The 143,120-nt window shown below is 39.7% G+C and overlaps 2 protein-coding genes across 27 annotated transcripts; both read right to left on the bottom strand.

Annotated features, from left to right (window-relative positions):
- Positions 1-34,400: 34,400 nt before the first annotated feature.
- LOC111573633 (zinc finger protein aebp2) lies at positions 34,401-59,446 on the bottom strand. The gene is made up of 9 exons (XM_023277899.3): positions 58,836-59,446; positions 57,728-57,938; positions 55,619-55,726; positions 55,281-55,467; positions 53,604-53,728; positions 47,027-47,094; positions 38,401-38,514; positions 37,127-37,156; positions 34,401-36,028 (listed from the first exon to the last, which is right to left on the bottom strand). The coding sequence occupies exons 1-9, from the start codon at positions 59,369-59,371 to the stop codon at positions 36,022-36,024; spliced, it is 1,386 nt and encodes a 461-aa protein (XP_023133667.2). The 5' UTR covers positions 59,372-59,446; the 3' UTR covers positions 34,401-36,021.
- Positions 59,447-61,568: 2,122 nt separating this feature from the next.
- Positions 61,569-142,455, bottom strand: plekha5 (pleckstrin homology domain containing, family A member 5). Of its 26 annotated transcripts, none has more exons than XM_035951725.2 (30): positions 142,324-142,455; positions 142,128-142,204; positions 140,682-140,739; positions 97,006-97,089; positions 92,266-92,304; positions 88,364-88,484; positions 88,087-88,191; positions 86,025-86,097; positions 83,721-83,821; positions 82,235-82,350; positions 80,267-80,767; positions 78,161-78,641; positions 77,705-77,788; positions 76,887-77,006; positions 75,820-75,873; positions 74,782-74,862; positions 72,263-72,325; positions 72,095-72,175; positions 70,919-71,068; positions 70,715-70,816; positions 69,741-69,899; positions 68,949-69,104; positions 68,264-68,384; positions 66,957-67,072; positions 65,528-65,743; positions 65,237-65,398; positions 64,060-64,193; positions 63,458-63,600; positions 63,091-63,190; positions 61,569-62,728 (listed from the first exon to the last, which is right to left on the bottom strand). In XM_035951725.2, the coding sequence occupies exons 1-29, from the start codon at positions 142,413-142,415 to the stop codon at positions 63,099-63,101; spliced, it is 3,882 nt and encodes a 1,293-aa protein (XP_035807618.2). In that variant the 5' UTR covers positions 142,416-142,455; the 3' UTR covers positions 61,569-62,728; positions 63,091-63,098. The 26 variants fall into 26 exon arrangements, with proteins under 26 accessions (XP_035807618.2, XP_054864920.1, XP_035807620.2 ...); XM_055008945.1 differs by having other exon boundaries at positions 61,569-62,723; XM_035951727.2 differs by lacking the exon at positions 63,091-63,190.
- Positions 142,456-143,120: the final 665 nt, after the last annotated feature.

Genomic DNA, 143,120 nt, shown 5'->3' with positions numbered 1-143,120 from the left:
CTGGCAGAGAGGCTGTGTGCGGTTTCCACTGCATGAAAAAGGAGAAACACTTGCTGTGTCTGTGCTCTGCAGGAGTCCCTGACATCACGTGATTTAATCGACCTTTGGATGACCCAAGGTAAGCCTTTAAAAAGCCTGCAGAGTTAGTGATGTAGCTGGGCATATATACAGGTACTCAACATCCAAACAGCTGGAGGTCGATATAAGCTAGACTGCATCTGATCAAATCATGTCATGTTCCAGCTCTTTATGTTGTGTGCTCTATTTTGCAATACACTGGCAATGTATTTAGCAACATGACACGGAGCGTGGTGGTGAAGTGGTTAGTGCTGTCGCCTCACAGCTAGAGGTCCTGTGGTTTCAAATCACGCAGTCTGCTGAGGGCTTCCTGTGTTAAGTTTGCATGTTATCGCTATGCTGATGTGTGTTTATCCACAGTCCTAACACATGCAATTATTTGGTTAATTGGGGATTGTAAACTGGCTATAGGCGTGATAGTGAGCATGCATGGTTGTCAGGGTCTTTGTGTGGCCCTGTGATGGACTGGTGACCTGTCCAGGGTGTAACTGCATCTACCTCTATGTCAGCTGGGACAGACTCCATCCCCCCATCCCTTCCCAGATAAAGCAGGTACAGAAAATAGATACAACTACAACAAAATACAGAAATGTTGGACCAACTCAAATTAATTGCTTCAATTAGTAACACAAATTAAGTTTATTCAAATTAAGTTAACAAATAATATATTGCCACTTAGTCTTAGATGTACATAAATCATTTGAATTCCTCTCAAAAATAGTTTGCAATGTTACTACTTCATTTTATAGAAAGTCAACTTGAAGCTTCCAATTTTTCCAACTCCAGTATTTGCTTTATCTAATTGGAAAATGTAAAATATAATTTTGTCATTATTTTCTTTCCTTCTCTTTGCAATACAATGCTACTCGAACAAAATGGTGAATGAGGGGCAGACAAAACTTGAGATGTCATGATGTCAGATATGTACAGCTGAAAGAGCAGTAAGTGTACTTTTTGCACTCTTGTTGCAATTACAATGCCATTTTAAAGGAACAAAATATAGTTTCAAGTGGACAGAATCCACAAAAACAAATTGGCAAAAGCATGAAGATAAGTGGGATTTATTCGAAACAGCATTGTTCTTCAACCACAGCCCAAATACACTTTTTAGTGTAGTATTGTATTTTATAAATTATGGTTTTTAACGGAGAAAGCAGTTTGAGAAAAGCAGTGCCAAGTAAGGTGATAAAAAAAGAGAATTATGTTAATTTCTTGAGTAACAATGATAAACTGATGATCCTTTTCCACTACTATAAAACAGAACAACACTATCCCACTAAGCATATGGAGGGCCAAAGCCTCCAGACTGATGGAACAAGCATTAGCATCAACACCCAAGCTCATAAGCGAGACTCTCACGGTAACATTCAGACATAGCCGAGTCTTTTCTGTGATATGAATCAGACTAGTTGTTCATCACTTCACAAGTCACATTTTTTGTGATTTTTATGTTTTTATTTGCTATTATTATGTAGCAACTTGTACCAGAGTTTAATAGCCAACATGTGTAGCATGCAGATGTTTCGTGTGATATTTATTTAAAAGCCTGGGTTACAGAGAGTATCAGGTTTTTAATTCAAAAATAAATGATAGTTTAGAAACATAGCAAACCATTTTTGATTTATTTAGCACGGAAATCTAAATTGAAAACACCCCTTGAAGTTTGTATTAGAAGACGCTCTTTGGACAAGTTATGTTTCCACTCACCAAAAAACACTGTGTGCATCCTTCAGACACCAGTTTGTCAGCTAGTTGTATGTATTCACACCAGGCAGCATCTGTTTAGATGTCAGTAAAGATTTCACTATTCAACTCTGATGAAGCCGCATGTCAAAAACACCTCACAATCTCAAACATCACCTCTTACTGTCAATGCAGCAATCAAATGAACTCTGACAACAACAACAGCTGCGGACTCAGAGGCTTAGGCATGAGGTTTGGGCCATATATTTTTGACCTCTGTGAGGAGAGGCCAACATATATGTACATAAAGCAATGTGACCGTGCAGTTAAAGCCCAATATGGAAAGATGAGAGAACTCCTCATTGTGAGTTCTAGTAAAGAAAAGATATTCAACTTTGCCTTTTGTTGATGAAAATATGTATACAGTCAACCTTGATGATAAACTGACAACAAAAATATGAAAATGCTGTCACACAGTTGCACCTCAAGTGTAAACTGGCATTCTTATTACTATATCGACATCAACACAGCAGCATTTTCAATTTAGAGGTCACACAAGTCACAGCTAAGAGAGCTCCGTCAGGATTACCAAGGCTTAATTAAGATTAATTGTAGCATTTATTCCTCTCCACTTAGTGTATAAATCAAGTGTGACAGCACAGTATTGAGTCTAGCTGCAGGGCTTGTGGGTATTACTATAGTGAGTTGACATCGGCACACAAGGCCTCTCAAGGCAGGTGGTTTCAGGCTACAGGGATTTTGACAGGCTCCATTAGCCAACACTTGACTCTGACACTGAGGAGCGAATGCAGACTGGAGCTCCCAGACCCCCCTGGGTCCTGTTTACCTTTTAGACCACACTAGACGATAGTCTATCTGACAAGGAAGAATGTGAGAGATACAGTCATACTAACACTGCAGGACACCCAGTCTGATTCACACGTAAAACCAGGTTACAAAAGAAAAGGAATATCAGAGCACGAATAACGTAGACACAAGAGAACTAGTGCATAACTATGTTTGTCTGACCAATTCAAGACCTCTGTGCTCTCTGCTGACAGCGTTTTGTGCTTTGCATGTACTTTCATGTTGCTTCAAATGATGTGCTGTTGGTGTTCCTGCATTTACCAGAGTGCAGATCAATTCCTTGACCCTCCAGCCTGGGAGGGGTATCACTAAGCAGCACTACCACCCTGCCACCCCACCAATGTTTCCTCTGGCTGTTCTTCAGTGTTCGGGGCCAAACCTATGAGAGAAACTTTCCAGCTGGCCTGTGTGTCTGTGCAGTAATCAACAAAGGAATCTGTTTGGTTTGCAAAGTACAATTAGATGGTTTTTCAAGCATTTTGTAAGAGACTGGATTTATAGCTGGGAAGAGGCCTGACATTAAAAGAGGGGATGATGAAGTCAAGGGATCAAAAGGAATGGGTCGGTTTCCAAAGAGCATCTTACGACTGAGATAACCAGCAGATTATGATATCAGAAAGATAATATTCACAGAATAACTTAGCCAAGCCCTGTCAGAGCTTTAGACAGACAGTTTTGTTTGCCAGACAGCTTCTGAGACACGTCACGAAGACTGAGCCTGATCTTTGACCTATCTGTAGAGATGCCAACATGCATGAATATGCAGTCTATGAGGAAAAAACAACATTAAACCACCCACTGGACTTGTCAGTCTGAAGCTTGTTGCAGTTGAGGTGCAAATACAGGAATGGTTCCATGTTGTACAACAAAAACTAAATGAGAAAATTTTGCATTTCCGAAAGGAAACGTGCGTGAGTGTTGGACTGCTGAAAACGAATGCTTTAATGATGTTTCAAATACTGGTGACTCAACATTGTACAGATTCTTACACAACTGGGATTTGAACTTACAATGTGTAATTAACAAGGTGCACGCTGTACCAACAGCAGTAAAGAAGAGTAAGAAGGCTAATGTATACCGACTCTGATACAGAGATGATGGTTTTCAATTAATCTGCTGACAAAATTCATGATTAACAGAAGCTGAACAGTTTAATGCACAAAACACTTGAAAATCTGCCCATCAGAATTTCTGAGAGGCCAAGATGAAGGCTACAGATCGCCTGTGTTGTCTGACCAACAGTCCAAACCACAAAGATATTTAGTTTACAGTGATGCAACACTGAAAAAAGCTAGAGTAGAGCAGTGTTAGCAGGAGCATGTTTTTCTGAGAAGGGATCAAACTCAGAGCCTCTGATTGTGAGATTTACAACAAAGCAAAACTGTCTGAGCATGAGGATGTATTGGTGGGTTACAACGTGTAATAGTTCAGTGGAAGTCATGCTTATATGAACAGTGTGTACACTATAGTTTAATTTGGCAATTTTTTTATGTTAACAAATGTGCATGTATGGAAAGGTTCCACGTCTCAGAAATCTGACAAAATATTATGATTATAAGAGGAGTGTTAAAAAGTGAAAGCTGTGCTTGTAGCAGAGATGGAACTGTGAACCTTTATACCTAAACACTAAACCCCAACTAGAGAACAGCGCTAACCAATGAGCTCTTCAGATATCAAAGGAAAAATCCAAATATGTTTCCTTGAGGAAAAAATATTCGGCCCTAAATTAAACTTTGTGTCCTACATACTGTTTAAGTTAAGGTTTAGATCGTAAGAACTCCAGTGATGTTTACATTTTGTAAGTGAGGAGGTTTAGAGCTATATTTTAAGGTATTAAAAGTGGTGGAAGAGTTAAAACTGTGAAATTGTCAGCAGTTTAGAATTACTCTTCTGGTTCATGCTCTAGCTAACCACATGACACACTGTTTAAATCTCCAAATCTCTCTCTTCTTTTTTTTTATAGGATTTTTCCTGGCTCGGAATGGGATTTTAGGGGGTGACTGTGTACGGAAATAAGCATGACTGGTTTGTGTATAATAAAGGCAATGAGTCTGTTTACTTTATTTGCTGGAAATATATGCATTTCCCTGTGACTGATGACCACTTGATAAAAACAAATGTCTGTATGGTTTAGTTATTGAAGCCCCAATTAATGAAATAGGTTTTTTTTTTTTAAAGTCTCAAGTCTTACCATTTTGGTTCTAATGATTTTCTTTTGTAGCTGGCTAAAATCTCTTTGTGTGGTGTCAAAAATTGCTTCGTGCAGAAAAAAACTCTTTTTTAACTTACATCATAAAAAAAAATATCACAAAAAACAGCACAACTCTGGAAATCTGCATAGTGATTTTAAAGTTGAAAAGGTTTGATTCAGGAGGTTTGAACTGAGCTGATTGATTCCCCTCACAGACATCCATTATAAAAACAGTTATTAAAAATAACTGGAAATGTTTTATATATTTCAGGTAAAGGAGTACATCTTTTGAATGAGTTGAGTAATCTAATGCTTGAATGATGTTTGTAGCACAAAGCATGTAGGGCAAAAATGAAAAAAATAATTGTGGTCATTGAGCACCAAAACATTCAGCAAACTGAAAATAACCAATGCTTTAATATATTCTATTGTATGAATGTTGACAATTCTAAAGAGTAATAATACTAGAGAGCGTTTCTCTGCGTTGCTCCACTGGTGGGTTCAGGGATGCAGTAAACATAAAAATTCCTTTCTGTGATCTATCCAACTTTGAATCAGTCTATACTTGAGCAAATAAAGGCCACAGACCTGTCTAACAGCAGTTGAACAGAACGGATTTTGCAACAATAACACTCAGTTGTGTTAAGTACATTGGTAACGGACGTGGCATCATATAAAGGATTTTCCTCTTTAATGCCATTTGTTAAGGTCTCTGAATAAAACAAAACCAACAGTGTTTACAGTTCAGCCTGTGTGCTAATTATATATGTGTGCAGTTTATTTTCACAAGGTGAGAGATGAATGTGTTTTGGTCGATGTCCACCATTTCTTAAGAGTACACTCCATCAAAGTGTTTTTTCCTGGTCCAGATAAGAACACTCTGACACATGAAGCAAACAGAGTCCAAGTTTTATGCAGTGTGAAACTTGGATTGAGCTGCAGAGCGTTGGCAGAGACGTGTAGAAACAGCAGCTGCGACAATGACACGAGTAAACAAGAAATTATGACTTTTTTTTGCCAGTATTTCATCTGTCCAAAACCTAGATACATTCAGTTTACTACAGTATGAAAAGCAGAGCAACAAATCATGACAGTGAGCAACTGAAAACCAACAATTTTCAGCATATATACAATGAATTATTTGTTTCAACTCCAAATATATATGTCAGACCTGGAACAATTGCATAATTGTTAGTAGTCATCATTTTTTGAGCAAAAATATTAAAAATGTACCAGATACATTTTATTCTGCATTTTTTTTGTTCTGTTTTTTGTCTTCTATGATGGTAAATATTACATATTTCAGTCATCGAGTGATTGGTTGCCAACATTTGAAGATGTCTTGGATTTGAAAAAAATGAATGGCTGTCTTTGTTGTTTTCTGACACAAACATACATAATATGCATGTATGTATATAATAATCATTATCTTGACTAACTGACATGATTTAAAGATAGCACAGTAAGCAGCCAACTTTGCTGCTCTCCTCTGCTACTGTCCTACTCATTTGAATGAGGTTCTGTTAATTTCAGTGTTCCCTGCGGTCTTATAGTTGCTGACATGGCCCAACTTAACAAAGTTTCACTGAGCTGGCAGACATGATAGATTCTGTTGGTCGCATTGTTTTTCCAACATCCCTATTTGGCTGTTCTGACCTGTCATTTACTGCATAATGGCTCCGGTCCATGTTTAATTCATACAAGCCCCGCAGAGCGAGGCTCCTTACAGGAAGCTGACTTTACAGGCAACAGCCACTTCACTTTCCTGCCTCAGATATTTTATCAAGACGGAACTCTGGGCCAAGATTTATGCTCAGAAGGCCGTACATCAAACACAAGGGAGCCCCCTTCTTGCACCCCTGCTAACCTCAAATTTCAGATCAGTCTACAAACAGACTAAAAACTTCTCCCGGCGATTCTTCAAAGTGCTCAGTAATTACATCCTGAGTGTGAATCAATGCTGGAGATATAAGTGACACCATTTAAACAGTAATCAGTTCTTGTGAAGGCTTTATCTCTGCACTGTTACTGTGGTGGCATTAGCTGGGTTCCGAACAAATTGCATCACAGAAGCTCTCAAAGAGGTGCAGTCTCTGCAGCCTAATTAGTCGCTCCAGTAGCTGCTGTCAACACCCCCATCGTGGGCTTCAAAGCATGGGGCTCAAGCTTGTGATCTGTCTAAATATTTCTTTCATGAAACCCTCATCATATCAGGGCTGCTATCACAAAAACAGAAAGAACAAAGGAGGAGAGAATGGAATCAGGTGGTGAGAAAGAGCCAATAGAAATGAGCGTTGACCCTCAAAGTATGAAGCTGTGCATGTTCTGAGCACATCCAGAGGGACTTCTGTGATGCATGAGAAATGTCTTTTGATCTGTCCTCGCTTACACTCTCTAATGTTGCGCTGGATTGCTTGAATGGTCACAACTGTTGTCACCACATCACATTATTTAGTAGATTAGTCTGCTTAATCGTCATTAGGGTCGTGGGGGGGGTCTGGAGTCTATCCCAGCTGACTTAAGGTGAAGACGGGGACACCCTGGACAGGTCACCAGTCTATCACAGGGCTACATATAGAGACAAACAATCACACTCACATTCACACCTACAGACCATTTAGAATCACCAGTTAACTTCAGCATGTTATTGGACTGTGGGAGGAAGCTGGAGTACCTGGGGAAAAAAACCCACGCATGCACAGGGAGAACATGCAAACTCCATGCAGAAAGATCCCAGTGGATCTTCCAGCTGCAAGGCGACAGTGCTAACCACCGAGCCACTGTGCAGCCTTATTTATTAGATGTTTACAAGCCAAATGAAAATTGGTGACAAAACGAATTCAGTGAAACTACCTTGAAGCTTTATGTAAAATCTCGCCTTCACTATACATCATGCTACATAAAGAATTTGATGAGTTGCAGAGACACAAAGAGGGAAAAAAAAGCCTTACCTAAAGAGTGAGCACTGTGGTTTAACAAACATACTGTACAAGCAATCCCTCATAACAATCCACATTCTTCAGGGGAGAATTAGCCTACATTGCTCAAGCTGAGGGTGGAAAGATGGTTGAGAGTGAGTGCTACAGACATTCTTGGAGTGTAAATGTCATCATGATAGCCTGACCATGGGTCCGCAAACTGACAGACCATCATCTGCATTTGGCCTCCAGGCACGCTTGTGGTCCCGTGTCTCTCGAGAAAGAGGCACAGAGACCAAATCTGCAGTTGTTTAAAGGTTACATAACGCAATATTGGGAGGTGATCTGTTTCTTAGAAGGACTGTGGCAGTGGTGGCGACGGCAGCGGTGGTTGTGGTCAGGCTGGAAGATTCTAATCACATGTCGGCTCTGTGTCTTGGGGCGGCTGGAAGCATGTATGGTAAATCTGCTGAATAAGGGGAGCAACGAGATTAAAATGAAAAAGGTGTTGCGGGAATCGTGCTAATAAATGTAGAAGGTTCGCTCACTAGGATTTCTTTATGATTGAATGTAACACATGGAATAAAAGAGCATGATGCAATGTAGGAAGACCAGCAGCTGTGGAGAAACTCTTGAGACTGATATATGCATGCATGCAAACATTCATATGCATGCATGCATCAGTGTATGCACTATATACGGTTACCCCCATTAAAGTCTTAAAGTGCCTTTTATTGTTTTTCCTTCACTCTTCCTCTTTTCCCTCTATTAAGCTGGTTGGTGTAACATACTGTGTGGCCAGATTTCAATAACAAGAGGCAATCTTGGTTGAATAATGTTCAATAATAAACACACACACACACACAGAAAAGGCATTCTCACACAATATGAGCAACAATGAGGCACATGATCACACAATCAGAACATTCAAGCCTAGCAACAGAGCCAACACCGATCCTCGTTAGAGGCTCGACCACACAGTGAGATGTTGAAAACTGGCGTCCAAGCTCTCACCAGTCATGCCGATCACTCCTTTATCTCCAGTCTCATTCAACATGTAGTCAGCAACACAGTCTCTAACTGTAGCCGATTATTAACTAAGACCTTGGCATTAAAAGTTGTGGACCCAGACAAGGGCAGCTTGTACCTTAGTATCTATAAGAGGTCACACATGAGAGCAGTAGATAATTAACAAAAGATTCCCTATTCAATATCTAATAATAAAGATGAGGAGATTATCAAATCAGACAAGTGAACAATTAAACTAAAGATGTACAAGTGGGCCATCATAGGTCACTACAGAGCCATAAAACTCTCAGCAACCTTCTTCCCAGAGTCTGTTAAAACAGCCAGGTAAAGTTAGAACTATTCAGACTGCACACTACCTCTCATATGTTTTCAGTTAAAGCATTATTTAGTCATCATTATCTCTTAAAGGAATATTCTCTTGATCAGAGAGCTGCTTCAGCTCTGCTGCTGACAGTAAAGATCAGCGGTACTACTGTTAGATGTTGTTAGATCTTCCTAGTGCATATATTGGAGTTGTATTAAACAGTTTTGTTTAGCCATTGACATTGTCAGAATCCAAATGAATTCGATCTTCCTCTCTGCTAAACAGAAACACCTTTTTATAACAAGGACTGCTTTTCCTCTCCACTGTGTTCATCAGAGGAATGTGACCCAGATGCTGGACTCAGATGAGCAAAAGCCGCGGTCGCCATAATCACCCCAGTCAGAGATGGGAGTGTGTGTCATCAGAAGAGGATTTACGGTTATCGTAGTTTAGGATTCTCTGCTCACCCATTTCTCTCTATCTCATTGTCTATCTTTTCCTCTCTCCTTTTCTTGGCTCCCCTGCCGCCTGCTGCATCGTTCTGAGCAAACAGGGCCTTTCCATCAGCCAGCGCTATCTTTAAATGTCAATCAAATAGAGAAAGGAACTGCAGGCAACACATTTTCAACCACACATCATGGTGTCAACTTCAGATTAACCCCGGCAGGACACAGGGGATCTGTTCCCCACATCATACTGAACAAAGAAGCCCTTTGAATTTCAGAATGAGTAAAAAATCAGCAGATTCACAATCACTTGTGACACCGGCTGCATTTAACATAACATCAGGCCGCCACCTGAGGAGAACAACGTTCCAAGTAGCTCTGTCTTTCACTGACATAAAAAAACACATCAAACATGAAAAAAACAGAGCCATTAAGGAGCTGACACTTATTACCAGGAGGCACAGTGGATAGAACTGTCAGTGATACAACACAACACTAGATACATGGCATGTTGCAGGACAGTCGTCATTGCACTCTGGCCCTGAGAATCACATATCTTTGGTGGTGGACACCCTAATAAATCAGCTGAGCATCTGTTTTTATGCGGGTTCTGCACTACAAGCTTTTATCTTTAGTATTTAACTACAGTGAGCCTGATAGATGTGGGCAGTAAAAAGGAAGAGGTCTGATAAACAGTGCAGAGGGCAGCACAATAATCTATCACAGCCAACACTGGGATTGGCCTCCTACTGTCACACAACAACACCAGGACATTCACTTCACCATCACTGGGTAACCTGCAGGGTGGCAGCCCATGGAAGGCTAGAATATCTGGTAAAAAAAAAAGAAACTAAAAATGTAAGAGAAACTAGGACTGAAATCTGTGCATGAAGTTTTATCTGATAATGAAAGCGCATCTTCATAATTACTCACAGACACACTCTGTTATCCTCTGTTTTACTTTAAAGGTCCCATATTGTGCCTTTCTTCAGCAAATTAATCAAAGTCTCACTTACTCCTACAGTATGTCTTTCTGTGCTTCAGCTCAAAATACTGCAGAGATGGTTCATTTCACCATGAAGGCATAAATCCTGGTTTGAGGGCTTTTCTAAATTAGCTGTTTTGCTCTGAAAACCAATGAGCTGCTGCTGTTCCCGCCCCTTTCAGGAAGAACATGCAGTCTGTGTCTGTGATTGAAAGCCAGAGCTTGAGCAAATAACAGAAGAAAACATTTTCATATCTGAACATTTTTTTATTTTGCACCTCCAAATTGAGAACAACCACGAAACACAATACAAATGGAATTTCCCCAACTGGGGCCTTTAAAAATAGTGTCTGGAGCTTCTGACTGCATCTCACAGTCTTCAGCAGCTCAAATGTCACTTAAGGATTTTTTTAAAGTCAGAATCCTACTTCCAAGACCAATACCAAATTGGACATTGGAACTAAGTAGACACTAATTACAAACAAAACAATTTAAACATGAACTTGTAGAAGTTCAAGTCTATAGATGTGGTAGGAACACCACAAGTATATAACTCCGCAGGAGCTTTACAAAAGTTATATAAGAAAGTAGAACACGTTCTCTCAGATTGGTGCAATCCTTTAAGTTAAAAATGTTGGTTTCTACCATGTGCTGCTACCTCCAGACTTCACTAAGTTAACAATAGATTCAGACACACAGAGTAGGGAGGTGGTTATTTGCAGGATGGTTTCACTTTCTATTTTCTATCTATTTACCTGAATATTTTACGGTGTATTTGTTCTTTTTAGTGTTGTATTCATATGGCCTGTGTTTTATGTATGTTAAACATATGCATCCCACTGCTGAAAAACCAACTGCCTCTCAATTAAAATCTACTGCTCCTAATAACTAGTCCGGTTATTATGAAATGAATGACTATTAACTGCTAACTTGCAAACCAATCTTTCCCACTCCACCCCACCGATCGGATCAGTGAAATTACAGAAGTAAAAAAGATAGGCTAGGACCAAACAAAATTGAATTTCACCTTGTATTCCCAACTGTCTTGTTGCACCTGAAACCCTTGTAGGTTGTTTTTCATGCCCTGAGCAGTTGACATTTTAAAGACCCAATGTTTTCACCTAAAAAAGCAGATGTGACTGTTGAGGTTTGGAATAGATTGTCTACTTGTATATAAAACCTTCACACCTTTCCAACATCAGAACTGGAGAAATACGGCCTGAACGTTTTGGCAACTTTCCCAACCTGACAATCCCATAAACACTCCCACTTTGTACATCATTAATCCAGATTAGCAGGGCAATCAATACTGGAGGTGATCTGGTTGAGGGTTCTACCTGGCTGCAGACAATGCTTCAAATTTTGCACCAGCTTCAGTTTCACAGAGGTCTGAGGGTGCACATACAAGTTTGTCCAAATGTACGGACCATTACCATCATGGCATTTCAGCCCTCTCTCTGACAGCAGGCTTTTTGCAAGGTTCTCGAGTGTGACCATTTGAAACAGATATACTTTTGCGTTCTGCAGTTTCATCACCATTGTAATTTTTGCATCATTAACTCAAAAAAATGCTCATATACTTTAAAGGTCCACACATGCAAGACAGCAAGTGGAACCACATGGACATCTTCATAGCTCATAGAAATACTTCAGTTGTCTTTCTTCAGTCAGTCCAGAAAATCCTCCGCATTTACGCAGTAATTAATATTGGCATGTCCTCAGCAGATGAGGTTCGGATACATTTCGAATCCTTATTATATACCCATCATCATGAACTAACCAGGGCAACAGCTATTACTGAATGGCTGTACTGGAGTAATCAGTGAGAGGTAAAACTGCAGTGTGAATGAAGTGAGTAGTTTAATATACTGAGAAAGGAGATCAGCCATCAGTGAAGGGTGACTGATGAAACATCTCGAGGTTTTGGGTCTATCTGTCTCTACAGAGCATTGACCTGCCTGATTCTTCTGTCTTTGGCTCTGAAAGGATCTTTCCAAAGCGAACTGAGAACACGATTATCTGTCTCCCATTTTAAGCTCCTTGCTAATCTTTTTCCTGTTCTCTTTAGAGTCCTTACATTCGCAGACAGTACATTCTTTTGATGTCGAGCAAATGAAGAGATTGTTTCACAGCTCTGGCACTGTCTTTGCCTCCCGAGACGTCTCTGATCACTGCGAAGAACCAAAGTTTCACTCTCGTTTCCTTCTGCCAGGTTAACAGCTTGGAGCCCAAGAGACTAACTCCCCTTTTCAGATTGCTCATTTCTCACAGGGAACTACAGATTCGCTGGCAGATCCAACTGCACAAAGGGACTGTGGTCACTGTCCTTGCGCTGTCCTCACTTTGACTTACAGTCAGATGAGCTATGAATCACACTATGATGCCTGCAGGAGTGATATCCCAAAAAGAGAGGAATGTCATCGACTCACATTGCCGACTATATGCGTCTTTGCCAAGATATGAGTGTGCTGCCTTTGCTGTGTCACTGTGTGCCGAGCATGCTGGAAGAAGAGGCCCAGAAATGCGAGAAGAACACTCGTGTGTCTTTGAAGCTATTCCCATTTCCAGCCATTCATTCACACTGTTTGTATTATGCTCTTCTAGTCGATGTGGAGCACACGGCAACACATTCAGGGTCATGTATGAATGCATACATTATAAAAACATGATTTATATTTATCTCACAACTCACAGCCAGAATCTAAATCATCTTGCAATAACATGAAGGTGCACTGCGCATTATATGATGTGACAGGACAATTGGATCTACAAATTCATTAAAAATTACCATTTAACTCCAAAGACAGAAACGAAGCACTTTCTATTTGGAGAGTTTGACTTCAATTATTCTTTGCATTGGCATCTATTTGGTAGAAATTCTTGAATCCATTCTGACAGAATTGGATCAAATGTGCTTTGACCATTGGAGGTAAGTCATTAAAAAATGAAAGGACACCATTCTTCATCTACAGAAACCTATTTTCAGTGTCTTTATATCTGTTTCTTCAAGGATGATGAATATATAATGATGGTGAGCGCACAAATGTAATCAGAAGTGACTGACAGCATTCTCGGGTGATTTTCTCCCATCCATTCTCCATGTAATCACTGCACTTTTAACTTTCTTTCGCTGTCACACTTTGCATGCTTCTGAATTACTTTCAATAAATCAAGATTGGTTTAATGATGTGAAATGCACAAAGATATTAGTACAGCCACACTATTATGCAGGTTGCATGTGCAGAGAACCTGACCACGGATGCCGATGCTACGTATGACTGGACAGTTGTTTCAATGCTTCAGTATGTTTGCTCTACATGAGCCTGCAGTCATGCATATAAAACAAACTGTAACAGAAACATTGAAACAACAAAGTCCATGACTGATCTGTGCTCTTACCTAGACGACTGGATGGAAAATCTGTCTAATAAGTGAATGGGTTTCATTGATTACTACATGTATCTTACTGTTCACTGTGGTGAAGTGTAGACTTGTATGGTCGGGTCACTGTGAAGCATTCAGTATTTGGGTTCTTGTGTGATACCAAATAATGCACTAATCAGACACTATACATTGACACTGGTGTTGATAATAACGCAGTAGTGCCTAACATAGCATTGGGCATTATGGCTCAAAATATTCTCAATATTTAGTTTTTCTTATATTGATTGAAATTGATGAAAATCAAAATATGCATTTAATACCATTTTTGAAGAGAGAAATTGTGCTCAGCGTGTTGTGTGTTTTGGTGAGTGACACGTTTGTTTACCACAAACTCTGCAGGGAACGTTTAAATTTGAAGTTTATGGGTTAAACATGGGCTAAAATTTATGCCTTAATAAGACAACAATGCTTTTAACCTTCTGGAATCCAAAAGGTTGTTTTGAAAGACATGTCTTCAACTATATAATTTTTCATGTCATAAAATTGTAAAAATAGAAAGGATCATCAGATGTTCAACTTTCTGACACTTCTTGAAGTACTCATTTGTAATGTGCCATTCCTTCAGGAAACCTAAGAAAATCAAAGCCAGAAATCATGATAGTTCATTAAAATCACCTTATTCTAAATGATCCATTCAAAAACTAATAGTAAATGCTGTTTCCATCTTTTTCTTCAAATAATAAAAAAACAAAGAAAAATGAACTTTTTCTTTTTAATGTTTTATGGTGTTATAACAGTGAGATATTGCACAAAAGACATCTTTAAGTTGTCTCTGCTTCTAGTCATGATTGCACTGTTTTCATAGAACTGCAGGACTTTATATTGTAGTGAAAAATGTGACCACAGTGAATAAAAATATGACAAAAATGCCCAGGAACTGCTTGGAGTTCAGAGGGTTAGATGAATATTACACAAAGGATCAACATGTTTTGCTCTATATGCTGGTGACTAAACACTATTGCAAATCAATACTGGCATTTGCTCAGAGTTTGGGAATGTAAAGTTTGGCTTTCTGTTCACTTGATGGGATGTTATTTTTCCAAATGGTGGGAAAAGGTTTGTTGTGTTCCTACTATTCTACAGCAGAGGCTGCCCTACAAGTACATATGAAATCTTACTCCCTGTTGTCAAAACAACACAAAAAACAGTCAATAAATTGTCATCTTTCACCCTCTGACACTTTGTTAATGAAGATCATCTGATCTGGGTGAGAATTCATGCAGATGTGTGACAGCCTTTGTCATCTTATTCCACATTCAGAGATTCACACAGATGTAACTGTGTCCTTCCCCCACACAGCTCAGATTTAACTAGACCCGAATGAATAAAAGGAGGGTGGTATAAACTGGCCAGAATACTATGAGCTCCTTGGCCCACGCTTTAAAAGAATCCAAATTCTCCTGACAAGCTGCAAATGTCACATCATGCTCACACAAAGTTCATGTTCAAAGCGCTATTCTGCAACATTGCGATGTCTATTGTGACGTTCTTATGTGCTGCGTTGCATCATGGCTGGCTGATGTAAGCTGGTGAACACAAAGGAAAGCACAGCGGCGGCATCCATCCCTGCACTCTGTTCTCGTTCTCAGCCCCATTACTTTGGGGAAGCCTGTCCCACTGTTTCTGTTGTGCTCTGATATTGTCCGTGGCCACACCCAGATACCACTCCAAACATCTGCCGTGTCTGGCTGCCCCACTTCTAGTACGATTATGGATGTACGCAGCCAAGTGCTGGAATGGATGCTGATGACAATGTATCCTAAGAAAAATTGTGTACAACATGAGAACAATAGGAAATGTGGAGCGTTCGTTACTCCTCAAAAAAAAAGCGGTGGAGGAAATGAATATGAGGAAAGAAAAGAATCCATTAATTATAATCAAGAACAGGGTGATCAAAACACAGGAACACTGTGGGTGGTTGAGATTTCTAGTTCTAATGGAGGTGGGAGCTGTTTGATACAGCTGTCTGTGCCATCACCGGTGATGCCAAACTCTGCGACACATCTAAGAGTTGGCATCACGTCCTCATCTGAATTCAATGGAATGGAAATAAGTGGGCCGTCCAATTTTATTCATGCGAATCCCTCCCAAACCCGCCGAAGTTCACCATTTCCCGATTTCCCACTTCAAAGGAATACTGAAAGAGTGGCCCCTTTTTTCTGCTTGGTCGTAAAGGTTCAAATCAGTTTGGAAATTACTCTGAAGACTGACTGGCAGACTGAATGGGAAATCAGGCATTAAAAATCTGGTATCAAAAAGTGCTTTGTCTTCCTGTGTAGTTCTCTGTGGAGGTGGCATTCTTCTGAAAGCTTACCTTTGCATTAGAAGCAAGCAAGGTGAACACGAGAGGCTGCATCTCAAATCAAAATGTCAAAATTTGACCTATTTTAACAGTTCAAAGTGTGATTTACTACTTTGGGCGAAAACATGATTTATTAAGAACATCAATAGGAAAAGAAACAAAAAAACTAAGGGAAGAAGAAATGAAAAAGAAAGAAAGGGGGGAAGACACAAATGACAAAAAATTATGAGATTATTATGAGGTTATAGGCTCATTAATTGCCAGTATGCAGAAAACCCAATTACGTGCTGAGAGTCCTGATCAAACAGCTATCTAGGCCTTGGTACCTCCCTATCCATCCATCATGGTAGTCTGGGTCCACTGCCCACCTGTGAAAACACAGCACAGCACACCTCTCCTCTCATTACTGGAGGAGATGGTGCGGCAATGGAGCTCACTGGCTCCAAATTAACCCCACTAATGGTTAGACAGCTGGGATATTTTTCCATGATCTCTCTTTGAGGCAGGACTTTACTGGTTGACTAATGTTACAACTGCATCTCAGACTGTTGCATTTGGTTTTACTGTTCATTGCTCTCATTTTTGTGATGTTATGCTGCTTCAGAGATAAAACAATGAACATTTTATCAGACAAAAAATGCACCAGCAGCGTTATTTTTCAAACAAAAATGTCAAACATTTACTGACAGCAGAATCTTAAATGTGACTGTTTTCTGATTTTCTCTTGTTCTATGTTGTTGTAAGTTAAATGTCTTTAGGGTGGTTGGATTGCTGTCTGCAATGAACAAGGTATCTGCTAACTGTCTATGGAAAACTGTAACTGGGTATTTCTCACAATTTTTAACATATTGTATACATAATCATTGATCAGTTATGATTATAAGAAACAGAAAAATAAATGTAGCGAGTTGTGAAATAAGAAGCAGAAAGAAAACTTGTTTTTGCTGTTTGTTATTAGAATTTAATACATTTCTCAGCTTATGTCATGGATCTTCCTCAAAAATTCAGCTTTTTAAGATCTCATGAATGATTTGATGTTTTGTAGTAAAAAAGTAGGACACATTGTCATTTTTGCATATGCAGCATGACTGATCTGTTCGTGGCTGATTGCTTGAATTAGTCCAAAGAACATTGAGCATTTTCCTGCAGCTGCAGAGATGGGCAAAAAAAAAGAGCATGTTATTAGCTGACGTGCAGTGAAGGTACAGATGTAAAGGATTTACACCGTATGTGACTAGCATGTGAGTCGGTGGCACTAAGACATGTGTACTAATAACTGGCTTGGGGTTTTTGAGGTAGGGGCCAGGATAGCATGTGTGTGGTACTTGTCTATATACAGTACAAGCTGAGGCACAGTAATCTTAATGACTGTGCTCCAGTGCAGCCACACGCTATAGGTGCAAGTGTGTGTGTGTGGATTTGAAGCAGGTCTGAGTTCTGCATAAGGACAGCTCGGAATAACCTGGTGACGTCACAGCCGGAGTCAGGCCCGCTATCTCTCCCAAACAGCAGGGATGTGCGTCACTCCCTACATGCCGAGCCAGCGAGAGAGGGAGCAGGAAGGAGAGAGGTAGGACAGGGAGAGGATTTAGGGAGTGACGGTGGACGCAAAGGAGTCGAAGCGCCTGGAGGATGCCTCGGATCATTTAGTGGAGGCAAGTGGGACCTGAGCCAGGATGACACTAAAGTGGGAGAGTTTTTAATAGGAACGGGGAGGAGGGGGATGGGGCGGGGAGATTATAGAAAAGGACTCTTTACAGTAAGTGCTAATCAGTGAGAGAGAGTGAGTGAGAGGACACAAACACAGCAGGGCAAAAACATCCTTTTGAAGAATGGGAATGCATAAAGAAGAAAGGAAGGAAGAAAACAAGAAAAAAGTGGGTTATCTGCGGCAACAGAGTAATGCAGCGCAGGAAGCGGCAGGTCCACAGTTCATTCTATCATAATGAGCATTTTTATAATAAATAGAAATATGATTAAAAGAATGAGCAAGAAGGTTCGTCATTATGTTAAAATGCACCAGCTTGTACTCCTGCTAATTATAGGCAGCGTTGCACAATAATTACATTCATGCACATCCCTTTTGAAAATTTCTCCCTCTGGATTTCTACTGCCTTTTCATTTATAGTTTTTGCGGTTAAAGGTTACGTAAACAAAGAAAATTAAGGAACGCTAATTTGAAACAGGAACTAAAGGGAAAAAAAGTGGTAGTGAGTGGAGTGTGATTGTGTTTCAAATTACCTGCATCAACTAACTTTTATGCTTTTTAACCATTTATGCATATCTGCCCATGCTGAACATAATGTGGTAGACTCTGGAGTTCATTCAGTCAACATCACAGGAATGTGTTTGCCGGTGAGGCTGCTCCTGCCCTCAGTTCCCTCTCCATATCAATGAGCTTGCACTGGGTTGTGCGTCATCAAAACAGATCACTCTGTTTACAGTCAGCTTCACTGTCTGTCAGTGAACACTCGTGTGAAAGCTGCATTTGGAGAGAGAGAGAGGAGGAACTCCAGTGGCACAGTCTGTCATAGACGTCCTTCATATCAATGGACTGTTACAGCAAATCTGTTTTTAGCTGTTGAGAAAATAACGTTAACAGTAAATACCAAGGGCTCAAAAAAGATAAGAGGTCGTAGTGCATCAACGCCTAAAGAATACATTACCAGCAGAATACAGTAGCTTGGTCTCCCTCCAAGGTTAGTAATGAGACAAATAAATACCTTGTGTTGATGAATTTCTGCTCAAGAGGAAACATAAGGTGCTTTAAGAAAGAATTCAAAGGTCAAACACAACTGCTATTTGTGTACTTGAACCAAAGACATTCAAGTACTGAAACACAACGTCTGACGTCACCATCTGCTGTGTTTTGGATTTCTTGTGAATGAACAGATGAATGGATCTTTCTTGGGCTTGAATGCTTTAGTATCTGCATGGCCTGTGCATTTGATGGTGAGGACAGTTGGTTCTGTGGTTAAACACAGCAAAAACATCACAAGCTCTGGTACATTATAGAAGAAACAGTATGCCGTTTCCCCAGATCAGACCAGATGAATGATGAGTGATGAGAGATGAGGGGGAGTGAAAGAAGCAAAGAGAGGACAGACCGAGGAGGGAGAAGGGGAGAAGCAGAAGAGAAATAAAGAGAATAAGTGTGGAGAGGGACTGTTTATTTGACAAGGGGTGATTACGATCAGACAAGGTGAAGCAAGCACTTTTGTCAAGGGTGTGATCCCTGAAGAGAGGGAAAATTGGAAGGATAGCAGGCAGGAGAGTATGCGAGAGGAGGGATAGAGAGATGGGGGGGTTATAAAGAGAACAAATGCAGAGAGAGCGTCTGCTTTAAAAAACATCTGGGAACCATCAGGGAGTGGAGAGAAAAACGCTGGACTCAGCTGAAACTCTGCTCCCCTTGCACCACTGCTTGCCTACTTGCCTGCTTCATATCCAACTAACACCTTCCCCTAAGACACAAAGTAGAGGAGGGACAGTGTAGTCTATCAGAGAGAGAAGTTGAGCTCTGCAAGCTTCCACTCCCTCAGACTACAAGGACTGCTGTAAAAGTAGATCGTATATTGTTAACGACTGGGATTCATCTGATGTCAACACATTGCAGAATGTTAGCTGTAAATGAGATTCAGACACGCAACATGCCATGTCTGAGATTCATCTAAACCTGTAAAATGGGACACTTAGAAGCTTGACCACGTGATGTTTGGTGCAGACATGCAATGTTTTAGTATATACTGTGCTCGCCTGTGTTTCCTCCGTGCTGTCCCCTGCTCTCATCGATCCTTTCACGTTTTAGGAGACAGCGTAGCTCCACAGATGGCTTTGAGAATTTACCTCGACAGGCTTTCACTTGAAAACACAGACAGACATGGAGTTTCCTGTGTGGTCGCAGTGGTGTGAGCACAGGGTGGCATCCGTCCATGTCTTCATTGAAATGGCACGGCTCATGTGATGGCATTAGCAGAAATGTCAGTCACCCAGTCCCAGAGGTTGCGTAAAGGGCACACTTTCTTTCTCCACCACTGCAGCTATTCACTGAACAGAGCATATATACGTCCATTTCATTTTCAAAAGATTAAACTGACACATAGCTGTAAATGATGTATGCGTGTGCAAAAGATTTTTCTGTCTTTGAGCGACATAAAATCCTTTTGAGGAGTTTTCCTCTGAAATATAGTCAAAAACTTTTTTTTTGTGCCTGAGGGAGGATGATGCTGTTTGGGAGGCAATGTGTCATAAAAATCTAAAGGGTTTGAGAGAATAAATATATTCTAGTGGATGTCTGATAGTTAGGTTACAACATTTTTTTTTTTACATTTATGCTTATGGAGCAGGACTAAGTCAGAAATAAAAAAAAGGTAACTCAATATTAAGCATCCATGCACTCAATGAATTTCAACTTCTCTTATTTACAACTTGAGGTCAACAGAGTCACAAAAAATGTTTACAACTTATCTATGAAGGACCATGGATACCTATATCAAAACCTTAGAGAATGAGACCCCAATTAAAGTCTTAAACTCTCAGTACTGTGTGTCGCAGGTAAGTTTGTGTCCGCAATGTCACCAAAAATTAACGTGATATTATTTCTAACGTGTGCTATCGTTCTTGCAAGCGCTACCATTGCTTTAAAATAGTACAGAGGGCACTCAGGACTGATGTACAGCAAATACAGGGATAGGTTCTTTTTTGCAGTGACAGGAAAAGCTGAACATGACAATTAAGACTTAAGGTCATGATGGTCATAAAAAATAATCAGTGAACATTCTCTGTGGATTGTGGATATCTCTACAAAACCTCACTGCAATCTTGCAAATAGAGAGCTTTCTGATACCAAAGTTTTAGATGGCCACTGTGGTATCAGTGGTCATGAGATGTCAAGATTCCTTACAGAATGGGCCCTGTGAAATTTGAAAGACAGACACTGTAGCAGATTGAAGTTTGCTGGGTCTCAAATTGCAGGACATGCCAAACGTTACTCAGTGTTTAAAAATAATGAATGCTCTCATAATTGTCTATTACTTATTATACTACAAAATGTAAACATCTAGAAAGGTGCACAATTGTGCTCCAACACCATAGACCGTATATACAGATGGACAAACCCTCAGTGACATCAATGTTAGATTTCCTGAACATCAGTTTTGAAGATCAGTGGGTTGACTCTGGTTGTTGCCATCTTGATTGTGCCTGACTCCTCGTAATTCCTCGCAATCCAAAATTAAACAAAGAGGCGGAGCAGGATTGGAACTGAGACAGACCATGCATACAACTCTGGGCCATGGATGGGAATATGACGGCACTCATCTGTCACTCAAAACAGCCAAATCTTGAATGATGTATAACTTTGTTCCTTAATACTTTTGTAACAGTTGAATTTTATAAAAATAAGCCCATTTACAGTTATCATAAACAGGGAAATAAGCTATAGAGACCCAAACTGTTTGTTTATCTGTGCACAACATTACTCAAAAACAGAATAGTGGATTTGGATGAAATTGTCAGATAAGGTCAGAAGTGACATAAGGACCACTTTTATAGATTTTGGAAGTGATGCAGCTTATAGTCTGGATCTACGGATTTGTTGAAGATTTCTGTATCATTGCGAGATTGCGGCACGACATTGCAAGTGAACGCTATGTCAGCTGCCTGCTGATGATCACATGATTGCGATCCTACTACAAAGGACTTATCCGTTGGAAATCATTCGACTGAGCAACCTTGGCAAAGTACTGCGCTCTTTGAGTGCTTTTATTGTTTATTTCTAAAGTAATTTTGAACATTTTAACATGGGGGTCTATGGGGATTGATTGACTTTTGGAGTCAGCCTCAAGTGGCCATTTGAGGAACTGCAGTTTTTGGCACTTCTGTATTGGCCTAATTTTTCTGTCCCTGAGGATGCCACTCTCCATTTGAAATACTGTAATGGAAAACGCATCTGTGTCTGCCCTCACTTTTGCTTCACACCAATATATATGGCACTGTGTGTGTGTGTGTGAGATAGTCTTTTTAACTCATGATGCCCAAATTGCAAAGTGTTCAAAGTAAATGGACTTGTCATGCAAATTTGTACACCTGGCTATCTTGGGTAGCTGGGTGTCATTTCAATGCTAGTTTAAGTGGCTCAGGTGGCAGAGCAGGTTGTTCAATAATCACAGGATTGCTGGTCTAATCCCAGACAACTCCACATACCGAACTGTCCTTGGGCACGACACTGAACCTCAAATTCCTCCCAATTCCTTGCATGGTGCATTAGTGTGTGAGTGTGTATGTGAATGAGAAACATTGTAAAACGCTTTGTAAAGCCACTACGGTTAAGACGTGCTATAAATATGGAGATGATTTATCATTTTAATATTTACAGAAGAGCTCACAGGAAGCTCAGAGCTGACTGAGAGTTGCCATGTAATGAGTACAAAGTGTAGAGAAAAAAGGAAGAGTTGTAGTATCAGTTATTCTCTTTTACAGCTGATTATGCTGACACTCAAGGTCTGAAAAACAAAAAAATATGGAACTATCCAAATTCTTTCAGTTTGGGGTGTGCTGTATATTTTAGAGTTAATGAACAGCTAATGCTAAGTGATGAATTTTCTCCACAGCTGATACATGCAAAAGTTAGAAAGCTTAATTTGCATATCATAAATGAAATAGCAGATTTGCAAACAAACTGCTGCTTTTATGAAACCTTTATTTTCCTGTTTATTGTACTCCTACACCCTTGTCTTCTCTTCAGGTTACCAATCTAATATTGCTAAAAATGAAATTATCTCTTAAATGTGGATTTGCACTTTTTAACATAGTGAAATATTTAAACACTTGTATGTTCAAAACCACACACTGATCACATCTTGCAATGTTACATTCATTAATGTAGCAGGGAATTATCATTTACCTCTCAAAGCAAGGTCAATCCTCTGCAATTGTGTCCTAGAAACTTTGAACATAGATAAGTTATCTCTGGACACTACAATGACAGCTTAGCATCAGCATTCAGGGAGGGAGAAAATGCATTCCTTTATGAGCCTTTTGTACAGCGCTTCTTTCTATCAAACCTGTAACAAGTCCAATTTCTGTTGGTAAGCCCTCTGTGAAGGAACACATTGATATGTAAATTGTTGTCTCAGAATGGCAGAATAGTCATTAAAAAGAGGAGCGAGATTGAAAATGATTCAGGGACGACCTAAGTAATGTATTCATACCATGGCAGCTCATTGCTGTCCTAACATTTCCAGTGTAACACATGCCATGACCAGTACTTGGTTCACAATCACTACTTTACAGTTCTGTTGGATACATTTTCAACAGAGCAGAGCTACAGGAATGTAACTGTTTGAAAGTGTCATTTATAGCCAGATATCGCCAACATATATCTAAGAGTGAAAAGAGATATTTGAAATTTAAAAATAAATAGCCAATGAGGCTCCCTCTAGGGCTTTTTAATTTGCTGTGCTACAAATACTCCAAAATACATTGATGTGACATGTCATATTTTGTAACTGTATTTAAATGGGGCAAACATTCCTGTTCTCAACTCACTGTAAACTGTCAAAGACTGTTCAGATTTTTTTCCATCTTCCATGCCAGTAGCACAGTTTTCCAGAGGCAGCTCTGCCCTGTTATTTCCACATGCTGGCTCCTATATGATAGGGACATATATTGACATTTTCTCTCTCCCTGCTCCTAACCTGTGTGCGTTCACATCAATCTCAGTCTCCGTGACAGATCAGCAGAGCGCAGAGGCACAGTAAAGGTCTTAACCCCTGCAGTGTACTGGAGCAACAATGATCTGCACGTGCAGGGAGAATCTCCCAACCTAATAACTATCCCATCAAACCCTGGGTTTTAAAGGGCTTATGGCAAACCAAATCCCGGTGACTCTGGCTGACCTCACCGTGATGGAAGAATTCATGAGGGAAGCCTTACCTTTAAACATCCCATATATTTCCTGTTAGAAGTGCCTCTATTTCCACAGACAGAGGTGTGAGGAAATTGAAGATGGCATAATTATAAATTCAGAAATATAAGTAAGAACATTTTTGCCCAGTCTATTTATTAACTACTATTGCATTTATTGAATCAAGATTAATGTATGAGCTGTTTCAATACATCAACTCCAGTTTCTTATATAAATAATTGAAAACTTTCCAACTCGAACTAATGCCTGTCAGTTTGTATATACAATTGTCTCACTCTAGCTGCTTCTGTCCTACCATCCCCCACTCCAATCCTCTGCCCTCTGTGCTTTTATCCATCTTCCATTCTTGTTCTCTTCATTTACCCCCACCAGCCTCGCCTTTGTCTCTTCCTCCTCTACTTGCCTCTCCTTTTCTGGCACATCCTTCTGTCTGTACGTTGCCATCCAGAAGAGGTAACAGTGACGATAATGGCGAAGCACGGTCCAGGCACCGTGTGCGACACAGTCATGGAAGAAACGCGGGCATCATCATCACCATCATTGTCATCATCAGCCAGATGAGGAGAGCCAAACTTGAGCTCTGTCCGTCCCCATCAGCCTGGCTGACAGTCACAAACTCATCTCTTATTCACTCCACTCATCAATTATACACAGGCCAAAGGAGCCCTGAGAGGCAGGAGGCTGCAAAGGCCCCTCTCCACGTGTCGTCCCTAACTGCGGTGCACATACACACCACAGTGCTGTGTGTTCAGCCCTTATCAATGTCCTCCTTCACTCTCTCTGAGAGCAGGAGGCAGCTTGTCATCATGCCTTTAACAACCGCTGCTATGTGGAGATGTCATGTATCTCATTGTGAGGTTAAGGTCAGATCGTGTGGCCAATGCTGACACGATGATGAGAGAGTGTAGACCCGAGTGGTTGGAGTAAAGATCCATTAGGTGTTCATTGATGGTGTTCAAAATCAGGCCCAAGTGATGGAGCAAAACAGTCATGTGAAAGAATACGTGCATCCCATGAAAACTGTTTGCTTTTGGGAGATATTTGGAGAAAAAAAATATTTGATCCTCACAGTGCCTATTGATGTTAAGGTGATATATTTATACATATAACACATAAAAGCAGAACATTAAATCAAATATTTGCCTTATTATATAGGAACAGTAGGCACAAAGAAAATTTGGGGAAATGGAGCAGGGAAATGGCATGCCATAAATATCCATGTGGGCAGGAATCAAACCAGAGACACACTGCTGATGGCATTTGGGCCTATGTGGTAACAGCCCCAAACCACTCGGGCATCTGGTTGCTCTCATTTTCATTATTTAAATCTTTTTCTTTTTTAAAAAAACTAACACATTAGTAACATGGTAAAAGCAAGCACACCTCGACATTTGTCACACCTCCAAATCTATTAAATTAGAAACAGCTCCCCAATACCCTCAGAAAAGACGCTGTGAATGCCTGTGAGTCTGGCACAAGGTTTAAAAACATGTCCAAATTCTATAAAGTAAATCATTCCACTGTCAGAAAAAAATCACCTACAAGTGGGATAGCTTTTAAAAGACTGCCAATTTGTCCAGCACTGGCTACCCCATGAAATTCAGGCCAACAACAGACTGTCTGATGCATCTAAGTGTCTCCAAGAACCCCAAAATGCCATCACAGATCTGTATTTAAATCTAGCAACTGTTGTTGTCAAAGAGCTGCGTCCACAATGAAAGTGGCTGCACAATTTTGACCTGCGTGGGAGGTAAGCCAGGAAAAAGCCTTTGCTGTCCAAAATGAACATTTGAACAAAATTGGAGTTTGCCAATGAACATACAGGCAAAGAGCAGACCTTTTGAAAAGAGCAGTAGATGCAGAAAACCTCTCAATCATCTTGCAATTGAAGGAATTTTGAAGAATGTTCAAATATTTCAGCAATTCAATGTCAGACCGGCAGCAGTTACACAAAATGACTACAAGAAGTTATTCCTGCAAAATAAATGGCCATACTACCATGGGAGAATATTACATTTGTTGATATTTCTAAACAAACATTATCTGTAGGAAGTGTATTGAAGAGGGTCAAATGTTTGCGTGGCCAAATATATTAAGTAATAATTTCAAAGGGATGTACTGATTTTTTCACATGACTGCCTGAAGTCAATATTTATATTTCAAACTAAAATATGTAATGCAATTAATCTCTCCCTTCAAAAGAAAACGCACTGACCAAAACAAAACAGATGGATGGCCAGCATTCATCTTGCTCAGGTATTTACACAAGCCTCCATTTTTCTGTCCGCATGCTAAACCATTGTTTCCCCAACTATGATTTACCATACAAGTGGGAGCAATAACAACTTACAGACATGATATACAGTCCAGGAAAACATATTTAGAAAGGAAAAGCAACATTTAACATCCCAGAAAGTCCATTAAAAACACTATGTTGGACTTGTATCAGCAATGTGTCTGTTAAAAGCTGGGAAAAACAGTTTTATCATAAGAGATTAGGTAAGATTTGACGTTGCGTTCAAGGAAACGTGTTAAATACATGAGGAGCTGCACCTCATGATGTTGTTTGGAGGATACAGCTGTCAAGTGGTCACTTGTAACAAAAAAGATCAGAGGTTAATGGTTGGATTAGCTATTACCTGTGTGCAAACATTGCTAATTCTGACAAGTGCGAAACTCCCCAGCCATTCTTGGAAAGATATAGATCACTTGGCAACACAGCTACTCTCATGTCGTCTAGGCTTGGTGACATTATCTCTATCAAGGCAGCAGAGTCTAGACCTTTTTTTTTTTTTGCTACATGAAGCTATTGATGGTTGAAGAAGACACAAGCACCCACTTACACACACCAACATCAACACCACTTATTTCCATATCAGGCAATGCAAGCGGTGGGGAGTCCATTCAGAGGTGGGCTGGCCCTTAGCTGACAGAGGTAGCATCCATGAAGAGTTAGCGTGACATGCCCATTTCTTCTGTGTGTGTGTGTGTGTGTGTGTGTGTGTGTGTGTGTGTGTGTGTGTGTGTGTGTGTGTGTGTTAAGTAATGTGACCTGAACAGACAGCTAAACACTAACCTTGCTAGTCAGTCAGTTCTAACAAGCTCAGTTCCGGCTCAGCAATAGTTTAATCTGTACAACATATGACTGTGACAAGCAGCACGATTAACACAAACAATGTTCCTTTAATATTTTAATGATGGTTATATCTTGACCGTAACCGCTAAAAGTAAACATGTGTTCATGAATCTGTTTTTATCTACGTTGTTCCTCCTTGAAGCATTAGCAGTAGTTTTGGGGAACTGCTTGGTTCTTTAATGCCTTTTTACTTACTCTTTACTCATTCATAAATTTGCAACCAGGATATTACTGGTATTGTATTTCTCTTTTCTAATTTCTTTCTACCTTTTTCTTTAGAGTTTTTGTGCTTTCTTTTATAATTGTTTCCTTTTTGGGGAATTTCTGCATATTTGCCTAATGTGGGATGCAGCAGATTCAGTATGCTTTATACATGTTTTAATAGGGGCACATTTTGTATTTTCCAGTGGTTAAAACAGTGTTATCTAGTGCTGCTCTAACGGTTTTTGTCTGGAAGCAAATGAATTATTCGTTATTAAGACTGTAAACATGGGAGTGTAATGAGTCTATCTGAGTATACAGTATGTACTGATCAGGGACAATATATTATGTAGGCCCCCCTAGTGGCAGCAAAACAGCTCTGACCCATCACAGCATAGACATGGGACCTCTGGGAGTATCCTGTGGTATCTGGTACTGAGGTCCTTTGGGTCCTGTCGGCTGCAGGGTGAGGCCTCCGTAAATCTAATGCGCTCTGATGCATCCGACAGATGTTCAATCAGTTTTATGATCTAAGAAGTTTGGATATTAAGTTAATATCTTAGGCTTTTTGTTGTGTTCCTCAAACTATCAAGACTCCTGGCAGGAACATTGTATTAAAAAGGGATGATCATTTTAAGCCACATGGCCTGTTGGTAGTTTGAATGTTATGTATATAAGTACATAATCTAATTTGGCACATGATGTTCACTTGACAAGACGTAGATCTTGGAGTTTGAATTGTTCAACTAAATTATATTTACTGAGAGCCACAAGTACAGTGTGTACACAGCATTTGATTCTGTGTTAATAGACACTATTTTTAAATCATTACACATTATAAAGAGAATAGATCTGAGCTAGTCAGCTTCACATAAACTACTCTCATTAAAGCTCTGTTACTTATGCACCCACTGAGATCCAGAGCATTAATTAATAAATCATTTTTATTTCATCAGCACATCTTTAGTTTTTTAACTGTGTAAAGGACAGCATGCTGATGACCAAAGAAACATGCTGTATAGCAAAAAACCCACTCCATACACTTGGCAAATCACACACTTCATATTCCATTTCCCGCTGGCAGGCCTGCTAAAGCCATATGGGATTGATGGACTTTCATCTTACTCAAAAATATTGCCTAATGTGAGGAGGAAATAGAGAAACAGAGTTGTAGCTGTCAGAGCCTAATGCTCAATATCATAAGAAGATAATGAAGGGAGGAGGGGATGGAAAGAGGGTGAGAGATAAAGACAGAGAAAGAGAGACCGCACAAAAAACTGGGCAGCAATTCTGACAAATCACGGAAGACTGGAAAATGGGAGGCCACGAGAGAAGAGGTAGCAAGCCAATCATATTTCAAGGACAAATGTATTTAATCATCAGAGAATAAGAGGGTTTAGAGAGAAGAAGCTCAGCACACCCACTGAGCCCCAATTGCTCCACTGATACCTATCAGGACAATGAGGAAGATGTCAATGATGTGGAGACAATGCTGATGAGCTTAACCGCTCTGGCAATGATTAGTGTATAACTTTATGTCCTGTGAGTAATTTGTTTTGACGTTATCTTGCCTGCATTATCTTTGTCATACAGAAAGTGGTTTTCATTCTGTCTCAAGCAATGTGACAAGAGGGATTTGGCTAAAAGCAGAAAAAGAGCATGACATTATTCCCACATGGTGACCTCAGTCACTCACAGGCTAAATCCTGTGGAGACATATGTATGGGAAATATGTTATGGCACAATACCTAAAGGAGTGAGACAGATATTTCACATGAGGTAGAGGGGAAGCTGACGCTAGGCATGCTTAATGTGCCTTCACTAATTGGTGCTCCCCAGGGCATGAGTTCAGAACACAGAAAACAGCCCTAACCATTTATTTCTGCCTCTCTCACCACAGCACTGCATTCTCCAATCACTATCAGCTCATTCACTGCCTTTGACCATCATGAATCAGCTCATCAAAATGAGACAATGAAGATGTATTGTTAAAATTGAGACTAGTCAACCGTTGTCTGAAACTAAAAATCCTGACGGTGAGTAATCAGGAATGTATAGGATCCTAAAATAAGCTCACACATATTTTTTCACATAAACTCTCTGTATGTCTTACAAATTGCAACCATTTATTCTGCAGATATAGTAAAAAAAAAAAAAAGTCATAGACATAAAGTTGGGGTCACAAACATAATTTAATGCTAGTTAAGAAGCAAAACATTGCTGGTTTATGTTTTGCACTGGTCTGACCTGTGGTCTGCTTGTCCCACTGATTGGTCCAGTCTTTACAATCTATTGTCTCCTGTACCCTCTGCCCAGCCACTTGAGGCAGATGACTGCCCTCTCTGAGCCTGATTCATTGGACTTTCCATGTATATTTTTGTAAGGTCTTAACTTTAGTTTTTAAATTTGTCAAGATTGATGGCAATAATTATTAGTTTGTTCATACCCTTAATGTTTAATCTAGACGGATAAATCTGTACGTTATAAAAAATTTTAAGACTCTAACAATATTTAAATTACTGAGGTAAATTCCCATCAAAAATAATACTGTACCATCTTCACCTCAATATTGAACTAGTTAGGTAAATTTGTAGGGCCAGTTTTATTTCTCTACTGGAAGGCTATTTGTCTCAATGTTTGTTTTTATAAATCTGCTATTAAAAAACTGTGGCTTATTATTTCATATATAATGACCACCAACTGGAGGTCATAAAGTTTTTGGTCTGTAGATCCACATGTATTTCCACCAAAACCAGAAAAAAAAATCCAAGAAAATACTATATGTTTTATAAAGAAATTTTCACAACAAATCAAAAGCAGAGCACAATGCTGAAACAGGACACACATCACGCCCTGGTCATACATACAGTATATACTGAGCCTCTTTCACTCCTCATTGTGGCAGTTTTCCCTCCAGTGCTGATGATACATTGTAAATCTGATGAAATACTGTCATCTATAAATAAAAGCTGTTACTACTGTTTAGCTGCACAGTCAGATGGGAAAGTGGGGAGGCAGCGTGATGCTGGGTAAATGGCCAAAGGGCTATTCAACACTGTGGCAGAGCCTGAATGTTGAAACAGCAGTGAATGAGTCTTGGGCAAGCACAAAGACAGAGCATGACATTAACTCATTAATGCAGGCGTTCCCATTGCTCGCAGGTCAACTGTAATGATGACTTACGTAATCTCTACACTGTGACTTTCCCTGCTTTAGAGGGCTGCATTTTGATATTTGCATGTCAACCAAGTCTACTGCACTGGTTTTTCTGAGGGGGCAGCCATGTAACTCTTCAAAACACTTTATAAAGATACTGAAGGGCAAAAAATAATTCTACTTTATTCAAAATATGCAAAATCTCATCATTTCCAAAATTAAGATGAGAAGATCCATACAACTCTGATGTGTTTGGGTTGAGTATTGCAGTACCATCAGGATGTGATGAGCTTGGTTAAGCATAAAGGACCAGAAGTAAGGGGGAAACCGTAACTACCAACACAGCTAAAACGCACAAAAATAGATGAACTAGGTTTGTTTAATCTACACACAAACTGCAACGTAAAACAACAAATTTTTAGTGGTAGCTACATAGTGTAACTATTCTGGGGAACACCACTTCACTTTGCAGTCAACATTTCTGTATACAAAACTACTGTTTGTGTATGAAAAAACAAAGACAAAGCATGTAAATTAAAAGAGTTCCTGAAATTGGTTTTATACATGTGAGGTTGCAATCTTGTGCTGCAGAAAAAATCTGGGACCGATCAGAAGCCTCTCCGATGGTATTTTATGATAAGAAAATGTCTAAAACGAAAGCACAGTAGTTTAGATGAGATAATGTCTTCCAACTATAGAAAACAAATAAATATTCACTAAAAGTGTTGCATTACTAATTTAAAATGTACACATCATCAGTGACCTGGTAGCACTTTAAGAGGACATTCTGCTATTTACATATTCAACACAGAAAAGCCAAACATATTAACCTCAACCTTTGACTTCAGGCTAATCCCAATCTAAATTCAGAGTTTGCTTATCTAAACATCCATACCCTAAAGCCACATCATGGTCAATCAATAAGTTGAGTCTCAGCATCACAATGTCCAAATAACTTGTGACCTAAAACTTATGGCTTTCAAAGTCAGTGCTCACCTCATTGTACATATTTTTAAAAAAATTCTATTAATGACAAAAATTTTAAATACAGAAATGCCACTGATATCTTCTGAAACATCATCAAAATACCGTAGTTTGTCCATGTGAACAGCGAAAAGCAAATTAAATGTCTACAGTATATTTCTTGGCTTTAATTGTATCATAACTTTTTTGTAACTGAGTAGATATCGGTCAAGCTAAATTCCTGATGAGAATGTTACCCTGCACTATAAGATGGCAGTTATTAAGTTAGGGACTGCCGCTAAGGACTGACTGGTCTCCCCAGCTGGAAGACATTTAGACAGGGTCAGGTCCTTGTGTTAACAGGAGAGGTCAACAGTCAGGGCCACTTAAGGAGAGCTTATTGACTGTTTCTCCAGCATGCTCTCTGCGCTAATGGAAGGCTCCAAAGCTGTCAAAATATATTTGTGCACAATGCTTAAATAAATGAATAACCCATCACAATGAATAATACAAGGAGACGAAGCCAGGGACGGACAGTTATGTCATACAACACAGACTTGCAGCATCTCAAAAAGACTTAAAGGAAAAACACTGAGATGGAGTGGCCACTCAATAAAAAGACCATTAGGGCTTCTTGTTGCAGAAAAAGAATCAAAAGCATGATGGGAAACCAATGAAAAGCACATCCACAAAGGAAGAGTTAGGCAGTTTACAAATTATCTGGCAGCTGATATACCCCTGTTCTTATTTTCAGACATGCACGTCTACATTGCCCAAGCTCCCTGCATGAATCCCTTATGCAAGACCTGTAACAGTGCTGCATGTGAAACTGCCATGTTTGTGGAATTATTTATTTGATTCTGTCGTATTTACAATCATTTTCCAAAGCAAGATGTTGCTGATGAAGCATAAGGCATCGTGAAAAGGAATTTGTTTGCTTATACAATGAACTGACAATATCTAAAAAAATTGGTCACAAGTGTGTTGGCCAATTTTGCTAACTTTAAAGAATACAACAGTACGGCCAACAAAATCCTGCTTTTCTGTTCAGCTTTACTTGTGAACCATTCAGATTTATTTCCTAGTATTTCTTTCTCTGAAAAATGTTAAAGGCTGAGGAAAAACAATTCCAGGCTGGGATTTAGGGCAGCAGCTCATCGCTTTTGTTCTTGATGTAATGCCTTCATTCTTCACTGAGACAGCGGCACATGTAGCCAAAACGAAGGGAAGACTTTGTGCACAATGAGAAATTCAGATGGATGATTCAGGACCGAGTGTAAGCAGAGCCACAGCCGATGGAAAGGCTCCAGGTTTGAGCAGTAGGCCTACGGAACCAGCAGGCAACACTTACAGATACAGTGACACATGACTAATGGAGCCGCTTAATGAGGTTCACATGGCAGAGTACAGGGAGTGCTTCCATTCCTCTGAGATTGATAATAACGAATGAATAACTTCATGTCTGCAAACATGCTGTGATTAATCCAAAACAAAAACTGTTTATCTGGGATTTTGCAGTGGAGACTGAGGCAAAGGGATTGGCATCATACCGGGGTGTTTAGAGGAGGAGAAGATGAAGGAGGGAAACTCATCTCATGGTTTGAGTGAACAGACGTCACTTCAGGATAGCAACCCAGCGTTCCCAGGCAGGCTGAGGCAGGATTACGGTCTGCAGGCAGAGCTACTGTCCCTTTTCTAAATCTGCCTGCCAGTCTTTCTATCAATCTGTTCGCTCCAACTGATGTCACTTCTGGAGTCGTGCTTCGGACAAACCTTGGAAACTTGGTTCTACGGCTTTATTCAAAACATCACGCAAATAATCACTTGTGGGAAATCCTGGAAATACAATGCGTCAGAGAGATGAAGACATTAAAAAAAACATGGAGACCCAATCCAACAGCAAGAATTATTAGGCCTTGAAATACCTCCAAAGTTGAATATCATGGACACTGTATAAAAGTCATTTATAATAATACCAAATTCTAGGTTTCCAGGTCAAGGATGTGGCATATCTTCAGTTTTGAACGGGCATTGGCGGATTTTTGGGGAAAATCTTAATAAAATGATAAAGTGACAAGAAAGTAACAGTAATTTTGAAAGAAACGGGAAAAAAAGTCTTATGCCTGACAAAATAAAACATTTAATTGGTGCTGTCAAAAACACATTTTGTTTGCTGCCTCAAGGATGTGAATTGTTGAATTTGTATGTTATTTTTATATATTTATGTTATTATAACGCAGACGTATTATTGAGAACTTTCTGTTGATCGGTGGAATTTAGATGTATACCTATAAGTGCTATTCCCTATTACAAGTAAAAATAACCGGGCGTTGAAGGCAATTTCAGGCTGCTCAAACAGAATAAATGGGATTTAATTTAATTCTGAACTCTCACTATTTCCTGAAAATTGAATTTGCCAAGAAAACAACTGCTTAGAATATAAAGTCTAAAAATATAGTGATATGTAAAAGGGTTTTGAAAGTTACACTGGCCTCAAAGGGTTGCTGTAAAGCTTACTGGACGTTCATAGGCACTAGACAATTCTTCATTTTAATAATCATAATGGCTCGGATTTCGGTTCATTATTTTCACTCACCCATTATTTTGCTTACAGTTTGGAGTATTACAGTTCTGACAACAAGTAACTGCAACATCCAAAATACACTTACAGATGTGACAACTGGCTCAACTCTGTCAGACAAGAAATTAACATCAGAATGGCAGCAAAATGAATTAATAGTTTGGTTTTAAATGTATCTAGATCCAAGAATAGAGGAAAAAATACATTTCTTTATTTATCAAAGGGTTTGTGAGTTACAGCCCAAGATGCTGGTGTAGTGGTGCCTCTACAAGGATCTTTGTGTTGATCCCAAAATGTGTTGTCTGTATTTCTTTCAATCATCTGTTACCATTTATGAACGAACAGTTCTATAAGTTCCTGCACACCACTGCAGAGATGAGGAAGGCATTAAGCAAAGCACACAAAAACAACATGGTGCCAACAAACCTTCAGTGCTTGCTTCCTTAAGACAGCTGAACAACACCTGAAAGCCTCATTATATCCCATGCTGGAGTCCCAAATGAATTTTGTATGTGAGCACACGAGTGCAAGAAATGCTGAAGAGCAGGACGGCCATATTGTAGCAGACCTCTCCCTGAACTCAGTTTGCTCTGCAGGCATATTCACCAATAGCTGAGGCTGGCAGGAGCTCTGGCCTGCTGGCCCACTCATTAGCTCCTCCACAGCGTGTTCCCAAAGCTGTTCTGTTAATGGCCGCCAAATAACCCAGCCAATCCATCCAACGCACACATAAGGAACTAATATCCCATACTATACTCACACCACAACGGATGCACTGCTCCTCTGAGAACATTTCAACACCATGCGTCCTCTTCTGTACAAACAAGTTAGGATCTTCAACTTCTGTCATTTCCCCGATTTTATTACAAACACAATTTTTTTCTTTCCAAAAAGGGACACCATATAGAGTAGAAAACACAACTTTTTAAACAATAATTGTTAAGTGCTTAAATAGCAGTAATGTAAATTTATCATAATAACTATGATATACACAGTTCATGTTATTGGTGGGAGTACAGGTAAGTTGATGTGATTAAAACTTTTTTAATGTCCGTTGAGATGTCAGTCATTCTGTGGTGTACTGTCGACAGCTTAAGAGCTACACGGTAGTGTTGTGAACTACTGAGTTATTGCTCCTTTAACAGTTGGAAACGCACTGAAAACAACTTTGACATGACTGGCACAACCTCACACTGCATTGTCATACACACAGTTAACAGTACTGTATTCAATAAGTATAAATAAGATCATTTGTTAAGACTTACATCACCTACAATGTAATTACAGTTAAAAATTTCCAAGTATCCCTACAAGTGACAGTTAACATATATTATCACAGTAAATACGGTTCTTTTCAAAACCTTCACAAAAATCCACAGTACACCAGCGTTTCCATGGTATAAAAATAAGTTACAAATCTGGATAAATATTTTACACAAAACAGTTATAAAATATGCTGTATTATCTGACAAGCTTACACAAAACAGTTTTTTTACACTATAGGGTATTAAGAATATTTTCAGTTTGGTGCTTGTTAAAAAAAACATTCATTTAAATTTTTGATGAACACAAACTAATAGAAAATATTCAGTCCCATTTTACACCACATGTGGCTACAACAGTCATTTTAGATATAGAAAACTGAGGAGGGAAAAAAAGGAGAACTGCAGCATGGCAAGTTTTACTTCCTTTTATCGCCACTTCACTCCCCCCCGTTCAGCAGAGACAGATGAAGAGCGTCCCATCCCATACAGATAAAACTCCCATGAACAAGGATTTCCCCTTAAGTATCAAGTCCATAGATGATTCCTTACAGGCTGAGCACAAAGACAGGAGAGAAAGACACAGAAAAGGAGAGAATGAGTTGTTCTCCGTTTGTTATGTGAGCGATTACAGAATAAAAAACTGGCTTCACCCTGGATGCTCAGACACTGAGCTGACTTCCTTTACACACATTACACTTTTGGAGCTTTAAGAGTAGCTTTTGCTGCTGACTGAATTAATGCAATAATAAACAGTGTCCAAATATGACCTCATGTTTCAGTGAGATGAGGAAACGCCAAAGTTCATGGCTTCAAAATGGCCTGTTTTTCAGTTAACTGGCTTCACGGTACATAGGAACCGTGAAACTGCGGGTCAAAAGTAATCTTCTGCAATGATGTTTCACCACAGGAGAGCTAGAGTCACGGGTAAAACCACAGATGCACACAACATTATAATACCGTCAAGGCATCATTTGATCTACATTATAACGAAAAGACTAGGGAATTTTAACTGTGTATGATGCTGCAGCATAAAACATGTGGCCTTAAAGTTTGAGTTAAAAAGCAAGAATAATGCAGCAGCGCTGTGTTGTCTGCGTACGCCCAACTGTAAACTTCAAAGGCTGTGCATGAATGTTGATAAAAGATACCAATGTAGTGACACCAATGCTTGACACATCTATCTTTTATGCATCTGTTTAGACTTTCTCTACATCCGTGACTACACCATTGCTGCTACAAACTATTCAAACACTGCCTTTATTAAAAATACATTAAACACTTTCACTGGAAACTGAATTTGCATTAAAGTAAAAGGCAAAAGAAACAATGCTTTGATTTAATTTACCTAAGAAGTTTGTTGTTTTTTATATGAATGAAAAAATGTAAACTTGTGTGGTTCGAAGACATAAGCAGCCAGCATTAAGTGAATTCAGTTCTTATCTGCACTTGTAGTGTGTGTATATGGGTAGAAAACAGTGCAGTATGACTCCTACAAACTATATTCTTATCCAGTAGCTACTTTAAATCCTGTATTGTGCATTTGTAGTTTGGGCTGACATCAGTGATGTCAATTTACTTTCTATCAATATGTTTTTATCTACAGCTAACCAGTACCCCAATGTTAAACAGGTCTAAGTAAGTTTGGCTTACCTGCGTTTCAGTCGCTTTTGAGGAAGTGCTCTGAAAAGACAAAAAAAATAAATAAAAAATGTAAGATTGGTGTTCAACAGCATCTTTAGTATACAACGTGGTCATGAGTTTGAGCTGATTTCAGTCTAATATGACTTTAAGTTGGAAACACTGGTGAAATAATACAAACTTAAACTGCCACTGTATCAGTGTCTCTCTACATGTATCGGGGTCAAAACACACTACCATACTTACTACCAAAGGCACCGACCACCACATTTGTTTTGGGATTTCATGCAATAGGACAACCTTGACATAAATTGGCTGGGTGCTGACTGTTATATTCAACTATGAAACCAGAGTCCGGCAGCAGCCCCTGCAGTTACTGAGCCTTCAGGTCAAATTAAAATCAGTCATCCTGTGTGCTGATTAGCATACTTGTGCACCATATATCTCTGGTAAGATGACCACTCTGTTATTTTAGGCACGTTGTTCCTCTTTCAGGACTCATTTTCAGCATTTTATGGTGTGCCATAAAGTTAACCTTGTTTTCTCATCTCAGAGATGAGTGCACTAGCCTTTGCAGAGCTGCACGGGATTCAAATAATGTCATAGCTAATGTTTAGTGGTGTGTGGTAAACATGAAGACAAAGAAAATTTAACTTATGGAGTTGCATTTGTACACGGGAAAAAGATTTTTTCTGTATTAGAAAATTCTAATGGGATCAATTCAATTTTGAAACAAACACTGTGACTTTCACTGCATCACTAACTCAAGTTAACATTCTATCCTCATGTTTATCAGCTGATCAGGTATATACAGGTAAAATGCAGTCTCAATATATCTGAAGTGACAGAAACCCTTTCCACTTAAGTATCTCTTAAGGGACTCATCATTATTTTTAATTTCTGACAAATCAGCAGTTGCATCTGACTGTGACCAATAGCTGACATCATTAATCAGGTTGTACAGTCGACAGTCTACTGCTTCCAACAGACAGACAAAAAAAGAATGTTCTCTGTTTGAGACTTGCTGAATTTAAATGTTGAAATGAGAGAGTTGGTGCCACCTGCTGGAAGAACATTCGTGTGCACACAGGTGTAGAGAGCAGAGGCAAAAGCTCAAGCACTTTCTTTTCTTTCCATAATGGTTCACACACAATGAATCCTACTGATGATTAGATAATATTTGCACATAGGAAATGTGTTTGATTGAGGCAAAACAGATGTGCAGTATTGTGGGCTTTGGTGTCTGTGCACGTGCACAAAGAGGCCGCTGAAACGGTCACACTCACCGATAGATGTTTGGGTCTAACAGCATAGCCGTGTCCTGTGGTAACTGGGATAAGTGCACCACTTTAGTCTTCAGCTGAGATCGCTCGGTTTCATTCACCCACACGTCAGGTAGTCTGCAAGACAATACACACATGCAGAGGGAGGACATGTGGTCAAGCTTCAAGGCTTAACAAGAATGAGGGAGAGGAAAAGGGGGATAGAGTGGGAGTAGGGTTGAATGGAGCAGGGTGGAAGAGATGGAGTCTGAATGAAACATGTTAACACCTTGCACTGAATGCTGAGCACATTTCCATAAGTAACATGGCCTTGACCAAAGCACTGGAACGGACACACATGCACTCAAGGGAGCTGACCAGCGCATACAAACAGAGGACAAAGCGAACTGTCCTCTCCTGGACAGATCAGATTTTGCGTAGGCATGCATGTTTTTTTTGTCGATATCAAATGATTAATCTAAAAATGACTTAAGATACATGGCACCTTAAAATCAGAACAGTGTGATTTTGTTCCCTGTAGAAACTTGAAAATAGGAAGCGATTTCATCCGAGTGACAGGCACACACACGATGTACTGTACTGCTTAGTGGCCCCTTACTGTACGCACAACAGTGTGATCCCCCTGTGAAAGCTGGGAGTGTGTGAGCACTGGCGTGGCAAGCCGAGGTGCAAAAGAAAGAAACAAAGAGCTTAGCAAGTCGACTGCACTTCCCCTCCTTCCTCCAGCCCCCACCTCGTCTCCACCCCCAGCATTCCCCCGTCACTATGTGCGTCATCACAGGAGCCCCCAGAGACACACACACACACACACACACACACACACACACACACACACACACACACACACACACACACACACACACACACACACACACACACACACACACACACACACACACACACACACACACACACACACACACACACACACACACACACACACAACACTGCAGGCAGCAGGGCAGTCACCCAGCCAAATCATTCATTCACATGCCCAGTCAGCCCATTCAGTGGGATCGTGTGCAGGTAGCGCTTCATCTGGAGCACAGCTGAAGGTAGAGGTGGAGAACAAAAGAGAACAAAAGTGATGTAAGACTGACAAATGGACAGGAAAAGACAGAGCAAGGCGAAAAAAGAAAATGTGAATAGGGAGTGAAAAACGGAAAGGGGCCCATGTTGATGTAAAACAACACGCTTAAGCGGCAGCAAATCCTTTTATAGCATGTTTAAGTGCCTGGAAGCTGGTGTTAGCTACATAAGGCAATTTAGTAAATACCTTAATGCTCAGAAAGCCTCAGCAGTGTACTTAAAGTCTAGAAGGATGTCACCTGTGTTGCTAAATTAAAGTAATATTTTAAGGTATCACCGTTAAACAAAGACAAATCTGTAATAACTACTGACCTAAGCTTGACTATATGTTTATCTGGATCCCAGATGAGGACTTCTGTCTGTTTGTGGCTTTTAATGAACACGCGCACGCAGATCAAAGACAGTGTTATTTCAACAAAAATGTGCCCACATGGAGTACAAGTGTACAAGATACCCAGAGCAAAACACAACTTGTCATATATGACTCAAAAGGCCAACTCGCCCTCTGCTTAAGAAAGAGACAATTGGTCACTGATCAGAACATTTAACTTCTCCCTCTGCCTGGAGTTTCTGCAGATACTTTTCCAGCCACAGTCCAAAAACATACATGGTAATTCAATTGGTGATTCTAAATTGACCGTAGGTGTGAGTGTGCAAGGTTGTTTGTCTCTGCGCTGGCTGTTTGATGGACTGCTGACCTTTCCAGGGTGTACCCTACCTCTCGCTTAATGTCAGCTGGGATAGGCTCCAGCTCCCTGCGACCATCTGCAGGATGAAGCAGGTATAGCTAATGGATGGCTTATGATCAAAAGGACATCTGTCATTGCTCAGCCAATGGCAGTCTTAAGCCATAAATATGAGTTACGACCAAGCTGTAATAAGTTGTGTTTCTGTTTAACTTTATTAATGTGAATGTAAATATAGAGAAAACTCTGTCTTGTATTTACAAGGGAAAAAAAGGATTTTTGATGCTAATTTTCCCTTTTCTGTGGAAGTGCACAAATTGGACATAGTTTTCCTAATGTTGTTAAAAGCAAAGAAAGTGTGACACTAAGTGTATGCCTAAAGTGTTTTTATCCCCTTTAATGGTGGTGGGAGAAGAGAGAGGAAGTTGAGAAGAGGCAGGGACAAGACAAGAAACAGTCCCCCTCAAAGCAGCTTGAAAGTTTGTGTTAGCCTCGAGTTAGTGTCACTGTCCAAAGCAAACCCCAAATGACAGAGGAGGGCCTGTAGAGTGTTAAATACGCAGTAAACATTCATGTGTGTCTGTGTGCGTGCACTCTCACATGCACGTCCCACTTCAGAGTGACCGTAAACATGTCCCGATGAGTGTGCTGTGGTACTGATGAGTTATTATAGGCTGATGCATGGGAAACACACAGGAGCAGTGCACAGGGGGGTCAGCATGTCACACACGTGTCATGGATATACACGTACACTAAAGTGTTCCTATCACTTATCCACACACATGCAAGACACAGTTATTTAGGAGCCAGAAATGTATATAATGTGAGTGAGGCATCTGTGGAGAGAGCTACTGATGGTGCCCGTCTGACTGAAGCCTAGTCCTCAACCCTGAATTGGTGGTTGGATCCAGGCCTTGGAGCATCCAGTGGTGACAGGCGCAATAAGTTCATCATAAAGCAGCCAAGCGTTTATCAAATCACTAAAAAGTGGCTTTATATGGAACTCAACAGGAATGACTGTAGGAGTTCAGTGTCCTGATAAACGGGATCATACTGTAAAGCAGAGGACAGCAGGCTCACAAAGCTGGTTCATGGACTGTCAAACTGTGGCCTAGAGTGTCCTACAACTTGTGTACAATCACACCAGCAGACAGCTGCTCACTATTAAGACTGCATTTCAAAATGCCTAATGGAAATGGCTTAGTAAAACATTTTATATAAAAAGTTAATACAGGTGCTAATTTTCATGGGGAATATTCAAATTGGAGGAACATGGAGTTACATCAAAATGGACTTTTATACAAATGTTATCTGATTTGTATGCATGCCTACAACCACGCACGTAGACAGAAATAATATGTGAAAGAATGTGCATGTAATGGAGTTTCAGACGTTACTGCTATTCAGACTGCTTTTTCTTGCCTGCTATCTTCAACTGCCTGCAGCTGCTCTAAGTTCAGTGGCATTGTGTGAAATGTTTCTTTTAACTGTGACTATCTCACAAAATTTCATGTCTGCAGGCAAGATGTAAAAAAATTTTTTTTAAATAGAAAAGTAAGGCAAATTAAGGGTAGAGCCAGATATTGCTTAGCAAATTCTTGTGCATATGATTTATGTCTGTGTTTACATGACTAATGTGCTTATTTGTAAATGATTCAACATGAGAAAGATTGCTTTATGAAGTTATTATATCAAAAATAGCAGCTTATGTTTTACAACACATTTATAAGCTACGAGATGCATTTTCGTGCACTTCTTCTACTTTTATTCTGTTTTTTGTAGGCTGCTATGTTCATGCTCATGAAGCAGAACAAAATGACACTCCCTGTTTTAGCAGAAGGAATGCAATTAAGCAAAAGAAATTGGCCATATATAGGTCTACAACTGACTCACCCTGGCTGCTCAACCAAATTACATTCAGCCATTCAACTGCTTCTGTTCCTCTACGATCAAAGACACACAAAAAGAAGGGAAAGCATTTTCTTACTTTGAATGGATGTCACTTGTGGTTGATGACTGTATTTAGAGGACCTTGATCTCTGCCCGAATTCTGCATGCTGAATTAGAGTTGCCAACTTGTGACAAAGCTTTCTGAGACTTCTTCTCCATTTACATATTGAATACTTTAGACAGAAACACAGTATACGAATAACAAACGTTTACACTTTTTCCTCTCACGCCGATGTATGTAGATTTCTCACATGAGGAAACTGAGAATGAATTTCTACTTATGTATGCTTACTTTTCAGATTTTACTATTGAATGCTTAGGCTGTGTCTGTCTGAGGAGCTGCATCTATTTTTGAAGCATTCTGTTCAAAAATGGTACAGCACAGTATATAAAGTATATGATTTTTCCAAGGTATAATAATTACATTCACAAATTAGCTAACAAAGGTTTAAGTGATAAACTATGTAGTGTAAGATAAGGACCGTTTGTTCAAAAACAATGCGCTAGGTTGGATCCAGCAGCTCGAAGTGTTCACTGTCAGTGTTTGTTATTCTAAAGCAATCAGCAGCATGCAGGGGAATCCATTCACCCATCCATCAAAGATTAGACAGCAATTATGATTCTCTCTTTCTCTCCCAGCCCTCCCACCACTCTCTTCCTCTTCAGTGAACCGCTGGTGATTCGTGTTCAGAATGGTTCATGTTAATCAGTTACTCATTAATCCAAATGAAGTTAATGAGTGTCAGTCTGAAAGTGAATGGCTTGCTCTAGCATTAATAAACATGACTTCTCACATTCACACGGCTAATCATTGACTGAGAAACACACACAGTAAAGCACTTGATGTTGACTTCAGTGTTGACAGTCATGACAGTTGATGGCTGACTAAATACATATTACCTGACAGACAGGACATTAAACTCAGAGACTAAACACTCTCTTGACCAATATGAAACTCCACACCAACCATCTTTGTCTGAAAACAGAAATATCTCAGTGAAGCAGTTGCATCCAGTTCTTAGATGTAGGTTTGGGGAAGCTTACATCTCTACAAAGCCAGCAAAGTTACCAAAAAACATCAGTTTTCATGCTACAATCTTTTTCTGTTCTATTGTTTAAAAGGAAAAATTAATGTTTGAGGACATGGACAAATATGTAACAAAGCAGTCAAATGAGGTCACAGGGAAGAACGGTCCAAGCTTACATTTTCCTTGTAGTATTAGGACTTACTAAAGTCCTTTTCAAACACAAGATATTTAACATTGCTGGCTTTATCAACCTGTTAAACTAAAATCATTCTGTAATTTAGAGGCAGATCTTTTACACTCATATCCCTCATGTCTATATTCAGATACATCCACCACAGTGACAGAGAGAGCCATGGTTCTCACACGATATCTATCATTCATGCAAGACTGGACAAGGTTGCTTATAAATGACTGTGACTGGGTGAAATTCAGACTTGTGCCATGTCAAATGTGAAACACAAATGTCACTAGGTCTGACCTAGTAAAGCTGTCATTACAATTTTACAGAAAAGAGACCTGGGTAGTCATTCACATTAACACAAAGGAGTGCATGTCTGAAAGGGGCTCAACTCTGCTTTGCAATACATAATCAAATGTGTTGCTATTATCATGGCTAATGAGTGGATCATTAACTGGTTAACTCAGACAACTTTGGGGTCAGTCTTTTAGTGAAACATGTATGTAGCCATCAAGAGCTTTTAGGATCTCTTTTAGATCTCTTTTTAAAATAGTTTTCAAGCAGGTCCGCTGGAAATGATTCGATTAAGTTTCTACCAAAATCATGGGCTACTCTTAGCTGATGAGCTAGCTATCCACAGCCGATAAAATCTGCCACTGAGTCAGTGAGAGCTGCCATTTCAGCCAGAAAAAACAAAACAAAAAAAATAAACAGTTGTTGGCTTGAGGCGAGAAGCAATTACTGTCAATTACAGCACACACATTACAGAAAACATACAATGGAGTACATGCAAACACACTTTATAATACTTTGGTTAACTTTTATTTGCTAGGAGATATCAAGTCACCCTCACAGTTTAAGACATTTCTGTGTATTTCCGTTCCCTAATCTTTATGATTTGATTGTGTGCATTAATGATGAGAACATTCGTCTGCCGCAGGGCAAATATATCGTATGACTCAGTAGTGTTACTGATTTCTCCTGCATGGTCCAAGCCATAAAGCAGTCTCACTCTTTTTTCTATCTTTCTATTTCATTCCTTCCTCATCATTCACTTCCTCTACTTTCATTCTGCCTCTTCCTCACATTTCTCTCTCCCACAGCCATTTTGTTCCCACTCCTATTTCTCACTTTCCTCCAATCTCTGTCTCCCCAATTCTTCGCCTCATCCATTCTGCCTCTATCTGTCTTTGAGTCTCAGCATCAATCTCCATCTTTGTCTCTGCATTTGGAATTAATCTGAGAAGTCTTTCCTGATCATCAAACTTCATCTTTCTCTTCCTTTCCCCCACGCCCATTATTTCTCTCTGCAGAAAGATTAAACTCCCACATGCAGCGCGAGAAGAAGATTGTCGAGGTGAATCAGAGATGGGAAAATGAAAGAAGCGGAGGAAGGAACGGAAGATGAAATGGTAGAAACCTGAGAGAACAAAGGTTTAGCTGGAGGTTTACTGGAAGCTTCCTCATGATGCATCATCTAAGTTTTTTTGTCCAGTGCCATCTTTGCTATTCTTCTCACCAAACTCATTTTTATCTTCGTTTTCCAACCTATTCTTTGCCTCCTTTGACCGTGTTCTCTTCTCCCCTTTTTTCTTTATGCACCTCTTTCCCCTTTCTGCCTCCTTGTTCTCATTTTCCAACTCCTCCGCCCTTTTCTCTCTCCTCTCTTTCATTCTTCCTCTCACTGCTCTCTGATCATTCTTCAGAGGCTGTGCAGTCAAACCCCTTAATGGGAGTGTGGGAGAGTTGGAAGTGTGGTGGGAGCTTCCCTTGAGCCAGGGCCCTGCTGAGAATCACAGCATTCCATGAAGCTCTCTCTCTATGAGAGTAAAGCGCGAAAACCTGCGTACCCTTCTGCCCAATTGCTTTACTGAGCTGGTGCTAATGGGGTTCCAGCGTTCACCTCCAGCAGGCTGAAACTGGAGCGGCTAAGCTGGGAATAGGCATGAATCTGGTAAGGGCTGGTTGGAACGGCATATGTCTCAATGGATTGAACATGATTTGTTTCCTCCAAGTTCATCCAGGCATTGCATCAAAATACCATGATGCATAATTATTACTTTAACTGTCACTTCTGAATGCTGACCCACTGTTTAAAAAGACACTTCAGTGGACCAGTCTGAGGTTTATTCATGTCAGAGAGTGACAGACTTTTGAATGAAAGTCCACTCTTCCCCTATCAGTGCTTCATGCATGAATGTGAGTATTAGAACAGTGAAGGAGAATAAAGTCTAATAATCATGGTTAAACCCTAAGCTTCATTTGATGAGGGTGTATGGTTTCAAACAGCAGAGCTGGTATAATATAGACTATATGGGACCTAGATTCCTCACACTAGGAGTTCCCCACAACAAACAGTAGATCAGCCAAGACAGGAAGATTTATAGCAAGCCCTGATATGCAGGAAGGCCACCATGTTGCACAACTGGATGGAAAGGAGACTCATAAAACTACAAGAGACAGATACACATACACTGTTGATGTTCACTTATATATGTATGCACCCCTGCTACTCAAAAAGGAAATGTTTTTGCAACAGGTTCAGGCTTTACATGGCTAAATATGTGGAGGAGCTTTGTATATGTGGTGATGAATTGCTTCTTTGTACACTAGTGACATTTACATATCAAAAAATGAATCTGTTAAAAGACACATATCCAATCCCTTTAGAGGGAATACTGAGCGGCATTTCAAATCAATCTCAACCCATTTCACCAAGATCAAACTACAATATATAAATTCTTCAGGTAGTCAAGATAATCTGGCAGGTTGACCCAAAAGTATCTGTTGTGGTGAGGTTATTACAACAGCTTCGGGGATTTCTAATGCACAGAGTGCAGAAATGTCTGTGCAGAGTTCAGATTCTTACTTTCAATACGTAATATATCAATAAATTCAGAGTACAGTTAGTTCCTCAAGTTCAGTGGAGTTCAGATAAAACTAGCAACCTCTGTTGTTGGAAATGGAAGGTATTAAGAATATGCTGTGGCCTGGTAGTAGCTGATATAGCATAAGGGTTGGCAGTAATTATAGACCCCCTCTGGTGAAAATCTTTTTTTCTAACCTGACTAACATGTTCATATAGTGTTTTGTTAATATGCTTGACAACGACGATCATGAGCAAAATAGGCAGTCAAAGCCATGGTTGAGTGTTTCCACCTCAAAAAAGCAGCATATTGATGAGACTCTCTAAAAACATGGATGGAGGACGCCAGGGTTTCATAAATAACAGACCAAAGGAACCGCTCTGTCAAATAGTGGGGTCGGGCCTTCTGTATCATTATCCTTCTTCAGAATCAGTTTTCGGGTCCAATACGTATTGCTGATTTACTCCCACATCACAACTTGCCATAATGTAGTGTAGAATAATGTGCTTGATCTGCTGTGTGTGACAAGGTGTGGGTGGAGACAGAGGCAAGGACTACATAGACCTGCTTGTTCTAGAGGAAGCAATGATGTAGAGTAACATCTAAGCTAGGGCAGAGAGGGATTCTTTCCATAGGACACAGTATTTAAATATGTAACTATGATACACAGATGAGTTTTGAAAGACTAAATTAACAACCAAAGAGAGACTTCCAATCCTGATGTGTCTACATATTTTTAGGTATTTTCATTTCTATTGGAGGTTATATTAGGTAGCATAAACTAAAGGTTCATTCAGATGTACAGTATACCATAGAGATTATTTTACTTACATGTCTTCGGGTGTCCAGTGCAGGAGAACCTTCACCTTGCCAGATCCCTCTTTTCTTCTGGCTAGCACCTGCACAGAGACAGTCAAGCATTGATTGAGCTACCTTCACTAAGGAAAAGCAAACACGAAACATCCACACAGACATATAATTTAACTCAAATACTATAATTATTTTGTAAATTTCAAGCCAATTTGTGGTTTTACAAGCATTACATTAGCACAAATTTGACAGGCTTAGCTTGTATGAGTTAGAATACTTGGACTTGACATTTTGGAGAGCCAAAAGGATAGACATTGGGTAACACAATCAGTAAATAAGTCACAAGTCACTGCTCTTGTGGATTATGTCAGTACCAGAGGCTCCATGCCTTATGACAGGAATGTGTTTAGTGGAGACCAGCATACACTTGATAATATTTATGGCAGTAACCTACCACACTGTGTTCATTTTCTTTTTGTTACCTGCCTTAAATACTCAATTCCTGAACTCTGAATACAACCACAAACTTCAGGGCTTCTCTTCTTGTGAAAATACAGTTGAGACAATACCAGATTTCCTGAATAGTTTGCTCTTGTTATGCATAACATTTCATCTGTCATGCTATGTTGGTTTATAGTAAAACTGGTCTGGAATTCACAAATATTGTCAGGAGGGAAAAGAAATGCAAGAAAAATAACCAGGAGTGTCAAAAATAGCCTCAGATATAGCTTCTTACGTCAATTGGCTTTTTTGTGAGTGTCTGTTTTTAGTACAGTGAATGAGCTCACATGAGAAGAACTCCGCTTACGCACATGAATATCTGAAATTATTTTTGTGACTCCAGGGACTGACTCTGGCATTGATGGAAACTGGTTTGAGGACAGGAGGGAGGAAGCTCCACTGAGACAAGAGACAGAGACCTAGAATCACTCTCCTCATCTTACAACTTTTCCTACCTTTCCATTATTTGACAAAACACGTATTATTTTTATTTTAAGAAGCCTCAATCCCTTTTATTCATCTGATACCCCACTACCTTCAATGGTAAGTGGATATAGCTGACAGATGGATGGGCGATCTGATGAATTTGTATTTTTTCTTTTTATGTTGTCTGGCAGACATTCGAGAAAAACAAATGGGACACAAACATGTCTAGTAACTGACTGATTAACATTTTTTACAGGAATATTTAGACTAGGTCAGCAGACATGAATTGTGTTGTTGCTGGATTGGTGCCTTAACATTTGTCTACTAGATGCTTTGTAAATAGTAGCCAAGTTGGCAAATCAACCACATTGAATCTTGTCTGTAATATAGAGTGCAGGCATAAAACTCCTTAAAGCGGACAAGAGAACAAGTAGGGAGAGCAAAGCTGCTGTAATGTGTGAGTGATGAAACTGAGAAAAACAGCCTGTGCATCTCACACATTACCAAAACACTGCTGATTTGAAGTCGAAACCTTTTTGAGTACAACAGTCTGAAGAAAAAATAATAATCAGGGGAGATTTGAGTCAGTATCTGTTTCCATGTCAGTGGCCATTCTCCTGGACCAGTGCACTGATGCACATATGTGAACATGAAGGTATGAGGCCATTGGTCAGCCCTCTCTCTTGTTTCATGTTTCGTTTCACTCAACTACTGTGATGTGGTGCAGAGTTTTTGGCAAGCGCTTAACACCCATATTTCCATTTCAATGAGCCTTGCACTTTGACTTCACATACATTTAGTGTATTCTAGTTCTAGTTTAAGTTCTTGTTCTCTGCCATATACTGCACTGAAAAATCTCGTTCTTTAGCTCTCTGATTTACAAACACTCATCCTGCACATGAATGAATATTACTGAGCTTTTAGTAATTTCTTTGAAAAGCTCTTTTTCTAGGGCAGATTAATTGTAAAACACATATCTTTAAAAGAAAAAAACGGAATTTAGTACGCAAATTTTAATTAACACGGGGTCAAAAATACACATATGCCCACTTAGATTATTAATTCAGTAGTGCTGAACGTTCCAAAATGTCTTTTAACTGGCCGAGGCCAAGGTCTCTTAGCTTCCTGATAGTAATCATGATTGACTACAGCTGGTAGTCTGTCTGTGCCAACATAAAAAGGATTTGTTTGACAGCACTCAGATTGACCAACACACAGTACAATGGAAAAATCCATGGAGCTCAGTGCAGATCTAAGAAAGAGGATCATACATTTAAACAAGTCAAGAATGTCTCCTGGAGCCATTTCTAAACAACTGCAGATTCCCAGATCACCAGTTCAAACAACTCTATGGAAGCACAAGTTAATGGGAGGTGGGTGGCCACTTTACAGAGATCTGAAAGAAGACTCAAATTGTCATCCCCTCCGGAGAAAAACTGGGTTTTATAATTAGGAACAACCAAGGAACTACAAAAGCACAAGCCTGCCACGAACTAGACGTTACCACTGTGTCAGTCTATGGGCAGATTTCCTGCGATCCAGAAAAGAAGTATTTCCTCCTAAATCAATGTCCAAATCAAGATCTTCAAGCTCAAATGAAGTCTGCATTTGACCACATTTACAAAAAAAAAAAAAAAAAAAACTCTAAAGGAAAGCTCAGGTGAGACAAAGAGCGTTTGTTGGTCACAATTATCATGGGTGTGTTTGGTAGAGTAAAGGTGAGGTACTTAGCAGCAACAGCACTGTACCAAATACTAAGCATGGTGGTGGTAGCATCATGCTCTGGAGTGGTTTTGCTGCCAACGAAATTGGTAAATTGTACAACATGGACATAATAAAGGAGGACTACCTCAGTGTTCTTCAATTCAAAATCAGCAGCTAAAACCATCAGCTAGATGGCTCAAACTTGGGCGTCCCAACAGGACAACGACCCCAAACATACATCAAAGCCTGGCTGAAGGGATATAGCAGGCTAATGTTTTTGATGAGGCCTTCCAAAGGTTATGAGCTCAACTATACCAAAAATGTATGGATTTCGCTTAAAGATTGGGTCCATATCAGAAAATCAACAAATTTAATTGAACTCTCCTGGTTCTACAAAGAAAATTGGTCAAGCATCCAACCAAAATTATGTCAGAAGTTTGGTGATGACTACCAAAAGCATTTAGTCAAGGTGCAACTTGTTCAGGAACATTTAGTCAAGTGTTGCTGATGTATTGCATGTATATTTTTGGCCAATAGTAGAACAACATTCATGTGCTCAACTGCAAGTAACAAAAATGAACACAAACTAATTGACAGTCAGTCGAGACTTTTTGTCTTTTACCAGTGAAATGAACTTCAATTATTTTTTGAGACCCCTCTATGACATTTCCAACTCAATTTTTGGGAGATGTAAAAACTTCCCAAGCTTCCCAACTTTTCAGAGCGTTTGTCTCACCTCATAAATTAGTATTGTATCTCATTTTGTTCTTGCTTATCTCCCTCTGCCTTTATCTGTTTCAGTTTCTGGCTTAGTAAGTTCACATGGAGGAGAAAATACAATTTCTCAGAGACTGGCTACAGAAAGTCTGGCTCCTGAGCTAGATGCAATGGACCCTACACAATTGTCTCAAGCCCTGCGGGTAAGACTCTGTACACCAGCCAGCTGCTTTACTGGCCTTTTAATTAAAAATACATAGCTGTTAACCTGTGCCCTCAGGCTTCTCATAGCACCAGGTTAATAATCACAAGCCAAGGCTACACTTGAAAGGGCCATGACCATGTATGTAAAGGCTGAAGATAAAGAAGTGGGCTTGTGTTTAAGCAGCATGAAGTGATTTGTGAGCTGAGTGGTTTGATGATGGCAGTTGGTGCTTTAAGGGACAGATCTTAATCCTCTATAAACCCAAGGGAGGGAGGTAAGAGAGAGAGGGAGTGAAGTAATAGAAAGGGAGGGGGAGCGAGAGCAGGACGACATAGGGAGTGAACAGTGAATATTAGTGTGGCTCCAAAACAAGGCAGTGAAAAGTGCAGGACCAAAGCTGGGGGAGGGCAGGCCTGCTAAAACTGGGTGCCTGTCTAGTGTCAGGGGTTCAAGCTGTGGATGACGCAGATTGGTGAAATAACAAAAATATCCCATCATAAACATGACTGAGTTGCTCTAGCGGGTCAGCAGGCCCACCAGCCAAACGCTACAGAACCCCCATGGCTCTGCTCCATCTCCCCAGGCCAGGGAGGGTCCACTGGGGCCTGGGGTCTGGCGTAGCACCGCAGTCCTAAACCACAATCCTCCAGAGCTTCTAAAGAAAGGGAATGTATGCCCAACTGGCCAGATCTCCTTCCGATTCCATGACCCTGACCTTCACTTAACCCCCTTGTCCTCTCACTCCAAGTCTCTGTTTCTCTCCATTTGTTACTCTCCCTCCCCTGACTGTCTCTTCCTCCTCCTCTGTCTGTGTCCAAATATGCAGTTACCTCTTTTAACCTCTTCCCAAGCTTTATCTTCACTTTTTTGTTTTTAAATTCTTGGCTGCTGCTGAGCAGCTGAGGTTTGTAGAAACAGAGCAGAAAAGAGTTGAATGGGACTGTTCCAATAGCAGGGTAGTACTGTAGCAAGGATTGTACTGGTGTCAACACTAATTACACTTTAACATGAAAAAAGGCAAAGGTACATTTGTCCTAGGCTGCACTCAGCACTACATTTTTGGAGATGCTTAAATTATTTACTTGGAAAAATAGGGATGGCTGCGTTGCATACTGAATGTGTATGTGTCTGCATTAGAGATGCCTGTACAATATCAAAGTGTATCACACAACTACACATACATAAATTTAAACTTCCTATTGTATCCTTTGATCTTTATTGTCTGCCCGTGAGTACAGTTAAAATTACTAGGGCTCCATTAGGGAATCAGCATTCATTGCATTCATTGTTATCATTATGACAAAAGTATCTTCTTTTTTTGTTGCAGAATTCATGATTCTACCAACAAGTTGTAGTCAAAAACACAACAGTTTTATGATTCTGCATGCCATATGCGGTCCAAATTGGTTTAAGCTACATATTGAGAACCACAGGGGATTTTTCAGCCATTATCTTAAGGGTTAAAATGTAGAGCCAGGTAACACAGGCCAAATTTCTGCCCTAAGATAACCAGCGTAAAAATTATTACTGTCACTGACTGAGGAATGTGAAATGAAATTGAAGACAGTTCTGAAAAAAGTGAATGGGATTGTTTATGGGTGTCATGTCCAGCCTGTAAACAAAAGAGAATCAGACCACAGATGATGGTCTTTACTTTTTTCAACACTTTTGATGAAAATTTCCACCATCGTTTGATTTAAGGATCTTGATCAGGAGACAGAGTGCTCCCTAGTGGAACTACATAAGAATAGCAGTCATTCAAAAAAAGTGCTATTCACACCACTCATATCTAAAAAAATCTTTTTATGGTAACATCTCTTTATCTGAAAGTGAATCCCTTGCTCAGGTTTTGAAGAAGTTCCTTACATTTTTTTTTTTTGTATTTTACTGAAAAAACAGTTTTCTGTGTGAGTTCTTATATGTGTTCTCAATAGCAAGGTGCAAAGGTACTTTACAGTTCATTAATAATACATCATGCACTGAGCTTTGAATGGACCAAACAGCACATACGAAAACAATTCAATTGTCTTTCCTGTGAAGCCCGATTCAGAGAAAAACAACATCAAGCCTTGGGGCGTTTGTACAGGTTCATTTCAAGTGCACAGAGAAAAAAAATCTGCAATGATTGGAGGCTCACTTTGAAACTGTGACTCTTTCATGCCCCCTGTTGTCTATAAGGAAGACAAAGATGTCTACATTTATATGTGAAGCAGAATTTAACTGAAAGCCAAAGGTATCTGCATGCACAATAGAATTAAGGTACCATAAGATACACAAAGAGGCAGGTGTATTAGTTTCCATGACGAGAATAGACTTTGTTTGCTGTTGATTTAGATGAAAGTGAACATAAAGTCCATTTCACATTTTATTGTTCATTATATAATGATTTCAGGGCTATGTTACTCAGGAAAATGACCCTGCTTTCTGATCAGTTCTTCTGGTTGAATGATTTTCAAAGAAAGGTAAACAGTATTGCTGGCATTTATATGTTCAAATGGGCTGGACACTCGTGTGCACATCACATTAATTAACAAAGGCAGTAATCTTTTCTGTTGTTACAACTCATACACTTTTGAATACACAGATGCACGGGCAGCCCTATAGTCAAGTGGAAAGGGTGCCTATCACAGAGGTGAAAACGCACTCGAGTTTGATTCCTGGGTGGAATCATCATTTCGCTGCTCTCTTTTTCCATATGTCCTATCTATTTTAGCTGCAACTATCCATTAAAGGCAAACAACAAAGATGTCTAAAAATGAATAAAAGCCTGGTATTTTTTATGCATTTTGTGTTCTACTATAGTACACTATAACCTTTCAGCATGCACAGCTAGACGGTAATTAAAGATCAGTAAACAACATTTATTATCTTACACAAATTCAAACCAGAGGAATGCATCTGATAATTAAAACAAAAAAAGGGGGGAAGAAGAATGTTATTTTTCAGTTGCTGTTTCTGAATCTCCCCTGTCATGTTAAACCCATTATACTGTTAAAAAACAGTCAGAGGCAAAAATTACCAGACAAACAGTAGTAAAGCACATACCGTACTGTGAAACACAACACTGTGGCCGTTGCCCACACTTTCAATGTGGGTGGCGAGGTTGAGACAGATGGCCCTGTGGCGGATTGCATCCATAGTTTGGGCATCAAAGAAGTCGTGGGGCCTCGCTGGAAGGGGAGAAGGACAGACTCCGATGAGAGGAAAGTAAAATAAAAATTAAAAGAAAGTGACAACATAATACCAGGGTTCCTACTTGGCCCCCAATATATAAAGACAAACTTCCATGGCTTTCTGTAAGTAAGCATATCAACCTCAGAACCATGTCATGACTGAAAATTGCTACTCCAGCAACAAAACAGTCCCACATCAGTAAAAAAAATCATTTAACTCTTCTTTGAAAGTTGAAGAAATTACTGATGTTTTAGTAACTATTAAAAACTGTGTACTCAGAGAAAAAGAAACTCTGACCTCTTGACATTTAAAGCTATTAGAAAACATATTTATCACATCTATGTTTGTGTAAATGTGTTCGAAAGAATAGAGCTTCATAAATAAAAAGGGTGTCAGGATGTCTGCAACCAAATATATTACAGATCATATTAAATCAAACAATCTAAATCTGCATTACAAAAAAAAAAAAAAATTCGACCCCAAGAATTAGGGCCTGCATTTTAATATATAACCAAGATAACAAACATCCTCATTCTTGGAAATATGACAGCTATAATTTTGCAGGCGACTCACTAAAAACACATGCAGCTCCACAAAAACAATGTCTGCAACAGCTGCAACATGTAAGAAAAACGACAACCATCAGGAAGTGGTTAATGACAGGATAAAACTCTCTATTTGAGACAAGTTGCAAGAACTCAATGTTTAAATGACATTCTGTATGTCAAAACTGAACATTTATCTTGTGACAAAAAGTTGGCAAAAAGAAACATAATTCCTTGAATGTATTATCATCTCAGGAAAATTTAATTGCTTTTTTTTAACGCAAATTAGTGTAAAGTAATCACCATTAAGATCTAATCAATTGAAAATAATATGCTTTGAAATAACTTCAAGCATATCCCTAACTCTAAGCCTTTTGTTTGGTACTTTTGATGACCAAATAAATCGATCAGAATGTTAAACTGAGACTAACAGGAGCTGTGGGATTTATACTGACAGCAGAAAACTGCATCCTCCATTTGTATTTTAAGTAACAAATACAGACTTCACACATATTTCTATAACAGTTCTTTCCTTACACTTTCATGGTACTATTTAAATATAATGGCTTATAGAACCAAGACATTCAGAGGTGTAGAAACAGAAAATAAAAGCTGAGTATAGATCATGTATACACTGGCCATCTGACCACCAGGCAGCTCACTGTTGTATCCTGCATCAGCTGAGAGAAAGTACACAAACGGAGTAAAAAGGAGAGTCTTCTGAAATGCAGAGCATTACCATGGGGAGAATCTGTCTGTCTAGCTGGTTCAAGCTTATGTTGATGTTTGTGTGGGTGTAAGTGTGTGTGTGTGGTCCAGCTCTCGCTTCTCCAACAAAGACATGTGGGAGGTTGGAAGCTGAAACCATTTATTTGAGGACAACAAGCGCAGCACTGCCTCAAAATATGCTCAGGCTGTAATCTTCATCAACAAAGAAAAGGGGGAAATTGCAATGAGAGACATTTTAGTAAGGTGTAAGTTTGTGTGCCTGTTAGGTACGTACGTAAGGAGCACCTGCGTTTGTTCTTGAGTTTCTTCCTCTTATTGAGTCCAGCCTTGGAGGGCGACTCCTCCTTGAGTTTGGCCTGACTGGACATTTTAGAGGAGCTCTGCTGGCTGAAGTGACTGGGAACATGGCGAGCCAGGCCTCCTTGGGAAGCAAAGCTGGCGTTGCAGCCACCAACTACACACTACAGCAGAGAAGTGGAAACAAATAAAACACACGAGCCGATTTAGATATTGATACTACACACATTGCCTATGTTTACAGTGTAGGAGGGTCATAAGAGAAGAAACTGACGAGCAGAAAATGCACAACATATTTTAATGTCTTGAGTTTACCTTGAAGGGTTTATCTCCACTGTGGGTCAGCATGTGTCTCTGGAGCCAACTCTGACTGGTGGACGGTGTGTTATACACCTTACAGCCCTTCCACAGACACACAAACACCTGACAAACACACAGAGAAAGACACAAAGGAAGGAAAAAAGGATTACATACAAAAAGAAAAGTAAACAAAGTATGAGAAAGAGAGACAACAGCGAAAAAAGAGATTATGTGCCAAGACAGTTCGGGTGAGGACTGTTGGGTTGAGATTACACTCCCTAGCAGACACACAGACAGAGAGTTGGACTCATAGAAGCGCAACTTCTAGTCCACTTGGAGGATGTGTTCTATAACTCAACATCTACTTATTCTATACGTACACAGTACTGCTGATTGTGTGCCCTTTAAGCATAGTGGCTGCATGGACACAAATTCTGAGCTGATGTATAGAGGTCCAAGTGGGCTCTTGCGGATTTGGGCAGATGGCAAAATTTACATCACCGGTAGCCTAAGGGACCATTGCGTACTTGCAGAGGCGTAAAGTATAACCCTAACCTTAAACAGAAAGACAAAGATAGAATTCTTAATTTATAAGTATAACCTGCCTTGTCCTAACTTTGATATCTCGAATGTCTGGTTATGTTTCTTGGATGCAGCCTACAGGTAGAACACGATGGAGGGATTTCTGATGTTTGCTGATATCTCTTGTATTTGTCTTGGATGATTTTTAGTACTTGTCAAGAAAGAAAAGAAAATCTCAACATATATCTGCTATGGCTGATTCGTTTTGGAAAACCTTGTACCGACTGTACATTTTGCCGCATTTTAACTCAAAGAAAAAAAAAAACTTAGCTACAAACAGAGCAATAAAATGTGCTTGGCTTAGAAAAAAAGTCATGTTTGTTCACTGCTGCATTCAAAGGATTATGCTAAACAGCTACACTTTTGTTATATTTTAATTTGCTTGCAGCTTCATGGATGGAAATGTATATCCAGAAATCAGCAAAAATGGAATGTTCAGTTCAGAAAAAGTTTTCTTTAAAAAAAATCTCTCTTATTTTACCTCCACTGGTATACTGTGTGACTAGAGGTGTATCCAGCCATTTGGAGAGCTGCCACGTCTGACAGCAAGCTTTCCGCATTTTAGGAATCTAAAGTGGTTTCACTAATAACGACTGACTGTATATTAAGTTGAAGAATCTCTTTAAAGCTGTATTGGGCAGTATTTTTGGGTGTCATTGTGCAAAATTCAACATTAATCTTTCAGCATATTGTAATTCAAGTGGTCTGAGAGGGAACTAGACTTCTGCACCTCCTTGTGGCTAAAAACAAACATAGGTTGTTGAAGAGAGGGTTGTTCTTCCTATTGACTGCTGCACAAATGCAGGCATGCATGCACATCCCTGCATGCACATCCCTGCATGCACATCCCTTCAGATGGACGAAAGCCCAATTCAATGACAGAAAATAGTGCAGGAAGACTTGCTATTTCAGCAATGGCAACAACTGTCAACACTGGAAAGCAATTGGAAAAAAAAACTGGCAGACGCGCTTCTCAAAACGAGTCTGAAAAAAGTCAGACAATAAATACAGTCAGTAGCTTTTCAGACTTGTAGAGACCTTCATGACTGCATCAGCTTTAAGTTGGAATTCAAGGCTTGCTGTTCTTCTCCTAAACAGGTGTGCTGCTGTCATTTAAAAGGGACTGAAAGGCCCACAAGTGTACAGAGAAAACAGAACGTTAATTCTCATAGAACTGCTGCTGGGTAATGGCACCCAGAACACAATCTGGATGACTGAAATAAATCACTAGAAGGCCTAATGAACAGATTACTGTATAGAGTAACATTACTAAGTTAGTTTTACATGCACAGATGTCTGGAAAGGAGACGCAAATGGAGATGAGGTGCTGTTTTGGCCTTTTCCACATTTCTACTTACTGCACCTCTCTTAATCAAGCATTGCATGCAGTCCACTTGCAGCATATTGTCCTTTTCTGACTTTGCTGTCTGCATGTGTAATATTAGGCTACTGTAAACAGGACGCTATAATTCGAGGGTACTAGTCAGACAGAATAAAGAGGATCAACCATTAAGGTCGTCCACATTTTTTAAGTCTACTGACCCCTCCTCTCTGCCCGTCCACATGAATTCCCCTGATATGCTCTGCCAGATCAGGACTAGAGTTGAAGCACTGTGGACAGAGGTCCCAGCAACAGGGGTAAGCCAGCGTCTTGGTCCCGGAGGAGCCGGCACTGCTCTGTCCGTTCATCATGGCAGGGGTGGAGCGTCCGCTGGACACTGTGCTCTCCATCTCCATCAGGGTACTGCTGATACTGAGACAGAGGGGAGGACAGGGCGGTTAGAAAGAGAGAGAGGGGAGGGATACAGTTCCACAGTTATAAGACAAAGAAGGATTTGCACAGCCACGAAGAACAGGTGCAGATATTACTTGCCACATTACATAGTCACCATGCGTGAAAGCCTCTCAGCTGCAACTGATTTCCCATGCATGCCACTTTGACTCACTCCAAATCAATTTTATGATTGTAGTATTCAGTGCTCCTAGCAAACCTGCAGCGCTGATAACATCATGATCAGCAGTTTACTCATCGCTCATTCAACAAATAAGTGTAACTATGTCCAATTCAAGTCTTAAGCCATGGATTTGACACCAGATTTGTTGCTAGACTTTCACCGCACTGAATGAAATAAGAAGTTATGTTCCATCAAGCTGCAGGAAGAGGAACAGCTCTTTGTGCTCACCTTTCATCTGAGTTTAAGCCTTCACAGTTAAGCATACAGTGAATTTGAGGTATAACAGGTAGTCTTGAAGGCATTCCTGGACCAAAATGCAACTTCAACAAGTACAATGGGATGATTGCACACATTGCACATGCTAAAAATCTTGCATCTAGCAGTAGATGTAAGGCAGTTTTTAAAATGTATTTTAAAAAAAGCCGTATCAGACACAATTATTGGGGTATTTTAATACATCCTAAATCATATGTGAACTTTAATGTAACTAGTCAATAAGCAAAACGTGGGATGATTGCAATTTTTAGTAATAGTTGGACGACAGTTTGAACAATTAAAAGCAAAAATTGATTAAAATGAATTGCTATCGTGCTCTACTTAACAGATGGGACAGGAGGACTGCCACTGTCAGCACCTAATGCAGCATCATCACCACCACACCTGGACCACCCTGACATGCTCATCAGCAGACCAACCTGTCCTCAGAGTCCATCCGGCTCAACGGTTCCCCATCCGAGGATGAGATCTCCACACTCGGCCGCCTCTTGTCTCCCAGCTCCCCTCCTCCTCCGCTGGGTTTCTCACCATCTTCACAAACACTTTTGCTCTTTTCGCAGTCCATCCCCGAACACCGGCTGTCCTCCCCCGGTTCCTCCTTGGCTTCTTTTATTGCGTTGGTCTCGTTGCTACCGTCCCCGGGGCTCTGCTGTGCCTCTGGCCGCGGCTCTGCTTCTCCAGGAGCGGCTGTCTCCTCCCGGTTGACCGTGGCAGCACCGTCGTCTGTCACCGCCTCGCTCGCGGCCTTGTCTGCCGCCGCAGCGGGCTTCTCCTTACCGGCCTCCGCGTCCTCCTCTTCCATTTTCGGCTCTACGCTGCCGCCTGGTTGCTCTGTTTCCGGTTCGGCGAGGCCCTTTTCGTTCTCCTCCTCGCCGTTGCCGTCGTTTGTCTCTGCGTGCGTCGCGTCGCTGTCAGCGCTCAGTGCGGGTGTTTCTTGTGTAGCCGCAGCGGCCATTTCAGCGGCGCTCGTCGCGGAGGACACTTTCGGTATTAAAACCTCCTCATGACACCGTCAGACTCCGCCGCAGGAGGACGGAGGCGGGGCCAAACCACACCGTCTGCTCTCTGATTGGTCGGAGGAGGAAACTCTGACGTTGGTATTTAAACTTTCCATGTGTTTCCCAAAATCACACAGATCCCGTTGAAGAGGAGAGTCAGTGTTTACTGCAGCCAGAGTTCACCAATTACAGCCAAATGACCATGCATGAAGACCTGCTTTATTTTCTAAATGTAACGCTAAGAGGCACGAACATGCTACCAATGCTCCTATAAGCCATTAATGAGAATAACTTTAGGGTTTCCACACTGTGAAAAATGCACGTATCTTCTGCAGGGCGCTTGGCTCATCTATTCAAAAAAATGTCCATAGTTTATCAGGTAAATATTTTATGGACCACTGGCCTTTTGGAAAAGTTTGCATCTTATTAATAATATGCATAACTCTAGACTTTACTCTTTTTGAACAATTTTATGTCATTTCCATTTATCTTTTGATCCTTTTTTGTTTGTTTTTATATTCTTATTATTTTACTAATGATGATAATAAGTTAACTTATGGTTAAACATTATCAGTCCAATGCAATTCTTAGTTCTGTCTCTACCCAGTGCTGTTATTAACTTATTTACGGAAAACATACAGTCAGACACACTCATCACTTGCATTTACTCAAACATGCTGAGTAACAAATATGAACATAAAGAAACATAAGTAGTTGGAAGTGACATTTTGTTCGGGAGTTGGTCTTGTCATTTATTTTACAATGTTCATTTCTTGTGTGCATCTAATTCATTACTGTTCACATCGTTTTGCTGATTAAAGAACTGTTATTATCAGCTTGTCAGTCACGTGTAAAGCATTTTAAAATTGCACTATTCTGTATGAAATGTGCCATAAACTTTGACATATTGATAGACTTTACCTGACTTATTGTATAGTGTTAAATCCATAAAAGTTACTAAGAGATGACCAGTATTTAGAAGAAGTGTATTATTGCTGAACAGAAATGCCAAACACTGGTATCTTTGCATCTGGTTAGTCAAAACTGACAGATAAAAACCCAAGAAATGTGCTTAACATCTTTTGATATTTTCTTCTGTTAGAGGAAATACTCTGCTACTGATTTTTGTTGTAGGGGTCTGACAAAAACTAGGAGCCCCAAACAGCTTCACCCACTTACTTCACTGTTGTATGACTATTTAGAAACATTCTCCTCCTCCACTTTAGTTGTGTAAATTATTGAAACAATTTAGGATATGTTGTGTCCATTGCATTTTTCACCTGGAGGTCTGTGTATCTAGGCTCTGAGGAAGATGGGGTCCACCACCAGAAACGCTGCTTTCACAGGTTCAGTTACTGCATACTATCACGATTTTGTTGCAGCAGTTTAACCAGCAGATGGAGCCACAGTCCTACATTGAAATGAGCTACTATTCACACTGCAGGCCTCAAAAGCCTGACCACATCATAACAGTGCAACATACATCTCATTCTTCCTAATAAAGATCACCATTGTAAACATTAGTCCACCATTCATGCATACAGTTAACAAATTAAAGTGAAATTTTGGAGGTCAAAACCCTTTTCAGAACCATTCTCAGTCTATGCTTTTCCACCGTGTTAAAATTTGCTGAGCCCAGAATTTATTTGACTAAACACTAGTTGTCATGTTGCTGACTAAACGTGAACCTGAGCTGGTGAACCGGAATAAAAGTACACTATCGTTCAAAAGTTTCGGGTAACCCAGACAATTTCATGTTTTCCATGAATACTCACGCTTTTATTCATGTGCTAACATAACTGCACAAGAGTTTTCTAATCATCAGTTGGCATTTCAGCAAGATTAGCTAACATGATGTACCATTAGAATACAATACAGGAGTGATGGTTGCTGGAAATGTTCCTCTGTACCTCTATGTAGATATTCCATTAAAAATCATCTGTTTCCAGCCAGAATCATCATTTACCACATTAACAATGTCTACACTGTATTTCTGATTCATTTAATGTTATTATAATTGAAAAAAAAATATTTTCTTTCAAAAATAAAGACATTTCTAAGTGACACCAAACTTTTGAACGATAGTGTATATGACTTAAATAGTCTCTCCTGGACATAAGGATAGTAAAAAAGAAAAAAACACACAACTACACATTAAGAACAGCAACATTTATTTAACATGATATAAAACAGGTGGGATATGAACTGGATATTTGCAAGTCAAATCTCGTATGTGACCATATGTTGGACATATCCTCCCATCCAGCTGTACCATGTACATTATATACACAGTAAACCTCTGATAATTACACTTTGTACACACAAAAAATTATCTTATTTTTATTGCTTTTTACACGTGCTAATCCTTTTCTTCTTTTTTTTAGTTCCAGGGCAGCAAACCAACATATCATAAAATAGAATCAAACTGTGATTTTTCTTTCCTTCTTTCAGTTTAAATATATCTCTTAGCAATAAAAAAGGACAGTATAGAGTGACTTAAGTCAGAACATTCACATATATGTTGGCAACAATGCGCCAGGGACTGCTGATCCCATTTTTAAATAATTATTACCCAGAAATATGAGAAATTACAAATACTCTTAGTTTGCAGCAATAAAGTGACTCCTCCTTTCATTATAATGGAGGGATCTATATCTCTTATCTACTCATCTTTCGCATAGACAAATGTTCTTTACAATAAATGGATAAATATGACTGGTTAGCTAATGACCAATGTCCAAAAATCAAACCGAGTGACTTAATAACGACTCAACTGAACTGAAGGTATGTGAAAACATGTTCTTGAAACATTTTTTGAACAGGTGGTGAATCATGAACAAAAAATGTGGCATGGAAAAATATTTTGTCACAGGTCATGAGGCTTAAAACAGCTCAGTCTCTTAGCCTCCTCTATATACACATAGACACTGGCCCACATTCATACAAGAACCTAATAAAACTGTATAAATAATAAAAATGAACATAAAAGCCTTGTAAAAAGTGAAAATGAAACTGCAACAGTAATGCTATGAAAGCATGTATTGTCATCAGGCTGAGGAGAGTGTTGCACCCTAAAGAGGGGCAATAACAGAGAAATGTCACAAAAACAGTGTTGTTAGTGGCATAGGAGCTTAAGATGTCACAGTGAGCGTACAGAAGTCAGAGGTCGACCCGCGAGTATGGAGTAGGCAGTTTCACTCTCTGTAGGCTGAGGCCTTGTGCTGATCTCTGGGGGGGGAAGTCTTCAGGAACTGCTTTATACCTCTCCTGCTGTTTCCTTCATGTGTAGGTTTTCACTGAGGCCAGAGCCTGTGCTGAAGGAACAGAGGATGAGAGGTCATAATGAGGGCAAATCTATGTCAATCTATCCATGAAAAACTATAGTGGAAAATATTTATTTAAAAATCCCCAAGACCTTTAGTTCTACTATATTACTGTAAGTTAGTCACTTGACTCAACAACAAATCGAGTTGAATCATGTCAATGGCAGAACTACAAGAACTACCACATGAAAAAACTCTACCGCAGCACAGAGTACATGCAAACACATCAAATTTGTTCTCTTCCCCCCATAAAATGTAATCAGTCCCTTGATTTTGACATGTTTTTTAAAGCACAAAGACAAAAATTCAACTGAAGATAAGCATGGACAAAACAGGTTGATGAAGGCCCTTACTGGTGCTACTACACACACATGAAGTGAGAACCGTCAGTGAGTTGAGGGGGTGTGGTGGGAGACTGTGGAAGGGGTGAGGAAGAGGACGACAGGCTTTTCACTGCAACGAAACAGCAACATGTTGAACACACAGGCACACTCAAAATGACAAAAAAACAAAAGTGACCAATCACATCAGTTACTAATGACTAAATGGCAAAACAACAGAGACAATCACTGCAGTCAATGCAATCAATGAAGAAACGACTGAGACTACAGCGACAGATAAATGAGTGAACACAGAGAGAAAGAGCCTCCCGCTAGCTTTTGTCTTATTGCATGCATTCCTTTGATCTACCCCCCCCCCGGTCTCTCTCTAGAGATGTACCTGCTACCAGCTTGCTGCGTTTGGAGGCCTCTGCTGCCAGTTCGTAGGAGATATTAATCATCTTCTCCTTCTCCTGTACAGTAACCTCCTCTTCAGTCTCCTCCTCTGGGCTTAGAGCCATACCAGGCAGCACATTTTGCATGCTAGGAGCAAACACACACACACACACACACACACACAAATCCTTTCTGTAAAATGCACTGCACAACTTTAAGTGTATACATAGTTTCTGAGAAAAGACAATTACCAACAAAGTAGCCATCTCTTAAATCAATCCAAGGAGACTGACATTTAGCGTAAAATGTCACAGTGGCTCAGAGATAAGAACATACACTTTTCTACACATCTGAGGCACTGATCTGCATGGAAAGAGCAGGCAGGCCTTGGTGCCCCCTTCTGAGCCATCTATGGTGACGTCCTGCTATGACCCTTAACGTACCCCTAAAGAATTTCATGCATGACATCTGCTGGGACATATCACTGTTCACCTGCAAAAACAGCCCTTTCACCAAAGCATCCTTATCTAACATGAAAGGCCTGAGCAGACTTGTCGGCGCTAATACATAGTTACCGGTTAAGACAGATCGTGGTGCTGTTTTTACCTGTTTTTGGCTATGAGGGCTTTGATGCGGTCAACCTTCCTCTGCTTATCAGCCTCCTGCTCAGGACTCAGAGCCTCCTCTGGGTCTGATTCAATGTAACGCTCAGGAATCAGCACTTTGTCAGGCACAGAGAGCTGAAGAACAAGAAAAGAAACACTTATCTAGCACATTTTATACAAATGAATGAACGTGCTGAACAAAAAAAGGGAAATCTGACATAAAAATATTACAACGAAACTAAAAATGAAAACAACATTAATATGCAGATGTAAATCACAAAACTGCATTTACATACACATAAGAGCTCATTATCATTATTATCATCTACAGTAGAGGAAGACTGTTCCTTATTTTGTGTATTTTAAAAGTAAATAAAGCATCACTGACTAATACCTAATGCAAGGCATTCTGCAGTATGCAGAGGTCAGCTGGAAGTTGGCTGTGAATTCATCTAAAACTGAAAAAAGGCACCGTAAAATTTAAATTATATCCTACAAGCAGCCTGCAATGAGATTTCTATATTTGTGTCATTCTCAGTATGGTGTTGGAAAAATCCTGGCAGGAAGGTTTTGCAAGTTCACATATTGGTAGATTCTAAGAAATAACAACAACATATCAGACTTCTAAAGGTAGGCCTGTTAGTATGGTGGTGCAGTAATTTAAATATGATAGTATAACATTTACAGTTACAGCTTTAATGGTGTTAAATACACTGTTGTCCCTAAAACCACAACTCTTCATCTAGCCAACATAAAAAGAAAGCTTTTTAAAAAAAAAAAAAAAAAAGCTCTCTAGAATTTTGCTGTATGTTGTGCACTCTGAATCAGCATGATTGAGATCTTTTAGGAATTCAGGATGCTACACTGATTGTAACATTTTTAAAGTACTGTCATTTCATGGTCAGTTACAGAATGACTTTAACTAATTAAAACTGCTTCTTGCATTTTATTTTGCTGTTTTGAACAACAGCATCATGTAATTAGTTTGCTTTCTATATTTATTACACTTTAATTTAAAAAGAGCTCTAGTAGTACAAGTCAAATCAATAAAACTTGATGTTCTGTTGGTAAATAATTGCTGAATATTTTTGCTGATGATAATATTACCCCTCTCAGTAATGATGACTAAGGTGGCAGGCTGATGAGAAAGAAAGCTAACTGTTGCTGTTGTGCTTTACCTCTCGGTCCACATTAAAGTGGTCAGCCTGTGAGGACTCCTTGAGACGGGCAATCTCCTCAGCAGGTGTCTCCTGCTCCCTCACTACTTCTTGCTGCCTGAGAGAGGCCTCCAGCTCCTGAATGTCGCTGCTCATCACCTCATCTCTACGTCTCATTTGAGACTAGAAAAGGCACAAAATGGAGAAAAAAAAAGCATTACATGACAGGATTCATGGATTTGAGTTCAACATTTTCTGAACTTAGTGTGCTACTTTAGTGTCCAAATAACGTTTGCATCTGTCATCCAATACCTGCATGCTGCGGAAATGATTTTCTTTCGTAAATGAGTGACTGCGAGAGGGTGTGTTCTCCTGGCTGCTTCCACGGATGTTGAGGCCTTTCTTCTTCTCCCTGAGGGCACCTTGCTGGTGGCGACGGATCCTCTCCAGCTGCTCCTCCACGCTCATCCTGGGACGGCCGCTCTCTGCAGCACACAGCTGCTGCTCCACTGCGCTGCGTGGACGCTCCTGTTAGCCAGAGACGAAAACCACAGACATGGAGAAACAACGCACAATGAATTTAATCTCATAATAATATAGCATTACTGTCAAGATACTTAGCCCTATGACACAAATGCCACCATGGTGAATTTGTCTTTAAAGAGCCCCTGGTCTTCTGCTCGTTGGACGGTGTGTAGCTAAGTGGTGTCATTGGAAGATTTCACGATGCAGCGTTCACTGTGAATACTAAGTATTGTTGATAACAGTCTCAACTTGACCAAGTATGTAATTTCTTGTATTACTGCAAAACAGGAATGCTGGAAAAAAAACATTTTGCTTCTTTGAACAAAATTAGCAGACAAGACTGGCATAATAACCATAATAATTGTGAAATTGCTCTTTAATGTTCACTCTCTTTGAACCAAGCGGAGTAATCGTCCAAACAACCTGAATGCTCACACGCTCCCTGCTGGTACACATGGGTGCACTCAGAGAGGCTGGCGGCCTGTTAATGCCTGAGTATAAAAGGCTGATGATGTGAAGTGAACTGAGGAGAAGTTGTTCATTCTCAGGTTTATGCCATGCTGGAGGGCTGGCAGATGTGGACTCAGCCCACAGCCCAAAGATGTAGTCTTCACTGTCCATATTGTTCAAGAATCTTATAATCAAGGACCGAAGCTGAACCCTACAAGTCTGTGACACACTTTATTAGTACAACTGGCTATATGGCCGAGCGCAAGCAATGTGTGTGTGTCCACCCAGGTTCATTTATACGATACGTATATCCATCTTTTTTTCAGACAAACTCATACAGACTCACTAAAAACAGGACACACCCTACAGTGTGGTGCACTAATGACATGGTTAGTGTGTTTAAGTTGATAGTGTTGAGGTTGGAAACTGTATAAACCAAATTTGGCATGTTTTTATATGACAGCCTGGTTTGAGCGCATGAGTCACACCCTGGCCATGTGATGACTGGCCTCTGCTGCACATGTTAGCTTTCTACCAACAGCTTAATAGCAAAACGACCAATTAGGATGGGAGTAAACGCTATTAAAGAAAACTAAGTGGTGGCCAGTTCACAGCTGCACAGAGGCAGCTTACAATGACAAGAAAACAAAAAGGGAAAATAGAGTAAATAACATCTGTTAATTGTTATAATAACTTGATTTTCTGCTGCTTAGTAAGTTCAAAGTTACAAACAATTACAGCTGCTATTGGAAGTCAATAGACTCACCGTCCTGGGGTCAGGCTTCTTGCTCTTCCTTAATGTAACATATGAAGCTATGGAGGAAGACTCAGGCACTGGAGATTTGGTTCTGGGTGGGACGATGCCAACTGGGTATGACATCCCTAGCCAGAGAAAGAGACAAGAGATTTAGTTTACACAATAACAATCTGTATGGTATGATGTAACAAAAAAAACTCAATTGATAATTGTCCAAACTAAAGACACACTGGCACATAAGCTTCTACTTATGCTGCTTACATATGAGAATGATTAAGAATACAGTTACTGGTAATTTCCCACAATATTTCCTGTTTGATAAAATCATCTGTATTGCTGTGAGACCTGCAAGCTGTTTCACTAAATATAAGCCAATTACTTGCTGTGGTAATTGTAACCTGCCTATTCACAAAGGATTAAGTATTAATAACCTCAAGTACACAGAGTAACTCAATGGCATACAGTCCAACCTTTAAAAAAAAACATTGAGCAGCACTGTGATTTATGCAGGGTAAATTAAAGTCACACAAATGCTGGTGCAAATACCACTGTGTCCATGGTAACTGCTGTACGACAAATAATGGCTGTCATGAGTCATTTTCTGATATATTGACCTAGATCAGACCTTAGGGGGGAAAGCCTGACCCACCAAGGTGATGCCAATGTAAATGCCATTGTAACCATGGAAACTGAAATCTGTGCTAGAGACAAGGGTTCAAAATCACTCCCGGTGCACTACATACACTGTCCATTTTATTTGTGTATGTAAATTTATTTGCCGATTAGCACCCTCAAACATTAGTAGTGACCACAGCATGTACCCTACTTTTTGCTAACAATGTCTCAATGCAAAGCTCCACATTTTACAGATGCCAGAATGACTATTGTATGACTCAACAGCTGACTGTGATGTCAGGAAATGATGCTGACAAGTAAGTGCTTGAAATTTACTGCTGAATATTGAGTCAACTATTCAGTGCACATTATACAGAGAACAGTGAATTTAGGAACATCAGGGTGATTTTGTACACAGCCAAATTTACTACGTCACTCAGAAAACTTTTTATAAGATAAGCCTTTATCAATCACACAGTGGGGAAATTTGTAAGGTTACAGCAGCAAAGATAGTGCAAACATTTAGGAAATGTATTGCACATGCCAGTGGTATTGCACAGATTCTTTCATGAATGGAAAGACTGACATATGTATTAATATTGCACTGATTATTATGTAGTTTACTGGGCTTGACTGGAAACTGCACAGTTTTCAGAAACTGTAACATCATATTAGTTGGTCTGTTTTTAACTCTAATGTACCTTTCTGTCCAGCATGTTCTCTATCACATGGATTTTCAGATCTGTCCTCTCCATTGCTTTCATCCACTTCTGCCACTGTAGTGAGCTCTGGTTCACTCTTATAGAGCCTGTAGTCAGGACCCTGCCAATGATAAATAAGGAGAAAGGTCAACAGACATGAAGAACAGCTCAGATTTAGTTTTGGTGAGTTTGGTTGCAAACTGACAATTACAACATTTTAAAAAAAAGAAGTACCATTTACTCTGGTTTTAAATACACTGGTAAACATGCATAGTTTTTAAATAAAATTATGCTTTCTAGACTGGACAAACTTAAACAATGCATACAGAAAAACATTCAAAAACACAAAGTAGGCCACAGGCAAACATATTCAAAAACAGATTTTACAAACAAGGACAGAATATAAATAAAATCATACCACTCAGCACTTTTCAACACAGGATGAGACAGAAAAGGAAGACATGGCAATTACATTCAAAAGAGAAAAAAATAATACATAAGCAAGGTCTCAGCCAACTCACTGAAAAAAAAATGAGTTATGGAGTTGAGAACAAATCAAGAAAATTAAAACCAAAAGCAGTCCAGAGGACATAAAATGTCTGTCAAAATCCATCACAGTGAGCAATATGTGATGACACAGCTGAGGGTGGGGTCAACCATGAGGGCAACAGGTCAACAAGCTTACGCTGTGCGTGCTATTCCTGTGACTGGCCTTCCTGTCCTCTGGCTTGTGGAGTGATGAAGGGCGCACACCAGCATGAGAGGGCATGGGGGGCACGGTGGGGGGGTCGGGCTCGTAGGACTGGGGTAGGGGTGGCCGTGGGGGTACCAAGTCCTCCTCCTGGGGATTATACAGGGCATGACAGGATAGGAAGCGAGGTGACACATGGTGCCACCATGCAGGCTCAGGGCGACTGCCATCTGGCACAGAGTAGTTGTGGCCCACAGGATGGGCTAACCAGCTGATTAGCCAGAGAGAGTGCTCCACATGCTGCAACAGCTTGACTGACAAAGTCCACGTCCATGAGCAGAGCTGGCGGTTTGATCTCTCAGCGTAAGTCATTCATCATTTGAAGGAGATGCAAGTGACCACCTGAAACTACCTTTATTTTTCTATGATCAGTTATTCCAGACAATTAATTAAGCATTTTTTTGTTATTAACATTATAAATGAAGAAAATTGAGGAAAGAAAATACTTTTCAACTCACATCTTTAATTTGCTTGTAATGTTGACTAACACAAAAACACTGAAATTGCACTGATATAAAAAAGAAAACAAATCCTCACATTTCAAAAGCTAGATCCTGCAACTGTTAAGACATTTTTGTTGATAAATGATTAACACAGTTGAATGATTATTCAAATTGCTGTTACATTTCTCTTCATCAACTATTGTATTAAACGCCTGACTGTTGTAGGACTAGATACCTGTAAAACAAGGTGCATTGGTTTGTTTTTCCACAAAAGGCGGCTCACCTCGTTTTTGTGCTTACTGAAGTTGGCTTTGGGCCCACAGAAACCCATCCCATCAACAGCGTTCCTCTGGGCTTTGTGTTTACCGAGGGCCTCCATCACATCTTGAATCCTCCACAGCTCTTTCTGGATGCGAACATGCTGCTGACTGGGAGGCTCCGTCTGAGTGTGCACAGAAAACACACATGCTCATAAATCACCAAACATTACGTTGGGAGTTCTGTGGCTAGTGATGTAAAACTAACACGGAAGAGAGAAGCAAGACGTGGAAAGAAACTGAACAAGATGTGCGTGTGCGATAGCAAAAGGGTAATTTATATATCTGGAAAGGTGTGTAGGCAGTGCAAGCACTAATCTGTTCAAGCTTGTGCTGTCTGAGTAGAATACTAGCCTCAGAGCAAGCTCACCAAAGAGAAGAGATGAGAAGTTGGTTATAGTTAGAGTGGATAAAGTAGGGATGGAGAGAAAGCAGAAGAGCAAGAGAAACAGACATGTAATTATCTCTCCCTTGCTGATGACAGGTTTGTCTTTTTGTGAAGGGCACTTAAGAAGAGGATGTCCAGACTCCCTGCTGGCCCTCTTTCTTCTCCACTCAGAATTACACTGACTCTGAATCAGACTCAGCCAGGAATAACTGTTAGAACAGTTTCTCTCTGTCTCTACAGAGCTCCCATGATGAAGGACAAGATAAAAGACAAGCTTATTAAGACCTCCCCTATCATTGTAGCAGTCATCAATCACTTGCTATGTTACTTTGATCTCTCATTTACGTCTCTCCACACTCAGCTCAGGGCACTAGAAGAGAAATCTTTACTTTTTCCAAAAAGTCAGAAAAGTGTCTACAAAAAGGCTGAATAAGTATTGAGCTTTCTTTGAAGCTCTGCTGCATGTGTAATCCAAACAAAGAACAACTATTATGCCAGCACACACGGTACAAGGTTAAAGCAGCGCAGCTTCATTCTCAAAAACTGTCCCACCTGAGGGCTTCCCAGTGCTTCTAGCTGCTCCAGCAGGTTGTTCTTAGCCAGAGTCACATCTCCCTCAAGCTTGTCATATTCCCTCCATGACCGCTCCAGCTCCTAGATCGGACCAAAGAGATGTGATTATCACTCCTGAAGACAGAGAGTTTCAGTGCTCAGCATGAGGGCGTGCAGTGTGTGTGAATGCACAGTATGACTCACAGCAGTGACTCTGGACAGCTCTCTGCAGGTGCTGAGGAGGCCGCTCTGCAGTAAGTCTCTCTGCTGGATGACGCTCTGCATGGCAGCCGGGTTATCAGAGCCCATCTCTATCTCCTGACTGGCTGACAGAAGCGCTGTCTCCAGGGTGTGCTGAAGGAACACGCAACATATCAAATACACATACACCATGACAAATTTATTTGCCACCATGACCTTTTAGATCAGCTAACTTTAGTAAAGTCATAATGGATTATTGAAGCTTCAGGCAGAGCTTTTCTTCTTTCTCTTGCCCACGTCTCTGGGTTTAGCTGTTTTTAGCCCTGTTTTATAATCAACCAAGTGATTGTGTAGTAACGGAAAGTAAAAAGTAATGACAAATTCCCACTAGGCCCTCTGAGAGCCCAAAGCACAGAGTTCTGTCTGATCAACAGTTTAAAATTCAGATACTTAATACACAGAATTGCAAAGAGTGCACTGAAACGAAGATAAAAATATCTTTACTTGAGCAATCATTAATTAATCACAAAATCTACTAAATGTATTAACTGTCAACTGACCAAACAATAACCGAGTCAATCATTTCAAAACCTAATTTGATTATGTTGTAGCTTTGTCTTTTAGGAGAACAGAGACAACTCTAAATTGTGCTACATTTCACACTTTATTTATATTATTTTATTAAGCAAAAAGAGACATTTATGTAGGAAATGTCCTGTGACTATGGTTTTGTATAGGTGACTACATTGTTGAGTTAAATACGTTGGACAAACATAGTGCATTAATGTTCTCGCAAGGTGCTTCAAACTCTGCATGTCTGCCAACACTGCACAGCAACCAGTACAACAAAACAGTCTCCACATAGCAGACAGTCAGATATGCTAAATAAGACATAGCAATGCAAGCCTTGCCAGCCTGACAAGTCTTTCAAGCTGATGACATCAGTTATAGGCTATAATTAACCATAATAACAGACATACAAGAGTTTTAGGTTTCTTTTTTTTTCTATTTTCCTTAGTTTTGTGCATATAAACTTAACTCACTGTATATTTACGATTTCAACTAACTGTAAACTGTGCGTTACTTAAAGTTTATCTTTTCTCGACATGGTTCCGCATCTTTGTAAGCATTCTGTTTTGTGACTATGTAATAATGACTAATGTGCTGTGTGTTTATCACCTTCTCTCTGTACAGCTGCTGAACTTTGTCCTCCTGTGTCCTCACCACTTTATCCTGCTCACACAACCTGCTAAGTTTAGTCTGAAGAGAAAACAATAATTAGTCGTGATCAGCTGAATTTGGCGGAACGGAGCATCATGTCATGCAAGAGTGTACCACTGGACTTACATCAATATCCACTTCTTCTGGCATACATGTATAGGCCTGTTCCCTGAAGTCTTCTGGGCTCAACTGAAAGAAAGACAAAACATTAGACAGAGACACAAATCTGTACATACACATTAGAATCTGAGGATCGAATGCAGTGTCATGACAAGGCTCTCTCACTGAGCCACAAGATTCACCTTGAGTCAGAGCTCATATTTCACTAAATCAGACAATCTACATTACCAAGCCAGCAGTGGGACAACAGCCAGTTTTAACACAGTCTCTCCACTGTTGTTTCTTGCACTCTATGTTTTATCTCCCATGGTCGTTTGTCTCCCTCAGCACAACACAATGATTTGATCGGAAATGCAGGGGAAAACATGTAAAGCAATCTTGCTTACTACACTCTAAGTCAGCGCAAAGCCGTGTCCACCAACTGTGCTGTCTTCAGCACTTGCTCTGCAGCTAATTGGTCCAAGGTCTTTGTGTGTGTGCTGCTTTATGTCAAAGAATAATATTACTTAAAAATATTCCAAGAGGAACAGCCTATCCCCAGGTCTCCTTTTAAAAATAGGGTTGTAATGCAAAGAACAGTTATAAACAGGTATTATGTTACTTCAAGCTCAGGTCAAAATCCAGACTACACTAGCTTAACTATGCAAAATATTTAGTTGGAAAATTCATTCTTATTTCCATTAGTGATATTTATCTATTTTTTAAATAATGCTCAAACAGAGGAAATTATTTCCGCTGCATTGGATCCCATGTTTCCAGAACATCACATAGTCATTCAGCAACACTTCCAAATCTGAAACAACACAAGTACAGTCAACAAATAGAAGGACAGTGGCATATTTCTGTGTTGTTGTGTTTTTTGTATCCACTTTGGAAATGAGATGACATAATGCCTATTTAATTCACTTCCTGGCTAGTGGACAACCAACAGACACAGCAGACACTTTCTATCCTCCCTTGTCACACTCTGCATAACAAAACTGAAGCTATCTTCCCTTCTGGCTTGTTTTGGAGATTTTTTCTTTCAGTCTGGTGTTCTGCAAGAGAAATGCATGACCACATATCAGATATCAGACAGCTTATTTGTTTGGCCCCTAAAAAAAAAGAAACCTTCATTGTTGTTTTACTTTTGCTTTAGGTTCACAAGTCTGCATTTCAGAAAAACCCCAAAAGCTCAGAGTTGACACTTCAGCCTCATAGACATTATGTCATTTCAAACCCAATGTACCAAAAATGACAAAACAGCACAAAACATGACTCACTGTCCAAAAACTTTCAGACTCCAACATTCCACACTCACACCTGCACTCCTTCACACACACTTTTCTTAACACCTTCTCCCTCAGTTGAACCACATAGTACAGTTAAAGCAGGTGGCACTTAAGAACCACATGGCATTCCACACAGAACATGCAGACTCTCCCACAGTTTGGGGAGGTTCACTGTAGTGTGGTGTGGTGTGGAATACGAGTGACGTGGGGAGGAGGAGGGAGACAGACTTCTGGCAGCTTAACAGGTGTGAACGCAGCTGTTGCTGAGCTGGCGTGCCAATGAATGGGTGAAGGGGTGAACGTGTGTGAGGGCAGTCTTCGGCGGCACTTTTACACCTTGCAAGGCGTCACAAAAGTGGCAAAGTGATGTCATAACAAGCCGGTTCCTCTATCCTTTCCATCAGCAGAATGACAAGATGAAGTGACGGGGAAGAAATGAAGACAGGTAAATAGGAAGGGAGAGTTTATTAAAAAAAACAAAACATCTGGCTTCATTTTCACCAGTACGCCCCCGAACCCTGGCCATCTTAGGTAGAGTCTATTCCATGACTGGCACTGAACTGTGGCAAGTCTTGAACCCCTAATCCTTATATCTGAACAATGTTTGACTGACGATGTGAACGAACGTGAATAATACAGCAAACTCAACATATGCTGTAATTGGTAATATATATATTCAGCAGAGATGCTCTATCTATTTAACTTTATTGGAATATTGATGCATCCTAAATGCTAAACAAGAAAAAACAGTTTATGCCATCACACCTAAATTATGCCATAAAAAAACTGTCTCCTGCTGGCTTTAAATTTGGGCTCCTTTTTACACAAAAAGATAAAATAATTGGCAATGAACTGAACTGACAAATGACAGGTCTGGCAACACAGAATTAAGTCACACTAATCATAGCCATCCTGCCAGGTTCAGCTGGCTCAGCTAATGACGGGGAGCACATTCTGTAGGGTTATGAAAAATCACACACTAGAATGAGGACGGCATTTAACTGAACAGTGGAGCATACATACACCATAGTACTCTTTTAAAGTCATGGCCATATGAGCATGACTTCTCATAATAACAGGAGAACAGTCAAAAGCGATGGATGAGGAGGTGCTGGCAATACAAACGATACAGGGAGACCAGTCTCAAGATGCCGTGAGGACTTGGACATCGAAGGAGGAGCATTGCAAAACAGACCAAAAGAACAATAGCGACTGGTGAGGATGAGGCGGAGCAAAGCCTTTGGCTGGCCTTACTTGCTGGTAAAGTTGAGGCCTTGGGGCAGAGTTCTCAATCAAAGTGTGAGTCATGGCGATTAAAGGGTCATTTTCCTTCATCTAGTCCAGTGTGGAGAGGAGTGATATAGCAAGTGTCAGAAAGTTTACAGCAGTGCTTCACGTCTGAGACAACACTCACATTGTGATTACACCTCACTCGCTCTCTCTCTCTAACGAAGCAGACTCAGACATAAACGTGCATCTAGAGAGGAAAGGGATGGATAAAGCAACAAGAGATGCTAACAAATAGAATCAGGAAGATATTGTAGTGCAATGTTCTGAGATGCTTACCTACACCTAGCAGTGAAAAGCTGCCATTAAACTTGATGTACTATAATGATACAAATATAGCAAGCACTATTGTTGCGATGTGCTGTATGTGGCAGGAGATGTTAAATCATGAGCCTCATCCCTCTGAGCTAAGAGAAAAATTACATATTTCTCAATGGTTGCACAAATCTGATGCAAGCTTTGCTATAATAATTATTAGAAGAGTGTTATCGTGCCTCAGTGTACTATGCGGTGCGCTTACTCACACTCTCAAAGCACTTTAGAGCAGTAAAAAAGCAGAAGATGAAGGTTAAAAATTCCTTTGCAAGCACTTAAAAGTTCAATGATATGATACTTGCTTTTCTACATGTAGTTTATACAGCAGATAAAAAGCTTGTCCACATCTCCCAACTATACAGAACAGAGTGATAACCAGTTATTCAGTTCGTGTAGCTGACAGTGAGTTTAGATTACATATTTACAATAATGAATGGATGAATAGGACCATCTTGGGACAGGTATTGTAAACTAGCTTGGGCTATAAATGCTGCTGTTTGTGACACTGGATCATGCTATGAATTTGCCCCCATACAAATTAGCATGAAATAAATAAATAACAAAGTAGCGAGGCATCAGACTAGAAATCACTAAAACAGCAGAGAGTACTGATTACCATAAGGGCAAAGCATTGAATGAATTCAGTTTATGACAGGGAGAGAGAGGGCATGCGTTCATGCATCACCCCACCTGATTGTCCAAGTACATGAGGTTCCTTTGGAGGTGATGGGAGAGAATGTCGTTCTAGCGTCAGCAGCAAAGAACAGGAAAGAAAAGGCAACAGGAGAGCGAGACAAAAGAAGAAGAAAGTCACATTCCTTCGCTGATGCTGTCGCTCATTCACACCATCACACAGGCATGTCATGTACCCAAAGAATACCAGAGAAAGGAAAGCAGGACCAGTCAAGGTGAAGGAAATAGGTCAGGTACCAGGTGTACTGAAGAAGGTAACAGAATGAGTGCACTACTGGATGTGAAGGATTAGAGCTTCATAATGGTGAAATGAGCACATTTGCTAAGTGTAGACAAAGCACAAAGAAAATGGTAAGTCAAAGCCTGACAGTTCTGACACTAATCTAAACTACTTAGAGAACAGTAACCACCTTCGGCCATACTGCGATAATGAGACTTTAAATTAACTGTACAGTAGCTGGTAACAACAGATTACAAACCAAACTATTCTCCACCTCAAGCCTGGTTGACCTACATCAGTAACAGTCAAATCTGTGGTCTGGCTTCTTAGAAGCGACTTAAAGTGCAAAAATCCTCAATTAACATTTACATATGCAGGGGCCGTAACCTCCTTAATCAGTCACTCTTTAAGCTCAGCAATGGCTTTAAGTCTCATTTCCGGCTAGCATCTGTCTGAACTCTTCAGGAACATAAAATGACTCAATCAACTGCTTGCCCTGTTAATAACAAATGCAATGATCTGATGGACTGAATTATGACAGATGCTGGTTGTAAAATGATTTTGCAACTGGCAAAAGTTATTTTGTACTCCAAGCATTTCATGTATTTTGTAGAAAGCTGATGACAACGTAACTGGTACCCAAATGCGTTAAACAGACAACTTGAAGCCACAGCAAAGTTCTCTGTAGAGAAAATGCCTGAAGTAGCGCTTTTCTGCTTAAAGCAGCCATGTGTGAAGACCAAACCAATCCTCCGGATCGAGATGGATAATGGAAGTGGGTAAAGATGGCATACACACCACATGCTAACATACACGCCTGCAGAGACGTCTCTGGGGGCCTGACCTTTGGGTTGTCGCCATCCGTGTTTAGTTGCATAAGCTGTGCTACAGTGTGCTCCCGGATACTGTTTAGCTCTGCCTGCTGCCGTCGCAGCTTTATCAGCAGCAAAGTCAGTTCCTCAGGCTGCAAGGAAGGGAGGAAGGGAGGGACACACAGCCACAATGAAACAGGGACACACCGCAGGGGGAGTGGGAGAGGAGGGGAAAGAGCACACCAGGATAGGAGATTTAGAGGTATCAGGCTCCCAATAGGTGAACAGTTGCTATATCGTGATGTTGAGTTTTCATGCAGTTCAGGACCACAAGATTATCCGGTGTGCTGTCACTGTCAGCAGCATGCAAGTTCTATACATCCACTCAAAACAGAAGAGTAGTTAGCATTTAGTACAGCATCCGTTTCACACTTTACCAACTGTATGAGGACATAGAACTGTGAATGGCTTTGACATAAATTCCTGATCTGGCTTAGAGAGTTGTGAGTGACAGGGTTTTTAAGTCTCCACTGATGTAAAGCGAGTCTAAGGAGCTCCTGAAGTGAACATACCCTAAATCCTACCACTTGGAACATACATCTGAGCTCTGCCTAAATCTGCCTCTAAAAGTTCTGTCACAATGTCTGGGAAAGAAATGAAGGACAGAAAGAGGGCGGTAGGGAGGGAGGGTAGTATTTTGAAAATAGCACTTTCTTTTAAAGGAATCCAGCTAAACCCAAATTGTAGAAGTGTGTAGAACCCAAGCGTGAAGTATCGCAACTTAGTAACACAGTGACCCAAATTTGGTCAGATGGGACACAAGAAGGGAGTAGCTCAGATGAAGACTTACTGTTTTGCCTTGGAGAGACTGGGCAGTGACAGTCTGGATTGGGATCCCTGCAGGCATAGACCTCCTATCAGGTGGGTAGGCATACTGCAAGACACAGTGAAATAATATAAAACATGCCTTGACACTCATGGAAAGATTGTGTTTTATTGCACTTATCCAGGTTGTTCTGTCCTGACTAGATCCTTGCTTGTGTTGTATCTGCTATCAGATGTATGTTGCTTTGGATAAAAGCCTCTGCTAAATGAAATTGTAGAACTGTAGAATTGCAGAAAGAGGTATTGCTGGTGATTGTTTTAAGTTTTTTTTTCTTTTCTGGGAGCGCCTCGAGCAAAATTCCATTTACTTCCATTGTATTAGGATGAGGATAGAAAGGCCACTAGAGATACGTGAGAAACAGATGTTTTCTTGTTATGTGAGTGAACTGCAGATTTACTATTCATGCACGCCTTTACTGACCTTGTTGACTTGTGGCCTGAGCCGTCTGTCAATACTCATGTCTCTTCTGTAGATGGGAGAGGAAACTTCTGAACGAGCATTGCCCATGTTGTAGGATCGCATCGGAGAGTAACCACCGTACATGGACAGGGAGCCGTGGGAAGGTGAAGGGGGAATGGAGTGGCTCGGTGCAGCATGCTCTGACAAGTTGATCATGGTTTTGGGACTGGCCATATTGCTGTAGAGCCCAGACTGTCTGGTGTAAGCCTGTCTTTGCTGCCACTCGTATAATTGCCACATGGTGTCGTCGCGCATGGACCGGCGCTTATCAGCCATCGAGGGACCCAGGGCCTGCTCGTACAACGACGGTGACAAGCTGCATATGCTATCCCGCTGTGCCATGCTATTCCTAGGCATGCTGCGGTAGCCATCTCCATAATGAGGCATATAGGGTACCCGGTGGCTTGGCATGTTCCTGGGCAGCGTCTGGTAGGACGTGACGCTAGGAAAAAAAGAAGAGAAGAAATGTAATTTACTTGTTTCACACAGATAAACTTGTTAACTGGTGCTAAAAGTAAATTCACTGTTCAATTGTTATTATTTGCTAATAATATCTTATATTGGCATTAGAGATAATCATTTCAGATGCAGTTTAGTCAAATACCTGCTTTCAAATCTTTATATTTATATTATGAATTTAGCATCAGCCAAGGATGAAGGCTAGTATGACTAAAAATGTCTAAAAATTGTTCAACCACTATTGTTGAATTTATTTGACACAAATGCGTAATTGTTTCATGAAAAATAATTATTAGTTTTAGGAATATAAATTTTCACACAAGTAATACCTAAAAACATTTTTAGATTCTACCTGGCAGGTTCAAAGTCAAGAAGTTGTTCCGAGTCAAACATAAATTGACAGGATTTTTTTTTTAAAAAATTGTTACACAAAACGTAAGCATCTCAATATAACTTGACTCTTACTAGCTCACTAATCAAGGCAAAGTCATGTTATGAATCAGAAGTTTTTGATTTGATAGTTTGACTTTAAATTTAAATTTGCAGTTCCAGAATACTTCGGTCAGTTTGAACCCCTCCAGTATGTATTAACCATAAGGTACATTGCATATGTACGTGTTTTCTTATATTATGTGTTTATATTTGTGTATTCAGGGGACTGAGCAAAGCAAGACACCAGCTCAGACAAATTAGACCTTTCCAGGGACAAGAAGGCTTTAAAACGCTTCACTTTCTCAGTGGGTTCAAAGTCAGTGCAGCTGGCTTCAAGAGAGCTTCATATTAAGACTTCCTGACAGATCCAGGCTAGAATACTCACTGGTCTGTAAAACCCTGTATAGTAGCATCACAAAAAAGGCACGTGACTGCATGGAAACTAAACATCAGTCTGGAGGACATGCATGTAACAACAAAAGGAGACTGCTGAAAGACATGAACACAGAGAGAACGGGATGTGCACACTATGAAAATAAGGACTGAGGCCTTGATGATACTCTTTAGATGCATGCACTGCTTAAATCGGATGTGTATATCCATGTCTTAAAATAAATCACGGAGTGAGTGAAAAGGCAAAGAGCATGACTGTGTCAAACTTGAGCACAACTCTGGTAACAATCAACTGACGGACAAATAAACAGTAGAAGAGATAAACTGACAGCCAGACAGAGAGACAGTGCAAGATGGCAAGTTTAATCTCAACCAATTAAAAGTAAGATTCTCACAGCAAGGTCAGTGGCACAGAGTGACTCTGGCTAACAGAGACAGTTATAGTTTATCCCTACGTCTACTTATTGATACACTCAACAGAGTAATGTCAAAGTATTTAAGCCATAGTAAAAGAGTTTTAGAAAGAAATTTGGTTAAGAAAATATCAGATGCAAACACACTTTATGTGAGCACTCAAACGCTTCAGAAGAACCCCTACTACTCTCAAAATGCAGGTGAATCTGCATTTCCAGATTACAGCAATTCAAAGCAGGATAAGACTGGACTCTTGTGAAATCAGCTCAAAACAATTGCTGCTGGATCTTGTGGACCAGCGTACCAGCCAACTGGCAAACTTTTTCAAATTTAAAAAAAACAATACAACAAACATATAATTAAACCAACCTCGTGGTATCATCATCCTGGTTACGCCCTCTCTGTGTGCGAACCCACTGCTCCAGCTGCTGCATAGAGCTTGTCCTACTCAGGCTGCGGTCTGGCTCATGGGAGGGACTTTGCTGAGGAGGGACTCCACTCCCATCAGTTTGACACTGTTCTGCAGATCCATTCACTTGAGGGCTATGGTGTGACCTGTCGATCTCAGCCAAAGGCTGCGGCGAGGTCGCTTTGATGGGTGCTGCCTGGGTTGGCTGCAGTTTGATACTGTTGATCTTAGTGAGTGGGCGTTCCCGCTCAGCCCCGTCCTTCTGGAAGCCATAGCGCTCAGCATCTCGCTGCTTCCTCTCCTTTTCTTCTGTGGCGGGGGTGACTGCAGCAATGTGTTCTCGGTCAACTTCACGGTTGCGTTCATTGTTCTGGATTTCAGGCTGTGTGAGAGGCTGCCTGTGGTTGGAGACATGGTTGATCTCTTGTGGTCCACATTGTTCCACTTTTAGGTTCTCCATCCTAAACCAGACAGGAGGAAAGTCTTAGAATAATTCTAAGAAAAATCTGCTTAATTTGTTTTAGCTAAAGTCAGCAAAGACACAAAAGATCAACTGCAATGTGATGGAAAGATGCTACTATATAACTATATTAGACTAAATTAGCATTTTGGATACCCTTTCTGGTCACATATAAAAGATGGTAAAGACAATATATGAAGCACACTGTGGACCTAATGCACTACCTTTGTAACTTCGGCTAATGGGGCAGCTTAGAGAGAAAACCAAAAGTGCAAAGTAAATGAAGGTAGTGCACAACGTTTCTTCCAGCTGCCAGAGAAGACCAGGCGTGTAAAAGGAAATCAGATATCTGCAATAAAACACTGACTGTGCTGAGGCACGTCTCAGTGGTGGTGTTCAGACCCCAGTAATCCATTTGGAGCTCTCCTTTACCTCCTGTCTAGAAGACCTATCTACCACTCTGTGCTCCCTAGAGAGGTATTCAGAGGTAATAGACACCACTACTCCTTGGCCTTAGACAGGCTCAAGGTCACAACTTCAAAGTTTGGCAAATTCCCCGCAGTAGCATGGCTCACTGGGTTAGCAATAAGAGGGCAGCACAAAAGGCATTCCTTCAAAGTTTCCACTTGTATACTTTCAAATAGCAGCACAAGTCACGTAATGTCTTCTGCAGCTTTCTGTGGCTACACCAGACCAGCATAGGACACAATCAGCTGTATGGAAGGTCTGTCTGCCTTTAGTTGTATTTGATCTGAGGAGATTGTAGAAACACAAGAAAAATGACAGTTGAAATTAAGATACCTTGTTGTCTTGATAGATATGATGTTGCTATGCCAGACTGCCTTATGGCAGTGTCACACAAACCCATTTAACAGTGCTATTCAATGGATTTCAGGCACTACTGCGCTGTGTAATTACACATCTCCTTACCATTACGCCTCTGCTCGCCCATGTAAAAGGAGGGCATTAGATGGGCGGGCTGCCAAATCACAGACTTTTAACACAGTTTTTAAAGAAGAAGGAAAAAATACTGTTCTGATGAGTCAGTGACCCTGATCAGCCAGTGCAGCTGTGCACAACATCTCCTCAACCACCTGCACCATGCATTCACAGTGCTGGCACACATGCATATGGCATTCTTGTGCATGTTAAATAGAACTTCAACAGTAAAAACAGTTATGTAACATGAAAGAAAGTCACAGCTTCTTTAACAAACCCAGAAGGGAGAAATGTCAAAAGTGGGGGCTGAACTCTTGCCAAGGATCTTAACAGGCTTAACAGAGAGGTTTAAAAGTACTTTCTTCCATTAAATATGCAGAAGAAAAAAAATCAGGGTAAAGAAATGAAGCCAGGCATGCAGAGTCATTGGTACTAGTTTCAAGAATTGTCCTCAAGTGTATTTTTCTCCATTTAAAAGTGAAACAATCCAGTCTGCTACCATTCCTAAATTAGCAATACTCTTACAAACCTTTTGGGTGGCTCTGAATGCACAAGTGCAGCATCTGTCATTACTTTCATCCAAGACTCCATCTCTTTGGCTGTGTCTGTGCAAAAATAGTATGTCCGCATGTTGGGATGTGTCGCCTGTTTTGACAATGGACAGGAAGAGTGACATACAGGAAAAGATACCTGAAAGAGAAACGATAAAATATTGTGATTTCTAGTACTTAAACACTGACTGACAAATCAAGGCTGTTGCTAGCTATTACATAGAATTTTCAAGAAATAAGAAGATTGTAGAGTATGACTATAACTTCAATGCACAAGTTTTTTTATACTAAGTAATGTCTTCGCAATGGGAAGCAATTCCAGTTTGAGAAATACTCCTGGTTGTGGCCATCTGTGCCACAGAGATAAATCAAATTTTTGAGCCAACCTGAGTTACATGCATTCCACTGGGTTAGGGCAGTAAATCTGCTACAGTTCTGTAGGACTCACCATGCAGTGCAATGTATGGCAAACACATTGTTCCGTTGTTGCTCTGTTCCCTCGCAGTGAACAAACCAATATATTGTACCGGATACAGACAAAGAGAGACAGAATGCTTAGTGAACAACCTCAATATCCTGTTTACAATGTCTAAAAAATATAAAAAGCATAGTCATTTCTCTAATTACTTCAGATTGATCTCAAAAAATAAAGAACTTTTAATGGCATAGCCATTTTGACCACAACAACAAGAGAGAGGAAAAGTCAAGAATAAAAAACATGCAGTCAAAAAGTCATCCCGTTCCGGAGTTAATCACTATAAACTGAAGAGGACGTGCCCTGCTCTCGTGTTTCTCTCTTTCCCTCAACTCTTTCAGTCTGAATCTAAGTTGGAAAAGCAGTGGGCTGTGTGGTTGGAGAGACCTTGAGCAGACTCCTGGGCGTCTGTGTTTGGCTGTACTTGGCTGGACAATTTTGTTGCCTCTTCAGTCAAATACTGTACACACTACTGGGATCCCATAAAATTTGCCTGTTGCCCTGTAACTTGGGGTTTCTGAGTCAACTAAGAGTATCACAGCACTCTGATACTGCGCCACTGGCAGCAGCCAGCACACATGTGACATTTTCCTTTTTTAACTTAGCATTAGTAGCTGACAGCCGAAGTATAAAAAAATAAAACAAAGCAATGCTTACGTCATTGTCAATAAATTGAAAATCACTTCTAAAGTAATGACAGAACATGCTCTGAGTAAAGTAAACCAAGAGGCTGATTCATATGCTAAAGAAAACATTGTGGGATTATAAGAGCCACCACAGTTAAAACACTTTCTAACTGTAAACCAGTGATCAAATGTACCATCTGGGAGACTTGAACATTCTCCTCCTATGACCTTGTTTTAGAACTTTTCATTTTCTCCCAAAGAACTAATAAGAAATTTTCTCTCTTCTGTGTTCTTCAAGTACTGAACCATAAAATATGGAGTCCAACAAAAAGAAGTTGTTAGGGAATGAAAACGTGCACTGACCTTGAAGGCATATTTTCTGTTAATGTGATCATCGACAGACAGCATGGATATATAAAAACTTGGTAGGAGGATGCTGCCAAGTATTCCCTCCTCTTTTTCATCTGCAGAGAAGAACCAAGACAACAAAATATATTTGGGCTGTTTTCATCGATCAACTTCTAGTTGTTTGTCTTGCAACACATAATGTTTATTTGACTTGCAACACTTTATTTTCAAATATTTTGTCCCGTAAATTTTGCTACTTGTCAGTGTTACCTGTTATGCACCAAAACATCCAGTCAAATTCCTCATGTGTAATCATATGTGAAAACTAGTTGGCAATAAAACTAATTCTGATTCTAATACGAGTCCAAACTGGTACGGTTACATCCATTTGTAAATATGAAAATCCAGAGACAAACCAAAGCAGAGGGTACAGAGTCCAATCAGTGCAAAAGATGAGCAGCGATTCAATGTTCTCTGCAGCTTGGCTGCTCTAATCCTCATTAAGTTAACAGACAGGATTCCACAGTGACAATGGGGCACTCTCCACAGGGGGGATTAGACTGAGTCCCATGTTTTAAGGGAAGAGTAGCTTACCCTTCCTATTTCATATAAGCAAACTGCACTGCTTACCCAAAACAATGCACAAAAAAAACACATAGCAGGGAAGTGACTGTTACAATCCTAAATGTGCATTTGCTTTGTTAACTTGTATGTGTGTATGTTTGTGTGTGTGTGTGTCAACTAGGAATGTTATGTAAAAGTCAAAGTGCCTTAAGACATGTTGGCGGAAACAAAGATGAATAAGGCTTATCGTGAATGGTGAGTAATGTTTGCTGAAATAAGTGCTTGCGAGGCTCCGGTTGGTGCGTTGTATTTTAGAATAAGGCTGTTTGTCCTGCAGTTATGGTAGACCCTTGACTCCATTACTGAAGTCTCAAGAATTGATAGACTGTACCTGCAACTCCCTGGCTAGAGATTTATTTGAACAAGTCTCTATGTCTCTACATCTTTCCCTGAAGACATACAAACACAGAGGCTTCTGCAGAGCAATCTTTGAACGTAAGCAACACTGTGGGAGATCCTGGGTACACAATAATAGGCTGATAACTACAGCAGATAGCAGTTGTGTTTAGTTGAGGTAGCTCAGTTCATGACCTCACTGCCCACTCTCTGCTGATGGATACAATTTCTCAGCATATCCATCTGGATAAAGCCTTTGGGTTGGCTGCTGTCTGTGGCTTTTGTCAGTCAGTGGGCAGAAAGAAGTCGACAGGAATGGCAGACACTAGAAATAACACAGACTAGATGTCATCCTGATCAGCAGAAATGACAACTGTATCTGAATGAAGTGGTGACATTGAGATATACAGACTTATACCTGGTAAGACTTATATTTTCTCTGTGCCTGCAGCCTAACTGTAGACAAATTTTACCTCATTGATTCCCAGACTTGATTTAATTTTTTCCATTAGCAAATTCTCAAACATTCTCTGAACACAGCTGTGTCAATATTTGACATGAACATTAGTACTTGATGAGAGAGGATGAAAAACCCAGTGTATGGCAGCTCAGCCAGTACAACATTGAAAAAAAACCACATCAAACACTTGCAAATATTTTCCTACTGGGCAATAGTAGCAAGGAGTCAGGTTTAAGAGGAGCCAGATTTTAATAATCGAAGTGAAAACTATAACAATAACATCTCAATTAAAACATCACTGATAAAAGACATACTGGCCACTTAAAAATGAAAACTTATTACGATTCCACTTCAGTCAAAATTGCAAATTGAATTATTTGGTTAGGAAAAATATATATTGTCTTTCCAAAATTACACAACAGTGTACTTCCACACACATTGAAAGAGTAAATACAGTGATAAAATGATTGTGGCTTGTATTTTTATTGTGGAACTGAAAGAGGGTCCGTAAATATTAGCTAGGAAAATTTAGTTTAATTCAACTGAATCCAAGAATTTGTTTGGAACCTCTGAATGACGCAGTCTCTGTGTGAAATCCAATTTCCTGCTACACTTTATCTTTTAACTGTATAACTGTACGCAAGGCTTGTTTAAAGATCTGGCTTTGCTGGTGAAAAGAAACGATGTCTCTAGTTATTTCACTTTGTATGTGTTTTCAGTTGGGCCTGACAGGCTGCTTACCACAGGGACTTGTATCCAGATATATTAACGATCCACAAGAGCGTAGCTTGTGGTTCTGAAGGTCACAAGAGCATTTGAACTGCTAATCGAAAACCGCTATTGTTGTTAGCAGGGCAATCCTAATGAATCATGCTGTTAGCAAACAGCACAGGACTCACCTCTGTAGTAAAAGAGGCACAGGTCGGACAGGACAAACCACCTCTTTTTCCATAGCTTCATCCCTGTACTGTCCTGAAAATGCAGCAGAGGAACAGGGTACATTTATTCAACTAACAAGTGGCAGCGATTTATTTAACTTTTTTTTTTTGGTAAACATGACAGAAATCTGTTTTATCCAACACAAATCTCCTTTTAATTCGTATTTTGAGGTCGAAATGCATTACACAATCTGCCGATAATGTTGTAATCACAGACAGAAAGGTCACCTATAAAAGATAATTTGTGTTTTTGGGGGATGTTTTCTTACATATTGTTGTCTAAAATGCCTAGTAAGACATTGGAAATTATCCAAGTAAACAAAGATTACTTTAATGGTGACAGTGTAGAAGTCATCCACTTCGCATTGCATTTTTGGGTTGACAGTGAGTAGGCATAATGTATTTGGTAAGGAAACATTTGATTTCTCTTATGGAATAAACAAAATACCACAAAAATAAACTTTCTTAGCTTAACTTGGTCTTCAGTAGCAGCTCAAAGCGCTTTTTATTCTGCTGCTCGAAAAGGATGAAGGGTGAAGTAAAGGGTATTAACTCCCCCGTTTGCTTTAATGGAAAACTTGAGCAGAGTCCTTAATCGTAGATTCCATGCAGAGACAAAAGTAGGGGGAGGGACCTCAACAACTCTGTCATTATGGTAAAACAGCATGTGGGCTGCAGTTTACTTTAAATGGAAATTCACTTCCACAAACCAGAATGCTTAACACATTAGTATCAAAAAAAGAAGATTCACAATGCCAGATGCTGTTCTGTATGTTCTTGAAGGAGGCAGATCTGAAACAATGAGATTTAAATGCCTTGTGTCCATTAATTCACCACCTTTCCTCCATTTAATTAAGATCTTAACCACTCATTTTATAATGTGTTCATGAATAAACTTTGTAAAAGTTTTGTCAGATCCTGGTCTGTAGAGGCTTTCACCATCACGTCAATCGCTGTGGCATTTTGATCTCTCAGTGGATCAATTGAGGGGCAGCAGCTTTCTCTCAGCCAAGGACTTCAATAGCTTCCAGGTTTCAATGAGGCAGGAAAATAAAAGTGCAAATCCAGCTTTTATTCAGGGTAGCAGATTTGTGGTCTTTTGCTTGATGTACGTCACCCTGATTGAGGTCTCCAAAGAAAAAGCAGATGGCAGCTGTACCAAAGGAGGCCGTCACGTGTTCACAAAACTGCACTGGGAGTCTGCAATCAAAACTAAATGAGACTCCCAGTTAGGAAGCATGAGAGAATTCTGACTGGCCAAGAGCCGCTTCAAGCATCCCCTTTTCACCCTCCTCTAAGGAGCCCTTGAGCTGGGTATTCAAACAGTGCCCCTGCTGGATAACTGGCTGAGCAGACACACTGGATAAAGAAATGCTCAGATTCTGAAAGACATCAGAAAGCTTTCTTTGTGCTGATCTTAAGACTGTTGCCGCTCTGTAACAACTTGCAGATAATAAGTAGAAGAACAGACTCAACAACGTAGTAATTTATATCAAATGTGTATCATTATTTTCCTTTGCTGTGTTATAAGTAACTTTCTGTCATTGTCAGTTTTTTAAGATGCTAAAGACACACTGGTGGCTCTGACGATCTCTCTTTAAGCCCAGCAGAAAGTAGTGTTAATTCTACCGTCTGCAGACTAACTCACAACGGCATTGGTAACATGCTGTTTAGCAGATGCACTGACCACGTTTATGAATTTACTTTTGTGTTTTAATATGTGCTTACATTTGATAGTTAGCATGTAATACAAAATATAGTATCTAGTCAATAACATTAAAAAAAATGTTTGGATGGGTGGTGCTTGATGAAAATTCAGAGGATCAGGAAAATTATTATTATTTATCATTAGGTGGTCATGACTGTTTATATCAGAATACATTGGAAGCCATCCAGTAGTTCGTGAGACATCTCATTTCAAAAGAAAGTGGTAAAAAAAAAAACACAAAAAACCTCACCAACACTTGAACTGACATCACCATGCATACATCCACACTGCCAGCATTACTAAATTCTTACTCACCTGTTTATAAAGCCAGTTTCTCTTGATAACTGGGGCGCTGGGATTCCTCCTGATGGAGTTGGACCGCTTCCCAAAGTTGTGAATTTTTTTAGAAGGTCTTGAGGGCTACAATTACAGCATGAATGAGAAAAGCAAACTAAAGTGAGCTAAATCCACGCAAAACAATACATTTGTCTAGACTTTCCGAAGCTATTTAAACAGGAGCCGGTTGGTTTTTCATTACTTTCCAAACTTAGCAGAAAGGCATGATCATCTTGTGTTCGTGTGTGCCACTCACTCTTCCTGCTGGGCTATTGGGGTTTGCAGCGTAGTCCGAGCCGCCTGTGTAGTTGGAGGCCTCACTCATGGTGCTTACTGGCCGTTCCTTCTTCTCATTCGCTGGCACTTTGGAGGCAGATCTAAACGAAAGACACAAAGCATGCCAAGAGCACACACGCAAGTCGTCAGTGAGAAATACAGACTGTATCATGTCCCATATATTTATGTCCAATGTCTTCCATAAGCAAAGGAAAATGGGAGGAAGCAGCCTTTATCGTCTGTTCCCCCATCTCTCCTCTGAAGTTCGACTCTGTTGAGATAATGAGATCTCAACATGGGCTTATGAATCAAGCCAATTACTCCCACCCTGTCACTGTAGATAGATTTCCAGTTCTCTAACAGCTTTACAGTAAATGGTCTGCAAATTCTGCCTGACATATCGAAATGAAGCAGCTGCAGCAGTGAATCAGGTCAGGATGTCTCTAAAAAGACAAAAGTTTTTTTTTTTTTTTTTTCAAGCAAAAGTTGAAGGCACGGTAAGTTCAATACGTCTGCCATAGGATGGAACACCTTGTGAAATTAGTTGTCTCTGGCCTGTGGAGATGTCCTACATTCTTAAGGAAAGGAACAATGTTGCGGTCTAGAGGGAACAACACAGGAGAACCAGAGTGGAGCAGAAATGCTGCAGCAGTGGAAAAAAAAAAGCGTTCTCTCTCAGTTCCTCTCGGTTTTACTGCACTGAATCAGGACAGAATCTGCCAACCCTGCACTGCGAACTCCCCCATCTGACCTCTCCATATGATCAATGATTTATTATTTATAGACTCCAGATTATATTTTACACCCCAACTACAGTAGCTACAGTAGTTCCATCTTTTGATCTATCCTTCTGTTAGACATGAAGACAAAACTGTCAACATTTAAAACAAGGAAACTTGACATCAATTTAAGAACAGTTGAATCCAGACTTCATGCTGTTATACTCAAGGTGCAAAAACATAAAAGGGACCACAACGGACAACATCAGTTTTATTCACAACAGCAGGTAGAACACACAGGATGTTCATTCCCGTGCAGCACAGTGACAGGCCTGATATCACCTGCAGGCACCTCAAAACAATGACAAGACAAAACAATGAGAATCACAGACAGACGTTGTCTTACCTGCATTTAGCAGAAGAGCTAACTAATTTATTACAAGGTACGGCTAAGCTGAAAGAAGCAGCAGCGTGTTATTATTGTGGACCTGAGATTACCTGGTCAATAGGAAAATTTCATTAATTAAAGAGATATTTCTTACTGTTAGGGTGAGTTTTCTGTTTTAGTTTTAAGTTACTAACTATATAATGGGGTTCTGTGTAGTGGAGACACCAGCCGGGAATTCAAAGGAAGGGCAAGTGGCTGACTAATGGTCTCTCGAATTGAAGAACACACAATTTTTAACTCACTGTTCTAAAATAGGTTCTTGTGCAGAGCAATAAGTAGCCACTGAGATTTGCCTTCTTCTCCATCTAATAAGCTTAATACAAGATTTTCAGCACTTCCAGTGACACAAGAAATCCTGACTGAACCATAATCAATGGCATGTGGGCGTGCCATCATAACAGAGAGCAGGAAAGGCGATGAGAGTGGACTGACTCTCTTTCAGAGAGTTATTGCTCTATTTGATGCTCTATTTGGCACCAAACCAGATCTTGACTTTGAGTTGCAGGTAATTAGTGTGAACCTGATAATCAATCTGCATGCAGTGAAATCGAAAAAGAGTGAGAGTGTCAAACTGGCAGCATTAGTGTAAAGTTGGCCTGTGACTATTGGCAGACAGAGAACATGAGAAAAAAGGATTCTAAGTTTCAGTCCTAAGATCTATTTTACAATAAATCGCATTGAGAAAGTGTATTATTGCATTTGTGTACTTCAATGAATTTAAAGATTAGCTGAAAAAGGGTCAGAATTTGGATCAAAGAATTAGCATCTCAGCAAAAATACAATAATAACAATAAGACGGATCACAGCAACTTTAATTCTGTTCATCACATACACCAAAGAAAAACAGCCAATCTTTACAACTAAGAAGCTGCTACTAAGCAGTTTTAGCTTGAAAAGCAAGTTACAAATTATTTGATCAATGGACTATCTGTTTCATCATGTACTTCCACTTCAACAGCCCATTTCCACACCATTTAAAAAACTAAATAAAAACAAATTGTATTTACAACTACTTTGTCTTTCCGAGCGTCCCCTCATTGGGCCTCTCTAGTATTTATTTCTTAACCGCTTAGAGTAAATGCAATACACACACACACACACACATGCACACAATGGAGACCACCAAATTCTTACAGTTTGACATGAATCTCTGCTTTAACTGGGTTCCTCTAAAATGTTAGCATGAAACCTCACATGGATTTTGCTACTATTCTTATCCTGTTTTGAATGTTTGTCTGCTTTAAATTACTGTTTTCTGGTTTTAAGTTGATGCTTGTGTCCTGACAGCACCAGCCCACAGTGGAAATGATTGTAATGTAAGAACACAGTAATAGTTGTAGCAGAATACCATGAGCAACACTCATCTTTGTGTTTACCACAACTCAGTGTCAACAACAAAGTCAATGAACCTCAAAGTGACGCTAAAAAATGCCATGTGATGTTCCATCTTCAGAAATGTCGTGTTTCACAAAAGAACAAACAGATACAGTTGCTCAGTTACCTGCAAGAAAGCTGCCTAGACAGGTTGCCAGTCTATCTTAATATCAACATCAAGCTAAGTTTTTTTAATCTTCTTCAATCTTATTTTCCGTCAAGGTTATTTCAGTAGTTTTTCAACACTGGGCACAGCTCTCAACATGGATTGAGTACAATATTCAAAACTAGAATTTCATTTCACTTAAGTCTAGTGTGAACTATCCAAATGAAAAAAGATTAAGTGGCTCGGCCTCTAGGCAAACAGTGTATTTTTACCTTTATTAGTGCTTTTGGGTTCAGACATCTCAAATCATTTGTTTGTGTTGAACAAAAACATCAAACTGTGTGTCGGCGAAAACGAACAAGAAAGTCCTTGTATCAATTCCACAGACTGAAGGCGGACCCATATGTATTGAAGTGTCAGATCACTGCCTGGTTCTGGATGGATTTTGTGTGCCTGCGAGAGTGTCAGTCTGTGTGAGCAAAAAGAGTGAGGAGGGATTATGCTGCCACTGAAGCTCGGCACTCTGAGCACACTGGGGCGAAACACTGAACTGAGTGGCTGAGCGTGCATTTTAAAATGACCACACAGCATTTCTAAAGAGATACGGCTGCTTTAAAACAACTTTGTGTTGCTGAACTGGACCTTTATCTTTTTATTAATTAACAAAAGGCTAGAACACAAGGCAAGCATGCTCCGATTATTTATCAGCGTATACACTTCCACTCGACCACAGAGGCAGCATAGCAACAGCAAACAAAAGATTTACAGATTCGAACATGAACCTAATCTGGCTCACCAGACACCAGTCTTCCCTCACACTCCTTTTGTTGGAAATCATCATTACAAAACAGGCAGTATGCTCTTTGATGAGCTAGTATTGTGTTGTGTAGTGAGGGTTTTACTGATATTAGTCAATGGGTAAAAAGATCGTAATTCAGATTTTTTTTAGTCATACCCCAAGTTCAGAAAAAATGAGTAATAATGTCCCTGTGGCTAGTTGTTTGTAAAGGTTTAGATGAACACAACAAATGGTTCAGGCAGTAAAGTGCACCTTATGGGACTTTGGAATGCAAATACATAACAGGTCATCAGGCAAAACACCATTCAAAACACCCACAGTCTGTTGTTAGTGTGCAACAACAATGACTATTAACAGACAGACATGTTCAAGTGTTTTACATAAAAACAAAAGTAGAGAACACACAGTTATTCATTTACACCCAATGCTGGATTACCTGCTAAATGCTGGGTGACACAATTTTCCACAATTCACACTACAAAACAGAGGAAAGACACATTTGTTGAGAATGAAAGTTTAAATATTTTGACAAATGACGTGTTTTGAAGACGAGCTGTACACAGGTAATGTTTTTGTTATGTACTGAATCTATACATTTGACCACATCATTGATAGTCTGAAAAGATTACATGTAAAGCCCAGTTATTACAATGATCGGATCTGATGCGCAGCATTTTTCCAAATGGTATGATTTTTAATTCTTCATTAATTCCCGATTTAATTTCTTGTTTAACTCACTATGTTACCTCAGATGCAGTCACCTCTGTCTGCTTGTAGTCACCACTCTGTGATGCCGAACAACTGACTGGTTACACATGATGAGTAATAACCAATCAATACTGAAGGATAAATGTTGTAAAGCTGTGTTATAAACAAACACACGTAAAACATAAAGAAACCAATGCATTTCAATAAAGTTTTGCATTGGAGTTTGTTTGTTTGTTTCACCTTCAGGCGTTTACATTGGAACTTGAAACTTAAAAAGCCATTCCTTCTCTTGCATGATGGTTTACAGTGGTATGTAGATTGTTTTTATATTAAAATGTCTCCTTCAAAACATGAAAGCCAAAAAATAGCTACTTTTTAACATTTTTAATGAAAAATACAACAATAAATGATTCCCAAAAATGGCCTAACTTGCCTACTCAAGCTATAATTATATGACAACACAGAAACCTGCTGATACATACAGTATCATGACTTTGCTAGACTGGGCAAATCTGTTAGACGGTGTTTGTAATATGATTTATGCTTAGAGTGGCCTGAACTGATTAGCTTATATATCAACCTTCTTATGTATCATCTTCTTTCCACGCATCACCACGGTGGATTGACTGTACTTGTGAGTAATGTGGATGAATACCTCTATCAGACTATAAAGTGGCCGTATTATTTCATATTACCCAGCATGTACCTGGATAATGGTAGCTTTGCTGGAACAGTCACTGAGAAAGTGTTTATGATAAAAAAACACACCCTCACAGAAATGTCTGTTCATCTAACAAAGTAAATGTAATGTAAAAATGCTTTGCAGTAAAACAGTCCTATTCAAAGATATTCAACATTGCCCATATCAGTCTAATATGCACAGAGATATTTAAGGAATCGCTAATGTATAAACTGCATTGACATGTTTTTACAGCAAATATTGCCACATTCCCCAACCAAACTGTGTTTAACACGTGGTGAGACTGTGTTTTGGTTAACATGTGAGTTGCAGTTCACAAGTATTCCCTGTCAGCCTGCACACGATCATGTGGACCACTAGAAATAGGCACAGACATAAACCCTAATGACAGTAGAATGCTGAGGCTGACATTCATGGAGGTGGGTGAGGCCTCATGTCACATTCAGAACTGTAGAACTGGAGCAGTAACTCACCACATCACAGCATAGGTGACAGTATAAATATGAGCTGCAGATGTGTTTGTAATGTTGCCAGTTAATGTCCTTTAAGCAACACTAAAGCAGATTAAGAGAGGCTAATATACAAATATCCTAAATTGGTACCTTAATAACTACACAGTGTCAATGCTCTGTGTGTTCCTGCGATGTGTCTATATGACTGAGGCCACAGAACTGAACTGAAATACTGAGGCTCCATCTGTACTAATACATTTTCATTTTAAAATGCATAACTTCTGCTATGCCTAGTGTACACATTATTCTGGAGCTTTAGGACCTCTAAAATGGTGACTTTTGGAAACACTGCAAGCGCAACCAAGGAGTTTTCTCGTCCAGTAAGCTCCTCGGCTGCGTTGTTGTCTAGACAAGCAGAAACAAAGACTTCTGAAAACAATTAAACAGACGCCCACTTCACTTCCTGACTGGTCATAATTGTCACTATGTGCCATTCCCTGATTTATCACCTGGATGGTTACATCAACCTTGACAAACAGTGGTTAATTCAGCATGCATAAGAAATTTCAGGCATTGCTTACCTTGTTGTATATGCTAGCAGCTGTTGTGCAGTTACGGACCTACTTCTACAACTTAACAACCAACCTCCTTCTTCATATTTACACCGGCACCCACATGGTCAGTGCATATGAATGGTCATGTGATATGTACTTTCAGGCATGTTGGTATGTATGGAGAATATTTCTAAAACTGCGCTTCAACACCAACCTAGACAGAGATTGTTTGTATTTTTAAAAATGTTTTAAAACAAAAAGGCATTAGTGTGGCTGTAGGGAAGCTAACACGTGAAAAGGAGAAAAGTCTGGGGTTAATGTTCTGGCTGAAAGGACGGACAGAGAAGATTTGTTTTCATCAAAACCTTTAAAGAGTGTCTGTCCTAAATCAGTGGCAACTTTCTTAAACATTATAGTACAACAGCAATGCAGCATCTATGCCTTTTTTAGCCAGTTATGTGTTGCCACTATACAAGAGGCTATACCACCGTCTCATACTTGCTCACCTAATCATGGATATTGTACATAGGTAAGTTACAAATCATGGGAGACCCTTGTTTTATTCCTGGACTGAGATACAAGAGCAGATTAAAGATGGTTTCTCAAATCCGTTAACTCAAAACTAATTTCAGTTTCTCTCGTGAATTCCTTGTACTTCCTTTATAGCTGTAAGGATTGTCTGTTTTATGTTACTTACAATATATGTGTCTTAAGGCCTCGGTAATGGTCTTTATGTTATAGTAGACTGACAGTAAAAATAATAATGCCAAATCAAAGCAAAGATTTGTGTTTTTGATGGATTTAAAGTGCAGAGAAGATTAGGCAGAGATTTTCAGCCAGGCCTCTTCATCCCTGTGGCAGCTTAAATCCGTCTTTGCCTTTTCTTACTCATCCAGGGTGAAGATATTCCCCTTTTTTTATTTTTGCTAAAGCACAGCCAACTGTTGGACAAAATGCACTGTAATAAACCTAAAACACCAAGAATTTAAGAAGTAGGTTTACCACTTTTCTGTTGTCCTCTTAATATTGACCTCTGGTACATCTGATATACATTCATTTTGCAGATGACCTTAACGATAAAACACTAATTGCTAAATTAGATATCATCTTGCAGCAGCATGTTGTGCTTCTTAGGGTGAAAAACAGCAGAGATGTGAGAGCAACACAGTGAGGAGAGGAATGTGTCAAGAGAGTGCAGTGTGACAGTTCTGGTACAACAAGCTTCTTCACAACCCTTTTCTGATTATTCAATCTCTACTAAAAATATGCAGCTCAGAAGAATTTAGTGAGACAAAAAAGAGCTCACTATTGCATGTTCTGGAGAACAGGATTTTCATTTCTAAGCCACATATTGAAAAAAGCTGAAACCAGGTCCCATGATGGGACATTGGGGAATTTATCCTCCTCTCGTTAGTCACAGTTTACCACATGGGAGTGAAATTTTATGTCTTGAAGCAGAACATTTTTCAATTTGCATTCGTGCTAAAATAAGTGACACCAGTTGTGATGGCAAGACTTTAGTGCAACAATCTAGCATTGTGGGAGATCTACTATGACAGGGATTTCTGAGGTAATTAAGAAACTGAGCAGAGCTGATACATGTTGCACAACATTAAGCTAAGATGGTAAAAGTGAACCATGAAAGATGATGTAAATCTAATGATGTGGGTTGTGATGCAAACAGTCTAGTATGTGAATATTTTGTGGTTACGGATCGGAACACAATAATATTGGAATAGAAATTGTTAACGACTGGTATCTGCTTTGTTTTTTCTGTGATGGATATCAAGAAAACATCTGGCCTGAAACACTTGACTTTGTCCACACCTTGCTATGAGCAGACCATGAGCAAGGTTAAAAAGTTAAAGGTGCAGACATCTGAAAATGGGAATACTGATCATTCCTGAGGTGGACATGCACTGACTAAATTTAGGCTGACATATTTATAGAGTTGTTCTTCTCGATGTGAAGCTCAACATGACTGGTTCCAATCCAGTCATGCGGGTAGCCATGTGATGAAAGCTGTGTAGATGATCACATGGATGTTGAAGGACACCACCTTGTACTTATGACAAAAGAAAAGTCCATAAACTTTGGTTGGGCCAAAACCAGGGATTAAATGTGATTACCCACATTCCTACTATCTGATGTACAGAGGAGGATACAATGGATTTTTTCATGTCAGCCCGTAGCATCAAAATTATTTCTTAGTGCTTTTCCAGGTACAAAAAACAAATAATACAATAAATAAAATCTCTTTGATGATTCAAGTGTCTAAGAAGTATCTAAAGAGTCACAGAAGGTTAGTTCTTATTTCTACACTCATGAAGGCAGAAAACTGAGGAAGCATTGAAGAGAACAGAGCCTTCTATAAACTCCAGAATTGATGTCCAGTCATCAACTTCTTTATATTTACTTTTCATTCAAATAGTTGTGATTAACAAGTTGAGATTCACTATGCATGTGCAGTTTACTTACTTCTTGCCTCAGCTTTTAAAACAACATGAGCATGTTGATAGAGAAGCATTCCTATCTGTGTCAGTACCGTCTCAAAGCGCACTTTCTCACTGGCTGGCTACTCCATGTCCTTGTGGAAAGCTCTGATAGAAGAGGCTTTGAACTGAAAGGGCAAAACCGCAAATAGAGGATGGCAAGGCAACAACTTGCGCAATGTTGTCCACACATCGGGAGTTTAAACAGCATACTGTAGTGCTCAAAAATGCTACCCAGTGGCATTCTAAAGGCAAAAACAAGAGACTTACTGTTCGTTGACGACAAAGATGCAGTTGTCTTGTGAGGGTAAGCCTGAGACAGGATGCTTGCAGGTCACCTTCCGCTCATTGTGACTAATGAGAATAGGGAGGGGGAGAAGAAAAAAAGGACTCATCAATGTCTGAACCTATATGTCATACACCATGCATTAATACTAGTTCATCTTTGTAAAATAGCTAATGGATATGCTGCTTATTGCTGTAAAAACTATTTTTAGAGACAGGTTAAGAAAACCCTTCAACTGGAAAATATGAGAACAGCTGAGGCAGAATGTCTGTTAGGTAGGCAGTGATGAAAATACTGAGTGGTGACAGGATAAATACAAAATATGGAAATACTAGCAAGCCGTGCCAATCAAAACTGGACCAAACTTTAAAACTTGTCAAACCTGACATATACCGAGACCATATGACACCAGAACAAACGCTTTTTGAACACCAAAATCCAGATAAAATCAATACATTACCATGAAGACACAGTCTATGGCATGCTAGTGGTCCATAACAAAAAAAAAAGAAAAATGCTTTGCTCCGAATAAGAATCCTCAGTTTTTTGCCTTTCCAACAATTTAGAACAAGATAAGAGAAGAAAAGAACAATTTAGATGCACTTTGTGTGTGCAAACCTTTACACTAGCTAAAAGCCCATTTCAACAAATCATAACAACAAACAGAATCTAGAGGCTCCAGCAGGCTGTTGTGCCATTTAGCACTCAAAATCTAATAACTGAGGTACACAAGATGCCACCCACCCATTCTGCTGGCCAATTACAGCTGCCCACAGTCACTTCCACCCTGCCACAATTAGAAGACCAAGACACAGGCCTCACAGTCTCTGGAGAGGAGGAATCAACAACAGCAGCTTTCCAGTAAAGCACAGCCTGGTCAGTGGTGTGCTTATGTGGATGGCCTGGGGGGGACATGGGGCTCAGTTACGAAGTTTTACTGTTCTACACTGTTACTAGTGCATCCTAAATTAAGTTTTTCCTGAAACACTGTTATTGGAACAGTAACTAGACTGCAGACTTAATTCAATATCAACTTCATATGTCATAACCAACAAATAAGAGATGGAAAATCAATGTACCATCAGCCAGATGGGAAGTTCAGAGGCAGCAGTGTACATTCAACATTGTATATCATAATCAAATGTATTGACAACAGCGGAGATTAAACAAACATTAAATGACATGGGTAAAGGGAAGAGCTGCAATGTCAACAACAGCCTTCAAGGCTACTACTGCCTCTACATGCTGGTCATTTATTCTATATTTCAGCTCAGTCAGGCTGTACTATAAACAGAAGAGAGTCAAGCTACAGCCCAAAAATAACACAGCTTTTAAACATGGGGTACTCATGTACTGAAAAGAGCAAATACCAAGTATGAAATAGGGGGTTTAGTTTCAGTTAGCCTGGAGAGCAACAGTCTCCACAGCTCTGGTCTATAATTACTGGAGGCACTGTTGGCAGCTGAGCACTGTGCGGTCTTGGTGCAGGCCCACGGCACCATATTTCTTTGGTATCCTTCACACATGCCTATACTGCTCAGCACATAGACTGGCCACAGATTTAAGGGAATCAGGAATGTATGGAATATGTATTTATGTACTGACAGTGGGATGAAACAATTATTTTATGATTGGTTCCAATAATCACTTCCAATGAGGAACCAGTCCCAAACTATGCATTGTTTTTTGTAAATTTCCCAGCTGTGATACTCTTGATTCTCTTCCAAATTATGACTTAATTCATGCACCTAAAGTTTGCTTTCATGTGGCAGTTTTGCCATAACTAAAGGGAAGAGGTTTAAATATATCAGTGCATTTGGTCTAAGTATTAACTGGCAATTCATACCATTTCATTAAAGGAAGGCAAAGTGCTTCCTTTTGAGATATTTAGCAAATGAGTCTACCGAGGATGGATATTATTTATTATTGAGTGACTTCAAATACATCCATAAAACACTGACTACCGTAACTCCTTACACTGCCTAATGCCTCTGCTGCGATATACTGGAGAATTATTAGCATGTTCCCTGCTGTGGAACAGCATGCAAACAAATAAATACACAAGACAGTATTCATACTATCTTGCATATTTTTGAGTTTGCTAAATATTTTTTTTTTAAATTTCAAGTTTGTATCAAAGCTGAATCACACTGACTGGTAACAACGAAGGACTGTGCAATATGAAAGGGTCACTAGTACTCCCAATCCCACTGGGAACCAACAGCCTGTCTGCAAGCCTGTGCAGTTTTGAGCTTCTTTCAGCTCATTGAGTTGGTTTGGCAGTCTCTGTGGTGAAATCCTAGTGGCTCTGAATGATGGTACAGTAAGTATGTTCTCCCAACACACAAGCGCAAAGAAGCCAATTGTGCACTAGTTGCTCAATGAAACTGGCAACACAAAAACAGCAGACAAAAACAAGTCAAACATCTACTGTTGCAAGCCAAAAGGCACCCAGACACTTTCTCCAGAAGTATGCAGACCAAACCAAGGAAATAAGGCAACTCGGCAGGGATTTTGCATTAAGCTGATTGATGACCCCTACTCAGTCTATACTAAACAGGGTTCTGTAATGCTCAGGTTTCTCTGTTTCTGTTGTACAGCAACCAATATTGAACAGGTGATTGCTGAAAGAATTAGCCATTGGAACTTCATACTAAATTTAACCCCAAAATGCAATGATCCTGATTCAATGACAACCCCCTTGAACAATTGCTGTTTGAGAGGCTTGGGTGGGGCACTGAATCAGACTAGACAATTCAATATATTGGTTAATTTACCATAATTTACTGTTAAAAATTACTTTGAAGAACACTGTGTTCAGCATTTGTTTGAATAATCCATTTCATTAATTGTGATCAGGAACATAAGGATGTGTTCCCCTTTAAAAATCAATGAAATGTCACATCAAATTAATTTTGAATTAAGATCAATACTTGAATTCAAGACATCAACTGCCCCATACACCAAGTTTTATCTTGCTACAAGAAAATTGGAGCAGCCTGGCTGCTGAACTTTAAAAAAAAAAAAAAAAAAAAGCAAATGACACTTCAGTTAAATTAGCGATTTTAAAATGAACTTGACCAAGGGTCTTACATCTTTAAGATGAAAAGGTTCTTAGAAAAGTTAATGCAGATGTGCATGTCCAACAAATGTGCAAGGTCAGCGTGCCTATAGTATATCTTTATGGACGGAAGCAATTTAAGAGGGTCCTAAAAATTCCCAACGCGACTTATGTGATAACTGAGGAAAGTGAGTTCTTGAACCTCAGTGGAAAACATGGGGTCCTTGAAGTAACCTAACATGATGGCTGTGGTTGTATGTAGACCAAAATAGGCAGGATGACACGATACACTTTTTCCTCATCTTCCCTTTTCAGTAGAAACGTCTCCTTTTGGACAACCTACAAAGAAACAGTGGTTGTCTATTTTTAAACAGCTCTTTTAGCTGTTTTGTTATCTTATTCAAATTATACAGGAGTAACATTTAACATATGGCTGTGACAGCTTTGACAAAATTCAGCACAAAATCAATTTTACTGCCTCCATGTAGCATCAGCACCATGACTGCAAACATGACAGGATCACACTGCAAAACAATTACTGGCAAAATATGTGGGTTGACTGCCTTGTCTTACACAACATAAGGGCCTGCTGAAAACATCATTCGATAATAATGTAATCAAAGTTGATGACAACAACCATTGTTTCAACAAAATCAAGCTATACTGTGACCAGCCCAAAATTAAAGCTCCTTCTGAGTAAATAAGTTTTTCAAAATACCTCTTCCAACTAATCTCAGCTTACAAAACCATTTTAAAAAGTCACACATGCCCTGGAGGATGTGGTCTGTGGTCACTACAGTTGAGATTGAGTTAAAAATAACAGTACTGTACAGTAAGGGGAGCATGTGGAAGCATTTTTTTGGTTCAACAGAGGGCAAAAACATTGTATGCCTTTTATTCAGGTTTAGAATTTCACCTTATTTTCAAGAGGGAGATGCTGGTTTATGAGGTGGGTATGGGTCAAGGGCACCAGGAGGTTTGTTTTCCCTTGACCTCAGACATTCAGAGGTGGGGAACGTTGATTGGGAGTAAAAGCTGACCACCCTAAAGTGAGGAGGGTTGGGCTGTTTTCTGGCTTCTCAACTGTCTTGTCCACAATAATTAGCTGTGAGCTGCAGTAATGAAGAGCTTAAGGTCTGGGGGTCACTCCAGCACTCCACAGGCTAAGCTTTTATTGCTCTGGGTGCGTCTTTGATCCCCTCACTCCCCTTCAACTGCACAAACAACAAAGAGGCTCGAAGAAAGAGCCATACATCAGCGAGAGGGTAAAAGGGCTTCATGAGTTTTGACAGCATATCATTGGATTTTAACACCAGAGTTTGTGGGGCCTAGTGGAACCTCATAAATATCTTTGACATCCATTTGAAAGTGTTAAGTTCATTGAAAACAAAACTAAATATATTAGAATGTATAGGATTTCATTCTAATCTGGTAAAAAGCGGCAACATCCTCCACTCCAAATCTCAAGTAATGTGTTGTGTACACAGACGTGGCAAGAATGAAAATGGACAAAATGTCGGCACTCACTGATAAGCAGTCATCTTGTTTTTTATGGAGCAAAAAACAATTGCTATTCAACTCTCAGCCATCATCAACTTAATATTATTTATCAGTAAGTGCTGGCATTCTGTCTGTTCTAAAGCACATCTGGACTCAAAACACCTCTCCCCCTCAACCTCTCTATTTATCTAAAAGTACAGTGGATTCAAATTAGATGAGGAAACGTGCTGTGCAGAAAAGATGGTATTTTTCTCCACACAAAATGTCATTATGGGGATAAGTAGTATCATTCCATCCTTACTTTCTACAACCCAAGTAGAGAATGGTACAAAAAACATTATAAATGCTACTTGTGGTAATGTGTTTTGTCAAACCTTTTGGTGTGGAGCAAGTCTAAAAACTGAAGGGGATTTCCTCGTCCCATGTTGTGCTGAAAAACTGTAACAAATGTCTCTAAGTTCTTGTGAAGAGTCTAAGCTGCTGTAGGCACATTTGGACTCTGATACTCTAACACCAAATATGCAAATGGAAAGAATAATTGTCTACACTACTGTATCTGAGATGAAGATTTGATTGATGGCACTTGATGTTTATGTGTCTCTGAGGCAACAAATCACATCCAATAAACTCCAGCAGTGTGTGTTTTATAGCATGGAAGGTGTGCTCTAAAAAATGAATCAATGATCAGTTCATAAGGCTTTGGAATGTGGATTCCAGCACACAAGAAGCTTATTGGTTATTCTCTCTTAATTGTGGGATTTTCTTTACATACTTGATTTGTATCTGCTGCATTAGATAAAACGATTCCCCACCAAAGGCAGCATGACTTATATTTCAGGAACCTATGATCTGTTGTGTGATATTTCTTTCCTTCAAACAGTCATGCTGCTGCAAAAATCCAAGCTCTATGCTTTTTAACTTTAGGAAACCTCAAGCAAATAAAACTATTCCCTGCTCTCTCTCTGCCTTTACCACAGCAAATGTATCCTAATTATTTTTAATTGAATGCCTTTCAAGCTACTTCAGGGCTTACAATGGGCATCCTTGCCTACAGAAGTACACAGGCAGTATGAGCGTAATCAAGCAATCCAACTTCTTTTCCTAAAGATATGAATGATGCATACTCCACTGCGCAGCAGATGCTTTAATCACAGCACCTGACAGTAGCATAAATTAGAACATATTCACCATGTATCGGCCAGTACGATCACACCCTCATTCTAGCAGTGCTATAGTGGAATCCTTCTGTCCTATTTAAACCAGACTGCATGATAAGCATTCCAGTTCTGGCTACCATAACCCATATCAATATTACACATCTGAACAAGTCACATTTAACTCTGCATTTATACACATGGCAGTTAAAAAATAACATCCTACTTGTAAAATTACATGAAGATCACAACATTTATCATGTTTACATTATTTCTTAATGTCAGGACATCACAGGAAACCTACAAGCTAAGTCTACAGGAGTTTAGAAGGAAAATTTCTTGGTCCCTTGAACAAATCACCAAACCAAGCCTTTTAGTGACACTTAATTCTCTTTTAATGCTCCTAATCCTATTACACGGGAAGGAACTTGGACATACCATTTAACAGAATCAGTGAGTACTGATTAATGCTTTCATATTACAAGGTAAATACTCTTAACTAGCATAAAAAAGTGTGGGGTTGCAGTAGACCTCTTCCACATGGACACTGACTGGAGGTATGAATAGCCCTCCTCACAAAAGTTGAGCTGAATAAGCAGAATAGGCAGTTTATGAGAGGGCATGTGGGGGGCAGCAGGAGAACAGACAAAAAGACAAAATAGGGGCTTTGCAGTCCCCAAGAGGCCACATGACATGCAGTGCTGCAACATGAAATAATGTGCTGTCATCAAATGTGAATACCTGAAATATCTACCGTAAAATCCTTTGGTCTACTTTGGGAACATATCTTAAGGAAATGTTGTAGACAACCTGCATCAAAGCACAATTATTGCAGAGAACATAGCCAGTAGCTTCAGCTGCATGACTATTCAGCTTTGACTTTCACCCTAGACCTTTATACTTAACCACAGAAAACAGCTGCTCATTCAGGCAACAAATCAGATTTTTCACAAATAATGAAATTAGCAGCCCCCTCCAAGCAGCTGTGACTGTGTGCAAAGTGTGTCAAGGTGACACAGCTGAACAGGCAATTCAAGAAGATTTTACAGCCATGGAAACAAGCTGCCCTGACTAGGAAAAATAAAACGCTGATTGAAAGAAGTGAAACTCTGCATTTATGGTGAAAATTCACGAAGCTATAGGAGGAAAACTCTGATGCACTGTAGACATGTGAACTAAGCCTTACTGTGACTTGTGACCAGAGTTCAGCTACAACTGTTTCTCATCAAACAAAGGGACTGGTTCCTTAAAGGTCTATTAATGAACCTGAAACTAACTTCCCAACCTTACATCTAAAATTTCCATCTTCACTTTCAGTGTCTGCAAAACTTCCCTTGTTTATTACTGAATCTTCAATTTCAGACTTCATTAAAGACAACACCAGGCTTGCATTCAATATGACTGTTTTAAAACACATTTTAATTAGATATCACATCTATACTATAGCCTTTCTAACTATTTGGGACAAAGAGCAGAAGTGTGGGACCCAACATAATACTAAGAATCTTCAAATCAAGGTCAACTCCTTAAAGAAATAGAGTGAGAGGCTGAGATGGTGCATGTGGTAAGAGAAAAAACATGCAAAATTGGATTACTGATGATTATTTCTCAAAAACATATTTAAGTTCTAACACATTACTCTGAGATTTGTTGGGTTTGTACCATTAAAGGCTGTCACTGTAAGAAGTGGGAAGTAAAAAGCGCTTTCAGGACTTCATTCCCCTTTTTGCCACATGAGGCGAATGAACTGAGGAGCATTAAATCACGCAGAGCTAAAAATGTTTCTTTATGAGCCACTGTCTTGTCCCTACGGAATTCTTCTCTCAAAATGTATTAACAGATTAGTGCCGCCATCATGCAAAGTAAACGTGCATCTAAAAAAAAACTGAAACTGAAAAGCAAATACTGGAGGGGCCACTTCTTACATTCCTCTTCTCCATATCTCAGTAAAAATGTAAACATTTGACAAGAATGGTGGATCTGTTTACCATAGCCTGTCAATGGGCTGCAGGCTGGAGCTGACATCTCTGTGCAGTTTTTATTATTTTGCTGCTTCGTCTGTCATGACTCAAAGATTGAAAACAAATGCGGCCACGCCCTCGTCTTCTACTGATGTCCCCTACTCAGTGAGTGCTGGGGCTGGATCAGGAGTCAATACTGGGGCATGTGTTTATCTCCAGTACTGCTGACCTGCTCTTTAGTAAAACAGTGTCTCCCAAGCTTAAAAATGATTTGGATGGCCAATCTATCAACATTTTTTTATTCAATTTTTCCAACACAGCCTATCAAGCTGAATTGTGAAAAGTTTCCAAAATAGTGTACTCATTTCACATCAAATCATACAGAGTGGTCAAATCACACTAGCTTGTAAATGCAATTAATGTTTTGCAGAGGACTTACGGGGTGAATGATGGAGTGCTCCGCCCCCAGGCTGAACAGGACAAATAATTTGTGTCGGTAGAACAGATTGCTCAAACAACGTTGCCAACAATGGTGGCAGGCAGCACTGACAGGCAAAGTGCATGAGTAAAGGGGACCACATGGCTCTCCTATTAGATTTCAGAACCTAATTTTTACTCTGATGAACCACTATGTATGATATGTGGTGTGTGATGTTTAATAACTGCATGCCAATACCCACTTAATAATCTCCACTCCAACTTTATCCAGTAATCCATCAATCAGACCACACAGATGGAGTCTTGACCACACAAGTCCCCATAGGAATACTAAATGCTGTCAAAAACTAAGGCTATTTTTACATATGATGCTTGAGCATGACGCTCACACATTCATGCTTGACATAACAAGACAGCTAGCATCATGCCTAAACATACAAAAAGAAACATGAGGAGCAGGTTCAACTGCCTAAATGTTTCCAGGACTTATGGCATAAACTACAAATAACAAGAACAATATGAGACTTGTTACTTAACAGATGTAGAAGAGTTTGGTAGATTACTAAATAGAGGGCAGAGTCTGGGTCGCTTCAGGAAAGCCATGGGGCAGTTCTATAATTATGGCTTAATTAACTGTGATTCAGAGACAAAAGCTTTTAAAGACCACCCAGCACCACTGTGCAAATTAGTACTATTAGGAATAGAAAACTGGCTCTGGTGCAAAGTAATGAAGTACAGCTATGATGGGGAAACAGGGATGCTTCAGAACTGCTTGCAGTTAAGGGATGGCAAACACTTCAGAAAAGATGGAAATGGAAATGATGTTTCAACAGCTTCAAACAGTGCATTAAAAATTGGCAGGACAAACCCACTTCTCTGAATTGCATTAGCATCAGAGTTCTCTCAAAATCAAGAATAACCACAAAATAAAAACCAAAACAGAAAGTCTTAGCATTTGTTAAAATATTTCCCCTGTACTGGTTTATTCTCACTGTTGTGTGCAGTCACTCAAAACTCAACAGAACTGTGAAAAGAAAAAAAAATATTTTTCCTTTGGGATTTCACAATCAAAGTAGAGTAGGAAAGGAGTGCTTGTCACGCCAACCGCACACTATTTCTAAGAATGGAAAAGAGCAGCAATTATTATAAAAATATCTTTAACTAGAGAGTATATGAGTGAAAAGGGGTCACATCGGCAACACAGCATTTCTGAACTCGAAATAAACAGAATACACCAAGAAAATATACCTTATCAGTAGGGCAGCGTCCAGTGCAAAACGCTGTTTGTACATAAAGCCATATAGCCTAAGAACAAAACGCTGGCAAGAAGCCTGACCGGAGCTGATTATAACTGCAATACAGTAAGCAATCACAGGGCTTGCATCTAAATAGCCTTTAGCGAGGCATCTGCCATCACCGTCAATAGAATTTAACACCCCGATTATTATCCGCATCCACAGCACTGAATACACGGGTTCTACTTACAAACAAAAGCTCCCGTGAAGGTCCAGGCCACTTTAAAACCGCGGTGAAGTGAAGCAGGCAAGAAAAACGTACCGAAAATGAGCGAGTGGTTTTATCCAGATGTGAACGTCTCGAATAAGGACGTGGACAGTTTGTTAGTTTGGAGAAGGCTGCGTTGTGAAGTGCGCTTCTCTCGCTCAGTCCGCTGCCGCTGCTGCGATCAACACTGCACTAGTCCTCGCGCTGACTGCTTGTACCCGCGTGCGTCCGTAGTACAGACACATGAAACCGGAGAGGCGATGATGTCACAGTACGGACGGAGAGCTGCGAGGCGGCGGCTCCGGTTATTCGTTCACTCACAGCCCCGTTACAAAGCGGCCAAGCACCGTACCGCACCGCGCCGAGGGACTGAAGAGCTCCAATACACTTACAAAAGATTAACTCTGTTCACTCAGTGATAGGAAGACAACAGATCACAAGCACTATTGTTAAATAAATATAACTGTTTGGTGTTGATTAAAAAAATAAATAAACGAAACCTAAAAACGAAAAGCAAAAACTTCTAAGAGTGTAAACTGTAAGGTAGGGAAAAGACAAAACTTTTTTTTTTACATACTTTGAATTTTGCCAATAAATTTCAAGTTTATGGGCCTGGGGCACCAGCCACAACTTTGCTGAAACATTATGATCATTAGTATTTAAATTCCTGGTATTAAAGTAATTTAAAACCACAAATCACTAGAGATACTTAGCTGGTACTAGCAAACCTAGTACTACAGCAAGCTAATAAAGCATGACATTACTAGCTTAACTAGTTGACTCTGTTAGCTAATAATGCTATGGTGTAATAGCTTCAACAAATATAGAATGGCACTGCTAGCTTAACTAGCTGACTCTATGTTAGCTAATAATGCTATGCTGTAATAGCTTCAGTTAATAAAGCATGACATTACTAGCTTAACTAGCTGACTTTATGTTAGCTAATAATGCTATGCTGTAATAGCTTCAGCTAATAAAGAATGGCACTGCTAGCTTAACTAGCTGACTCTATGTTAGCTAATAATGCTATGCTGTAATAGCTTCAACTAATAAAGAATGGCATTACTAGCTTAACTAGATGACACTATGTTAGCTAATAATGCTATGTTGTAATAGCTTCAACTAATAAAGAATGGCACTGCTAGCTTAACTAGCTGGCTTTATGTTAGCTAATAATGCTATGTTATAATAGCTTCAATTAATAAAGCATGACATTACTAGCTTAACTAGGTGACTTTATGTTAACAATGTTATGCTGTATTAGCTTGAGCTACAAGAGCAAAATGATATCAGCTTAACATAGCTTGCAACAGCAAACTTGTGCCGCATATCATTATTAGTCAAACAAAAAGTCAACTAGTTAACATGCTTTATTATCTTGCCCCAGCAAGCTAATACAACATAATGTTATTAGCATATCATAGCTTGCTACAGTGAGCTAAAAAAGCACATTATTAGGTTAACATAAACTCAGTTACATAGCCTTTGTTTACAGACGATCATATTTAATTTCTGCTTGTCAGCTTTTGTGTTTTTGTATTAGGTAACTGTGAACAGAATACATCGGAAATATACATTAAAAAAATGAAAGTCATTGATGTCAGTGAGTAGTTGAGTAGTGTCTTCCTTCAAGCATCTGACACTTTCACATATTACAACAATGGCATGTGTTATTATATTATTATATACTCTACAGTAAGCAGTACCAAAGTGTTTGTATATGTATATCCATATAAAAGACAGATTATTTTGTTCTGTAGAAATATGACATCAACACACCCCAAAACAACTTTTGATTTCAACCCATCAGTAAAATTATATAACTGCTATCTATAGATTAATAATGCCACTATCATCAAGGAAAATACTTCAAATTAAAACTGACTGTATCTAGTGGTCTGGAGGGAAATTACAGTAGGAGAGAGCTTCTTACCTCGTGAGATATTTTACACAAACAATAAAAAAATACCTTAATTCTACATGTCAATGACATAGAATTGCGTTATAATCACCTATACTAATCAGTGCATTGATTTGAATTTATCCAGTGCAGTCATACATCCATCCATTTGATATACCTGCTTCGTCCTGTGGGGGGTTGTGAAGGGAGCTGGAGCCTTTCCCACCTAATCTGATTCAATTTCAGTCGCCTTTGGCCTTTCCTTCTGCTATCTGACTCTTACTGTTTTCTTTGCTATGGCAAAAAAAAAAAAAAACAGTAACAACCTCCAGACTGAAACCTACCATGCTGATATTTTTGATGTTTTGCAGAGGATTTGGATCGTGCAGTAAGGCAGCCCTGCCATCTTTTTTTCTGTGAATTATCCATTTTGATCACAGTGTTTGTATACCTACATGCAAATGTTGCACCAAAACGATTTCATTTAAATTTTTATTATTTTAAGGGAACACCAAAGACGCAATTTTTTAAGACCCACCCACAACGATTGTGACTGGTTTAAACAAATACAAAAAAGCCAAGAAGTTTTTTCCTCCGTAGCAGATGATAGTGAGGTGCAGCCAGATCATTGTGTACTACAAAATGGGCTAGCCAAGCAAGACTAATCTAAGCTGACTTGGGTCGCCAGTCCATAACCCAGCTGACCAGAAGATTCAAATCCAGAACCACAGCTAACCACAGCACCACCCTTTACATCCATGTTTAGCAGAAACAGCTCAAACAAAACACATCTTTGTGTTATTTGTGACACCTAACCCTAAAATGGGCAAGGTTGGTTTAAAGAAAGAAAGGCCAGGGTTCAACAAAAAGGGCCACATCTTAATACTAAAAACATCTAAAGTGACAAAAAATGTTTCTTAATCATAAGGCCAAATGTTTAAAGACAAGCGCTCTATGTCTGTTTCCTGTTCAAATATATTTTAGATGACTGGCTACTGCATTCAAAAAAACGATTACATTAGGATGGGTTCACTCAATATTGTCTGTATTTGGAATTACATAAACATAATGATTACTTTATTAATGCTGAATAAGTGAATTATATTAAACACATTATTATTTAATAAGTTAAATCATGGACACAAATATATATATTTGTATATATATAATATATATTATATATATATATATATATATATATATATATATATAAACTGAAAGACTATTCAAAATCTAAATGACCATACAATTGATTATTACAATGTATGGTTATGGTGAAATGAATAAAAGACGGATGCCTTGTACTCTAAAGTAGCTGGGCAAGATTTACTCTATACATGCAGTTTACAAATTCCTAGACTCCTCCACATGTGGAGGAGATGAAAATGTGCATGGAAAAGTATGGAGCAACCCATTAAGAACTGGAGAAATTCATAACACAACTGCCTACAAGAAATGAATCGCATTGCAGATTTGAACATTTTCCATTCCTCCTATGTTTATTTAGGAGTGTATCCAGACAGGTCAATGATACGCACATAAATGAGATTGAACATTATTTCCTCAGCGAGCTGTTATTTCTGGCATTTACTTCCTTAAATATGAATGTGGGTATTGGTGCACCTCCCTCTGCTCATTCTTCAGCAAGTCCTGACAAAGGGGCATGCTGAAAAATGAACTACAGCTACTGGGCTTTAAAGGGCTCATCGTGAAAATATTTTGGATCAAGTTGTGGTAAATTTGTTGCAAACACTGTGGCAAAGTTCAGGAAATTGTAATTCTGTATCTCTGCTCTGGTTTCCATTCCTGTCCATCTGAGTTACTGGAGCTGCGCTATCTGGTTGAGGCTTGTTAGTTTCAATAGGATGAAGCAAGAGAAAGAACTGAATATCAAGTAGGTTCAGCAGGGAGCCTGCAGCTATTGAGGACATGAAAGGCCGGACAATGACCTCAGCCCCAACCAAGAAGCCAAACAGCTCTTCCACTCATCAACCTGCTGGGTTCAGTCAATGGTGCATGAAGACACCCAGAGACAGTCAATGCACTCTTAGCGGCTTCTTTTCACTCCCTGCTCTCTCTGTTTAATGATACTTTAACATTTCTTCAGACTGTACTGTAGCTCCCAGAGTCACAGACTTTTAACAAAAACTGACCACAAATACTAAATGCATTTTTTATGGGCTGAAAACACAGTAAAGAGGTACTACACATAATAACACCAGCAGCAACATGTGAACTACCTTGACCAGCTCTCCTACATAAATAATGCATTGAGCTTCCATTACAAAGAGGGGTGAGGGGTGGTGCTTAAACATTCAGTCCTTCAGCTCCAGGTCCTCCAGGGAGGGCCTCCCATGCTGGAGCTTGGAGTCAGGGGATATGGCCACCACCTGAGGCACAGGATGGACACCAGACCCCGAGAGAAATCAGAGGCAGAGGGGAATAATGAGTATCTGGAGGATATGTGATATGATATTTAGTGAACCAATCCATGGAAGATGAATTCATGGCAAATAAGGAGCTTGTGCTCCAATGTCCACAAAAAAGGTGTCAGAGGGGAAAGTCTTAGCAAGCTGTTCGACCATCTGTGTATGTCTGTGGATGTGCAGTATGTTGTGCAGGAAAGCATGTGCACGGTTTTTTGTGCACCACTGTTTGCAGTCAGTGTCCAAATCAAACAACAGTCTGCTGTTCTAAAGAAAAGTCTTTTCACTGTCAGGTTTTTTACATTGTTCTAAAAATGTGATCAGGTGGTGATAGACAATCGCGCATCAGGTCACAGATTTGATCATCACACTCAGGTTGTGTTTAGCAACAACAAGTTTTATTAAGTATTTTCTCACAAAGATGATTCCTAACTGCTCACTCATTTATAAGTCAGTCGGAGGGCATCTGTTAGATTAAAAAGTAAATGTCACCATCACAACCACCAAGTCTGCCTCAGTTACCCTGGGCATACATCTCCAGGCTTGGTGCAAACTCACACATGCTGTAACTCCAGTTGCTCGAGGTATTTGACGTTTATGTGCCTGACTGAAAATGTTTTATAAGAGAAACCACAAGCACTGAAATCAGTCATGAACAACGCAGCAGTTGAGCATTTGCAATGATTGCAACTGCATGCTATTTGCTGTAATTTCCTTTTTATAAATTAAGAAACATGCCAAGGTAAGACTTCACAGAGAAAAAATTCAAAGTTGTTAGTTAATCAGGCATTTCAGTGGGAGTGGGAGTCCTAACTACTGTTCCAAGAATCTGTTTAAGTGGGGGTATGGCCAAACCAAGGTCATACAAAGTCTGTTTCATCGCAAACCAAAAACCTAACTACACTTTATTTTATGGCTGCGCACCATTAGACTTTACGACAGAGTAAGGATAACACGGTGGGCAAGCTCAGATCTGTTGATGTTATCAAAGCAGAACGGTTTGGCTCCACCACTCCTGTCTGAGAGTCAAAGCCGAAGGCCTTGTAAAGTAACAATGCACTGTGTGTTATGGTAGCTACAGAGGCTATGAACAATAGCAACACCTGTGCAACATAATGCAATTCAGTACAATGGCCCTGCAATATACTACCTATGACAAGCCTTTGATATTTGATTGCTAGACCCTTGTACTCAAAAAAGGTTCCAAATAACTTACACACAGTTTTCACAGATGTGTGTAAAACATGCCACGTTAATATACTTAATGCGGAACTAGTCTATTATTCTGTTTAAAAGCATTCATACGTTGAATTGTATAACATTCTCGAGGGCATAATAACTAGTTGTCATATGCAGTGCAGTACAAGGCTGCAGGAGCCACTGAGTAACCTATGGATGAAGCTGAAAAATAAAAGGACACTACTAAAAAGGTTTAACAATGTACCAATTATCAGTGAGCAATATCGTGTTTCTTTTCAGCTACAGCTTGTACTAAAGGCTTCGTCTGGTTCTTAGCTGACAGATGCCAAGGAGAAGCTTTCAGACTCATTAACTGCCCACTCAGAGTCAGAGAGAGACAGGAAGGGAGAGGGAATCGCTAAGTGTTCACATGTTTATCCACTCTCAGAGGAGCCTCTTCTACCTGCCCACTCGCTCTCATCTCTAGCTCTTTCCTCTTCCACCTACACTCCCACGCTCTCTCCTTTGTCACTGAGGTGCAGATTAGTACCTGCCAGTGCTCTGAACAGCTGCAGAAGCTGTGTGACTGTAAGTAACGGTAGCCTTAAGGTTCATAGTGAAGAAGACCCAGAATCCGATGAGCATGGGCACCTTAGCCAGCACTCTCCAGGGGCCTCTGTTCCTACTGAGCGATAGCAAACGAATACTGCATGCATCAACAGTTCCATTCCCAGCTTGTCCTCAGGGAGCCAGTGAGAAGATGGGCTGAAATGGCCACCCTCTTGGTGTATTGGTGTGTGGGTGTATGGAGAATAGGGGTGTGTCCTGCTCCAGTAATTAGCTGTGTGTGTCAAATGGAGCTGAAAAACAACAATCTCTGGGTTCCTGAGTGGTCGAATCCAGACCACAAGAACAAACTCAAATCACTAAGGTGACATCAGTGAAGTAGAAAAAATTTTTTCCAAGGAGTCAGTGAAAACTGAAAACTGATTATATCTCTGAACCCAAAAATCTGTCAGCGGGTTTTAAAAGGCCTGTTATCTCTAAAGAGAAACTACAAAAATTACACCAATCACTAGAGCTTAAAACATAAAAACAGGGAGACCTTTTTAACTCTCCAACAGTCCATTAATTCAATATGTGTCACATATAGTTCTGTCCAGAAAATGAACCAACTGTAAGCTTAAAATTGCAATTTCATCGATGTAATCACAGATTTGATCAACATCACTTTCTTATTGTTTAATTTGAAATTTTGCCAAAAAATAAGTTGTTTGCACTAAACTCTCCTCATAGTGACGGTGTATTTCTTTGTGGCTCAACTGCAACCCATAGTCCCCTGACCAACATTCATGAAGTGAACTGGGCAGGCTGAGCTCTCACAAAGCAGAGAACAGATACATATAGAAATATGTTTAAAATGTACAATATCCACTATAGATCTAATACCTATGTAGACTCACCATGTTTCAAATGTTGGTAAGTAACACCTGTTAAACCACCTCTGTGCACTTGGACACATGTATATGTTGATTCAGAGTTTTTTCATTTTTTTAAAATAAGTAATCAAAGAAACCGTTGTTCAACTATTGTTTTTGTTTTTCTTTTTTCTGATTTATGACATTATTGTTCTGTTACACTGCAGAAAAGACAAATTTGAGCTCCATCTATTTCTAGGCAGGTTGTGTTGTTTTACAGAGATGCAGGACTTTATATTGCAGTGAAAATGAACCCACAGTGAGTTACAATGTGAAAGAAGTAAAAAAAATGCCCAAGAACTACTTGGGGATTCTAGGGTTAAGCCAATAGATCAGAAGGCCTAAATTGAGAAAGTGAATTTTGGAATCACACACTACATAATTTGTGATACATTCAAAGGACTTTTTGCTGATTTGTGACAAGGCATGGTATGCTCCAGGGGAGCACCAGTGCTATCGAATATTATTTCACAAGAACTGAGCAAGAGAGAAACCTCTTGAGCTGTTTCTGTCTTTGTGGTGGAGGCAAGGTTGGTGAGAATTGAGAATTCCCAGGACAAGACAAGTTTTATCATCTGCTTTGACTACAGAGATGAAAGCATTTACATCTGATATGGATCTCAAAGTATTTCTCTCCAAGGAACCAAAATGACTGCACTCTGTGTCACTGCATTCAATGAAAAGGTCAGCATGGATGACTAAATGTTTTGTTGTTAGGTCGGTGTGAAGAGAGACACAATCCACCACCCTTTGTATAAAAGGTAGCAGCAGCAACTTGCACTTTTATCCACAACTCCTTTCTAAATGTCTGTTTGCAAGGATATAATACAAAGAAAATGTGTTACACTAGCACACTTAGAAAAACAGACTAATTACAAAAACATCAAAAGGAACGTGCCTAATTTTGCAGAGGCTAGCGAAATGGGCCAATCAATGAGGAAGTCAAGCTCACAGTCCCACAGGCTGCCAGGAAGTTTAGGAGAGCTGAATACGCTAATGAATTGCAACACCCACTGACCATAATTAAGCCAGCCAAAAATCACTGTTCGAATGGCACAATGAATCTACATCTGGATATGCTACTTGCAGGGATTAACCAAGATACTCAAGTCACAATAATAACAAAGCAGCGGGAAGAAAATTAGGTCAACAGATCAGTGAACAAGGAGTACTTTTAATGCACAATGGCCATGGTGAGTGACATCACAGAAGGTCAGCATGACAACAGAGGGTTTGGATAGACTCGCTTCACTGCGCAGGCTGCTCTGTGAAACTTGGCAGCACTGACAGTCACAAATTCCAAAGTTTGCAAGTCAAAACACCAATAGTGATGTGCTCGGGCATGAGGTCTCAGCCAGCCCAGCCCCCTTCACAACTCAGCCAAGTCATGACTGCATGCTGACTATGCTTGACTTTCAGTTCTTTCCTCACCAAATTCAGTGTATCAGCAAAGACTTCAGGTGCCCCCGATGCCACTCGTTCTAGAAATATGTATAGATGCTTTACATCAGTCATCAGACAACTGACAGCATCAGCTTGTCAGCTTGTGTTTACAACACCGAGGCAACCAAACACAGAGGTAATTATTTGGATATGAATAATTTATAGATTGACGGTTCAAAGTAACTGAAAACCTTTGGGTAAGCACATCATCAATCAGTGGGGCTTCAGTTTTACAGAATGATGAGACGTGTGCTTTAAGTGTTCTAAATAAAAACACAGAAAAGTTGTTTGAAATCTGGTCACATCATATAAATGGTCGTCTCTGGGTCTAGCACTGAAAATTAGATATATTTTTTTCTGGATCTGCATAATAAACAAAAGAGAAGGTGTTCTGTGTATTCATAAAATCCTAACCCTGCAATTGCACAGTGATATATGTCATCAGTGTATTGCACCTTATTGGGCAATTAGGCAAAATACATACACTGCAATAACATTTAAGCAAATTTGTTGCATTAGCCATGTTAATTCCTTTTTGCAAAAAGTCAGAATTCCTTGTGTTGTAACTCACACTCAGGTAGAGTTGATTGACTCATCAGAGGCTTGTTCAGGCAAATCAACTTGCATTCATTGCTTATCTGTTATTACTATTTTCATGCCTCAAGTTCCCAGCAGATGATTGTGCACTAAGTAGCATCATGATGGCCTGAGAAACATGGGATTGTAAGTAACTAAAGGTGTCAGAGGTTAAAATGGTATTCTACACAAAGAGCAGCTTTCTCAGCATCAAATCTAGGCTACACTGAAGGATTCTAAGGAGGAAGTGAAAGGAGCTCTAAAACACTTCGTGGAAACTGAATCCGTTGTATCTAAAACACAAACAGGCAGGCCAAAGGTGACCAAACTACCAAAAGATCAATGCATCAAACTTTGTTCACTGAGAGATAGAAAAGCAACTTCACCACAGATACAGAAGTTACTAAAAAAAAGCATGCAAGACTCCAATCAGCAAAAGACTTGTCAAAAGAAAGCAGTCTAGTGGTGTTCTCAAAGGATGAGTAGCATCTCTGAACCACTTCTCAAGAGGTGAAATGAGGCCAAAAGCTTGGAGTGGGCTAAGACATGCCAGCATTTCACTGTAAATGATGGAAAAAGTCCTATTTACGGATGAATATAAGCAGGCAGTAACAGAGGGGTGTATAGAAAGATACAGTATTAAGGAGAATGATACTGCAGTGTATTAAACCTACGGTGAAACATAACAGTGTAAATATTTAAGTGTAAGGGTGTTTTATCTACTCTGACTATGGAAACTTGCACCAGCCACCACTGGTGCTACATCATGGCCAAAGAGGAGTACTCCATCCTTCAGAGACGTGCTCCATCGTCCGGTTTGTGTCTTTATGTAGAAGCAATAAACTGCAGCAGGATAAACATGTCAAAGCTTTGAAGACCTACTTGAAAGCCAAAGACAACCAAAGTCATTAACTTTTCTCCACAGTAAGCTTACCTCAACCCCACTGAACGTTGATGGGGACACCTGAAGATTAAGGAAGCTAAACATCTGTAATATTACAAGACGCTCTTTGGAACATTATCACATCACACTGGGATAGCGCTCTCGTCAGGATTTGCACAAACTTGTGAAGTCCATTCCTGCTTGACTGCTGTCACTGAAAGCAATATTCTTAAATTATTGTTACCCATTATCATGGTATTATTATTTGGAATGAAAGTATGGTAACTATCTTCCCCAGTATTGTCAGAAATCACATGTCCACAATTTTCATCATTGTTGCTGAAGGTACTTTTTGATATAATGCAGGAACATGCCCGACTTAATCTGATGACACCCCTCCCATTATAGACTACATCATGTGGGTTGAAGGCTATTCAGTTTTCCTATCAGAGAGGGGAAGTTAAGCAACATCTAACCAGCCCACTGAGCAAAAGAGCACGAGCAGGCAAAGAGTGAGCTGAACCTTAACCTCTATTTGGTACAATAAATATTGTATAATTCTGTGAGCATGCAGTCATTTGTGGGGAACAAACAGACATTGACCCAAGAGAGCAGTCTAACGTAACTGGGTCAAACAAAGGGTGATAATATACTCAGCAGACCAGTTCAGTAGACATGCATATGAACTGGGTCTGTGAGAAAACCAGCGCGATTGTGTTTCTCCAGTCACAGTAGTCATAAATAGTTTAGTAATGAATTCACATAGCATAAGAGAAATTAAGGACTTTGCCATAATTACAAAGTTTTCAAATAAGAAAATAGTAAAGTCCTCCACTTGTCGTAGACATTATTGTGGCACAAACATACCAACAATGGGTACAACAAAAAAATAAACACTAAACTAATTCTGAATGCTCTACATGGAATCTTACTGACATCTTCCTTAAGCCATTAACTAGTTATAAAAACTACACAGACTCTTAAAGACCAATCGCTCTTCCTCCTGGTAAATACTGGCTGAGAAGTATTATGTGCTGGGTTTCACTCACTTTCAGCTTTCACACTGGACACATAAAAAGAGGCACACAGTTCATTGTGGGCCTAATGAATGTATTAACTCTTGTCTTCGGGTGTAATGAGCCTGTTGGGAGCAGATAATGCAAGTTGTTGTGCTGATTTGATAGAGCCAGTAACAAACACCCCATCCACAAAACTGATGATTATACAGCAACAGAGAAGCACAGCGCAGCTTCTATAATAGCTCATTCTATCAGCTCATTTCCATCCTGAGGTAACTGCTTTAGTTTCAGATTGATTATGAATAAGTCCTCAGATGGAGGACCAGCTTTTGCCACACAAATGTTTGCTATACATGCTACAGCAATTGAACACAGTATAACTGTATGCTATGAATATTATCAACTCTGCTCCATCAAACTTGAGACAATGTATAATGAAATAAAAGCTTAGTTACTTGACTGATCTTTCTTTCAAACATCCAGATCTACAACAGATTTCCATTCATCATAGCCAGTGGCACAATTCCCTTGCTCTAAAAGCCCCTCTTTCTCTCACAAGTTTCCTTCATTGTCCACAATTACAGACAATGAAGAACTCAGTGAAAATTGTCTATTCAACCCAGTGGTTCAAAGACAACAGCACCATCTCAAATACCCTACAATAAAACTTTTATGGCATTCACTGAAGGGCAAGCTATCGGTCCAAATGCGTACAAATGGAAACAAAGGATTGAAATAGTAAAACATTTCTTTTGAATTAGTGAGCCTCAGAATAGCTGCCGCTAGACCTGATATTATCCACCTGGTTCGGCCAGGCTGTTTCTAGCTATTGTTTTTTTCCCATTCATTTACCAGAAAAAACTATTAACCTGCGTGCAGTCAGTACTGCATATTCAACTTCGTCATTAACTTCGTCTTTGAGCTGAAACTTTAACATAATTATTCAGCAAATATTTAGATGTTCAATTATTGAAGAATTTGTAAGAAAAATTACCAAACATTACACTGTTTGCTATCCTTTGTGAAAATTTGCAGCTCTTCCTAGTCTAATATGAGAGTCTAATATGATAGCAAATGAATTATCTTTGGGTTTTGGACTGCAGAACAACACAACCAATTTAAAAATCTAAGTTTGGGACCAAAAAATGATTAACTGCTTAGTCTGCAAAACAGTTAGTAGAAACTGAACGACAATAACAATCATAGCTGAAGGTCTAGGATATATATTGACAAACTGTCTTTAAATCCTGGGTGCTCTCCGTCTTTGTCTTGCTCAATAAGTCAAGGCTGTGACAGACCCACAGAGAGAGAGAAATGTGGTGGCAGTCTAAAACACGGTTTTGATCCACTACCTAGCCTTCAGCAGTGCTGAGCATGCTCAGTAGGCCTGCCAGAGGGCCAGGCTCCTGCACTGGCCTACTTCTGATAAAACCAATAATGTCATGGAAAGTTTCTTTGCAGAGTGTGTGTGTTCTTGTGTGTGTGTGTGTGTGTGAGAGAGAGTCTGTGTGTGTGTTTCTGACAACGTGTGAGAGAGATGAATGTGTGTGGCCTCAATATCTAAGCAAAAATCCAATGTAATCGCCCACAGCCACAAACATATAATACCATCCCTGATGGGCATTATTGGTCTGTCTATCATCCACAATGTTAACAGACATAGATGGACATACAGTGGTTGTAGGGAAAGCCACAGCTACAATAGTAGCTGAAGGAAAATACTTTCATTGCAGATCAACAGAAAGATTGAAAGAACAGCAGCCTTTAATTGACAATGTAATGAAATGCAATACAGTATCTGTTAAGCTCTACTTCCTCTCGTCCCCAGGCAGAGATAGCTGCTAGCGTGAGCAGAGAGATGGGGCAGCAGGGCCTCGCTCACTTTGGTGCAACTGATTAGAGAAAAGATGACCAACAGAAGGGGGTCAGCCATAAGAGTAACAGACCAAGAAATTTGAAGACAGACAGAAAGAAAGACAGCATTAGAGGCAGAGGAAGTGCATGTAGATGCGAGTGTATGATTTCAGGAAACTATGTCTGAAACTAGAAGGAAACAGTGTTGTCAGTTTAAAACTAAAAGCGTCAGTAATCATGCAGGGCATTATTTACTACAACATTAGTAGTACCTTATAATTACATGTAAATTTGTCGATTAGAATCATACTTCTTCCAGGCCTTTTTTTTTTTTTTTTTTTTTTTTTTTTTATTTACAAGACGTGTTCTCCGGCAGCAAGCACAAAAACATTCATCATGTGCTGTGGATTGTCAAATGTTATCAACTTCAGGCTGCAGGAAAGCAAACAGCAGATGACTAAACAAACACTGTGGAGAGCACATACTCTTGGTCTTGCCTACGGTTTCAATCGAGACAAAGTAAAGTGCCATGAAAAACAGCATGTAAAATCATTTAATCAGTTAGTCAGCTACAGTTAGATTTGTTACACATTTATTCTGTTATGTGTAATCTGTATTAGGCAAAACAAGTACAATTCACTGTAAAAAAAAAAAAAAAGTGTTTGATAAAACTTCACGAGACAAACAGACACAAAGCTCAACTGAAGTGCAAACCTCCATGCAGACACAACAGCAAACAAATCAGACGCCATGCTGGAATCTGAATCCTGTTTGAAATGGATTGGTTACAGCTTCACAACTTCAACCTGACTGTCTCGTCAGCCTAATTCATAGCAACACACAGACACAGAGTACACAGAGAAGCAGTGGTGAACTTGAAGAACACACTGACACAAAACACAACTGCCCACACTCACTAGGAGTTACGTCATGTTATGCTTGCAGTCAACACATCTGAGCATGTTACTATAGGTATGTAAGCATGTTTCGGTAGTTTACACAATGGTATTTGAAATATTTGGGTATCTTTTCCTGTCAAAAGATTTCAATGGCAAACTTATTAACTTACTAGCTGTACTACATAAGAATCTGACAGGCCAGTTTGCACCTACAGGCTATGAGTATTGCAAATAAGTAAAATAAAAGTACAGAACCTGAGGGCATCCCAAACAACGCCCACACTGAGCTCTTTCACATCCTGATTTGACATTTTTTCAACACTGTTAATCCATATCTGAAATGGGGGCAATCAATGCCACTCTAAAACGCAACGCATCGGAAGGCACAGCTGACAAATTGAGGACATCTCTCTGTGCTGGGCAGTCAACTGAGTTAGTGACTCAATCCAAAGAGTTTGGCACATTCATGCATCTTCCCTCTTGTCATGTACCCTCATATTCCTCATTTAAACCAACAAAACAGCATGACATACATTTGTAGGGCCTTAAATCTGGAGGACATCATCTCTGTGACAGGCTTAAGTATTTTCCATAATTGTATTAGATCTTTAAAAATAGACGGATCAGAGGGAGAAGCCAAATTTTTATCTGTTTTACAGGGAGTGTCTCCTCTTAGGTCACCCGCTGCTGTTTTTGTAGGTGCAGCTGCATTACTCAAATCCTCTGAGAAAAAGGATAACAAGCTATTCCTGTCGGGGTTTCAAATCCTGTTCTTTTACAGCTCAGCACGCCTACAACCAAGCAGTCACGTCCAGCTTATTCATGATAACTGAAGGATGATATTGTCTCATCTCAACAAGCTCCATGACAATCTGTTGTAAACTCTGTGGGCTGCAGCTCCCTCCTGGTTTCAGCCCTCTGAACAACAACTGCGTATGTCAGGTGTAGAGTCGTGAGGAGTCGCAAAGGCAATACATCAACACCCTGACAACCACATAAATTATAAGAAGGGAGGGAATGGCTGGGAAAGGCAGGAGAGAGAGAGACAGAAAATAAATTGGGTGAATAGTTCAACTGAGTTCCCTAAACAATAAAAACTAAATAAAAACTGAAGTACAAATCATGCCCACTTTTCCTGTTATGGGAAGTTGAAACTACACAGACCTATAAAGAAGATTCAACAAAAACTGTTTCTGCAATAACATTGGCTTTTTTTTTCTTCTTCATAAAAACAGATTTAGCGGCTGTGCAAGAAGCAGCGAACAGTAAGACAGTAGGAAGAAATGTTGGACCTAACATTTTACTGCAAACACCTCAAGGTAAAAAACACCCAGTCATCCTCCCACTCTTTGGCAGAGCAAAGTTTTTTGTTTTTTTTTCTAAGTAAAACATGGTCTTGAGTGCCACTTACCTGGATCGATGATGCATAAAGCACACAAAGTGCAAGCAAGGTGGGAGAAAAAAAAAAGAGAAAATGGAAAACACATTTTAGCAATGGTGCACAAAAATGTCTAACAAGTGCCGGGAAACAACCCACTCATACACACATACACACCGAGATATACACACAAAACACTTCATTTGCACACTCTCTAAAATAGACGCATGTTTCTAATGGAGAGTTAGCGCCAGTAATAACTATATTGTCAAAATTACCACAGAGACATTATGGCCAAAATCCAACACTGCCCTCCAATGGCAACAACCATTTCTTACACATGTGCTTTCTACACAACAACACCATTTATGGCAAACTTTTGGCCTGATTAACATGAATCAAATAAGAATAAGTTAAAAGCTGCCAAAACTTACTTCAAGGTAGATTTGGCATTATTTTTTCCATGCCAAGGGTGAGAACATGCATCACCAAAAATTAGATACAATATCCACTGAGCAAAAATTATTGTCGGGCTTCCAGTGCAAGTCTCTAAGATTTAATACTAATACGGCATGAGATAAAATACCCTATTTGAAGAGTAAGCATCTAGAGTCTCCACTGAGGCAAAATGACAAAGTGACTCTGACTTCTCTCTACCACTGTAATTATGGCATTAAAAAAAATCTCAGAGCCCATGTGATGCAACTTTGATGCCCTCTGCTGGGTCAAAGCAGTAATCACACTTGGTAAGGAAAATCACTAATAGCATGCAGGCTGACATCTGGTCCTAATCTCAATGCTTATTTCTCACTTTAAGCAGCAACCTCAGCTACTCCTGCAGCTGGAAATAGATCCAAATAGATCCAAAAGAAAGCCACTTTCTGAAGAAGTGCAAAGGAATGCAGGCAGGCACAAACAATTAACCCCACATGATAGAAGGCCTGGATGATCTCAGTAAGTCTATGCATATTCATCAAAGACATTACAATAAAAGGAAATTTGCGAGTACAGCTGCTTGACTGTTAAGACTCATTTACGTTTGGAGGAGAAGCCTTACAAATAGATAGACACAAATCCAAAGCTCAAATGGGCCCTTTTTTCTGTCAATTACCATTTCCCTCACATGCAAATATCCAACACAAGTGTATTTCCGAATTTCAGTCATGACAGTGCAACCACTAATCCTGAAAAATGTAAAAATCTTTCACTGTTTCATAATTATTTTTGGCAAAGACAGAAACTACAGTAAAACAAAGCTTGACTTATGCAGATATGTACTATTTTTATGAATCGTGACATTAAGCATATTACATAGATCCAGAGATATTGTTTTATTTTGTGTTTTTGCTTCAACAAACAAATGGCAAAACATAAAAATATTAGGGACATTAGTGTTGCATCAGACTAAAGCATAAACTAGTGGCAAAACCCATCAGGGTTTCTTAGCTGTGAAAGACTTATTTTTTTACACAATCATACTTTAATGCAGTTTCAATTCCCAAAGAGACGCAGAGATTATTTAGATCAAAGGATAGACAAATGTTTAAAACTCAATCAGACAATGTCAGAAAGTAAACCTTGATCAAAGTACAGCCTCCATTTAATTTTTGAAAATAACTTCAATCAAAAAGGGAAACCTCAAAATAATTCAGATCAAAGAGTCTTTTATCTCTCTGCTCCACACATAGATGTGCAAGTCGTTCTGCTAATGGCTGTGCCGGAGGAAAATTAAACAAGCACATATGTCACAGAGACAATCAGACACACAAACCCACACAGCCCTGGCATTGTCAAAAAATTGCTTTCACAAAGACCTCCGAATAACATCAATTCATCTTCCACTTTTCTCCAATCGAGGTGCAGGCTGAGTGCCACAGCACTGGCAGGATCTAGCTGCTCCTGGGGGATCCCCAGGTGCCTCCAGGGCAGTTTTAAGATGTGGCCTCTCCACTGAGTCATCTGTTCTCTGGTAACCTCCCAAAGTAAAACTGGAGCACTCTTTCCACATTCCTGAACCTGCTAAAATTGCTCAACAGAGAGTGAATCAGCTGCTTTCGTCCAAGGTCCAGCAGGGTCAGTAAACGTTTCACCCCGTCATGTCAAGTGACGCAAGTTTCTATTTTTGGCTGCTTCCATCCCTGATACTACTTCTGACCAGAGGTTAAGGTCAGCACAAATGCTGAGTGGTAAATCAACCAATCTGAATTGCTTCACTTTCTCCAGTCACAGTCAGAAACAAGTATCCTAGGTTATTATTATATACTGTATAAAGTCTACAACACCAGTTCAACCACCATTAAAACCATTGGAGCTTATTCTGACTGCACCTCCTCAATAGGAATCCAAAATCATTTCAATGGGAACACACAGTCAAATTAAGCCACAATAACTTTATCTGGAACGATAAAGGAACACTGAAACATTGCTGCTGTTCTGCAGACCTCAGCTGTGCTGTGGCATACATCACAGAGACAGAGGACACGCTGCTTCGCTGTCAGTGTGTAAAGACCAAATAGCTCCCAGCCCCCAGGGTTTCTTGAATCTGAATCAGTCTACCTAATCTAGTGTTCTGTTTTTTACTTTTGAACTCCAGATGCATGCTGTAACTGCTAATGTAGCTCTTCTTGTAGCTGTTTCCAGTTGACAATAGATGTTTTCCAGGGGAGAAAATATGTGTATTGTGAGGTAGCTACACCTGCTCTTGAATGATCCCTGATGTTCAACAGAAGTAGCTTAGCAACAATTATCTGGATTTTAATCAAAGTTAAAGGTTGGATTAAATTTACATTTGGGCATTTTTAAGCACTTTTCAGTTAATTTTACTCCAGGATCTGGTTTGGTCAAGAACTGGAAGTGCAGCATAACCACGCCTCAAACCTTGAACAAGCACAATCAAGACATGCATTGCTTTTTCTTGTGCTACTGCTAATCTTTTTCAGGAAAGAATGAGTCATGCTTCAGGCAGGAGGTTTATATTAGGTAAAGCGCAATGTCAGAAAAAATACACTAAAAGTATATTTAAACCTATCTTAAATCTAACTTAGGTCGGTCTTTCCATTCATTTCAACTTACTACAGTGGATCCAGATTAACCAGCGCACACACCCTTAGAATCTCCAGCCGGATTCTTTTGGGAACTATGACATGGACCTTTTCCATATACAAAACACATGTAAACAGGATTAGCCTAGAGCCATGAATCATGGATAATCAGAATCAGCTTCAGTGTTGTTGTATATGAAGTAAATGCAGCTAATAGTAAGACTAAGTAACATCAGCCTGAGCTGTGTCCATTAAGTACCCACCGTAAGTCTGTCCATTAAGAGACTGAGTTGGAAAGAGGATCAATTGCACAGTCAGAACATAAACGTGCTCCCAGTAGACGCTGTTTAATTTCCCCTGCTAAACCAACAAGCCTCATTGTAAACAAAAGCGGTAATTGAAATCCACTTCAAGCGAAAGGAATCCACATATGCTTGTAGACAAAGTTCTTAGACATAAGAAACCCCGTTTACAGGCAAGTATCGAACCTGTAGTACAAGGCAGCCTGAAATACCTGGTGTACTTCATGAAACGAGACAGAGCACATCGTAGTGAAACCCTCTTAACACAGATGCAGCAAAAAGAAATGTCATACCTTGTTAGGCCACATTACACGAACAAAAGAAATCTCTCAGACATAAGCAAAAATTACTTTTCCAAAGGCTATATTATACGAAAGTGTGCAAATATCTGGCAAAACAACACTGAACCACATCAAAAACTAGCCAATCAGTAGGTAAATAAAAATATGAGCAACAGAAACTAATGGCTGTACCACAAGTATAACATGAACAATGTGTCTGTCAATAAAGCACTATGATACTAGCTCCATTATTAAAATGTTTGAACTGGCACAGTCCTATTGCACAATACTGTGTGAATTCATACCCCACACAGTCACCGACCATATCAAAGGTGCACGTTGCATCATTAAAATGGGTGGTAACTGTTAAAGATTACATTAACCCTCCTGTTGTCTTCATTTACGGGCACCAAAAAATATTGTTTCCTTGTCTAAAAAAAAAATCCCAAAAATCAGCAAAAAAATCCCCAAATTTCTGAAAATTTGCAAAACCTTCAGGAAGAAAATTCCAATAATTCCTTAAAAGTTTCCCTTAAAAGTTTTATTTAAAAAAAAAAAAAAATCCCCAAATTTGGCAAGAAAATTCTTGTAAATATTTTCAAAAAATTAGTAAAAATCTTCCAAAAAATCCTAAAAATAACCAGAGATTATATATAAATCAGTAAAACTTCTAATATTTCCTTTAAGAACATTCACAAAAAATCAACCAAAATCCAGAATCCAAAATTTCGCTGGATTTTGGTTGATTTATTTGCAAATGTTCTTAAGAAACATTTTTTACATTTCTTTTTTCCCCCCACCAAAAAATGTTCAAAAATTTCCCAAAAATGTTGAAAATGTGGACATCAGAAGTTTCACTGTGAAAATATTTTTTTCCCCACACTTTCAAACTTTAAAATGGGTCAATTTTGATCCGCAGGACAACACGAGGGTTAAAACAACAGAAGTATTCTTAAGAACACTATGCAACGAGGTCATTGACCAACTGGTGACTGGAAATATCTGAAAGTCCAACAATCCCACATGTCTGCTCAACTGTTGCTACACAAGCTTATTCTGATGAGGTATTATCCACGAACAATCCACTGAGGTCACATCAGGTCACAAAGAATCACTGTATTCATTGGGGATGAAAATGGACCTTACTGTAAAGTAAAATATCCCTTTGGGTGCAATTTTTTTTTTCTTGTTGAGTTAATTAAGGTGCACATGCTCTGCCTTGACATTTCACATTGCTGCACAATTAGCAAGAGCAACTGAGGCCTAGAAACACAACAATACCCAAAGCCGTACTACACTGAACAGTGGTTGAGTTAGTCAGTATTCAAAATTGTATGTATTGTTTGATAACTTGGCTGACTATGAGGCTGACTATCCCTAAATGTAACCAGGCTTTACCTAAAGATCAGTTGTTGTTTCAAGAGGAAGGATGTGTGCACAAGTTAACTCCTGTGCTTTTAGGGTTTGACTAAACAAATACCACACAAATTCCACTGTCTGACCATCTCATATACCATAAATTCACCCTATACATGGACCTCTAGCTCACATATAAAAGTCTGTTTAGAAAGTCAGATTGGTGTGGTGTTTCTTTGGTAAATACAAACAAACAAGAAAAAGAAAACAAATGAGCCTATGACAGGCACTTGCTGGCATGACTGAAGCAGCAGCTGACAACTGCTAGCAACTCAGCAACAGATTTTCAGCTCGATGACTGTTTGCAGCTTTTCAAAATATTCCTGTGGAGTCACAGCTGACTCCTTCTCTTCTTATGTTATTATATAGACATGGCAGCCTTGACTTTCAGCCAAAGAACCAGACATTTTTGACACAGATTTTCATCTTTTGTGCTGACAGTCTAGTTTCATGAGTTCCATGCCCGACCAAGCAGCTACTATCATGGGACATTATCAAGACAGCTAATTACCACTACTGCACTGTTTCTCAATAAAAAGTAAGAAAATCAATGTGAGTTCTGGTTTATGTAAAGACAGTGCAAGGTTAAAAATTTTAAGACCACTTTACCAAAAAATTACAACAATTCCTGTCAGGCACTGGCTGGGTTTCTAAAAAATGAGTTAACACGTTCTTGAGAATACTGGCATTTTTGTCTGTAATGCCAAGTTTAAGCCTGGCAGTGGTCCAGCTTCAACTACGCTTTAGTTCTTGGCAAAGAGCAAACTTCTTGTGTACACATTTACACTGTCACGCTGAATGACTAATGAACCTCCCTCCTCCATAAATAAACAATGAAAACAAACAGGCCGAGTGGCAATTCTAATGGCTAAGAGGATCTCAGTCCACTCCACACTTAGAGCTATTTCAAAATCACTGCAGAGAAATTTGCTATAAATTTGGAGAATGTTTCAGATTCTTTAGTCAGACCAAGGCTCCCATTTATTAAACCCTTAACAGCTCAGAACTCATGGAAATTACATGCATTAGGTCTAACTTAGACTAAAAATATTCAGTGACTACAGAGTTAGTCATGAAGATTTATACACAGGTTGTCACTAATGGCGTCTTATATTTTATTCTGAGTGTGGATTCAAAACACTAACAAGAGTGACAGGCAGTAAGTTAATTTGATACAGGAAAGAAAACACAAGAATAGCATCTGTTGTTGGGGTTTGATGATTAGCCACACTACAAGTAGCTGGTAAAACACAGCTTAAGCCAACACATCAGAAGGATCTATTCAAAACATTTATAAAGGGCTCCCCAACTCCACAACCAACCAACCAACCCAAAAAACTAATTTATACATAAATCTGCAGCCTATAGCCTATATCAGGACTGTAACTAATGATTATTTCCACAATAAATTCATTTGCTGTTCTATTTATCACATAATATATTAATTGTTAAGTGTCTACAACATTAGACTAGAATTTTGAAATCCAATTACATTTGAGTCTTACATTCAAAAACATATTAGACTTTTGGAGTTCTTTGAAAAAGGACTGAAACTACTTAACAGCTCTGAAATAATATGTCAATCAGCTAACTGGTTAATCATGGTAGCTCAAATCACAACATACCATTTTTCCATCACTTTTCAAGAAAAAATGATTTAAATGCACAGTACTCTTATGATGCTTCGAGACGCGCTTATCTGTAAAATGCACATTATGTGATGTGATGAAGTCTGTCTTGTGTTGGTGCACACAGTACAGTCAAAATGACATCAAGGCTTATCTTTCAACAATTGTGACATTTAAACCGGTTATATTTCCACTGGTAACACCACACATACATAACACACACTCAATAAAGATCATCCTCAGACTAGTGGCAGGCAGTAAGAAAGCTGTCACAGGAAGACATCTTGAAACTGCCTCTAAAAGTGAAGTGTAAAGTAGCAGCTAAAACCTTCTACCTTACACAAGAAACACAGAAGCAGAAACCTAGCAATCATGCTGTAACATCACAGTCAAAGTTGAGGGTGTACTTATGTGACCCACCAGCAGAGGTCTTACAGAGAAAAACACTGGGATCCCTCTCATTCAGAGAGGAGGGAGAACGCCTGCACACATCAGTTTGTGAATCACAGCACAAAGGTGGGAAGGCTGCATTTATCCATGAGCAAGTAGTGCTGATATTTAAACCCGACTCTTGACTTCCAGAGACATTCATTCCTTCTGCTGCAGAAACATATTGCAGAGGGCTGACAGCTGATTAGACTGATGGATCACTATGAGGTGCAACCATTACTACGGTTATGAAGTCGCTGTCAGCTCACTCCACTCTGGTCTCATCCCTCACACAGCCTCCAAATGAAACTGAAAACAGGCTGTGCAGAGCTGATATGGAGTACGAAGGGAGGGAAAGGTTGATTTCATTCCACCTCGTCTTGAAAGGTAACCATGGAGTTTTTAACCCCTAGTGACAATGTAGGATGATGCTTTGTTAAATGGGTCCTGATACTGTCAGTATCTTAAGTTCTGTCTATATGATCATAGAATAGAATAGAATACAATACAATAGAATACAATAGAATAGAATGGAATAGCTTTATTGTCTTCATTTATTGTCAGCACCGGACGGTGCATTGAAACAAGCTAAATTAACAACAATAAAAGCATGAGGAGGCACAGGGTAAAGAGATAAGACGTCATCAGACTACTGAGTGCCCTAAACAGCAGTGGTACTCAATGTTTTGACCATATTTGTTAGCCTTAAAGATGTAAACTATGCACTTTGCAAGATATATTTAGAATTAAAACCAAACTCTCTTTAATCCTTTCCTAGTCTAGGAAGGCAACACGGACAAAATTTCTTCCAGCATGCCACTGAAAGAAGACAGGCTACCTTGAATTCAAACATCCAAAGTGACAGCTTGGTACAATATAATGTACAGCACACAGCAGTGCTATTATCTTCAGCTCTCTGTGAATCACCTGACCTCAAACAGACGGCTAGAACTCCGGGATCCAGGAAGCACACAGTGCTTCCAAGGCACCAATTTAGATCAAGGGATGCACATTTAGCAGTTTGTGTTCTCCAGGGTTTTCCAATGGGGGCCATCAATTTTTGTACATTTTTTTTTGTTTGTTTTATCCCAGTCTGGCACATTCTTATGGTAACTGTGGTGATGTCATTAGCTTGTGAAATGCACAATATCAATCACAGTAAGTGTGCGTTATTCAATGAGAGACTTGGCACAGAGTTCAAATATTTGTTCAGGCAGAGACAGCTGAGGACAGTGTGGGAAAGAACTACCACAGTTGAGCAATAAACACAGAGTTTGCAATCACTGCCACTGTCAATGCATCGCTCTCTGTCCCACATAGAGAGAGCCAAATCCCCTGAAAGCAACTCACTATGCATACTTTATAGATGTTATGACGTGACGTTGTTTCATTTTCAGTCAGTTTTAGATATCTCTACTCTCTGTCTAATCTCATAGGTCTGATGTACTAATACTCAGAGAACCCGGTACTATTTGAAGAAGTCGTGATGACCTGGGTACTATTTATATCTGTCAAGTGCCCCATCTAGCAGCGGTGCACTCAAGTCATGATGGGCCTTACTCTAAAATGTACGCACACAGACATACAAGAGGCCTGATATGGGCATAAAAAGCAGTTTTACTTTGGACTGATGCTTATTGAGAAAAACTATGTAAGCTCTTCACACAGTTATGATATTATGTAGTGACTTTTTAGTTGAATGGCTTCTACAAGTGCTAGACATGGAGATGGACCAAAGAGACTAATCTCTCCCAGAAGTGAAAAACCATTACAGACAAGGTGAGGGTTATCAATCTATATATTAGGCAGCCAGCCACTTTATTCCCAACTATTAGCACTCACAATAAGGTTTTTTTGAGCAAGGAAGCATCAAAGTCTGACACCTATGAAGCCAAAAGTATTTGTGCTGTCACTGAGCTCCAGAAACACAGATGAGAACTGTGAGAGGCTTAAAAACTTAGAGAGTCACAAAGAGAAACAATTTTCCTGCTGATAGCATAAAGTAATTCTAGTCTGAATGACATGTGCTGGAGAAAGACCACTTTGGAACATGTGAGGTCTGCAGGGAGAACAGTGCAGGTGACAGTGTTGCAGGAAGAGAGAACAGAGAAAAGAAAAGAAATGAAAAGTCACAGGAGCAAAAGACTATGATATTAATCCCTCCACTGCTGCGGATAAATTGAAAACTTGGCACTAAACAATACATGAGTGTAGCACTATGCCTTTTATTTCAACCCTCTGGAAGAGCAAAAAAAAAAAGAAGTTGAGCTGCAATTTTTCGTGGACCCTTTTCGTGAAGGTGTGGCTGTAAAAACCAGGCTTTGGTTCCTTTTTCCTACATAGAAGTTGAAGGAAAAAGGAGACGGCCTGCACCCTATTTGGATGTGGATAAAGACAAATTTAGGGGCTGAATCTGTAACAATCTGTTTCAGGAAACAGTACAGCAGTCCAAAGTCCTCTGTGGGCATTTTAACATGGTGCTCCAAGAGCTCACAGCTGTAGAGCATTTGAGCAGAGTGATGGCTTCCAAAAGCTCCCTAATCATCGCAGACCATCTGGAAAACAACTGGGCCGTGCACTGTCCACTGAACTGAGGTAGACAGACAAGAGCAGCACAAAGAGGAAGATAAAGATGGAGAGAGAAAGCGAGTGCTTTTCAGGGCATGATCTCGACGCTGTAATATTTTAACAGCTTAAGAGATATCCCCACCTATAGATTACAGAACAGATAACATGAATCCAAAGTAAAAGTATTTCATTTGCAAATAAAAGTTTATTTTCAGCTTCACATTTACTGACTGGATTTATTGCTACAGGACTTTATCTGGGGTTTTACATGACAATTTAAACCTCAAGTGTTATTGAGTTCCACAGCTGAACAGGCCTTTCAGAAGCAGCCAGTCAAGCCTGGTGGGTAATTAGTATATCTGACATCAAGGAGAGGAGAGGACAACCAGCATACTGGAGTGATACCCAGCTTCACATCAAATGCTGCAAAAACTTTCACACTTGTCCATGTAACTCCATGTAATTTCCAACTATGTGGATAAAAAAAGGGTTAGCAGACGGTATAGAAGTGAATGCAGAAGGAGACATGCAGTTCCACTGCAAATTGTGACAAGTCTAATTCGTTCTCAAAAAAACATAACAAGACTGGCATACCGAGTCCTCATATGCAGATCTAATAACTTGTGGGATAATAGCAGACCAACAGTATGACCCCCATGAAGGCAGCTGTCCCCAACCTGGCACAGCATCAGCAAAGGATGGCTCACTGCAGATTAATACAGGGATTAATCAAGTTCAACAGCTCTCTCAGCATTAAATCAAAGACACCACACAACTAAGAGGCTTTAGGGCCAAAGAGCCACTGTAGTCTGTATGCTCCCCCACTGAAACCAAGAGGTAGCCCTACATTCACTTAATATATTCCATACCAGCAAGGATATATTCTTTAATACTGGGCATCATTGCACAGTTTGCATTAAAGAACAAGGAGATTTGGCCAGATAGGGTGCAATCGCAGCACAAGCTGTAAAGCATTGACACAGTCTGATCATCAGCAAGACTTGTGTGCACTGCGGCAAAAAGAGTAAATTATTTCACCAAGAAAGCCACCGTGTTCGTATTGATTCTGTTAAAAGCCGTCATAATCTTATTTTTCAGCCTCTAGAACAAGAATCCTCCTCAAAAGACAAAAAGAGAAACAATCAACTATGAGTGTACACAATTTGTAAACAACAAATGCATTACAAATCTCTAACCATAACTTGGTCTGATTTTCACTGAGAAACCGTCTTAATCAGCACTTGAGGCATTCCCTGACATCAGACGATCTCTTACACATATGTTCTCACACAGAGCATCCAAACACCAAAACAGATACAAACTTTTCTTCCAGTGCTAACCAGATGGTAGGGACCCCACAGAGACTGAAACGCCTGAGAGCAGCCTGAACAGCTCAAAGCTTGCTCACTTGACTGTCTGCCTCCCAGTCAGCGGCCAAACTCACAACAAAGAGTTATGGAGCCAGAAATGGGGATGATGTACAGCAGATCCAGATCTACTGGTTTCTCTCTTAAATCACATTACACACACAAGCGAGCTGCAAGAGAACCGAGTACTGACAGAGTTAGTGAGTCAGCAGTCACAGCCATAAGAGCATCCCCTGCCAAGGGTGTGAGTATATATTCCTTCAGCACTTTGCAGTTTGAATAAGACATTGTCCTGGTGTGCCATTTGTTACCATAGCCATGTGTATGGGAATGTCTCACTCCTTTTCCAACACATCACTACAAAACTGCATATGGTCACAATTATGATGGAAATTATCATCCGTCACCCATGTAACAGAATAGATTTCTATTCTATCTAATGTATCATTTCACGTTGAGTCTGAGACGAACATAACCCCAGGACTCCCAAACTCTGTAGTAGCCAAAAATCTAAAAAAATAATGAATCCATACATAAAGCAATGCTGATTCTTCCTGCTGAGCCTACATGTATGTCATTTTATCTAGTCAATTTCTGCTTTCAGTCTGATGAAAAAAGTTTCTACGGTTGCGCTTCTTTCAACTCCGCTCGCAGTAGCACTGACAGACAGCTGGTTCTCACAACTAAGACAGATGAATGGAGGTCGGAGTGGGTGTAGACTGAACAGATCAAATGCTTCAGTAGCTTCTAATGTGTATTTAGGAGTTTGCATGTCACCTCTGTGTAATTTCTGCAGGTGCTCAAGTTTCCTCCAATACACAAGACATGGAGGTTAGGAGGATTGGAAACCAATTCACCCGTAGGTGTGAATGTGTTCATCTGTCTTTGCGTGACAGTGTGGCGAGTTCTCCAGTGTGCACTCTGCCTCTCATCCAGTGTATGCTGGAACAGACTGTGGCTCTAGAAATACAAATGAAAGAAACTGGATTTACTTGTTCCCTTTATAATAAATCTCTTGATGTACTTCAAGGTGCTACAAGCCGGAACACACATAGTGAAGAAGGCAGAACATTGTACACGACAGTGGATAGATTTAATAAAAGAACATGCAAAAACAAGGTGTGCAAATAGTTAATTAGGCTTCATTGGTTTCGATTAGGTTAGTTTCATCAGTGAGAGGTAGCTGGTAACATAATATGAAGCTGTTGACTTATATAACTAAAAATAATAATAATAACCACAAAAGCAGCAGTCAGGACATGTTTGCCTACACATTTATATGAAGCTTTGTGATGTTTATGGGTACCGAAACTTTTACTTCACTGCCGTGTCATTCTATCAAATTAAAATACCGTTTAAAGTTTTTGCACAACTTTCACTACAAGCCTGGCACATTTTAATGCATTAGGCACCTTGACTAGAGAAATAAATACATTTTGGTATGTTTACATGAAACAGTATATGCACACTGTATTTTAAAGGTGGAGCAGCTGGTGGATTTGACAGAGCTTCAAAGTTTAATAAATCATACACACTGACAAAAGTGTAATGTTTACTTGTTAATTGGAATCGTGCTTGAGGTGTTGTAATATATAATTTTACATGTACCAGCTAATTATGCAAAAATATTATCTATGTCCTTGACATGAAAACAATGGATCTCAGCACTGAAAATAGAGTTACTTTACACTGAAGGTTAACAGGGTGGCGACAGTGCTCTTGCCAGAATCATGTTTCAGAATAAATAAAGCATGATGGAAACACACACTTGTGAATGGTCAGTTTTCTTTTTACAAGCCCACACAACCTGAATATGGGTCCCAACAGTGTGCTCACTTATCTTATTGAACAATATAAAACTCTATCTTGCATTTAATTTAATTCCAAGTCCAAGCACTTGGTTCTCTTTCATTCCTGCTACTGTGACTGGATTTTCAGGGTTATATAATCAGGTCAGATATAAGGCTTTGCTCACAGATAGAAGCTTGGATTATTCCCTAGAGAGAAGGGAGAGCCTGTAAATGTCTACTCTAACTGTCTGTCTCACAGTGAAGGAGGCTTCATAGAGACTCCCGTCGTTCTTGCCCTGAAAGATGAAGACCTCAGATCTCAGATCTTACTGGATTCTAGGTGAAGCTACAGAAAAAGTCACTGCAAACCCACATAAACAGATATGAGAATCAATATAAATGCATTCTTCGCTCTGATTTTGATTCACTTTAGCTGATGTCACTCATATAAATGCAAACAGGTCCTCTATGTTTAAGGGTTGTAACATGATAATCCCTTCTTAAAATCTCTGATAAGATGCGTAATTTAACTGAAGCCCGAGGGGTCACTGTCAAGATGAAACTACTGAGATAAAACTTAGAGAGACATGAGACAAGACAAGAACACAGCTGGTAGAACCTAAGAACAAGTATACTTGAATGTAATAGTAAGGCATTTTGAACGATGCTGCGTTTGGTGGCAAATAATGCATTTTTGGTTCACTCTCATGGTTCTCATTGTTTCATGTTTGTCTGAAACAGTCAGCAGTTTTCAATAAAAAGCTTTAAAACTGTGTGGAACATTTAGCAGGTAAAGAACAACATATTCCCTCAGGAGTTAGTGGAGACCATAAGAAGAGCTGAAAAGAGAATTCATAAGGAAATACAGTTTCTGGATACCCAGAAAAACACCTTCAAATTAATATTAATATTAATATTGCTTTGTATATGCTGCATGTTTAAATAGGTAATTAGTTTGTTGACAAGTTGATGACACAATATGTTAGTGTTGTGTTCATAGTTGGTTTCTGCTGTTATAGCAAGGTTAAAGAAACACTAAGCAAAATGCAAAGAACTGTACGAGTACCAAGAAAGAAGTAAAGGAGAGAAGATATTCTCTGATCCATTATGAATATTAAAAAGTGTGTCAAATTTTATGAGGTCATATAAGTAAATACTATTCCATGCTCTTACACATATATATGATAAAATTAACAGTAAAGCATTAAAAAGAAAATAAAAAATACTGTTAAAATGCATCATTCCTGCCAGTTCTTGTCAAGACAATCCTTCATCTGATTTACATAATAAGAGATACTGATTTCAGCATAATATCAATCACAGTATCTTTTTTGTTTTGTTTACATTTGCCCTTTCGTCAAGAGGCTTTGTGCAAATCAACAACAAATACTAGTCAGAGGAAATGTAATGCTTCTGTGTTGCTTTCCTCACAATGTTGTTATTATAAGCAGGTACTCTTATGGGTTCACAATTTAAAAACATGGCCATTAATAAAGTGTTTGATTATTTAGCTGAGTGACAATTACTACAACTGAATAATGACCAGAAAGCAAGTTGATACGCCTACATTTATACAGTATGTGAAGTCAGTGAGCGTGTGGGCCTTCAAAGCAGAAAATGAGCCAAGAGCTAAATAGAGATCCACTGGAGAGATTTTTGTCATAATTGGCCAAATTTCAATTGACATGCTTTCTTCTGTTCTGAGTGATGAATTATGCACTGGTAGAAGTGAATATCCTGATGAAAATGGTAGCTGCAGAGCAGATTAGTACAATATGTATATTTTTGAAACAGCAAAATGCCCCCAAAGAATACTGATAAAATGTCATCATATGAAACATTAATAACTGGACAGCAATCTGACTTCAGGCCTACAGTATAGCACTGTGAGGGTCTGCTGTGGTTATTATGCACTCATTAGCCTTCAAAACAAGATAACAGCTATCTCACCTAGAGCAATTAGCCCTGACTTCAGCGGTTAGGTTTTTTCCCCTCCTTTCCCAGACAGAATTAATGAGACAAGAATAGCAAACAAAGAAAGCGAACTGGCAGGAGTCTACACCTGTCTATTCATACATATAATTGCTGTAAACACTTCCTGCATTCATGAGGCCACAAACTCATAATTCAGGTCATCACATTCTCACTATAATACCAAGCCATCTGGACCAATCAAACTGCCTTCACCTCATTAACTTCTGATACACACTTCTTAAAAGGTTTTCACAGGTCAAGGATCTTCAAGTGACAGATTAACACTGTGACAAATCACAGTTAAAATTGCCCAAATCATGTCTCAAATTTTTGCTCAAAATGAGGCTTAACTTAAAATGTAGGATTATATGCTATAAAGTTCTAATGGAAAACACAAATCTGCCAGATGGAACAGTCTCATCAAAACACTGTTTAAGTCACAGACAAAAACAAGCTGAAGAGATACTGTACTCTGGGTGGCTACTGGATTTACCAATAGATACAAGGAAGCGAGGGAGTGTCATGAAAATAAATACAGACTTGCTTGGCTCTCCATGTAGTAGTCTGAAAGAAGAACAGTTTTTTGCATGCATACTTTGTAAAGTGCATACCTACAGCACCAGAAAGCCCAGCTGTATATCCCTGCAGAGTAGTTCAATAAGAGATAAATGTCCCAGCTCCCAACTTTCAATGCAGGGCACAAAGTAACAGACAAGTTAATCTAAAGTAGAAAGTATCTGTTACTCTAGTGTGTGGATTATTAATTCAACTGTTGGAGGACCAAAGCAGCAGAATGGCTAGATGGAGTTCTCTGATTTATCGCTAAGTTCAGCAGTTGTGACGGGAGCCAAAAGCTGCTAGTTTAAAAACTATGGTGGGTGCTGTTGACCCACTGCTCTCTCCTCAATGAGCCACATATGTTTGGACGATGACACTGGTAAGTTTCTGACTGCTTGGGAATTTAGGCAGCAGAAATCAGACATTTGTTAACTGTGCCATCTTAACAAACAGCAGGCATATTTTCACTGCTTGTCAGATTTGGACCAAGACAGTCACAACGCATTGACATTTGTCCGCCCGTGAGGAAAATTAACGAGCTAACAGTTTGCAGATTTATACCCCTTCCTGATCCTCTTCCAGTCTCTGTAGGGAAGTTCTGGCCAGTTAGAATATAATAGTTGCCCAAACTAAAATGCTTATTTTTGTATTGGAAGATCCGCAAATAAACCCAGAAGCACAACAGGGGACTGTCTGAGGAGAGCAGTAAGCCATGACTGATTCAATTAACATCTCCACTGACCTTCACTCATTCAAAACTCAGAGCCATAAAATAATCAAATCTTGGGATGAACCCGGCCTCCAGTTCACACTATCACACCAACAACCTGCAACTCATCCTTCCCAACGCGTCGCATCAGAGGACAGTCTGCGTCAGCACAATCTGCTCCTTGATGCTCACACTGTGTAACCCGATGGTAACAGCCAAGCCACACAGCCAGCATGTGAATAAGCCAGATCCCTTTTGCAGGTTTTTTTGAGCAAAAGGAGTCACAGAAATTAATCAGTGATGTCGTCTGTACTTCATACAGAAGCATGTTGACGTTTGGTTTGAACTCTTTATATTAACGCGTTCTTTATGTAAAAAGAGCAAAGCTATAGCCCTAAACTTGCAATACTTAACAATATAAAATTGATGACAAAGTAATAATAACCTACTGCAAAGCATATGGCACAGGCTTATCCAGCTGTCAGAAAGCTAATGGTTTTGGAGACTTTTCTGAGGCTTTTATTGGCAGCTTCACATAAAGCCTCCAAATGTCCCAGGGACCGTCCAAAGCAGTTATCACATAAACCTGTCAACAAATCTCGATGTCAAAACAATGACTCACAATGAAATTAACAGGGATGGTTTTACACAGCCCAATTACTCAAAGCTTAGGCACATCTAAAAGATACCTCCATCACTACACGACCTACAAACTGATCTTGTGCCTTAAACTGACCACACAAGCTAATCAGTGCATGCAGCCATCTTTATGACACTCGGAGTTGTGACCACATGACTCGAATTCTAAAAGCTCTTGCTAAGTAAAAGCATCAAAAAGCAACCAAGCCAGTCCCAGCAAACAGGCTGGGAAAATGTACCCACAGAAGGCAGACTGTGGAAACCTTGGTCACATGTAGGCTAATTATGTGCATTTCCGTCACAAAATATGCATCAGCTCGTCTACATTACTGTACAAGCAAGAACACAGAAGATTGCATATCTCTTAGTATTTTCTGTAGGCCTCCAAAAGCAAGACATAACATTTAATTATTAACTATATGACATAAATTTTCATTTCAAACATGGAGCTCACAGTGAGCACCTTTTATGCACTATTCAAAAATAAATCACAGACATTATAGGTAAGTGACATGCATTACTAATGAGTCATGGGGGGAGTGAAGAAAAAGAGGGAATGAGATGAGAGGGAGAACTGAGAGACAACTTAACGGGGGAGAGAGGAAGGTAATCTACAGCACTGCTTCACAAATGAGTAAGAGGAAGATCTGTCGCATTGCTTTTTGCTGAAAATTGTTTTTATGTTGCACAGATTTGGTCACTACTAAAATTTGATGACTGTGTGCACGGCAGTTAGAGGTTAAAACAACAAAATGCGCTGGAGATATTTCTCTGTGATTTAGTTTTTTGCATGCTAAGTTCAGTTAAACAAGCTAAACATATGTTTTTATTTACTGTTTAAACTGTGTGTACATCAGCGTTATCTTGTATGTGAGATGCAACCTGTACAAATTAAATTAAGATATCTTCCTCACAGTCTTGAGACTAAAAAGTTTCAGCTAATGGATTGGACCAAAGGTTTTTCACTCGAAAAATGCAGTCTGCGCACTTTGTAGGGGGCAACATGATTAGTTTGTAACTTGTTTTACAGGGAACATTATCATGTCATTGCACTGTGCCAGAATCACAGTGATCACTAATGAATGTGGTCTCCAAGTCTGTCTTGCACTGAGAAGCTGTGATAAAATACTGGAATATAAAATTACTGCCTTTCAGTCTGACTGCCTGGCAACCCGCCACATGAAGCTCCTCAAATTCATGAGCAAGTCAAAGAAGGAGAAGGGATTCAGCGAGGATAATAAGGCATAATATCCTCAATTCGCAATGTCATGGGTAATACAGACACATTGTTGTATTTTGGCAGAGAAGTTCATCGACGAAATATCTATACCTGCTGCGTGAGGGGAGCATTTCAATTGGACATGCAAAAAACCAAAATACTTCAACTCATATCCTTGGATTTGGAGGACGGGTGATGAATCAGTACCGACTGAATGACAACACTTGTGATCTCTTTTTATTAACAGCATGCGTCAGGCTACTACGGAAGGGAGAGAAGAAAATATGAAATACTGTGTAGTTCAAAGACTGTGTAATATAGCCAACTTCTAAAGTAATTCATGCAGATCCTGGTCCTCACACAGAGACGGGCATGAACTGAACAACGTGTTTTAGTGGACATGGAGGATATGTTTCCTCTGCCCACACAGCCACAACAAATGAACATACTGGGGATATGATATACTGAGAACATCAATGGAAGAAGAAGACTATAAATAAGAAGCATTTTCAAATTCCTGAAATGTAATGGACTGACATATATCTCAGAAATATTTCCCAGCATCTACTTAAGACAAGTGTCATTCTAAAGTGTGAGCAGACTATATAAACCGCAACAGTGAGGATAACTGTCAGAAAAAGACAAGACATTATGCTTTGGCTCAACTCTCCAAGTAGGCTAAGCTTTGAGCAGGGTAAGTCTGAATAAATAAAAACAGCTCAAAAGGAGACAGCTATCACACTGTGCTCATGTCTGTCTAGTATTTGCACAATGTTCTTGTGTAATCATTAACTTTTGTGATAGGCTCCTACAGTACAGAATGAGGGAGTAAAGGTTCCCAATTTACAACCTTTCAATGTTTACTTCACCACACAGCATGTTTTCTGGAGCAGCGGGCATTTGAATGGGCATTTTATTCATCTGAGGTGACTTAACAGGAAATAAATACCCTTTGGTTTGTAATGAAGGTATCGTGGTGGCATGCAAGAGCAAAGTGCTGTGAATGTATATGGTATGTTTAGATATTTATGGAGGTCCTAAGGTTGTGATGGGCGGGTGTCCTGTGGAGGAGGGGTGTTACACTCACTTGATAAAGCACCGTGCTCCTTCAAAAGTATATCCCTCTTCCCATCCAGTGGGTAGATCTGTGAAAGAAGGAAATGACACGTGAGCATAAACCAGTGGAGGAAACACCTTGTGGATTTAATTTATCTGAACAATGCATTCTCAACTGTCAGTTCACACACTGACATGCACAGGTCCAACACTTAGTTAATTAAAAAGACAAAATTGGCACCTATCTTGAAAATGTATTTGGAGTCCAATCATTTTTCATTCAAAAATGTGAAAAACCTGCTGGTGTTTGCTGCCTTGTTAGTCATATATCATAGCGGATAACAGTCTTTTGGACTGAAGAATTTTAAGATTACACATTAAGAAAAAAAGTCACTATCAGGAATGCAACAAATGCTTTTTTTTCAACATCAATCATTCCGTCAGTTATTTTTGTGATTGTTCAGTGAGTCATTTGGCCTATAAAATGTCAGAAAAATGGCATGAAATAGTCAAACAAAAAGCACAAAAATCTGAATTTGACATTTTCAAATTCTTTACTTTTACTCACCAGTCGTCTAAACCCTCCCCAAAAAGTATTTTGCAATTGCATAAGACAAATAAAAGCATTTCATAACAACTGAGAAACTGTAACTTTTAAGCTGCAAAATGGCCTTAATTAATAATCATTCACTAAAACAGAAGACTTCTATTTGTGCTCTGACAAATTCCAATAGACATTGTTCAGTTCTGACAATTTAGAGAAAATAATTATTATGAATATAATGCGTAAACTGACTGCAATTTAAAATAACCATTAGTTGCAGCTCTGTTGAGATGAAGCAGCCACTCAATAACATTGACTGGGGATGCTGGAAGTTAAGGAGGAGATTGCTGCTGCAGCATATCATGTCACCAGCATAGACAACCACAAAAAGCACATTTTATCACATTGTGTTTAGGTTGCTGTATTTTGTTGTGCAGGGATAGAATAAAAGCGTAAACGGTAAATGCACGGCTTCATTAGCTCCATTGCCTCTATTGCAGCTGCTGTATACCTGTGACAGGTAACGTGTCTCTTAACCGGTAAACAAAACACTGGTGTGTTTAACTGACCTGCTACATGGTCCACAGAAGCTGTTTGTTAGTCAAAGTAGATGAAACGTTAGAACATTAATTTACATGGCCGGAGTTTTTGGATAAAAGTCGTCGTTTTTACAAGTTCTCCGGTAACATTGGCTTCGACTCCACCGACCCGAGGAGGAGGCTCGAGAGGAGGTGGCACGAGCCGGGCAGAGGTGGGCACGATAGGGCTCACTTTTCACAGCACGAGCGCCCAAAAGCCCACTCGTGCTTTCAGACAGAGCGTGGATGTCACAGCCGAGACGCTCAGGACAACAACAACACAACAACGGCAACAACACATGACGGCGGACAACGCGAACACAACGCGGACACTGGAGCGACGCGTTCGTCCTACCTGGAGTTTTCCTGTGCCCGGTTATAACTGCCTCGCCACTTACTGGATGCAGCCAGGTTGTACTCTTGGCTTCTTCGCTGTTGAGAAGAGAGGGAAATGCATTCATTTTGTAAACGGTGACTTTGCTCGAAGTAAAAAAATAATAACAACACACGGCTAGAATGACTTGTGCCGTTTTCTCTCGAGGGATATTTACTTGGAGAAGAAGACGCGTCCATCCCGAGTAACCCCGTAACTCCAGGAAGACGGGAGACAAGAAATCCACTCGGGTTGTAGATCCGCCGCCATGTCTGGCAGTACTGTATGACAATCGCGCGGCTCCGCTCTCGCAGGCAGCGCGTACACGGAAACCTTGGCAACGGCGGATGTCTGAGAGGAGGGCAGGAGCCTGGGTTGGGGGGGGCAGGAAGGCAGGTAGAGACGGTGAGTGGACTAACAGACATTTACTAGTGTGAAAACGGCATGGAAATGCTCCCAAAACTCCCCATTGTTTAATTGTGGCTGTGTTTTATCACCTTTTGCACTGCTGTGGATTCTAAACAAAGACACGTCAAACATGGGGGGCAGGGATGGATGAACCTGCCCCCAGGACACTATTGATCGGCTGGGCCTCTGTTTCTATCCGCACGTTTTAAATAAATATCCTAAAACTAGATTAAAAATCCTAAAAGTAGATTTCAACACTGAGATCTTCAAGTCAGTGCACCTACACCTTCCACTGCTTCATTAAATGCATGGTTGCAAAAAATATATATAAAAAATCTAATTTGCTTTTTTTTATGAATGTCTCTTTGAATTTTTACACATTGTTTTGATGGCTTGTGCTGACATAATATTGTTGGTAATTGCATCAACTTATTGTGTGTAATTTTAATGCAAATGCCTGCATTAGTTGATTTCAAACTACATTCAAGTTCGGTTTCTTAATGAAATTAGATTCATAATTAAATTTTTATCGACCTTGAGTTTAGGATATCAAGTCCCTTCCTCCAT

Source organism: Amphiprion ocellaris, chromosome 3, assembly GCF_022539595.1.
Source record: "Amphiprion ocellaris isolate individual 3 ecotype Okinawa chromosome 3, ASM2253959v1, whole genome shotgun sequence".
NCBI classification, from domain to species: domain Eukaryota; kingdom Metazoa; phylum Chordata; class Actinopteri; family Pomacentridae; genus Amphiprion; species Amphiprion ocellaris.
The sequence above is the reverse complement of the archived record's forward strand: the minus strand, read 5'-3'. Positions and strand labels throughout refer to the sequence as shown.

Bases quoted from the DNA above. Each gene is read 5' to 3' on its own strand.
- LOC111573633 (XM_023277899.3), bottom strand. From the start codon at position 59,371: ATGGCCGCTGCGGCTACACAAGAAACACCCGCACTGAGCGCTGACAGC. The intron at 38,515-47,026 runs GTAAGTAAAATA...ATTGTCTTGCAG, and splicing joins CACTGGACACCCGAAGACAT to ACTACCTGACGTGTGGGTGA. The intron at 37,157-38,400 runs GTGAGTGTGACC...TTGTCTTTTCAG, and splicing joins TTAGACCCAAACATCTATCG to AGCACTTCCTCAAAAGCGAC.
- plekha5 (XM_035951725.2), bottom strand. From the start codon at position 142,415: ATGGCGGCGGATCTACAACCCGAGTGGATTTCTTGTCTCCCGTCTTCC. The intron at 70,817-70,918 runs GTGAGTCATACT...GGTCCGATCTAG, and splicing joins AGCTGTCCAGAGTCACTGCT to GAGCTGGAGCGGTCATGGAG. The intron at 65,744-66,956 runs GTGAGTCTATTG...TCTGGCTAACAG, and splicing joins AGAAGCCTGACCCCAGGACG to GAGCGTCCACGCAGCGCAGT.